The sequence below is a fragment of the Cydia strobilella genome, chromosome 7, assembly GCF_947568885.1.
Source record: "Cydia strobilella chromosome 7, ilCydStro3.1, whole genome shotgun sequence".
In the NCBI taxonomy this organism is placed as follows: domain Eukaryota; kingdom Metazoa; phylum Arthropoda; class Insecta; order Lepidoptera; family Tortricidae; genus Cydia; species Cydia strobilella.
The window spans coordinates 18820078-18951862 of NC_086047.1; the positions used below are offsets into that span (position 1 = coordinate 18820078).

Here is a 131785-nt window from a genome sequence, read left to right on the forward strand (position 1 = left end):
TGCTTAAGTGGCTCCTGTGATGTTGCTTACGTCCATGGGCGACGATGACTGCTTCCCATTAGGCGGCTCGTCTGCTCGTTTGCTGAATATCACATAAAAAAAAATAAAAAAAAAAACAGCACTAATCATGAAACATTTTGAAGTAATTTTGATATAATATTGTCTTCGGTTACCGCGATAGTTACTCATGAAATAAAACTATGAAAACGGATTATAGGATTACCGGCAAGTTTGTTGTTGCCGGTCCCATATTGGGATACCCTCCTACAATTTAGGAGGGAATTAAATCTTCTCGGGTCCGTGGTGTAGGGTTGGAGCCGGCATAGTTTTTTATCGCGTATATATATATATCTTTACTTGAAAAATAATTATAGTGTATAACTAGCCTTATGAACCGATTTTGCATGTACAACCAGCCTTAAAGTTTGTAGTCTATGATTGTTCATTATTTTAGTATGTGGGTATTTTTGCATTTTGTAATTTTTCCTCAGTCACCCGTTGACCACGAACGCTGTAAAGAGTTCGAAACGTCGGGATGTATTATAAATTCAATATACGCGATATAATCCGTTTTCATAGTTTTATTTCATAATTTTGATATTTCAGTAATTTTGATATAGTTCGTCAAGTGAATCTTGTCAGTAGAAAAAGCGGCAAATTTAAAAAAAAACCGGCCAAGGGCGAGTCGGACTCGCGTACTAAGGGTTCCGTACCATTACGTACAAACGGCAAAAAATCACGTTTGTTGTATGGGAGCCCCACTTAAATATTTATTTTATTCTGGTTTTAGTATTTGTTGTTATAAGTCAACAGAAATACATCATCTGTCAAAATTTCAACTGTCTAGCTATCACGGTTCATGAGATACAGCCTGGTGGCAGACGGACGGACGGACAGCGAAGTCTTAGTAATAGGGTTTTTACCCTTTGGGTACGGAACCCTAAAAATATAGGCAAATTGTCACCTCTATAAGGGCCCTTAGGTAAGCTGATATTCAAACCGCTAGAAACCTGAACCACCCCTGAACTACTCCCAAAAATGAGGGGAATAAAAGTGGGAATAAATGTAAAACTTACCACAAAGTTAGCTTGCACTTAAGTTACAAAAAAGTTTCCAATCATTATTTTTTATACACAACGCAAGTAAGTCCGGCCACTTTTAATTTTTAATCCACACAAATATGAATTCGCAATGCAGAAACTAAACATTTCTGGCAACTGACACTAGTGACAGTAGTGACAGTGACATTGACACATTGACATTGACATTATAACTATTACGTTTCTAAACAATTTAACCAATCACAGCACTAAAAAAGAGAAATGATGTCTTAAATATTCTTCTGATTGGTTAATAAAATGAAATGACAGACAATGACAACGTAACGTAAACAAAACATACTTGAGTATAACAGAAACCGCGAAGAAAACATTGTTAAAAAAATCTATATAAATTACGTATTTTCGTAGGTTTTAGTGAGTGTATTGTTCAAAAGGTGCAGGTTATTATGTTACGACGCCAAAATTATGACTATGAATATACACCACTGCATACTGGAATCGGGTAAGTCTAATTCGTATTGGTACTATTGGTAGCAAAGTGTTTTAAAACTTGACATTGCACTGGTTTTAATGTGCGGAAATAAATATCAACAGTTAATTTAATGTGCGAAATTATTGTTGGCATCTAACGCTTTTCTATGTTACTTTGATGACCACATAATATTAATTCTGGCATCTTGAATATGGATTTGTCTTAAATATGAGTATATGAGCTGGTCTGATAATGTACAGTCGCCATTAGATATATCGGAGCGGCCGAGGCGCTAACAATATCAGAACACGCCTCTATTGTCAGGGCGTTAGAGTGAGTGTTCAGATATTGTGAACACCTCGGCCGCTCCTATATATCTGATGGGGACTGTACACAGAAGCTGGCTAAAGGAATTCTTTACAGTATAGAACAATACCACCTCATTCATCCTTACACCCTAAATCCTAAATGGTCACGTACTGTGCGGTTTAAGAGGAATTTCCTCCCGCTGACGGTTCTTCAAAAAAGGAGTGTACAGGTTTTTAAAAGGTCGGCAACGCAAATGTAACACCTCTGGAGTTGCAGGCGTCCATAGGCACGGTGACTGCTTACCACCAGGCTGGCCGTATGCTTGTTTGCCAATAATTAGTAACAGGGCAAATCAACTTTTTGACCAACAGTGTTGGGTGTCTCTTGCTAAGAGGATTAACAGTTGGCGCCTTAAATGTTTTAACATAGGTACACAAAGCTAAAACATAGTAATTTTTTTAAGTGAAATTTTCTGATATTTAAGTTGTAATTGGTTCCCTGCGATACAGGCACTGCCTAGTGCGGAGACCCCTGGAATGTCTGTAACCTTTAGCTGAAAATTAAATGATCTTTATTCTTTATTCTAGTTAATAGTAAAACTAATTAAAAACTAATTTAATCACTAAACCTATAAATATAATATAAATTAAATGTGTATAAAACTACCTACTAAAACCCATCCCGGGCTGTCCCCGACGCAAAGGTGCCTATCACGCCAGCCGCGTGGCCGCGTTGGATTGCAATGGGCAGCCTTTGCATCAGGAGAAACCCGGAGCGGGGGTCAAGACCTCTTACCCTTGGCACACCAGCAATAAACAACTAAATGTGACGTTTTCAACCAAAAGGTACCACATTGTCGCTTGTCGATAAGGTTGATTTCTAATTAAAGCTATATGGAAATAGCGCCTTACGGACAAGCGACAATAAGTACCCTTTTGGTTGAAAATAGCACAAATAAAGATAGACAGGCTTCAAGCGTTCTTACGGCCCGGCCACGACATCGCGCGGCGGCGGCAGCGGCGAGCGGCGGCCATAGGTGGGAACGAAAGGTCCGATCGCTGTGTCTCGCTCCAACCTATGGCCGCCGCTCGCCGCTGCCGCGCACGCCCGGGCACGATGTGCAGTCCCCATACAAGTTGCAGTCGGGTTGCAGTCCGTCTGTACCGGCCCTTATCTCTAAAGACATTGGGTAGCGGAAAGAAATAAATTATTGTTTAACCACACATTACTAATGTATATTTGTTAAATTTTACTTTGGGTTTTTTTTTTTTTTCAAAATTACAAAAACAAAATACTTATGAACAAAGTAACTTAACACAACATAATAAAACTAAAGAAAAACTGTTTGTTAAATTAGTCACACCTACTTCCACAGTTGAATGTTAACATCATAATCAACATGTAAATGTTGTGTTTCTGATAATGTGGAGATTTACTCAGAAAAATGTTATACTGAAAATTGAGAAACTAATGGATGTTTCATGATTTTTACAAGGCTGTAGATGTGCTCGCTCGTATCTGCTTGTTAAAAAATTGGTTTATAAACTCAATATTCCATACTTCAAGACGGCTTTTCAGCAATAGTGAAGTGACGTCATGGCGACGTGACGTTACGAATTACGATTGCTTGTCGTTTTGTTTAGCGTTAGCGTTTCGTGAGTAGATTTCGTGATTTCTGACTGACTTTTGTATTGCTTTAATGCAATCCTCAAAACAAACCTGATCAACTGATACTACGTAGGTATTCATAATAACTTGTCATCTAGCCTTTTAGCACATTTAAATGTGGAATAAATTGTTAAAATTTTACTTTGAACTTGACCTTGAAAGTGTTAATTGACTTTCAGAAAATGTTATTTAGGTAATTATAATCAACATGTCATTAATATGTTTTGGTGCGGTAATGGGTCCCTAAAGAACATACCTATATCATTTGTTCTTAATTACACACGTTAATGACAGTTTTATGCCCATGTCCATTAGTTTTTGTAAAATTTTACCCATGAGGATTTTGCTCATCAAATAAATATTATGGAATAATCTTACACAAATCGGCCTAGGGGGTCATCCATTAATTACGTCACACAAATTTCTAGGTTTTTTTCACCCCTCCCCCCTCCTGCTCACACTTGGTCACATTTGGCAAACCCCTTCCCCCTGGTGTGTCGTCACATTTTTTCAATGAAATCGAAAATATTTTTGACAAAAGAAATAAGTATTGGTAATTTTATAACCCAAATCTGACTAGGTAAGAAAATTAAACAAATAAAACCATTGTCGTTCCAAAAACTTGTTTATTAACTGTACAGCGAATAAAATACTTTAAATAAGTTAGTGACGTCACAAAGTTTGTGACTCCCCCCTCCCCCTTGTCACAACATGTCACATTTTCTTGACCCCCTCCCTCCCGCTAAGCGTGTGATGTAATTAATGGATGACCCCTAGACCCACGCCCACGACCACGACCAGTGAAACCTGTGTCGAAACGTCGGTAAATAAAGGTAACAAAATAAATTCGCGATAGACCCGTTTCTAAATGTGATTTAAATTCTATTCTATTCTATTCTAAAAACTAAAAAGTACTGAAGCCTCGGTAGGCGAGTCCGACTCGCACTTGTTCGGTTTTTTAAAATCTCTAGTCACTAGTCAGCCTTTTGTTGTTATTATAGTTTTTTGATACGTGTCACTGTGTAATAAGGGTACCTACATAAACCTAACTCGGCAATTCGTTTAATACCATAACAGCTAATGCGTTCAACACATGCATTCAACAATGCGAGACCACAACAATGGTAAACAGAATGTCATTCGTTGTAAATTCGCAACTATTATCCTCGGCTGCGGTATTCTGCCCATTATAAAACGATCAATAATACCGTTTTTAACGCAGGTTTACTTAGCTTCACTATACCTACATATTATATTTGTTTATACGAGTATGTAATAATACTGGCTTCTATCCGAAACTCGTCGGCGTGGAATGGTGGTGAACTGATGATGATTGATAAATAGAATCACTACACGCTGAGCGAGGAAGACAAAATCAATGAGGTGATTTTATTGCTTCATAACAACCATCTTTCGCTACGCATCCTCGCACAGCTTTTGTGGAAACGCAGCCTTAAGAACGTAGATAGCTTATGTAAAGAGTGGTACTAAAAGTAAGTGGACCCTCCCTGCTAACAAATTTCTATGCAGGGGGTTCAATTATCTATGCAGGCTGCTGCGGACTGTACATAAACTTATGGCTAAAGAGCTCTTGCCCACTGACGTCCAGTTTTTTGCGGGATAGGGAGCGTGCATAAACTGTAGGGGGCAGCACAGGAGACGTCCGATTTTTGGCGCGAGGCGTAAATGTGTACTTTATGCTTCCGAAGTAGCCCACAAGATGGCAGCACTTGCTTTGGCGTGAAGTGTCAATATACATGTGATGTACATGTTTATGGTTCCGATTCAGGCCACAAGATGGCAGACCCTATACGGTTTTCTGCAGGATTCCGTTTTAGTAGTATATGTGCTAATATAGTAACGTTCACAATTCTGTTTGCGGGATACTGCACGCACAGAAAACAGGATCCTGCAGAAAACCGTACCCGCAAAAAAACTGGACGTCAGTGGAAAATCAGCCTAAGCCGTAATGGGCTAAACAATACAGCAAAGGGCTCAAGATATACTAGCACCAAGCCCTCACCTACAGTGCCGGTTCATGAATAAAGCCGTATCATTGACTGCATACGAGTGGGGGCGAAAGAGAGCGCGCGTAACCTAGGTCCTCAGTGCGAAGTGAGAGGCGCGCGCGTCGAACGTACGACCGACTGGCCTCCTCACATACAAACTCGCGAAAATCAACTCTAATAGTCACGCATAAAGTGCATATTCCTGTGTAGTGTGCTGTGAATTTCTAGTGTGAAATGAGTGAAGAAAACGCAATAGGAGACGATTTGAAAAGACAAGCGGCAATGTTCTATAATACTACGGAAAGGTTTGTGCAAATTTAAGTTATGCTAATGATTGAATCAAATTGTCGTGGAATTCTGTTGAAAACAGGTTTTAGTCGAGTGCAAGTGATAAAGTTGCTTAATAACAGCAAGTCTAAGTGACCTTTAATTAACTTTATGCGTTTTGCAATAGGGTTTAGATTAGGTTAGCATTTGGATTTGCGATTGCCGATTTTTAATTTCTACTTAATTGGCATTGTGAAAATGTGGATGTCAATTTTTTTGTCGAAATGCCAAAATGCTGCAGTTTAGCTGCAAATATGTACTTGTAAAGTAAATCGTGAAAGAGTTTTTTTAATTAAGATTTAATTGTTTTAAGACCGGTTTGCTAGAATTCGTTACAATCTAACAAAATACTAACAATGCAACTATGTAGGTTAAAAAATGCCATTCATGTATGTCGTTGTGCACAGAAATAATTAATTTACATGGAAATATAAATGTAGAGCGTGAATTTATGTAAACATGCACATCCATATATTATTTATTTATTTTAACTTTATTGCACGATATAAAATTGTACAAAAGGCGGACTTAATGGCTTAAGGCATTCTCTACCAGTCAACCATTGGGTCAAACAGAAACGTGTAGTTAGTGCAGGATTGTAGAAAGCGAGAGGAAATATGAAACACAAATCAAATTATTCTAAACAATATATATTTTGTTTATACACTTACGCATATAAGAATAATAACAATATATACCTATATATATATACAAACATGCATACATACATACATATATAAATAAATATTGTATTATGTACCCAAGTATACAAGTAACATGCAGATCATTTATTTTTAAGCGAGTGCCAAGGAGTGGAACGCCCTGCCCGAGTCTGTGTTTCCGCATGAGTACAATTTGGAGCTCTTCAAGGCAAGAGTTAATAGGTATCTCATAGGTAAGCGTGCTCCACCGTAGACCACATCATCACTTACCATCAGGTGGAATCGTGGTCAAACGCCTGCCTATTCATCATAAAAAAAAAAAAAAAAACAAAAAAAAAAAAAACAAAAAAAAAAGTTAGGTGCTTACGTAATTTTCTTTTAAAAGAAAATTTGCTCTGTGCTTGCCTTAAAGGAAGAGGGAGATCGTTCCAAAGACGAATTGCCTGAAGGGCGAAAGAGTTGGAAACAAAGCCAGTGCGGTGATGGGGAATGGTCAGTTTCAGACTTCGAGATGTACGCAACTCGCAACCGGGACGTGGTGCTACAAAATTGAATTTAGATTTAAGGTAATCAGGAGCGGCAGGATCAAATAATATAGAGTAAAGGGTGCAGAGAATTTTTAGTGACCTGCGTTCACGGATGGGAAGCCAGTTCAGTTTGCGGCGGAAGGCCGATACGTGATCGTATTTACGAAGTCCATATATGAACCTAATGCAACTATTCAGTAGTCTGTCTAGTTTGTTGAGTAACTCCTGGCTTATATTAGAGTAACACACATCTGCATAATCAATCACGGGCAACACCAATGCCTGAATAATAAGAGTTTTTGTGCTAACTGGGAGAGAGTTCTTGAACCTATAGAGAGATCTCAGCATGTTGGTTACTTTATTGACACCTGGGAGGTCCAAGTCAAACCAATGTCAACGATTAGACCGAGGTTTTTCACGGTAGACTGAAACGGAACCACATTATTTTCGAATTTAATCGGATCTAAGAATGTGATGTCAAGTAAGGACAGCTGACGAGGGCTACCCAGTATAATGGCCTGACACTTGTTGGGGTTGACAGAGATCCCAAAAATTGCGAGACCACGCAGATATGCTTTCCAGGTCATCATTTATTTTCAGGATCGCGTTATCTAAGGTACTTGGGCTTGCTTGGGCATAAAGTTGCAGATCGTCAGCGTATAAGTGGTGTGGGCATTTAATTCGATCAGTGATTAAGTTTATAAATACAGAGAACAAAAGAGAGAGAACATATAGAGAGTGTCACCTAGTGTGTACCACTTATGGTGGCTTAAAAGATTTTTTCTGTAATTTTTCTACTTCTAGTACCTAACTACCTATACAAATCTTTTGACGCCTTCGTTTAGAAACTTGTTTTCTTCACCATAGATTTTTTTAACTAATGCTCTAAAAATAACCTTATGAACTTACTAGCTTTCGTCTGCGTAGAGATAGTAATTTGGGTAGCTTATTTTTTATCCAATCTGCTTTTTATCGATTTCCCATAAAAACTTCCACCCCCCTTTTCACCCCCAGGTGATTTCTGGGATAAAAACTACCCTATGTCCTTCCCCGGGACTCAAACTATCTGTATACCATATTTCAACTAATTCGTTTCAGCGGTAACAGACAGACATCAGACACACTTTCGCATTTATAATATTAGTATGGATGATTCACTAAAGTAAACGGTTGCAAAAAAATGTGTCGTTTCCGAGCAAAAAGTCCCACTTTGTCGCTTGCCATAAGGACGCTTTGACAGGTTATTAGTATAACAATACAAGCAAATCTCGTCCTTATGGTAAGCGGCAGTGGGACTTTTGACTAGACTTTGAAACAAATGTTTAATATTAGTCACTTGTTATTACAAACTGCAGTGTTGACTTTCCTACAAAAAGATGTGATCCAATTATAGGTACTGTATTTTACAGTACAGTGGTGGTGAGGAAAGAGAAAATAGTGCCATCATAGGTAGGAGGCGATGGCGAAATACCGAAATTTATAAGAGTGAAAGAGCAAAAATCCTATGCTGCCCAAATTTTATATGAATATTGACCCCCGGTCGCTCGGTGGCGCGTCTATAACTACTTGTTTATACTATGTAGGTATATGGCTGCCGCGCACACGTCGCCAAAATATATGGGAATGGGACCAATACATTCTGCGACTTCTGTTTCTGCACATACCTATGTTATAAAGTAAAGGTCAATGAAACCGGTACGACATGAAATCTTAATCCTTTTAACGTTGCTGTGACTGGTTCTTACATATATATGTCGGCGGCAGATCGTAAAATCGGGCATATCGAGATATTCCTAGGCATATCATGAAACGCCGCCATTTCATGTTCTGACTAAGATTAACCAAGGCATATCACGATCTGCCTAATAAAACAGGCGGCAAATCGATCAGTCTGATCTGGTCTGATCATCAGACCAATGCGTTCGTTGATATTCCTAGCTTCATACCGGGCGCATCGTAGAATAATTTGATCGAGATATTCCTAGGCATATCATGAAACGCCGCCATTTCATGATCTGACTAAGATTAACCCAGGCATATCACGATATTCCTTATAAAAGAGGCGGCAGATCGATAAAGAACGTTTCGAGGAGGCCTCACACTGTTCATTACTAAATGTGCAGTCAGAAAGTTTCCACAATTACAAAATTTCCACATTGAAAAATTTCGGAAGCACTTTAAGGTGACAATTCACTGTCGTGAAACGGGGGCCGGCCTAATTTAGAATGGAATAGAATAGAGAGCGTTTATTCGTGGCAAAATAAAAGAAGAAAACAACACGTAACACAACTTAACAACACAACATATAAGCCATGAAATGGTCCCCGACTCAGTGCTGATCTTCCAGCGGGGCCATGATCTTGTGCAGCACAATATATAATTTAATTTTGTTAGAAGTTTTAACTCACCAAAGGGCTTAACTTATACCATTAGGGATTTTAATATTTCGGAAATACGTATGAAAAATACCATATGCTATAAGCGTTAGCTTCCCAAGTGCCGAGTCCCTTTTAAAAGGCCTACTTAAATCAGATGTAATTTTGAACTACAATGGAATAAAAGAAGGTTACAAATTCAAAACTTTCTACGGTTTCTTACACTTTCATCGACTATTTTCATTTGCAAAAATATTGAAAGAGGCAAACGAATATTTTAGCGAATACGTATATGTAATACTTAACAATAACTAACATTAAAACTGACCTTGGCCGAAGTTTCCTGTATGATTAAATTTCAATCACGGATGTAATCATTACATTCACGTTATCTTAAAGGTGGTAGTTTCATCAATAGTTTTACGGTTTTTAGGTGCGAGTTAGGCCCAAATTAGACTATCAATACTATCATAGAATATGATCAAAGATATAATTTAAGTAGGAGTCATTTAATGAAGAACCTATGACGGTGTAAATGGTGTAATAAGTACATATGATTAATCCCCGTCCTCCCGGTCCCCTTCCGTCTCCCGTTGACACAAACACTGAAGGGTTCGAAACGTTGGGATGTATTTTTAATTCATTATACGCTATATAATCAGTTTACGTTGTTTTGTTTCATGATTAACTATCGCGGTAACCGAAGACAATATTATGCAAGTAATTTTTCTTATTTTATTAAATCTCTTTAAATAATACACTCAGAAAATCAATAATCTATCTAGAGAGTGTCGATCACGAATGGCCCCTTTTGATTTCTGCAAGATTGCAAAAGGCCGAGTTTTTGTTTGAAACACCAACACCACAAACTTCTTACCTTGCACTTTCAGAAGTATTAAAAAAGGCTGCTATTTTATAGTAACAAAATCTAAGGCTATATTGAATTTAGGCTACATGTACATTCTGACGAATCTAAAAACACCTTAGTACTTATACACGAAATTGTTTACCGTTGTCCTGTCCCGTACGAATACGAATTTTCTCAGGATTTGCAGGTATAAGAGTTTCCTTTTCTGTGACAAATGTTCAAAAATATGCACAGAAAAATAATCATCTACTTTAAACGCCGAAAAAAAAGTCGCAACACAGGAAATAAAATGCGTCTGTACGGGACAACCCGTGGAATGCTCCAAAAGATTGGGGATATTCCGTTTGAACTACAAAATTGCAAAGTCGTCACGAGTTTTTTTTGTTCATGAATGTTGTTTAAAGTGTAATATTTATGCAGTGAACTAACGTGGAAGTGCAGCTAATGAAGAATTAATCGTGAAACGCGTTTGGCCATTCTTTAGTCAACACCCGGCAATCTATCTTGGCTATTTGTAAAGAACGCTAGCCACTATGCGATCACACATTTGACATTGACTCTAACTCTAACCGTGTCTGGCTGGCTGGGGTCCTAGAGGCCGTTATTTATAGTTTTATATGTTAATGTTAATATATTATTCTTCAGTCTTTTTAATTCAATCTTTGGGTGATATGGCTCGATCGATATTTTCGACGGACGATATTCGTGTACACTGGCTGAAATTTATGTATAATTTAAAACATTTTCAAACAAACACACACACATACACAAAAAAATTCTAGAATCACATATCTGAGCCAAGTAAAAGAGAATGCATCGTACGAGCAAATCAAAAGACTGGCTCAGGAAAGAAAGGATTGGCAATTACTCCACCGACAAGAGCAAAGCTCTTAAGTTATGATGATGAAAACATTTTCAATCTTACGTGGCCCACTCTGACGTTGGCTAAATCATCGAAAATATATAACCCAAAGATTGAATTGAAAAGACTGAAGAATAAATGATATCAGTTAGACATAAGAAACGAGTCAAAAACACTGCGCGGAAACGGGTAAAAAGCCTAACAATGTTACAGGTTCTTATCTATGCATATAATTAAGGCAAAGAACGTGTTGATGCGAGGAAATTCCTAGTTTTAAAACATTAAGATAGTAATAAACTAGTCAAATAGGTATTTAGTATGCAAATATTTTGTTTTATGTCCGCCGGACGTTTTCATATGACTACGTTACGACTTGACTGCTCAATAACCTTGTCGAGGAATTTGATTCTTATACCACTTTGTACCATCGCCCACACTGTTAACTGTCCAGGACCTTACTACAAAGGGCTTAAGGTTCACCATTGGACAGTTAAGAGTGTTGCTGCTTTTACTTTATCACTTATCACAGTAACAGTGAATGTGAAACCCGCTAGGGGTCTCATGATAATGTACGAAATGTCACAGTCACAGAATGACAGAAATCAATTTCCTTTCTATGGAAACTTTCTATCACCAATTCCTAAGTTATTCATTGTTTTTTCTGTAATTTTGACTTATGTATCGTAAACAAAAACCGGCCAAGTGCGAGTCGGACTCGCGCACGAAGGGTTCCGTACCATTACGGATAAAAATAGCAAAAAAATCACGTTAGTTGTATGGGAGCCCCATTTAAATATTTATATTATTCTGTTTTTAGTATTTCTTGTTATAGCGGCAACAGAAATACATCATCTGTGAAAATTTCAACTGTCTAGCTATCACGGTTCATGAGATACAGCCTGGTGACAGACAGATAGACAGACGGACAGCGAAGTCCTAGTAATAGGGTCCCGTTTTTACCCTTTGGGTACGGAACCCTAAAAAGGTAAAAAAGATGATAATTATAGGTACTTGGGTAAAACATAAATTAACTAAAAACTGTAATAGATGTCATATATTAAAGAAAAAGTGACGAAGCCCTCCAGTGGTGAAGGCCGGATACGAACCGGCGTCTTTAGCTGTCGCGGCTAACGCCATGAACCCCTAGGCCACCTCGCCACGGCGGTACCCGGCGTCCCAATTTCTCGACTATATGCCATTTTAATAAGACTTTGACCAGCTCTAAGGCACTGCCCTTAGAGCTGGTTAAAGACGCCTAGTCTTTGCCTAATGTGCTTGGCAGCAGTCTCCGCCGCCGAACCAGCACAACACATGATCTGCCCCAAATAGGATGATGCGAACGTGCTCAAGCAAGTCACCTTACATCAAAACCAACATAATACCCAAGATTACAGCACACAAACACCCTTGTTTGCATGGGTCAGGTTCGAGCTGCGACTGTGAGCCCCTGGACTTAGTAGAACAGCATAAATACCTTGGACTTATAATAGATAATAAATTTAATTGGAGTCCGCACATTGACCATGTATGTAAGAGACTAAGAGCTGTACTCAGTAACCTGACAATACTTAAAAACAAAATGCCATATAATACACTCCGTCTAATATACATGGCCATGGCTGACTCGGTGATAAACTATGGAATATCTAGCTATGGCAGAACCCACAAAAGTCACCTACAGCGAATATATAGTTTACAGTTAAGAATCTTAAAATCCATTGTACCACTAAAAATCAAATATAAACATAAACATAATTATGATAACTTATTCCAACATTGTAGAATAATGAATGTGTATGATAAAGTGAAACTAGCGATAGTATTAGAATATAGACATAAATTGGAAAGTCTGAATAGGTATGACAGGCCAACTAACCTTAGAGTACTGTTAAATAAAAAATATTTCAATATACCAAGTAGCAACAACTATTATGGGCAAAGAGTCTGGTCGAGTTATTTGCCACACATCTTAAATAGTCTTCCTAGAGATATAATAGATAATTTAGAAGAGGGTAAGCCCCATAAAATTAAAACCATGATAAAAAAGCACTGCCTGAATATTTAAGTTAACCTCATAATTGTTATATATAGCATATTATACCATAGACCATACTTAGCATACAATCTATTAGAATGTAGATTAGGCTAAGTCTGTAAATAGTCTTTGTAATCTTTCTTGAAATAAACAGTTTAAATTTTAATTTTTTTTTTTTTATCCAACAAGAGGCAGCACCCTCTCAGCCATCGAACCAACGTAAGGCCGTCCGGCCTCTTCCCATCCACGCCACTGAGACCGGCGGCTCCCAAACACAAGGAAAGTTTGCCGAAACCATGGCCCTCCGCACAGTCTCATTTATCACAGTGGTTGTCTCGGAAAACGGCCAGCGCATCGTCGGCCACTCAGGCCGTGATGCCCATTCTCCGCCACCCATGCTCCGCAGCCACAGGTGAGGCACACACTTTTGCCTCCAATCTGAGTGCCACAGCTATTCTCAGCGAGTCATTGTCTAGCATGGATTTAGATTAATAGATTAATTATTGAACAGTCAAATTAACTCGAACCTTAAGGTAGCTAAACAATACATATGTACATTACAAAAATATTTCGATTTGTAATATACCTACTTGTATTAAAGAAGACACTTCAAAATATGTATTTTTGTTCCTTTCAAGGTCTTTGTGTCAAAGGTAATCCATTGTTATTTTTCCACTGTATAATAATTATTAAATTATTAAAAGTTCTTTATTTAGATAACCAGGATCCACATATTGTTAGTTACATATTTTGTTTTACTTATAACTAAGGTTAGTAGGTTTATAATACAATAAAATAACAATTAAAATTAAATTGAAAATTAAATTACATTACATTATATTATTATTGTCGTAATAATACACTCGTCATTAAATGTTTGAAAGTATCCTTTTAAGTAAATATTATTTATAAAAAAAAATATATTGGCGTCACATACCATATTTCTGCGATAGATGCAAATGTTTGATATTGGCGTCACATACCATATTACTGCGATGATAGATGCAAATGTTTGATATTAGCGTCACATATCATATTACTGCGATGGATGCAAATGTTTGATATTGGCGTCACATACCATATTACTGCGATAGATGCAAATGTTTGATATTGGCGTCACATACCATATTACTGCGATAGATGCAAATGTTTGATATTGGCGTCACATACCATATTACTGCGATAGATGCAAATGTTGATATTGGCGTCACAAGCCATACTAGAGAACAGAACAGAACAAGACAGAACAAGACACGAGAACACAAGAACACAAGAGACAAGACAATACAAATACATGACCATGAGCATGAGCATGAACATTAACACATTGCCAGCCTTTCGTTCCAACGCGATTGTTCCACGACACTCCCCATTTTGTTGCATGTCTAAAGTGCGTGTTGTGGAATCAAAATCCGAATACGCTCGATGTGGCAGAAATATGATATTTCGTGGACTCAAATCTGTTAATTTTCAAGTAACTAATGTGTCCTATAGCCGCCGGGCCCCTGTTTCATCACGCTGACAATTGTCGCCTGCGCCTGACATTGACAAAATTCGCCGTACGTTGCTGGACTTGCTGGTCCAACTAGTGATGTATTGGCGCTACTTACTGACCTTACTTACTTACTTAGCGACCCGGAAATCAAGGGTGGATGGTCAAATTCTAGTTATAAAACATTGAAACTTATTTATTGTAGACCCCCATGTCCCCCATGTCCCAGCCCTGGATCCGCATATGCCGGAAATTTACAAAAAAATATGATGTTAATTGTCAGAGTGGTGAACCTGTTCCACCGCTGTGACAATTGTCACTGAAGGTGAAAATTCGCGGTACATTGCTGGTCCAACATGTATTATTGACGATACCTAAACTATACTGTTCCAACTTATTGACACTGAAATGCACAGAAAATTGTCAGTATCAGGTGTCAATTGTCAAGTTGGTGAATTAGGCGCCAAGCTGTATCCGCCTTTCGGTAACCAAAAAATCATACAAGTATACATAATGCAAACGGAATGGATGAAGAATTTAGACATTATTTTTAAATCGATTATTCAGCGATTGTAAAAATGCCAAGTATAATGTAATAGTGAAATTGTAATAGTAACAAATGGAAAATCGATTCGCCAGGATTAAGATAATTGGAGATTGGCTCCAATTATTTTTCGATTCATTCCCTATTGTCACAATACTCATAATAGCGGCTGCCCCTAAGGAAATTGAAGCTACTAATAGGCCTCGGCCGTGGGCGTTTGAACTACGGTACGGAGCATGGCATACTGCGTCCGATTTGGTCGCTCCGAAGTTTGAGCGAGACAACGCTATGCGCGTATTATATCGTCGTCCCGCTCGCACGTCGGAGGCAAATCGGACGCAGTGTGCCATGCCACGGTCGGCCATTAAAAGACGGAAAGGCTAATACACGAAAAGGAAGGGTTTTGATTTTAGCAGTCTTTTGTAGTAAGTATAAAGATGATGATTGTTTTGCGTTTTCGGGGTTAGCCCATAGTAAAAGTTGTTTAATGAAATGAAAATCATAATTTTAAGGCAACTATTCGCCCATAGATAGACCATAAAACTATAGACAGATGGACCTAGCCCCAATGTACGTAAAGCTTGTACCTACTATGGCCACAGAATATATAATATACTAGTACAGAAGATTCACTCCCTAGCAAAACGCGTCTACTACGCGCAAGGCGGCGCAAGCGCGTGCAGGCGTCCGTTCCATGTGCGGCAATTACTATGGCAAAACCTCAAAATTGAGGCGGCCGCAGGTTAGGGTTGCCACACATACTATAATATACAGTATCGTACTATATTTTAGTCACTTGTACTATATATTATACAAAAACAATATAGTACGAAAAATACTATATTTTCATCACTCAAGAATTGGGTATACAAATGTCACCGATATCGCATCGTATGCGACTTGGATTTTAAATTCGCCTCAAATCGGCGTCCTATTTTTTTTTACAAATTTCCCAGTAAATACTATATTTTTTCAATATTTTGACAAATATACTATATGTGTATAGAAAAAAGGTGGCAACCCTACCGCAGGTACTTGTAGCGACGCGACGAAATCGTGGAGTGAGACACGCCTGATCTATGTGGGTACCTAATAGGCGACGATATAGGGACATAAGTATCTAAGATAAATACATACATTTTAAACACCCATGAATCAGGAACAAATATCTGTGTTCATCACACAAATAAATGCCCTTACCGGGATTCTAACCCGGGACCATCGGCTTCACAGGCAGGGTCACTAGGCCAGACCAGTCGTCATGTATAGTCAGATATAACAAAATCATATATATACGGATACCTACAATTAGGGTTGCCATATGGAAGATTTAAATGTCCTGATGTCCTGACATCACCCTAAAAATCCTGACATTTCTTGTAATAGAGATTTGGCGCTCTCCGGTGGGTCATTCCTAAAAATCCTGACATTTCTTGTAATAGAGATTTGGCGCTCTCCGGTGGGTCATTCCTAAAAATCCTGACATTTCTTGTAATAGAGATTTGGCGCTCTCCGGTGGGTCATTCCTAAAAATCCTGACATTTCTTGTAATAGAGATTTGGCGCTCTCCGGTGGGTCATTCCTAAAAATCCTGACATTTCTTGTAATAGAGATTTGGCGCTCTCCGGTGGGTCATTCCTAAAAATCCTAACATTTCTTGTAATAGAGATTTGGCGCTCTCCGGTGGGTCATTCCTAAAAATCCTGACATTTCTAGTAATAGAGATTTGGCGCTCTCCGGTGGGTCATTCCTAAAAATCCTGACACTACACATGCCAAGTCCGGCCGCAATCCGGACAAAGGGTTAAAAATCCTGACATGTCCGGACAAATCCTGACGTATGGCAACCCTACCTACAATGGACACATTTAATGGATCGTTATCAGGTTATCACTATCACTTAATACATATATTTTGTGTGGGTTGTATGACGCAAATAGAAAACTGCTATTAAACGTCAGATCAATAACTCATAGCTCGTGGGCTGTGGAGGAGGTAGGTGAAGGAGGTGGAGTCGGCAATAACACAGAATAAGTAATAGTATTATCAATATTATCATACAGAACGGATTACTTAACACTGCAATAAGGTTAGGTTTTACGAAAAAAACCGGCCAAGTGCGAGTCGGACTCGCGCACCGAGGGTTCCGTACTTTTTAGTATTTGTTGTTATAGCGGCAACAGAAATACATCATCAGTGAAAATTTCAACTGTCTAGCTATCACGGTTCATGAGATACAGCCTGGTGACAGACAGACGGACAGCGGAGTCTTAGTAATAGGGTCCCGTTTTTACCCTTTGGGTACGGAACTCTAAAAAAAAGTTTAAATTCTTTTTGAGTGACCATGTTAAAAATAGCATTTACTTTTATGTATGAACCGAAACAAATTTTTTTTTTCGAAATGACATAAACTTATGTAACATTTTTTCCTTCTTTTGGTCTCAGAAATGCGTGGTTAAAATCTCTCGGGTTCCTCGTAGACACATAGTATAGAGACATAATAATATGTGCCATTTTCAACCAAAAGGGTACTTATTGTCGCTTGTCAGTAAGGCGCTATTTCCATATAGCTTCAATTAGAAATCAACCTTATCGACAAGCGACAATGTGGTACCTTTTGGCTGAATTTTAGCAAAGATAGATATAACTCCGTAATAGATGGATACAGTCTAAGGAAAAAACGTGCCTCGAAAATCAAGAAAAATTGATTCTCGTTCAGAGGGCGCTACTAGTTTTGGCCTACAGTCGTATAGATGGCGTTGACGGTTTCGTTTGTTATTTAACAATTTTAACGCATATCAGTGAAAGAACATGGGTCAAAATCATAAAAATAATTAATGCAAATAAAAAAAATCATTTATCTATATTTAAATACATTCTATCGTATTTTTATAAATCTTCATTTTTAGTTTTAAAGTGTGTCGACAGATGGCAGTGAATTTACTGTGGTTACAAAATTTACTATGACAGTACCTCTCTAGTATAAGTTACTCTATGATTTTAGTTAATGATCAACAAACTAACAGCTGTAAACCCTATTTTAAAGAACTTAATATACTCACCCTTCCATGTATATATATCCTGGAAACTTGAAAATTTATTAGAAACTGCCTTGAATTATATACAAAAAGATGTAATAGGAACCCGTGAATTGCGCTATAAAAACAAGCTCTTGCTACCAGCCTCACAACTTAAGATGCTCTCAACCGGGCCTTTTGTAATGTCGATAAAAATATACAATAAATTGCCGGAAGAATTAAAAGAAGAACCAAGTGAAACAGCATTTTACCGCAAGCTAAAACAATTTATATTGTCCAAATGTTATTATTCTCTAAATGAATACTTAGGAGAAATTATAAGTAATACCTAGAATTAAGTGAAAACCTAGATTTATTTTATTATTATGAAAGTGCTTTTCTCCTTATTTGCTGCGCCCAACAGGGTACATAATGTGATCAATAATTAGCCTCATGCATGAAGTTTATATTTGAACGAAATATGTTTTATTCGGATGTTTGTTACCGTTATATCATGTTACAAATGCATTTCCGTTTTTAAATTACCATTTAATCACTTAAAATTATAAATAAAAAGTACAAAAATTTGCCCGCGAAAAGCTAGTGAGCGAAACGCGTGACGTCACGCGTTCGACAGATTAGTGTCATTAGTAGCTAACGTCAGTTGGGCCGCCCAACGTGTGACGTCATCACGCTCTGTCGAATTCGCGCCAAAAATTATGAGCGTTTCAACCGCTCAAAAATTTTCAACATTTTAAATATTTTTTAATAAAATAATGTTAAGGTTTACAAAAGTATTTTTATCATTTCCGGTGTTCCAACGATATAAATTATGAATCCAAAAATAAAAATAAATTCACGCATGGAGCTAATTATATTTATATTCCATCTGTGTAACCATTATGTGCAATAAATGATTGAGTATTGAAAACGTCACATATTATTATCTGATTTTGTTAATCTATCAGAGAATGTAGATACTTTTGACTCATAGTCGGATACGCTATTTTTGATGCTGACCGTACGTGATGTATCTGTATTCCTACTTCCCTAGTGTAAATTTCATTCATTAGCGTGACGTGGCGTGACGTGACGTGACGTTATGTTTGCGTTAACTGTCATTTTGTACGGGATTTTGAGTTTCCAAAACGTCCCGCTTGGCGCGCTGTTCAAAATCCCATACAAAATGAGACAAAGCAAACGCGTCGAAACAGCGTCATTACTAATTTAGTGAGTCTGTTTTCAAAAAAATGATCTGTAAAACGGCAAGATGAGAAGACTTGCTAATAGAAACCAGTACTTGTTATTTCTACGTATCAAAAGGTGTACAATTTCTGCGACTAAATGTATCAATTTTACATTTTTGCGACTAAAATCGTTACCGCCTCTTAAACCTTTAAAGTACAATGATGGATGTAGGTAGCTACAGTCATTGGCCCCTAATTTCGTTTGAAAGGTCACTATTGCTGCCTCAAAAGTTTGAAGGGGCCAATTATAGGGGAACAAACATACCTAAGTATTTATGTTTGAAGTCGGTTGATATTTCCGCATAACTGTTGGGCGAGGTTCACGCCTCTTACTCAGTTAGGAAATTGTCTTTAGCATTCCATTTTCAAGTTTACAATCACTTTATAGTGCTCTGAACTCTACTGTTAATATTTATATTAAGACTAGCGGCCTCGGCTTCGCATGGGTAGGGAACCTTAATAAATTATACACGTAAACCTTCCTCAAAGAATCACTCTATTGATAGGCGAAAAGTTGAAAACCGCATGAATATCCGTTCAGTACTTTTTGAGTTTATTGCGAACATACATACAGACAGACGCGTCGGGGGACAGTGGTAGTAATTAATTATCTTAAATGTATGTATGTAGTATATCACTTTATAGCACATAAAGAAGTTTGTACTCTCTCTAAATACATTTATATCAAGGATCACTCTATGAATACTTCGTCAGCGAGTTCTCTTAGGAAAGTTTCCTCAAGCCACTCAATCACTCAACTCACAATCACCACTCAACTCACTCACCCCACCCACTCCCACCCCTCCACCCACTCTCGTAATTTGTTCAACCTCTTGTCTACAGATCGCAATACATGGCTAGTTTCTAGCCTTTTAAACTTTTGACATTTCACCTAACTTCTATGTCGTACAATTAGTTATTCTGTGCTTCTATCAAGTTAAACACCTAAGACCTACGAGTAGTACAATTATAAATGGGTAAAGCTTTAAACGAAATAAATATCATATACAAAGGAAAAAATGACCTTTATTTTTCCTTTATTTCGTTTATAGTTTAAATAGTAGTGTGACTACTTGTAAAAACACAAATTAAAATATTTTCATAAGAAAGTGATTTATTTTGTTCTTAGGGTAAAGCTTTGCCTCGTTATTAATAAACAGTATAAAAACACTAAATAGTATTTTATACAATCGTGATATAATAGAGAGCTATTCAGTCGAGTACCGTGTGGTGAGTTGCCTAAGTCAGTTACGAAATTGAAAAGCTTGATTATATCACTATTTTATCTTGTATACAATATTTTTTCTACCAGTCAACAAAATAATACTTTAAACTAGTAGAATGATGAGTGAGTGCTGTGTGCAACCCATCATTTGACAATAATGCCGTAAACGAAGGTAGTTTCTCAGTCATCGGGCGCGGAGGGCTGCGGCCCGCAGTCTGCGTTGCGTCAGTCTCTTTAGTTTTTGCAATGCGTGGATCGATGTTTCCATCATGTATCAAATTTTATATTGCTGAGACAATTTCTCTTTAAGTAAAGATATGATTTAACATTCATAAACTGAAAACTAATAAAGAATAATATTCTCGTGAAGTTCACGTGAACTTATCTGGCATTGTAACTCAAATTTAAATTTTCGAGAACCGATCTTACTAGCTGACAGTTAGTGCATAACTTACAAAGGCAAACTAAAATTCTTACCCACGCTTGAGAATCAATGTCTTCAAACTTCTTTATCTCAATAACGAGTTTGACTGTTATTGAGATAAAGTTGTTTTTACTGTTTTACTCCTCGGTACGGAGTGAAACATGTCGAGCGTTTTTCGACTTAAAATACGTGAGTGACCCGTTATATATTTAATAGTAGAATCATATAGTATTTAGCTAAGATACGCGAGCAACCGCGATGTTCTCATACTCGTACGCGTCCGGCCGCCGGTGCCCGGCTGGTCAACGACACCTTCTCGTAACTCATGAGGCCCTGGTACTTGCTCTGCGCTAAATTTAATTTTTCTCGATATTGGCGAGCTTGATTGGTCAATTTCATTTCGATGTATGGAAAACAAGGAAATGGCGATTTTGTCGGTGAAATATTGCGTTTATGTATACCGTTTGCTGTAAGTACAATATTTTTTTAATAAAATGTAAGGAATCGAATGGTACCATTATTGTTTTTCCTTTTTGTATATTTAAAATAAAATCTTACATTTTGAAACTTTGAGTTCCTGTATTTTTTATTATTTTTCCAATATATTTATTAAGGCCGTTCCATCGGTTTGCCGCTGTCTGTCACATTTCGCAAGAAAGAACGGGAAAGATCATGCGCGCCAAGTGTCAATTTTGATCGAATTTTGTCGATTTTTATTTATTTTAAAAACGTTACCCTACAATATCGAAATTTGAAAGCTATGAATTTATTATTTAAGTTAAGATTGTTTTTTCTTCTTTTTTTATTTATAGTACCACATAATAAATAACCGAGTAAAGTTGGATTAAAAGTCCGAGTTAGAGGTTACTTTGGGAATTAATTGTATCGAGCGAAGTGTCATTGTCATTTATTGTGATAAATTGTTTGTTTTCTGTCTATTTAACTACATTCAGTTATAAAATTCGACATGTGTCAACTACCCTATTATCGAGTTTGTTTCAAATGACCCACGCTTCAATTGACCCCAGTATCCCCTAGTACTAGTAGAGATGGGAAAAGCCTGAGATTGAACTTCCCATTAGCCTCAAAAAGCTACACTATAGTTCACGCAATAGTTCATTTTATTAATATTTATAATGTGTTAAATCTTTATCAAGGAACCTAATTACTGATATTATAACACACTTAAAGCGGAAACTCATTCGCTTAACAAGCAAAACTAACCTTGTAATAGTTGTAATAGTATGTATATAATTATAATTCTGATAGCTGTTACATTTGAAGGTTTTCGCCTTTTACCGACATATAATAGGGTTATTAAATATATTAATAACGGGTCACTCACGTATTTTAAGTCGAAAAACACTCGACATGTTTCACTCCGTACCGAGAAGTTTCATCAGGAGCTTGCTTGCTTGAATAGAATAGAATAGAAAACGTTTATTGTATAAATCTACATACAGCACCATACAAGTTTAAAAAGAAGAAGATCTTATACACTAACACGTAAAATTACAAGTAGCTTATACTAACATGCAATAATTACAATATTGATGCTGCTATAGAGGCTACAAATGGACACCACTCAGCATATGCTCTAACATATAGGTATTGCTTGTTTGGGTCTGCGCCGGTCCGTCACCGTCAACGCAAGAGGCAGTTTGCAACCTGAAAACATTGCTAGGCCTTACGGAGGACCTATAGGCCGAACACATGATTGACGCGACAGTATCTCGCCGCGACCCGTCTTTTACTAACTGTATGAATTAAAGGGGGACGTGTAGTCTATGTCGCGGCGAGATACTCTCGCGCCAATCATGTGCTAGCCCAGCTGGGGTGGTTAGAGTAGAGCTACCTCGTTTCACGCAAAAATTCAGGGACCGGCCCGCTATCCCTTATCGGGGTTTTATAAGGGTATTGCATAAGGCTTAACTCACCATACCCTTTGCCAGACGAAACCCTTTGTTTTGCTTTTAAAAACCCTTATATAAAGCTACCACATTTGAGTAATCGGTAGCCCAAATACCCTTACAAAACCCTTATCATCCGCTCACCAACACCTTGCATATTGCTTATAAGGGTTAGCCTTATAAAGGGATTCCCTTTTAGCATATAAGCGTGCTAATTTAAGTCGTCTACCTTGTTCATAAAGCACACATTACTTCGAATCCGAGCGATCATCGGCGGCGACGGCGGCGTTCTTTGACTAGGCACGTATTTTCTTTCCTTTTCATTCACTACCGTAGATATATACTAATCCTGTCTCTTTCACGCTAAGGGAAACCTTTATAAAAAGCGCTTAAAGATAAGGGTAACCCTTATTAAGGGCTAGCCTTATTTTTGGTTAGCTTTTCGGTAAGGGTTAGTCAAAGGTAGGGGTATGAATGGGCTTGCAGTTCAAAAGGGAAAGTCTTTCAATGTGTTAGCCGTGTTTAAGTGTCGCCCATTGAAAGGGTTTTATCGCGGAATGGGTTGTCCGGTCCCTGCGCAAAATAGGCACGATAGTTGTCGAGTTGCGGAAAATGCCCAGAAGCTATATATAGCCGAAAGGGATAGTGCCATATATTAGAAAGGGACTTAAGGGACCCTCTAGGGAATTCGTCCCAGAACCGCTGTCAAACTTCGGTTGTGTAGGAAGTTTCCTTTCTGTACGGTAGTACTATTATTTATGTCGTTTTCAAGCAAAAGGTACCACATTGTCGCTTGCCACAAGGACGCTCCGAAAGGTTTTTCGTATAAAGATACAAGCAATTTTCGTCCATATGGTACGCGACAATGTGGTACTTTTTGATTGAAAGCGTCACATTTATTCGGTGGTATTAGTAGTTATTTATAACGAAACAATACTTGATCACCCACCATGCCACAAAAAGTGTTGTTAGTTGGACCGTGCGCATTGTTTTGTTGCTAACAAGGCGACCACTGGTGCAGAACCTAAGTGTTTGTACAGGATGGCCCAAAAATAAAAAATAAACATATTTTATAAACTGAAATAGATATCATACACTAAAGAAAAAGTGACCAAGTCCGACGGTGGCCGAGGCGGGAATCGAACCCGCGTCTTCAGCTTATGCGGCTAACGTCCTACACACCAAACATTGCATTGGCATGACATCCAAATTGTATAACAAGCTACCCAATTTAATAAAAGATTCCGATATGAGTCTATTTAGGAAATATTTGTTGGACTTTTTGGTACAAAATGCTTTTTACTCTTTAAAAGAATTTTTAAACTATATTCCGCATATTTATTAAATAAATAAATAGGACATTCTTACGCAGATTGACTAAGTCCCACGGTAAGCCCAAGGAGGCTTGTATTATAGATACTCAGAGAACGATATACATAGAAAACACCCAAGACTCGGGAACAAATATCTGTGCTCATCACACAAATAAATGCCCTTACCGGGATTCGAACCCAGCACCATCGGCTTCACAGGCAGGGTCACTACACCCACTAGGCCAGACCGGTCGTCTAAATCGTCGTCGTAGTAATGTATTATAAGGCTGTAACATTATTATTTTTGCATTAGACATGACGAAACCACCAAATGTGACGTTTTCAACTAAAAGGTCAATTTATCAATTATATATATAGATGTCAATCACAATGAAAAAATCAACGATGATCAACTCTGGTCAACGTGGGACTCGAACCCACATCCTTGGATTGCCGGTCCAATGCGTTACCAATTGCGCCAACTGACCATCCGTCAATCAACGCGAATTTAATCATTGCAACTGTGACGATGTCACTAGCGACATCTGCATATTAAGGTTCACAACCTTGACCACCTCTGAGGACATGTGTTAGCGCATGACTTACCTCCAGACCACACAAACCGTTTTAATGTGGTACGTCCCACAATAAAAAAGGAAAAATATATTAACATTTAAAAGGTCAATTGTCGGTTTTCGATAAGGTTGATTTCAAATTGAAGCTTAATTGAAATAACGCCTTATTGACAACCAACAATACCATTTTAGTTGAAAACGGTACAAATTATTTTATACCCGAGCTCACAAAACTTCTACTTGCTGTAACATCTTTGTTTTTATTACATTTCAACAAGTAATTTCAAAAAGGTTCGTGTGACTTCGGTTTCGTGTAGGAAAGAACGAATAACTTACAATACCAGCTCCTTAACCTTGACTCCATCCAACGGCGGGCAGTTCGTATTGTGGGCAATCCCGAACTTACTGACGGCTTAGAACCTCTTAGTCTTCGGAGAGACGTTGGCTCTCTTTGCATGTTCTACCGTCTGTACAATGGGGAATGTTCCGAAGAACTTTTTGATCTGGTGCCATCGTCTCGTTTCTATCACCGCACCTCCCGCCAAAGGAGCAAAGCTCATCCTGACTTCTTAGACACATGGCACACCATGAATAAGCGGGCATCTCGCTCGTTTCTTCCCAGAACGTGCAGAATGTGGAATGAGTTGCCTCCTGAGGTATTTCCTTTGTGCTACGACATGGGATTCTTCAAGAAGCGGGTATTTAGGGTTCTCAAGGGTCGGCAATGCTTAAGTGGCTCCTGTGATGTTGCTTACGTCCATGGGCGACGATGACTGCTTCCCATCAGGCGGCTCGTCTCGTTTGCTGACTATCACATAAATAAAAATTAAACTTTATTTGCAAAGAATAAGTGCAGTCTTTACCTCGACACTGACGTTGACAACCATGTCACGTTTCAGGGTTTTTCGTTCCGTGTCATCTTAGCGTTTCACACGATTATTGTTGTTTGTACTGACGCGACGTCACAATTACAAGTCACAGACGTCACAAAATCCTATTGTTACATGCAACGGCAAAGTTACAGAAGAAAGAAGTATATGTGTCGTTTTCAAGCAAAAGGTACCACTTTGTCGTTTACTCTGACAGGTTATTCGTATAAAGATACTAGCAAATTTCGTCCTTATGGTAAGCGACAATGTGGTACCTTTTACTTGAAAACGTCACATATGCAGCTGGATTTATAAACATCTCGATCAAGATTGCAAAAACCGGGATTTCCTGCCGGCGAGATTAAATTTCCTCCCGCGGACGCTTCGGCTGTGGAATGAGCTCCCTGCCGAGGTTTTCCTGAGGGGCTACAGTATGGAGTTCTTCAAAAAAACCGGCCAAGTGCGAGTCGGACTCGCGCACGAAGGGTTCCGTACCATTACGGAAAAAAAACAGCAAAAAAAATACCTTTGTTGTATGGGAGCCCCATTTAAATATTTATATTATTCTGTTTTTAGTATTTGTTGTTATAGCGGCAACAGATATACATCATCTGTGAAAATTTCAACTGTCTATCTATCACGGTTCATGAGATACAGCCTGGTGACAGACGGATAGCGGAGTCTTAGTAATAGGGTCCCGTTTTTACCCTTTGGGTACGGAACCCTAAAAAGGAAGGTTTTTAAAGGGTCGGCAACGCGCATGTAATATCTCTGTTGTTGTAGGCGTCCATAGGCTACGGTAACTGCTTACCATCCGGCCGTATGCTTGTTTGCCACCGAAGTGGTATAAAAAAAATCTCGGTAAATTACACGAAATTTTGCGAGAACGAGATGATTGCATTCTCTAGTAATAAATAGACATTATATATTGTTTTATACTATTTAATATTTGATTATTTAGTTACATAATATAAGGTAATGGAGTGTGACATTCATTTTGAAGAAGTCACAAATGGTTTTTTATTTTATTTCTGTGTCTGCTTCGCCATGTGTGTAAAGTCGATATGCAGATCCGCACCACCGTCGACTTTAACTATAGTACCCGTGACTAGTTCACTATCCTCGCTTGCTAAGAATGCCACCATCTTGGCTATGTGCTCAGGCTGGCATACGCGACCCATAGGAATTCCTGCGGCCATGTTGGTTAGGAACTCGGAGTATGCCTCGTCGCTGATGCCGGTTATACGTTGGACGAAGTCACTAACCTGTAAGAATAGATGAAGACTTTTTTAACTGGAAGATTAAAAGAACACGCATAACTAAAAGCAGTGCTGTGTTAATTTCCAGATCTCTTCTTCTTCAGTCGGTCCCTCAATACTGAGGATCGTGACATCATGTCCTTCTGCTGAAGACCAGGTTCCTCCATAGGGTTCTGTTCCTCGCCAAGCGCATGGCCTCGTGCAGTTTTAGTTGCATAGGTGCCGTAATTTGAGCACTCCATCTAGTGGGAGGAGGGCCCTGAGGTCTCGTGCCTTCAACTTTGCCCAGCAATTTCCAGATAGCATGACAGTATTTCAACAGTTGTATTCTAACTTCTATTCCCCTCATTTAATAAGGCAAGCGAAAGTTACAGCCACACAACGCTATAACAATCCACATTGAAGTTATAGGTTTTGTTCATCAAAACCGAAATCTTATCTTGTTGGTTAAATAAAACAATGTACCTTGTACCATCGTTGTTTATAAACCCACTAATTATCAGTCCACCGGACGATATCAGCCTGTCAGTTAGAACAAAAATTTGACAGTTCCGAACAACTGACAGGCCGATATCGTCCGGCGGACTGGTAATCAGTTGGCCCCTTAAGAGCTTAACTGACAGGCTGATATCGTCCGACGGACTAGTAAGTAATCAGTGGGCCCTTTCTAGCTTAATTATTTAAACTTACTGTGACTCCAGGGCTCACGGTGTTGACTCTAACGCCTTTAGGAGCTAACTCGAGGGCGATCAGTTTTGTGAAATGGTCCAGCGCAGCCTGAAAAACATTATTAAATTTTAGTTTTAAACATTGGCTGACGTTTTGTTTACCTACGGCTAAGACTAACAAGTCAGGGCGTAGAGGTAAAAGTGCCTCCAAGAGACAATTTCGTCTGCTTTAGAATACAATATGTAAGTTAGAGGCGCTTCCACCCTGGCCGCACTTTTCCCTTTTCTTACAGCGCACTACTCTTGGTTTCAATAAGACCTGATGTCAGAAGCCATATCAGGCTGTAAAACACCTCTTAAGTCTTGAACAAATGGTGATATCCTTATTCCTTACCTTCGACATGTTATAAGGCAGGCTCCCCGCCGCCACCGCAGTACCCCGCTGTACCGGATATGCTGGAAATATTGACGATGTTCCCCTTGGTTTTGATAAGCTCTGGTGCCAATAGCCGCGTGAGGTTGTAAACGCCCCTTAAGCTATGAACTGAAGGTAACCTTACCTTCGACATGCTATAATGCAACACTTAATTAAAAATACGTTGTCATTAGTGAGGTACGAATACTAACATAGTTTTTAGGTTTAGTTTGTAGATTACTAACAAAAATGGATCTTGTTATCTAAATAAATAAACGTTTTATATTTATTTTATAAGGCAGACTCCCCACCGCCACCGCCGTACTGAATAGGCTGGAAATGTTGACGATGTTCACCCTGGTTTTGATTTTGATAAGCTCTGGTGCCAATAGCCGCGTGAGGTTGTAAACGCCCCTTAAGTTATGAACTGAGGGTAACCTTACCTTCGACATGCTATAAGGCAGACTCCCCACCGCCACCGCCGTACCGGATATGCTGGAAATGTTGACCCTGGTTTTGATTTTGATAAGCTCTGGTGCCAATAGCCGCGTGAGGTTGTAAACGCCCCTTAAGTTATGAACTGAGGGTAACCTTACCTTCGACATGCTGTAAGGCAGACTCCCCACCGCCACCGCCGTACCGGATATGCTGGAAATGTTGACGATGTTCCCCTTGGTTTTGATAAGCTCTGGTGCCAATAGCCGCGTGAGGTTATAAACGCCCCTTAAGTTATGAACTGAGGGTAACCTTACCTTCGACATGCTGTAAGGCAGACTCCCCACCGCCACCGCCGTACCGGATATGCTGGAAATGTTGACGATGTTCCCCTTGGTTTTGATAAGCTCTGGTGCCAATAGCCGCGTGAGATTGTAAACGCCTCTTACATTTATGTTAAACACCTGTAAATATTATTTTATTGAGTAGATATTTTAATACTAAGGTAACACTGCTATACTAATAAATCAAATTAGCTCCAATATATATCCCTTTTGATACATCGCCACTGATGAGCATTATTCAATAGGGGATATTACTGCAATGTTCTGCCACCAGAGTGCAGGACTAGCCTCTATGGTTTAGAGCAACTTATATCTACTGTACTTTTAACAGGTTTTTGACATGTTTTCAGAGAGAATAAAATATGGCATTGATGCATCAAGACGGTTTGCTTACAGAGGACCTACCGGGAAACGCAAATCCGAAAATTCGCTATCTGCCCCTTTATCGCTCGAATATACAAGAGTGACAGAGATGTTAGATAAAGAAATTTTCTTGTTTCACGATAAACCCTCAGATTGTGGTAGTGGCGCCCTGGCGCCCCCTACGCAGAGTTTCGCGTAATATTCCCTACTAACTGCATTATTTTTATAATAATTTATTTCAATCTTTTTTTGGCAAGGAGGCTCAACAGTGAGAACGTGAATGAATGTTTACAGAAGCAGCTTGACAGTTTGCTGACAGTTCGTCAACCTTATTGCCATGAGTTGGGTCACCTCTGGTCAGTTACGAGTGTTTTTAGTACATATTCATAAGTAATCTAATTCGGATTACTCCCTCCGATCGCACGTAGATTAATGCATGTCCAATGAATTTATGCAGAGAAACCATGTCAATTTCAATCGTAGGTATAGATTGCCGAGAATGTCATCATCTCAGAACCGTTTTCGGCCATACTGCGTTCTACCGCTGGATATGAAATATTTAAAACAAATATTAAGGCGGTTCCCTGAGCCAGAAGGCGAAAAATCTCCTTATATGATCATGTTTTTCTAAGAGGCGTTGATATTCGTAGACGTGGAAAAACTATATGTAGTTCTTGACTATATTATCTTTAATAACATAGCTTCCGATACACGAATTATGACACTTCGCTCGATACAATTAATTCCCAAAGTAACCTCTAACTCGGACTTTTAATCCAACTTTACTCGGTTATTTATTATGTGATACTATAAACAAAAAAATAAGAAGAAACAATCTTAACTTAAATAGTAATTTCATAGCTTTCGAATTTCGATATTGTAAGGTAACGTTTTTAAAATAAATAAAAATCGACAAAATTCAATGAAAATTGACACTTTGCGCGCATGATCTTTCCCGTTCTTTCTTGCGAAATGTGACAGTGACAGCGGCAAACCGATGGAACGTTAAAGAAATGTATTGATTTTTTTGCAATTTGCACTCAGAATACCGTGAGAAATTTATTAGCAAAATAAAAGCCGGGCGAAACTGTTTTTTTAGCGGCCAGTGCACACGGTGGCTACACCATGCAGGATGATGCAGGTTTGCCATGTAGTTGTGCCAATTTCGAGAACGTTCCCATGGAAAATTTTCTCGAGCGAGAATTTTCCATAGGTAGAAAACGAGGAACATTCTTGAGAACGGCATAACTCGCTGGTATGCTCTCAAGTTAACTGACAAATGCAATTTCTACAAGTCACAGTGACACAATTGTAATTTGTAAATGATAGCCACAGAGGTGCGGTCTGACCATTAGACTCTGGCCACGCTAAAGGAGCCCACTGACTATCAGTCCGCCGGACGATATCGGCCTGTCAGTTGTTCGGAACTGTCAAATTTTTGTTCTAACTGACAGGCCAATATCGTCCGGCGGACTGATAGTCAGTGGGCCCCTTTACGCTACGCTACGCCACGCTTTTCACAAACTTGGCAAAAAAATGCAACGAATCATCACCTACCTATAGGCTATAGCCTTATCGTCGGTATTTGTTCTAGTATTGATTTAGATAGTATAGTGTCATCGGTGCTCATGTGGTCAGAGTATCTATACTATCTATCAGATAAGATTAGAATAAAAGCGCAAATAATAATATTTAGGTATCCTTGCCTCCCGCTTGAACCACATATGAGATAACACCCTTGTAAGTTGTAACTCAGCCCTAATTAAGGGAATTTATCAACTTGCAGCGCCATCTATCGCGTCACTCAAGTACTAATGTCGCCCGGTTGCTAGCGCTCGGCTGCTTTCTCGTCATCGTCAGTACGCCTTTGTAACTCAGCCGAGCAACGTTTACAAAGCAACTTTAAAAAAGATCGAGAAATTTCAAATCGTGAAAATGTTTTGAATACTTTCGACTTCGTGACATTCCGCTCGGTGCCAATACGTAAACTATTAGAAAAAAAAACCGGCCATGTGCGAGTCGGACTCGCGCACGAAGGGTTCCGTACCATTACCGAAAAAAACAGCAAAAAATCATGTTTGTTGTATGGGAGCCCCATTTAAATACTTATATTATTCTGTTTTTAGTATTTGTTCTTATAGCGGCAACAGAAATACATCATCTGTGAAAATTTCAACTGTCTAGCTATCACGGTTCATGAGATACAGCCTGGTGACAGTGGTGACAGACAGACGGACAGCGGAGTCTTAGTAATAGGGTCCCGTTTTTACCCTTTGGGTACGGAACCCTGAAAACTAGGTAAAGGTTATGAAATAAAACTATGAAAACGGATTATATCGCGTATATTGAATTTATACTACATCCCGACGTTTACGTTTTATTTCATGAGTAACTATCGCGGTAACCGAAGACAATATTAGGTAAAGGTTTTTATTTTTTCTGTTTTAGAGGGGGCGTCAAGACAGCTAATTATATGGATGGAAACATCAGATATGACGCAGCGCGCAAAGTTTGCGACGGAACATTAGGCCGGGTTTTAATTTTATCTTTTATCTCAATTACTCTCAAAATATACTTCTGCTGAAAATTTGTTGCTCGTCCGATCGTTTCCTTTTTTCCTGGCTTTGCTATTGGGTTTCATTTCATTTCATTTATTCATAAACAATACAATTGTGTCTGAATGTTACCTTATTACCTAAATAAATCATGCCTATTTACAACTAATTTACAATTTAAAGATGAATATTTACGATTTTACAATAATACCTATAGTCATAATACAAAATTGAGCCTATTATTAATACCGAACCCAGGTAAACCCAGCTTAGGTAAACCCAGAACCCATAATTAGGTTCTGGGTTTACCTAATTTCACTTTGGAAGTTGTCCTCACCTTATCAAATATCGCCATGTCGGTCCCCGCGAGGTCCGTCCGTGCGCCCACTCCTGCATTGTTTATCAGAACGTCTAATCTGAAAAGTTTTGAGGAAGTCATTATAGTAGTTTATGTGTCTGTTACATAATGAAAGGCATTAAAATACGAGTGCGGGTTTATGAAACGAGCTGAAAGCGAATTTTGTAAAATCACACGAGTGTTTTATTCCCTAGTACAGTTTGATACACTGTTTTATCTACACACATATTATAAGTTCCATATGAACCGCATATAACGACCGTCATTGCGGCATTTGATCACACACCCAATAAAACGTCATCTCGACTGATACTAAGTACAACTAAGCATAATGACACGGCAAGTCGTGGCATTGGCTTCCAGCATTAACCAAGTCAGCATCCATAGGCATAGGTTTAATTTGCAAAGGCACTAATGATTCGACAGAGAAGATATTTATGAGGAATTTTTTACGGTTAAAATTCCGTGAAAGGTAATTGAAGGTACCTTCCGTAATGATCCAACGTCTCCTTCGCCGTCCTCTCGCACCCCTCGTCCGTCGACAGATCAGCTACGATCTCCAGCGGCCGCCCTGCGCTTGCGACTGCGACTGCGCACGCGTCTGCGACTGCGCGCAGCTTCCCCGCGTTGTTGCGACCGACGATCGCAAGTCGCGCGCCGCGCTCGGCGAATAGTAACGCTATGGCTTTGCCGATACCGGCGCTTGCACCGGTCACTAGTACCACTTTGTTTTCGAAACTCATTTTAAAAGGAAAACTAAATTCAAACCTTCTGCTAATAATCTGTTTTTATATTCCAGATACTAAAATGACAATTCAATTGGCCAATTTACCCAATCATCCTGTTTTTGTACCAATTTTGTACAAAAATTATAAATCGGACGGGCAAATTGGGGCAATCGAACTGAGATCGTGACCTCAAAATGATAATCGTTTATCGCCAAACGTAAATAGAAAATAAATTTGGATCGGGATAACAGGGGCCCATTTCTCGACCGGTATTAGTCTAATATTATTAGTTTGTTGCCATGGTAACCCATACGATTTGGCAGTTCGTGGACTTACGTATTAGTCTAATACCATTCGAGAAATGGGCCCCGGATGCGACGAAGTCATCATTTCAAAAAAACAATTGTCACTTGGCTAGGCTTGCTATTTTAGTATCTAGAATACGAAAACAGTTCTTACGTATGCGACGTTTGTCTTAAGACTAAAGATAAAAATTATAAAACTGTTTATTATAACTGTTATCGGTATAGTTATCGCACAGACAATGACTTGGATGTCTTATATAAACGAAACACTGAATGAATACCTTATCTTAATTAGAGTTACTTTGTTCATAAGTTTTTTGTTTTTGTAATTTTGGAGACTCATTTGCTGAATAAATGTACAAATACATTTACAACAATTAGAATTGCGTCAGTGTCACTAGCTCGGAAAGCCGACTTTTATCCTTTAAAACAAGCTGGTAAAAACGCATTTTATCCACTAGTAGCTAAAGTAATTTGACCTTGGATTGAGCGTATTTAAGCCGCTAATCGCTATTTTTGGCCGTAAACTCTTACTTTCTAGAGTATATATCTTCTTAACGGTTCGACAAAACATTATGAAAAAAATATATATGAATCTACATTTCATGTACAACATTCCTAACGTTTGACTTTTTCCCTGTGACTTATAGATTCTCCATAAAAGGAACATTACGACAGGCCGTTTTGCGACTAACTTTGCTTATATCTCCTAAACGGTTTATTCGATTAAAGTTATTTTTAAACTAAAATAAACGTTTTAACAGGCACTACAAATGCAACGTTTCATAATGATAAAAAATCATTTTTTTTTAAAGGAATCGAATATTATTCAACATTTCGTGCGTATGTAGCTCGAAAACGGCGTGGCCGGCAGTCGTGTGCTAGCTTTGGGAAGAGGAGGCTGTGTCTCTCGTCGCTCCGTGCCTTCCTTGTAATCTGTATGCTTGTGATGAGCCCAAGTGTAATGAAATTGGAGTTATTGTGGCCAAAGACTAAATAACTGCAGAAAGTTGATTTGGTTCTGACGAGCTTAACACGGTGTTTCGCAGCCTATTATTACGAAAATAATGACAATATTTCAACTTATGCTTGAGAAAGCTTCATTTGAAATATAAAAATTAAAGTTTTCTAACATGCGCGTACATATTGCCATTTTTACGTTTTTAATAAAGTTCGATTCCTAACAAAATAATAATTAATTGATTAATATAGGCTATCAATTTACGTTGTGTGTAGATATTTATTTATAAGTTTAAATTTTTTTAATTGTGTTGGGTGATTGGGTAATCTCCCATTGATTGGTGGTGCTTGATGATAAAAACAAACAGTGACAAGTAAGAGTCAATATTCTTGTATAAGCTAATCATAAATGAATGTAGGCATAATCCAAATAAAAACTATTTATAAATAATGACCCTTACAATTGATTAAGCCGTTTAGTAAAAAGACCAAAACGGCCGGTCGTATTTTTTTGGCGAAACTATAAATTAAGGCGAAAGGAAAAAATCAAACGTACTACTTACTACCGCAACGATAATACGAATATCTATGCTATAATGCAATAGTTAGTTCGTATTCTACAAATGTTTTCTTGTTCAGATACGAATACACCTTGCATTTCGTGGAGGTGGTAAATTATTATAACGGTAAATAATAGGTCTTTAATTCAGAAATTATATACTTACTTACTGTTACTGTCTAGAGCGTATTTCTTCTAAATGGGTAAACAAAAAAATAATGAAAAAATATATATGAATCTTCATTTATTGTTCAACAAATATAACATTTCTACTTAACTGCTAAATCAATTAAAATTACTTTTAAACTAACAATAATGTTTTAACAGCTGACGGTCTTTCCACCGCGATACAACCGGCCGACGAATTGTTTTATTAACAATATCATCTTAATTCTAAACTATATCTGACAAAGTATATGAAATAGGATGCGATAACTGAAAAGATTTTTTTTTACATGTTCATGTCACCAGCTGACGGTCCACCGAGATACAACCGGCTGACAATTTTTTTATTCACATAAGCATCTAAACTATCATCTGACAAAGTATCAAGCGGGAGGCGATGATATTTTTTTTTGCGTGTTTCGCTGGCTGCCATTCCTCAACCATACATAGCCGTTAACCACTATATCGGAGTTATTGTGGCCAAAAAATAAAGAACGGCAGAGCGCTGATTTGGTTGTGGCGCGCTTGTAATATATAGTAGTAGTAGTAGTAGTAGTAGTAGTAAACTCTTTATTGTACAAATATACACATTAAAAATTACATGGTACAAATAATAAGATGTACAAAGGATATAATGATGATATTTGAGAAAACTTCGAACTTCGAAAAATAATACTAGTTTAACACTAATAGGTAGGTAACAATTCCCAAAATTTTATATGTAGGTAAATAGACTAGGTAGTAGGTACTTAATTTTATAAGTTAACTATTAATGGCATTATATACTCATACTCATACTCATTTATTAATAATATTGTTACATATTACACGTCAAAAATTTAATTTAATTACATGAGATAGATTACATTATTTTAATTACATATTTAATTATATATTTATTTATTACGGAATAAAAATACTATAATAAAATAAACTCAATGTACGCCTCAATTTAGTACAGTCGCCATCAGATATATCGGAGCGGCCGAGGCTCTCACAAATATCTGAACACGCCTCTATTGTCAAGGCGTTAGAGTGCGTGTTCAGATATTTTTGAGCACCTTGGCCGCTCCGATATATCTGATGGCGACTGTACATACCAAGCTCTAGCTATAAATCTTAATCTGTCGAATTGACTTAGGTACTTATTTGTAAGAAACCAGATAAAACACAAATTAACTAATTGAGGCTTGTAAAGTATAATGCATAAGGGAATATATTTTTATTATAATTTACGACCTCCACTAAACGCATTATCAACTCATACTCAAACGACAAAATATCTACAAAAGATACACAAATACGAGTATAGCTCCAACCGCGCGCCTCTGGGCTGTAAGCTTATTCTTTGAACCTCATTGTGGTGCAGCGGACGAAATTCACGTACGATCGCAGTGAGCGGGGTGCGGGTACAGAGACGCTGAGACGCTCAAGGACACATCAGCGACTATCGTCTTAAGTAGCTTTTGAGAGATAACAAAACGTAAAACGTTCGTTCGATATTAATTAATAATTATCATAAATAAATGGTTTGAGAATTTAATAAAATATACCAAATTTAGCTTTACATTTCAAGTCACAAACCTTAAAATACCATAAGAAACATTTGTTTTTTTTTTTATAATGATGTTGAATATAGTTCTGAACGCGAAAGTTGAGTCGATGCAATTTCGAAACGCATCGTCAGAACTGTCAACAAACATTTTACTTAAAAAAAAATCTCACCGACTCCGATTCACGTAAAAATACACAACTTCCAGAGTTTTCTGTTTTAATATCGTAAAAAAATTAGTGATTCACTGTATGAAGATGATCTAATGCCTGTGGATGTTGCACTTTCCTCGCTATAGTCAGGTGAAAAGTTTTGTGTTGCACACGGGTGCAAATTGAGCATTACTTAAATTGAGCATGTTATGAACTTTCCTATGTTGTTGTTATATTTTATTATTGTATTAAATCTACTGCGGATGGGGTACCGAGACAAACCTTACTGGTTTAACGGTACTTTTGTAATTAAGTTGCATATTATGTGTATTTACCTGATTAAATATAAAAAAAAAATGTATTTTACTTCTCGTGTGTTGAAACACTCGCGGGTAAAATACAACTTTCCACCCTTGTATAACAAATAACTATTTTGACAGTAAATTATAAGTGATAAGACCATCCGTTTTATAATCAATTATTTTAATATCCTGTTTTTCTTGTCAGCTTTTACTTTTCTGATTTATAAGTGGTTATTTTAAAAGTAGTTACAATTGACAGCGGTTTACTAGTTTTATACAAAGTACATTAATCCATACTTCCATACTATATATATATATACTATATACTATCCATATATCCATATATTCCATATATAATATTATAAATGCGAAAGTCTGTCTGTCTGTCTCTTCACGCTTAAACCGCTGAATCGATTTAGATGAAATTTGGCATAGAGATAGTTTGAGTCCCTGAGAAGGACATAGGATAGTTTTTATCCCGAAAATCATCCCTTAAGAAAGTAAAAAGCGGGGTGGAATTGAGATAATTAATGAAGTGTCTGCTAATTAGTGTGCAAAATATGCTCAAATTGAATAATTGCTATGAAAATTGTTCCAGGCGCTATGCTTGCTTTAGCTGCTCTTAGTAAGTCCGCGCAGACGAAGTCGCGGGCAAAAGCTAGTTTATTATAATTAAAACAATGACATTCACTTACAACATACATACCTAAATAACCAAAAATTAAATAGAACATAAAAAATAGGTATTATTTTAAGAAAGCTTAAAGCTAGTCTTCTATAACCTTTAGTACTTCGTTTTCTTACTTTTATAGTACAAAATGACAAGTACGTATAAGAAGGTACAAGTAAGTTCAGTGCTTATTAATGTCTACCGTCTCCAAGTAAATGTCAATTGTCTATGAAATTATGACGTTTAAAATAACACTGTGGTATATGCAGTTAGGATCAAACTATCGGATAAGATTAGAAACTCAGAAATAAGAAAGAAAACAAAGATTACTGACATACTTGCTCGCATTGCTCACCTAAAGTGGGGATGGACAGGCCACATGCTACGCTGCCCAATAGAAAAATGGAGCAAACAGATTACTCTATGGTACCCTAGAGGCTGTACTAGAAAGCAAGCACATCCAATTACAAGATGGAAAGATGACATTCGTCTGACTCTGGGGCCATACTGGATGAGGGTCGCTGCAGACAGAGCCCAATGGAGACAGTTGGAGGAGGCCTATGCCTTACGGCACACTGAACTGAGAGATATATTATAATATTTTTAATTATAAAACAATCATCTGTAATTTATATTGTTCGGAATAAATGGCTTTATTATTATATGCAGAGTTAGCTTGGTCTTTAATATCCTAAAACCGATTAACTATTCTGTAACAGGTATAACAAAATATTTAGTTTGCAAGTCCGTTTTTTTTGTGTTCCACATTTCTTTCACAGTTTCCCATTTTTCAGCTCAATCCAGTTGTGGAATAAGCGGAAGCGCGCTAGAATAAAGATAAAAAGAAAAGGTACCCCGAGGTGAGACGTCCCCGATTAATTCCCTAAAGGGACCTTTTCTTGTCACGCGTGGAAAAATCTCTGATACATTGGCTTTAGGGTTGTCACTTACTGATTCAGAAATAACGGATACTAACACGTTAAGTTCATTTTATGCACCAGTGATATTTGGAACGAAGTTCCTTATCGGACGGTCGGCGGAGGGGGGGCTAGACGAAAAAATGTGTAACATTTTGCCGTCACAAGCCATACTGTTGCGATATGTGTCTGATTTTGCGATCACGGACCATATTATTGCGATAGTAATGGGACTAATGAGAATGAAAACGAGGATAAGGATGACGGACACGAAGAACAACATAACGTAACACAACGTAACATTTTTTTTTATACTACGTCGGTGGCAAACAAGCATACGGCCCGCCTGATGTTAAGCAGTCTCCGTAGCCAATGTACGCCTGCAGCTCCAAAGGAGTTACATGCGCGTTGCCGACCCTAACACTCCTCTCCCTTGTTGAGCTCTGGCAGGCCTCCTTCACTCGCTTGAAACCACGCGCTATATGCCTACCGCTTGGCGTATCGTCGACGATAGAACCGACAGAGGGCCGCCGAACGCCCGCCTGAGCGCTCGCACCGCACGTTTCCCGCGCCTACGCTTCGAAATGCCGAAACCACGTAATTATTGTGCAGTAGATGGGTGTAAAAGTCAAAAAACAAAGAAAAAATTGTCGTATTTACCGAGTAGTATTTTAAATCTATCTTTATGAATTTTGTCACCATTTATTTCTTTGAACATAAGTAGGTAAATCGTAAATGAAGGAGTTTTTTGAGTCAGGTAATATAATTGTTGTTTTTAAATATTTGATTGACTAATAAAAAATATGGTTGATTCGCAACATTTACAATAATAACATAAGTAACAGTACAACCCTAGCGCATTCTTACGATGACGCGTTGGCACGTGGCTCGCACGGCGAGCAAGGCAGTCTCGACTCTTTGTGCGCGTACTTATGGTACATTTCTTCTCGTCCTGAGCAGCAGGTATTATTATTAAGATTCTGTAGGCTATTATAGCGTAGGTATTTTCGCTTTTGTATGGGAATGATGTATCTGTTACGTAGTAACTATTTATTAATCTGTGGCTCTGGCAACCTCACTCACCGGCAGGAACACAACACTATGAGTAGGGTCTAGTGTTATTTGGCTGCGGTTTTCTGTAAGGTGGAGGTACTTCCCCAGTTGGGCTCTGCTCTAGATCTGAAATGACATCCGCTGTCCTGTGCCCTACCACACAAAGCGAAAGGTCATTCACAGTGCCCATACCTCTCTTTTGGACGTAGTTTAAGGACATACCCCCGGGTCCGGACGTAGTTAAAGGACATACCCGGGTCCAAAAACATAACATAGCATGAGCTAAGCATGAACATGTAATTTAAGGAAACTATAGGTATATTTACTGCTGCTTAATTTACTGATTAATGTTAAAGAATTACTGTTTGTTTCTTAATAAATAAATAAAAAACATGAACACGTCACCAAGCTCACCAGCCTTTCTTAACTTTTTAACCGACTTCGTTAGTTTTATTTCGCTTAATTATATGTTATATGTCGTGGACGTGGATTATTGTGCCGCACGCATAGCGAAGCGGCACACACGAAGCGGACCTAAAATACTATTATAGTATCGGAGACAGAAATATTTAGACTTGTCTCCGATCCGACGTCATTCTGATTTATATGAAGGCTACACGGAAAGAACATGTCTAGTCACTTTTTTCGGAAAATTAGATTTTCTTCTCAAAATGTAGAGCTCTTAATGAACTATTAGTTATATCTTTTGCTACCACTGTATAATATATGTAACAACTTTTTTTAAGTTAAAAATGACCTGGTCACGGAATTACCATATATTTTGACATGGTTCCAAATTTTAAAACCGCGATTACTCAAAATGTGACTAAAGTGACTAGACATGTTCTTTCCGTGTACCCTTCATATGCACTCAACCAGACCAAATACAGCTGACAACCCTATTCTCACCAGACCAATGACAACACAGACAGCCCACCGCAATCAAACAAATCCCAGTGGCTCCATTATTCGGCAAGTAATCATGGTCGCCATAAGATGTCGACCTAATTAGGTGACCCAGTTGCTCGTTTTTAACTCTAACGGTTAACGACACTCCACCTTTACTGTCGTTTGGGTGACGAGTTTTAAGGTTGATTTGGCTTTTTATTGTCTTTCGATTGTACTCATTTGCTACAATGGCCTCTCAGTAAAAAGTTATAAGCGGAGGCTTGTAAATGAAATAAAATATGTAGTAGCGGAATATAATCTATCATATTTTTTTCAGGTAGGTACATTTGCATATTTATTTTGGTACAATCTTTGATATCATGATACAATCATTGTTTATATGAGATAAAGTCAATTTCACGGATTTTCGAAGGAATATACGCGCACGCAAGAAAATAGGAATATGATAGATTTTGCCCCTACTGTTTATTTATTTATTTAAAATTTAAATCATATAAATTTATTTGTATAGTATGGGGTTCTTCAAAAGCGAATGTACAGGTTTATAAAGGGTCGGCAACGCGCATGTATCACCCCTAGGCTTGCAAACGCTCAAAAACTACGGCGTCCACTTACCAAGCGGGCCGTATGCTTGTTTGCCACTGACGTGGTATTAAAAAAATACTTAAGTATAATAAAATATATAGGTACACAAAAAACTTATCGGTATTTTTGTCCACAGAGACCGATCACAAGAGCACCAAGCGACATGGTGCTTCTGGCGACGGCGGAGGCTCATCGTGGCTCTCCTAGCGTTCTTCGGGTTCTTCAATGTCTACGCGTTACGCGTCAACTTATCCGTCGCCGTGGTCGCCATGACGGAACCCGTAGAGACGAAGCTAGAAAACGGAACTGTTGTGTTTGTAAGTATTACAAATTAAATCATCCATCCAGTCCACAATCATCCATCAGTTACTGGATTTCAATGAATTAGCCTGAAAATAGATCGGTGTGCTTAACAGATCGAGACAGTATTTCACGCCGGCCCACCGCCTACAGCTTTATAAGGCGCAGGTTCGCCCACACATGGAATACTGTTCTCATCTATGGGCAGGGGCACCCCAATACCACCTTCTCCAACGAAGAGCGACTCGAATTGTCGACTGCCAGCGTATTTCGGAACGGCTTGACTCCTTAGCGCTGCGCACAGATGTGGCCTCGCTCTGCATTTTCTATCGCATGTATAACAGGGAGTGCTCCAAGGAATTGTTCGGATTAATCCCTGCCGCGTCTTTTCGCCATCGTCCTACGCGACAACATTACCATCCTCACCACTTAGATGGCAGTCCTGAACTGTGTGTTTCTCTAGAAACTTCCTGCCTCGCACAGCTAAACTGTGGAATGAACTTCAAACCTTCAAGAAAAGAGCGTACTCCCTTAAAGGCCGGCAACGCACTTACAACCCCCTCTGGTGTTGCGGGTGTCCATGGGCGCCGGTAATCGCTTACCATCAGGTGATCCGTCTGCTCGTTTGCCTCCTATATCTTAAAAAAACCGGTACCGTTATCATATTTATGATCTAATATTTGTGTGGTACATTTATTTGCCTTACGTTTGGTTACATACTGATTAATAAGCCGAGTACATTACTTCCGCCTTTATATTTATCTGTGTACAAACCCCATCACATTACTTACCATTTGCAAGAGTCCCAAATATATCTAACCTTTTAACGGGATGATTACTGCAACATGTTTCGCACATGTCATTACGAAACATAAAATATTTCAAGGGCCTATTCGAGTAAAGTCGTAAACTTATATTAATACCACCCTTATCTAACTTCAGCGAAAATAGAACCTTATGTACCGTAAGCGTCACCCAATTTTATATTACCCTTACTGACCTGACTGTAATTTGTCTGATCTTTAACACAAGTTAATAAGATTCAATTTGGCTAGTTGTTTTCGGAAAATTAATAAAAGCTGTGCAAAATGTTCGATTTTAGCGATCGTAAAAATCAATCCATAATCTCAGATAGGTATTTTGTCTGCTTATAATAAAATATTGTTTGCAATAAGCGAAGATGATATGTCACGTTGTTCGTACGTATTTTATGTTCCAGATACCAGAATTTGACTGGAGCTCCCAAACCAAGGGTTTAGTCCTGTCATCGTTCTTCTACGGGTACCTGGTGACGCAGCTGCCCGGCGGCTGGCTCGCAGCTAAAATAGGAGGTAACAGGTCCGTTCCGTCTAGCACATTATTAACTTACTAAGCTTCTGCTGACTTCGTCTGCTGATGATGATGATTGATGTATGTTCTTCGGGTACCTGGTGACGCTGCCCGGCGGCTGGCTCGCGGCTAAAATAGGAGGTAACAGGTCCGTTCCGTCTAGCACATTATTAACTTACTAAGCTTCTGCTGACTTCGTCTGCTGATGATGATGATTGATGTATGTTCTTCGGGTACCTGGTGACGCTGCCCGGCGGCTGGCTCGCAGCTAAAATAGGAGGTAACAGGTCCGTTCCGTCTAGCACATTATTAACTTACTAAGCTTCTGCTGACTTCGTCTGCTGATGATGATGATTGATGTATGTTCTTCGGGTACCTGGTGACGCTGCCAGGCGGCTGGCTCGCGGCTAAAATAGGAGGTTACAGATCCATTCCGTCTAGCACATTATTAACTTACTAAGCTTCTGTTGACTTCGTCTGCTGATGATGATGATTGATGTAAATATGTTCTTCGGGTGCCTGGTGACGCTGCCCGGCGGCTGGCTTGCGGCTAAAATAGGAGGTAACAGGTCCGTTCCTTCTAGCACATTATTAACTTACTAAGCTTCTGCTGACTTCGTCTGCTGATGATGATGGTGATTGATGTATGTTCTTCGGGTACCTGGTGACGCTGCCCTGCGGCTGGCTCGCGGCTAAAATAGGAGGTAACAGATCCGTTCCGTCTAGCACATTATTAATACCCCACATAATTTTACTATCCATAGCAATAGCCTTATAGTTTCGCCTTGTCCGTCCGTCTGTCTGTCTGTCCATCCGTGATCGTTAGTGGTCAGTAGAAAGCTGCAATTTGTCATGAATATATAAATCAAACATGCCGACAAAGCGGAGTCGGATTCGCGCACGAAGGGTTCCGTACCATTGCGCAAAAAACGGCAAAAAAACACGTTTGTTGTATGGGAGCCCCACTTAAGTATTTATTTTATTCTGCTTTTAGTATTTGTTGTTAAAGCGGCAACAGAAATACATCATCTGTGAAAATTTCAAGCGTCTAGCTATCACGGTTCATGAGATACAGCCTGGTGACAGATAGACAGACAGAGTCTTAGTAATAGGGTCCCGTTTTTACCCTTTGGGTACGGAACCCTAAAAAAGTGTATGACATACATGTTTTACGTCATCAAGAGACTGTTAACAATCTTAAAACTAGTTCTAACTAGTACAGTCGCCACCAGATATATCGGAACGGCCGAGGTGCTCAAAAATATCTGAACACGCACTCTGACACCTTGACAATAGAATAGAGGCATGTTCAGATAATTGTGAGTGCTTTGGCCGCTCCGATATATCTGATGGCGAGTGAACTTACTTTTACACGGTCGTATCCTTTAAAACAGCCATTCTCAAATTGTGCTCCGCGGACCCCTAGGGCTCCGCAAAACCCCTGTTGGGGCTCCGTGATAATACTTGTAATAATAAGAAAAATATAGGTATATCTGGTTCACAGTGACGAACGAAATTTTTTATTTGGCGCTCCGTCACATATTTCGCTTTCCAAAAGGGTTCCGTCACCAAAAAAGATTGCAAACAGCCGCTTTAAAGGTTCGTTTCTGATATGAACCGTTTAAAACAGTAACGGAACTGTGCAATCAGACCGTATTTAGTCCAATCAATTAGAATGTTAGCTCGAAACTATGCCGCTCCGAATAGTCTTAGTTCAGTGAACCGTGCGGCATTTGAGGCATTTCTAAGGTGTAGTGACCTTTCGTGAATCGAAACAAAGGTGTCAGCGTCAATGGTAATGGATAATGGCGTTATATAAGGTAGCTAAAAAAATAAGTGCATTCCCGTTGCCAGGCAGGTTTTGGGATTATACTGAGCAACTTTTACTATGGTATACCAAGCCCGAAATCGCGTAAAAAATTTGGCTGTTTCATAAATTTTGGCTGGTCCATTTTCTATGGGAGGGTAATTTTTTTTCGCGATTTCGTTGTTGGTTCTCGCGACCTCATTATTAAAAGTCAAGATGAGAGAACGTGCTAATAGAAACCAATACTTGTTATTTAGATATAACGTAACAAAACGTGTATAGTTTCAAAGACTAAATCTATCATATTTGCTTAATAGAGTTAATAGTTTGCCCGAAGCCATAAGATATGAAAATAAGAAGTCTAAATTTAAATCTATGTTAAAAATACACTACCTCAATATTTAGTAGTAATTGCACTACTATAAAATTAAGTTAAGTACATATGTAACTAGAGACTGATGACCCCACAGTCAAACTCTTTATTGAGATTTGCGGGGCTATGATTATTGTAAGAATACTCTGTATTTTATTAAATAAATAAAATAAATAAATAAATTTCAATTTTACATTTTTGCTCCAAAATCGTTTGGTTTTGGTTCTCTTAATTTATTTTCTGTATTTTCAGAATGTTCGCCATCGGGATAGGGGCGACATCTCTACTTACGTTGTTTACGCCGCCGCTGGCACACACCAGTACTTCACTCCTCATCGCTGTAAGAGTAGTAGAGGGACTGTTTGAGGTAACTCAGTTAAAATTATTATTAGTAAGTCTGCTAACTCTCGCTTATGATAGTCACCAACGAGAGCAATTAGGACAAAGAACAACCGCTCTGACAACCAAGGCTCGGAACCGGTTTAAAAATACCGGTAAATACCGGTTTATTTCGGTTTTCCTTCGAATGTGGAATGAGCTCCCTGCCGAGGTTTTCCCGAGGGGCTACAGTATGGGGTTCTTCAAAAAAGGAGTGTACAGGTTTTTAAAGAGTTGGCAACGCGCGTGTAATATCTCCGGTGTTGCAGGCGTCCATAGGCTACGGTAACTGGTTACCATCAGGCGGGCCGTATGCTTGATTGCCACCGACGTGGTATAAAAAAAAAGATTTTTTATAAGAACGCGAACGTTTTAAGAACTTATTGTAACCTTAACAAACCGGTTTATTCGACGAGCGACTTAACGCTCGGACGGCCTGGTGGTGTGCCACATAAATACAGACACCGACATAGGAAGAAACCGGTTTTTATTGTTCATAACCGGTTAATCTGACAAGAACTTTATGGAAATGTTCTCCTATAAAGTGCGAGTCGAACTCTAATAGGTTTACCTGTCATCTATAGGTATGGTATAGAACTATTTTGTGTATTCATGAAATAAAACTATGAAAACGGATTATATCGCGTATATTGGATTTATAATACATCCCGACGTTTCGAACTCTTTACAGCGTTCGTGGTCAACGGGTGACTGAGGAAAAATTACAAAGTGCAAAAATACCCACATACTAAAATAATGAACAATCATAGACTACAAACTTTAAGGCTGGTTGTACATGCAAAATCGGTTCATAAGGCTAGTTATACACTATAATTATTTTTCAAGTAAAGATATATATATATACGCGATAAAAACTATGCCGGCTCCAACCCTACACCACGGACCCGAGAAGATTTAATTCCCTCCTAAATTGTAGGAGGGTATCCCAATATGGGACCGGCAACAAACTCGGCGGGACACATCTTTTCAAAACATCAGAATGTCCAGCATCATCCAACACTAAGGTCTCACAGTCTATGTCTCGCTTGCTCCTTTATCAGATGGACTACAGGATCCCAAGCTGGTAATTAGCTTAAATCTTCTCGGGTCCGTGGTGTAGGGTTGGAGCCGGCATAGTTTTTATCGCGTATATATATATATCTTTACTTGAAAAATAATTATAGTGTATAACTAGCCTTATGAACCGATTTTGCATGTACAACCAGCCTTAAAGTTTGTAGTCTATGATTGTTCATTATTTTAGTATGTGGGTATTTTTGCACTTTGTAATTTTTCCTCAGTCACCCGTTGACCACGAACGCTGTAAAGAGTTCGAAACGTCGGGATGTATTATAAATTCAATATACGCGATATAATCCGTTTTCATAGTTTTATTTCATGAGTAACTATCGCGGTAACCGAAGACAATATTATTTTGTGTATTTTTTTCAAAATTTTTGACACAGTAGTTTCGGAGATAAAGGTGGAGGAGGATGGTCATTTTATTTGTTATTTTCTTAAATTACTGTTAAATGTAAAATTAAAAAAATATATATAATCCTGAGATATACCTATATACTTAGATTTTTTAATCTGCCATTATTTCCAGGGTGTGACATACCCCTGCATCCACGCAGTATGGTCCCGCTGGGCGCCAAGCGAGGAGCGAGCACGACTAGCAACGTTCGCCTTCAGCGGGAGCTACGCGGGCACCGTGGTGTCCATGCCGCTATGTTCCTTGCTGGCACACTATACGGGCTGGCCAGGCATATTCTATGTGTTCGGTAACTATTGTCACATTATATATGATCAGCTACGCGGGCACCGTGATGTCCATGCCGCTATGTTCCTTGCTGGCACACTATACGGGCTGGCCAGGCATATTCTATGTGTTCGGTAACTATTGTCACATTATATATGATCAGCTACGCGGGCACCGTGATGTCCATGCCGCTATGTTCCTTGCTGGCACACTATACAGGCTGGCCAGGCATATTCTATGTGTTCGGTAACTATTGTCACATTATATATGATCAGCTACGCGGACACCGTGGTGTCCATGCCGCTATGTTCCTTGCTGGCACACTATACGGGCTGGCGAGGCATATTCTATGTGTTCGGTAACTATTGTCACATTATATATGATCAGCTACGCGGGCACCGTGATGTCCATGCCGCTATGTTCGCTGCTGGCACACTATACGGGCTGGCCTGGCATATTCTATGTGTTCGGTAACTATTGTCACATTATATATGATCAGCTACACGGACACCGTGGTGTCCATGCCGCTATGTTCGCTGCTGGCACACTATACGGGCTGGCCAGGCATATTCTATGTGTTCGGTAACTATTGTCACATTATATATGATCAGCTACGCGGGCACCGTGATGTCCATGCCGCTATGTTCCTTGCTGGCACACTATACGGGCTGGCCTGGCATATTCTATGTGTTTGGTAACTATTGCCATGCTCTACTAAATATTCGCTTTATAGGCCACAAAAGTTACAGACGGAAATGCTTGGAACACAATTTTTGACTTCGTAGCTTTGTTTGGACTAGTTAGGAGGTGAACATATCGAAAGTTTCAACGAAATCGGTTTAGCGGTTTAAGAGTAAAGAGGAGTTAAAAAAATCTTTTTTTTTTTAATTTTTTTTTTCTTAGGAATGGTATCAATGTGGATACCATAAATGAATTCAGCATTCCGCGATTTATACGAAAACGTTACCAAACCCGGCCTAGCAGCTTCACTGATGTAGATAATCAAGATAGAAATGAGAGCCCTAAATTAAATTAAATTAAATAATCATTTATTGCAGATCATAACAATCCATAGATTTTGTTAGTTTTTAAATAAACCTTCAAGAGCGGATATCTCAAAAACTATACAAGATACCAAAAAAAAAACCTAATAAAACTTGTAACAAATTAACTCACTTTTAATTTTGTATTTAAATGGCCATGTCGCTCAGACGCATAGTTTCCGACATATAATCGAAAACCGAAAAAATTAACCTTAAAAACCCCCCTCTCTCCTCCGGCACCAGGGTTACGGTCGGGAACTTTTGATATGTTCATCTCCTAACTAGTCTAAACAAAGTTACGAAGTCCAAAATTGTGTTCCCAGCATGTCCCTGTATACCTTATTATTGCTTGGCCTAATAGCAGCAGCTATGGCTTGTAAAGTTTTATGAATACCCCTTAAAGTCTAAACTTTACATGTCTATGCTATACCTAGTACCGTTAGTTCAACATTTGTGACGTTTTCAAGCAAAAGGTACCACATTATCGCTTGCCATAAGGACGAAAATTGCTTGTATCTTTATACGAAAAACCTGTCAGAGCGACCTTATGGCAAGCGACAATGTGGTACCTTTTTCTTGACTAGGCACATTTAACGTTGCAGGTATAATGGGACTAGTGTGGACAACAGTCTGGTGGCTGGTGGTAAAAGAGTCACCAGAAAAGGACCCCCGGATATCTCCAGCGGAGTTAAAATACATACAGGTATTCTCAAAGCTAGTTTGTGGAAAGTTTGTGTAAAGTAAGGACACCGAGCGCGAATAATGTCGTAGGTACATTGACCCGCCATTTCCTGTCTCTATCGCACGCGCATGATACTATTGCTGTCTCGCTCGCACAGTCGCATTGGCCGCCGGCATCATGGGCGGTTCATGCAATTAGCTCCATGCATGAATTTATTTTTATTTTTGGATTCATAATTTATATCGTTGGAACACCGGAAATGATAAAAATACTTTTGTAAACCTTAACATTATTTTATTAAAAAATATTTAAAATGTTGAAAATTTTTGAGCGGTTGAAACGCTCATAATTTTTGGCGCGAATTCGACAGAGCGTGATGACGTCACGTTGGGCGGCCCAACTGACGTTTGCTACTAATGACACTAATCTGTCGAACGCGTGACGTCACGTGGCGTTTCGAGCGTTTCGCTCACTAGCTTTTCGCGGGCAAATTTTTGTACTTTTTATTTATAAATTTAAGTAATTAAATGGTTATTTAAAAACGGAAATGCATTTGTAACATGATATAACGGTAACAAACATCCGAATAAAACATATTTCGTTCAAATATAAACTTCATGCATGAGGCTAATTGTTTTGTCTCGTTAGATTTTAAAACAAAACAAAATCAGTTATATTTTCTAATACCATTGATTCAATTTTGGTTGTCAATTTTTTTGTAGGGTACCGTGGCCAAAGGGTAAAAACGGGACCCTATTACTAAGACTCCACTGTCCATCTGTCTGTCCGTCTGTCTGTCACCAGGCTGTATCTCATGAACCGTGAACAGTCTCATGAACAGTTGAAATTTTCACAGATGATGTATTTCTGTTGCCGCTATAACAACAAATACTAAAAACAGAATAAAATAAATATTTAAGTGGGGCTCCCGTACAACAAACGTGATTTTTTTTGCAGTTTTGCGTAATGGTACGGAACCCTTTGTGCGCGAGTTCGACTCGCAGTTGGCCGGTTTTTTTTGTAAAGTTTGTAGCGTTAAGTTTTTGAAGATGAGAAACTCTATCAAGAGAAATATATATAATTTTTTTCAGGACTCACGGGGTACTCAAGCTATCGAAGGGTCCAAAATTAGGCACCCGTGGCGGGCCATGTTGACCTCAGGGCCCGTGTGGGCCATAGTCATGGCCCATTTTAGTGAAAACTGGGGGTTCTACACACTGCTCACATTCCTGCCTACATTTATGCAAGGTAACAATAAGTTATTATCATATTTAATTCATAATAGGGAATATTACGCGAAACTCTGCGTAGGGGGCGCCAGGGCGCCACTACAACAATCTGAGGGTCTATCGTGAAACAAGAAAATTTATTTTTCTAACATCTCTGTCACTCATGCATCATGCATATTCGAGCGATAAAGAGGCAGATAGTGAAATTTCGGATTCGCGTTTCCCGGTAGGTCCTCTGTAAACAAACCGCCTTGATGCATCAATGTCATATTGTGTTATCTCTGAAAACTTGTCAAAAACCTGTTAAAGGTACAGTATGTATAAGTTACTCTATGGTTTACTAAAAAGGCTAGTGCTGCACTCTGGTGGCAGAACATTGCAGTAATATCCCCTATTGGCAGAGCAATTGCGTGAACTAATAATCATACATCGGTCTGTTTTAAAGTCGGCTAAAAACAGACAGGTCAATGACCTTTTCGTGCTGTTGCAGTTAATTATCACGCAACGAAGCATTTTTTAAGTTTTCACGGACGTCCGGCTGCAACAACTGACGCGCGTGGACTGTAAAGAGCGACGGTCAACCTCGACGCTTGGTCGGGGTTCGGACACGCGAAGTAGATGCATTTGCGTCATCTATAGTTGAATAGTTTGTGCAACAAGAGAGGAAAGTTGGTTTTTCTTGCGAGTGTTGATTTTGAGTCCCGAGAAAGCGAAAGATTCTAAGTTAGAATCTTGAGCGTAGCGAGACGACACGAGATGTAAAATAATTTTGCTCTCGTGTGACACATATAACTTTTCACCTCAGTAATAAGAACATATTAAAGGTTAAAATGTATTTCGGATTACACAGAATAATACAGAAAAAAAATATACGAATTTGTAATACCTATAGAAATATGAAGTGGCAGTTCATGGCCTTCACTAAATTAAAAAGCTACTTTGTTTCACTCCCTGGAGTGACGAAAGTAGGTTTGTTCGAGCTGCTAAGGTGAAAACGTTTTATTTGTTGTCCTCAGACGTGTTCAAGTTCGAGACATCGGCGACTGGCTGGCTGTCTGCGGTGCCGTATCTCGCCATGGCTATAATTCTACAGGTCAGTTTCTTTCCGTACGCCATTCGACGTGTTGCCTCCCTGTCACACTTACTGTACGAATTTACAAGTGCGACAGAGAGGGAACACGTCGAACGTGATTCCCGGTAGGCCCTCAGGTTAGCCAAGATCACAGTCGTTGATAGAGAACTCCAATCAAATCTTAAATAATTTGTCTCTGTCGGGATATATTTTTTTAATTACGTTTTGCGTTTAACGATGTAAGTACAGTCGCCATCAGATATATCAGAGCGGCCGAGGTGATCAAAAATATCTGAACACGACCCTAACGCCTTGACAATAGAGGCGTGTTCAGATATTTGTGAGCGCCTTGGCCGCTCCGATATATCTGATGGCGAATGTACTATAGGAATGATGACGCATTTTGAATTTAAGAAACAAAATCTAGTTAAATAGAGGAAATGCCGCCAGCATCCTTGGTACAATGCCTCAAGGGCCTATTTCAGATTTAAGCTAGTTATTAATTTCGTTTACGTAGTACCACTGTATATATCTTGTATGCAAATAAAGAGTTTTGATGTTAAGTAGATAGAAAATTAGAAATTTATCGCAATAAATAATAATAATAAAAACGTTTATTCACAGATCTTGCTTACAACTAAATAATATATTCTTCTGCCAAACCACAGTGTGGTTTGTTGGCAGACGAGGCTCCTATACGTTTGTGTAAGCTAGGTAGGTAGTTGATATGTAACTTAAACTTATTTACTCAAGCGCCGCATGCGTAGCCGTATATGGCAGCATTGGCAGCAATACTTATAATTTACAACTCTATTGATAGCTAGAGTTTTGAATGATTCACGGTTAGTTTCACTAGACTTATATTGACCGGGATATAGACCGTGATTACCTTTTGTATTATTTGTGAGCTCCCGATATTCACTGGATCACTGGATCGAGTTGCATAGTCCCAAGGTCATTTCGACAGAACGCCACTATATACCAAGATTGGTAAGAGAAGCCGTTGAAATTCACAAATACAAAAATTTCAATCGTGAATATGGGTTTAAACTGTCAAATGTGTAGAATCCTGTGATTTGTTTGTGTAAAAAACCAGTGATACCCGAATCAAACACGCGTAGTGACACCGTGAGTGTAGTGTGTTTGGACAGACCAACGAGTGTGAACGCGACCGGACCAACAAGTGTGAATGCGACCGTTGGTAACGTTGAAAGTGAACGCAGCCGACGCGCAAGAATGAGGGTAGACAGAGCGCTGTCTACACAACTTTGACACCCACCCGCTATCTTCAGTCACCCGTGAACATGATGCATGTAACTGCGTCGAAATATCGGGAGCTCACAAATAATACAAAAGGTAATCACGGTCTATATCCCGGTCAATATAAGTCTATTGATAGCTATTAAAGTTCATTTTTAAACAGATACTTTTTATTTATGACATGAAGTAAGGGGTTAAGTCTATAATCTGAGCGTACAGTATAACAATGTAATGTATGTACATGTATAGTTTATAAAGGTTGTATTTGACCTTTTATTTTATTCAATATAAAATTATTTAATATTTTTAAATGTTTGTTTTATCATCCTTGTGGTCTTTAAATACGACGGTAACTCGTTATAGACCAAAGGGACAATATTTTGTACATCTCTGGCCAGAATAAATTGGACACTTAAAAAAATATATGAAAATGATAAAAAATACAAGACATCAAAATTTCAAAAGTTAAATAAAAAAAAGATTGTATAGCATTTCTTATCCGTTTTTAAAGAATAAAGATAGCCTTTACGAGCTGGTATGTTGAAAAATATGTGCCATTCTCAACCAAAAGGGTACTTATTGTCGGTTGTCAATAAGGCGATATTTCCATATAGCTTCAATTTGAAATCAACCTTATAGACTAGCGACAATGTGGTACCTTTTGGTTGAAAACGTCACATATGATGATTGTTTGTTTGATTGCAGGTGGCGGGTCACCTCGCGGACTGGGTGTTGAGAAAAGGGTACATGTCGCGCACTAATGTCAGAAAACTGTTCAACTGCGGCGCTTTTCTTGCACAGGTAATGTTGGACCCAAACAAAACCCAAATATTTAGGGACCTATAGCACAGGGCGGACACGCTATACATTAAAAATAAAAACCGGCCAAGTGCGAGTCGGGCTCGCGCACGAAGGGTTCCGTACCATTACGGAAAAAAAAAACAGCAATAAAATCACGTTTGTTGTATGGGAGCTCCGTTTAAATATTTATATTATTCTGTTTTTAGTATTTGTTGTTATAGCGGCAACAGAAATACATCATCTGTGAAAATTTCAATTGTCTAGCTATCACGGTTCATGAGATACAGCCTGGTGACAGACGGACAGACGGACAGCGGAGTCTTAGTAATAGGGTCCCGTTTTTACCCTTTGGGTACGGAACTCTAAAAATCACTTGCGTTTCTATGTGTGAATGGCACGTCTGTACACGCGTCATGCGTCAATGTGTGAGTAAGTTGCTTAAGGCCGTTCCATCGGTTTGCCGCTGTCACTGTCACATTTCGCAAGAAAGAACGGGAAAGACAATGCACGCCATTTTGATCGAATTTTGTCGATTTCTATTTATTTTAAAAACGTTATCTTACAATATCGAAATTCGAAAGCTATGGAATTACTATTTAAGTTAAGATTGTTTTTTCTTCTTTTTTTGTTTATAGTATCACATAATAAATAACCGAGTAAAGTTGGATTAAAAGTCTGAGTTAGAGGTTACTTTGGGAATTAATTGTATCGAGCGAAGTGTCATAATTCGTGTATCGGAAGCTATGCTATTAAAGATAATATAGTCAAGAACTACATATATTTTTTCCTCGTTTACTAATATCAACGCCTCTTAGAAAAACATGATCATGTAAGGAGATTTTTCGCCTTCTGGCTCAGGGAACCGCCTTAAAAACAGTACTGAGTGGCCGGCAAACGGCCGTCAATCTGCTGTCGCGGGGCGAGGTAATTCGAATCGGGGCGGGGCGGTGCGTGACCGTTCTGTATGATGATACTATTACTTATTCTGTGGCTATAGGGAGCGGCCATGAACTGTAGGGGGCACATGAGCCCCCTATTTATTAGCTGGAAATGTAAATGTGACGTTTTCAACCTAAAGGTACCTAAGATAAGGTTAAACAATTCCTTTTGCAATTTTCAGACGATTTTCATGGTGGCGGCCTCATACGCGTCGACGGTGACAGGCTGCTTAGTGAACCTCACCATCGCCGTCGGTCTGGGAGGATTCGCTTGGTCCGGATTCAGGTAATAGTCATCATCATATCAGACAATATTCATGGTAGCTTCATACGCGTCTACGGTGACAGGCTGCTTAGTGAACCTCACCATCGCCGTCGGTCTGGGAGGATTCGCTTGGTCCGGATTCAGGTAATAGTCATCATCATATCAGACAATATTCATGGTAGCTTCATACGCGTCGACGGTGACAGGCTGCTTAGTGAACCTCACCATCGCCGTCGGTCTGGGAGGATTCGCTTGGTCCGGATTCAGGTAATAATCATCATCATATCAGACAATATTCATGGTAGCTTCATACGCGTCTACGGTGACAGGCTGCTTAGTGAACCTCACCATCGCCGTCGGTCTGGGAGGATTCGCTTGGTCCGGATTCAGGTAATAGTCATCATCATATCAGACAATATTCATGGTAGCTTCATACGCGTCTACGGTGACAGGCTGCTTAGTGAACCTCACCATCGCCGTCGGTCTGGGAGGATTCGCTTGGTCCGGATTCAGGTAATAATCATCATCATATCAGACAATATTCATGGTAGCTTCATACGCGTCTACGGTGACAGGCTGCTTAGTGAACCTCACCATCGCCGTCGGTCTGGGAGGATTCGCTTGGTCCGGATTCAGGTAATAGTCATCATCATATCAGACAATATTCATGGTAGCTTCATACGCGTCTACGGTGACAGGCTGCTTAGTGAACCTCACCATCGCCGTCGGTCTGGGAGGATTCGCTTGGTCCGGATTCAGGTAATAGTCATCATCATATCAGACAATATTCATGGTAGCTTCATACGCGTCGACGGTGACAGGCTGCTTAGTGAACCTCACCATCGCCGTCGGTCTGGGAGGATTCGCTTGGTCCGGATTCAGGTAATAATCATCATCATATCAGACAATATTCATGGTAGCTTCATACGCGTCTACGGTGACAGGCTGCTTAGTGAACCTCACCATCGCCGTCGGTCTGGGAGGATTCGCTTGGTCCGGATTCAGGTAATAGTCATCATCATATCAGACAATATTCATGGTAGCTTCATACGCGTCTACGGTGACAGGCTGCTTAGTGAACCTCACCATCGCCGTCGGTCTGGGAGGATTCGCTTGGTCCGGATTCAGGTAATAATCATCATCATATCAGACAATATTCATGGTAGCTTCATACGCGTCTACGGTGACAGGCTGCTTAGTGAACCTCACCATCGCCGTCGGTCTGGGAGGATTCGCTTGGTCCGGATTCAGGTAATAATCATCATCATATCAGACAATATTCATGGTAGCTTCATACGCGTCTACGGTGACAGGCTGCTTAGTGAACCTCACCATCGCCGTCGGTCTGGGAGGATTCGCTTGGTCCGGATTCAGGTAATAATCATCATCATATCAGACAATATTCATGGTAGCTTCATACGCGTCTACGGTGACAGGCTGCTTAGTGAACCTCACCATCGCCGTCGGTCTGGGAGGATTCGCTTGGTCCGGATTCAGGTAATAGTCATCATCATATCAGACAATATTCATGGTAGCTTCATACGCGTCTACGGTGACAGGCTGCTTAGTGAACCTCACCATCGCCGTCGGTCTGGGAGGATTCGCTTGGTCCGGATTCAGGTAATAATCATCATCATATCAGACAATATTCATGGTAGCTTCATACGCGTCTACGGTGACAGGCTGCTTAGTGAACCTCACCATCGCCGTCGGTCTGGGAGGATTCGCTTGGTCCGGATTCAGGTAATAGTCATCATCATATCAGACAATATTCATGGTAGCTTCATACGCGTCTACGGTGACAGGCTGCTTAGTGAACCTCACCATCGCCGTCGGTCTGGGAGGATTCGCTTGGTCCGGATTCAGGTAACAATCATCATCATATCAGACAATATTCATGGTAGCTTCATACGTGATAGCCGCCCTGTGGTTGTGTGACGTGACGACCCCATAATGTAAACAAACAGGTACACTCTACTTACAGCTCGATGAATAAACCAGTTCATATTTGACCGCCCAAAAGCTCTGACGTTTTATTTATAAATACCTAAGTGCCTATATAGTTAAATATATACCTAAATCATATAAATTATCTCACTCCTTCTATCATACGCATCGACGGTGACAGGCTGCTTACGTAGCGTCTTACGTAGGCGATCGACGTGCGAACGCTAAGCGACGCGGCTAAATAAATCCTTTGATACCCATACAAGTGTCCTACGTGAGCGATCGCGTTGCGAACGCGACGCGGGGCGAAGCGGCGCGGAAGAAACAAACCGTTCTTTACCTTCCTTAAGTCACAGAATAACTAATAGTACTACCGTACAGAAAATTCACTCCTTCACAAAAGTCAGATTTAGTTATAAAATTATACCTACACTCGCCGCCTGCAAGCAAAATTGAAACTTATAACCGCGCACGAACCGTGAATCTTCTTTGCGCGCCGCAGTTTTATGACCGAGCTGCGAGTGTCGGCACGGGGTTGTCAGTTTTTGTACCTATACCTACTGATTTATTATTTTTAAGATAAATATGTGGGAATTACAAACGTTGATTCTGTAAACATATTTTTTTTATCCCGAGATAATATGTCTGATTCTCATGGAAGTATAGGTATGCCACAGAAGTACTTATTCCTTTGAAAACATTTCGGTCAATATAGTCCGGAATTAAAAAAAAAATATTTCTGCTTCCTTGTTCTTCCGTTTATTTAGACATCCGTAAACAGATCAATATCTATAGATTTCGATTTTGAAGGCATTATGTATTTTCAATTTTGCGCGAGTCGAGCGGCAGCCCATTGCCATACGTCTGCCCGGGAGTGCGAAGTGACACCCCCCTGCTTAAGTGTCCTAGAGGTGAGGGATCTTCGCGCGAACGGTAAAGGTACCTTCGTCGTTAATAATAGCCCCAACCGCCATAAGGTACTTAACAGTTGTCAACAAGATATATCGGAGCGGCCGAGGTGCTCAAAAATATCTGAACACGAACTCTATCGCCTCGTGCCTTGACAATACAAGCGTGTTCACATATTTGTGAGCGCTTAGGCCGCTCCGATATATCTGACGGCGGTTGGCGAGGAAAGTACCTTATTACCTTTACCAGTGGAGCGTCACAAATTATTATTGGTATTTTCAGACAAAAACGAATGAGCATAGTTGTGGTTAACATTCATGCGTAAAAATATTTTTTGACGAAAATGGGGACAATGTTTGTATGCAAAACTGTCACGTGACTTCGTCCCCTTTCCTCTTATAAAATTAATTATAAGAAAGAAATAAGATTATTTTAAATAGAAGATATAACAGAATATGTCAGGGGTCTTCGCACTAGGCTTCGTCTGTATCGCGGTTCCCCGCGATAGTTAAAATTATAGAACTAATGTTACGCAATGAAGACCAATATATTATTAATAATTATTATATTAGCGACCCGCCCCGGCTTCGCACGGGTAGTTTTAACTAGTTTACACAAAAACCTTTACAAATTATACATATAAACCTTCCTCTTGAATCACTCTATTTAAAAAAACGCATCAAAATCCGTTGCATAGTTTTAAGGGGCCCACTGACTATCAGTCCGCCGGACGATATCGGCCTATCAGTTGTTCGGAACTGTTAAATTTTTGTTCTTACTGACAGGCCGATATCGTCCGGCGGACTGAAGATAGTCAGAGGGCCCCTTTAAAGATCTAAGAATACATTCAGACGACCGGTCTGGCCTAGTGGGTAGTGACCCTGCCTGTGAAGCCGATGGTCCTGGGTTCGAATCCCGGTAAGGGCATTTATTTGTGTGATGAGCACAGATATTTGTTCCTGAGTCATGGATGTTTTCTTTATATTTATATATTTGTATAAGTATTATATATATCGTTATCTGAGTACCCACAACACAAGCCTTCTTGAGCTTACCGTGGGACTTAGTCAATTTGTGTAAAAAATGTTCCCTATAATATTTATTTATTATTTATTTATTATACCATAGAGTAACTTATACTAGAGCGGTACTGTCATAGTAAATTTTGTAACCCCAGTAAATTCACTGCCATCTGTCGCCACACTTTAAAACTAAAAATAAATATTTATAAAAATACGATAAAATGTATTTAAATATGGATAAATGATTTTTTTATTTGCATTCATTATTTTTATATGATTTTGACCCATGTGTTTTCACTGGTATGCGTTAAAATTATAAATAACAAACGAAACAGTCAACGCCCTCTATACGAGTGTAGGCCAAAACTAGTGGCGCCATCTGATCGAGAATCAAATTTTCGTGATTTTCGAGGCACGTTTTTTCCTTAGACTGTATCCATCTATTACGGAGTTATATCTATCTTTACTAGTAGTGATTTTCTCTAACAATATAAACTTTTTTTTCAGCGTAAACCATTTGGACATAGCTCCGCCGCACGCCAGCGTGCTGATGGGTCTCTCCAACACCGTGGCGACATTGCCCGGGATCATAAGTCCGCCCCTCGCCGGCTCCATTGTCACTGACAAGGTAAAACAAATATTGTCTTCGGTTACCGCGATAGTTACTCATGAAATAAAACTATGAAAACGGATTATATCGCGTATATTGAATTTATAATACATCCCGACGTTTCGAACTCTTTACAGCGTTCGTGGTCAACGGGTGACCCGACAAGACAAAAAGCGGCCAAGTGCGAGTTGGCCGTAATAGTTTTTATATAGTTTCATGCCCTCGCCAAAACAAGCTCATTTCAAACTTAAAACAAACGTTCTCGACATTTTCCTCTCTGGATTTTGGCCCTAGATGAGTAGATGAGTAATTTATAGGGTTCTCCGCTGTCCGTCTGTCTGTCACCAGGCTGTATCTCATGAACCGTGATAGCTAGACAGTTGAAATTTTGACAGATGATGTATTTCTGTTGCCGCTATAACAACAAATACTAAAAACAGAATAAAATATATAGGGCTCCCATACCTACAACAAACGTGATTTTTTTTGCCGTTTTTTGCGTAATGGTACGGAACCCTTCGTGCGCAAGTCCGACTCGCACTTGGCCGGTTTTTTAATTATTATATGAGTTAGGAACGTAAAACAGGTTTCATATACATTTTTAAAAATAATACTATAAATTAAAGAGTGGGATCATAGCTAGGCCCGGGCCTAGCTATGATTAAAATACATCAAATTGTATAAAAATTATTAACCGACAGCGGAGTCTTAATAATAGGGTCCTGTTTTTACCCTTTGCGTACGGTACGGAACCCTAAAAATCGAAAAATTCAAACGATCATGCATCAAGTATGGAAAACAGGTTTCGAGGCGGTCGTCCCCTTTCGTCTTAACATTTTTTTTTTAAATTTCAGACAGCGGAGCAATGGCGCGTCGTGTTCTTCATATCCAGCGCCATCTATCTGCTCGGCGCGATAGTGTATGGCTTCCTGTGCTCCGCCGAGCGGCAGCCGTGGGTACTAGAATGTGAAGACCCTAGCTTCGACACAGATGGCGCCTCCGTCACCACTGCGAAAGGCTACGATAATAAGGCCATGGACCACAGCGAAATGTAAAACTGCTCACAAAATAGAAAAATGATAAACCTAAAATCTATAGACGTAGGTGTTTTATCCTAAATATATTAAAACGTCACTCACGTAGGGGAGACCGAGGTGAGTAATAGCAATAGCGCGCGTTTGTTAGTTCAAGCAAAGATAGATATAGAGTTTTGAATGATTCACGGTTAGTTTCACTAGACTTATATTGACCGGGATATAGACCGTGATTACCTTTTGTATTATTTGTGAGCTCCCGATATTTCGACGCAGTTACATGCATCATGTTCACGGGTGACTGAAGATAGCGGGTGGGTGTCAAAGTTGTGTAGACAGCGCTCTGTCTACCCTCATTCTTGCGCGTCGGCTGCGTTCACTTTCAACGTTACCAACGGTCGCATTCACACTTGTTGGTCCGGTCGCGTTCACACTCGTTGGTCTGTCCAAACACACTACACTCACGGTGTCACTACGCGTGTTTGATTCGGATATCACTGGTTTTTTACACAAACAAATCACAGGATTCCACACATTTGACAGTTTAAACCCATCTTCACGATTAAAATTTTTGTATTTGTGAATTTCAACGGCTTCTCTTACCAATCTTGGTATATAGTGGCGTTCTGTCGAAATGACCTTGGGACTATGCAACTCGATCCAGTGATTTGTACCCGACTCAAGGAGATGCTGAGCAATAGCTGACTTGCGAACGTCATTGTTCTTGACCGCAGCAATGTGTTCTTTAATTCTGCAGGCAATAGTGCGTTTGGTCTGCCCAATGTACGAACTACCGCAGCTGCACTCAACTTTGTATACACCAGGTTTTTCCAGGGGAAAATTGTCTTTGGGCGACCGCAGAAATTGTGCAATTTTCCTGTGCGGGGTGAAGATAGTTTTTACAGAGTAGTTATTTAGTATTTTTGATATCTTGTCTGTCACACCCTTGACGTACGGCATAAACGCTGGCTGTCTCTCAACGCGATGAGTAAGGCGCTTGGTTTTTGTGTCCCGCTTGTCCATGTTAACTCTGTAGCCATTCATCCTCAGGACACTCTGAACATGGTTCAGCTCCTGGTTTAGATGTAGCGAGTCACACAGAGCGTGTGCTCGATTAGTCAGTGATGCCACAACCGAGTTTAACTGTCTGGGATGATGGTGCGAGCTCGCGTGTAAATAGCGGTCCGTGTGAGTCGGTTTCCTATAGACTGAGTGTCCCAGCATGCCACAACCTGTAACATTCAGTCTCACATCCAGAAACGCAATACTCCTTTCTTGTTCCATTTCCAATGTAAACGACATAGATCGGTGCATGCTATTAAGGTGTCCTAGCATCAGTTCAGCTTCCTGTTTACCACCCTTAATTATGCAGAACACATCATCCACGTACCTCTTCCAAATTTTAACGGGAACTGGGGGCGCAGAAAGGGCTAGGTGCTCAAAGTGTTCCATCCAAATGTTAGCCACCACTGGAGCCACCGGACTGCCCATCGCTACTCCCTCTGCCTGTATATAATATTGCCCGCGAAACAGAAAGTAATTTGTAGTGAGGCAGTGTTCAAGGAGCCTTACGTATTCTATTGGCATGCCGTTCTCCTGGATCTTGTTTCTTACTACCTCAATGCTATCAATTACAGGTACGTTAGTGAACAATGACTCTACGTCAAAACTGACCATCACTTCATCAGGTTCAATCCTAACGTCCTGTACGATCTCAATAAAATGGCGAGAGTCCTTCAAGAATGAGGGTAGACAGAGCGCTGTCTACACAACTTTGACACCCACCCGCTATCTTCAGTCACCCGTGAACATGATGCATGTAACTGCGTCGAAATATCGGGAGCTCACAAATAATACAAAAGGTAATCACGGTCTATATCCCGGTCAATATAAGTCTAAGATAGATATAACTCCGTAATAGATGGATACAGTCTAAGGAAAGAACATGCCTCAAAATCACGAAAATTTGATTCTCGATCAGATGGCGCCACTAGCTTTGGCCTACTCTCGTATAGAGGGCGTTGACCGTTTCGCTTGTTATTTATAATTTTAACGCATATCAGTGAAAGAACACGGGTCAAAATCATATAAAAATAATTAATGCAAAAAAAAAAATCATTTATCTATATTTAAATACATTTTAACGTATTTTTATAAATCTTCATTTTTAGTTTTAAAGTGTGTCGATAGATGGCAGTGATTTTACAGCGGTTACAAAATTTACTATGACAGTACCGCTCTATCTTATTATATCCTCTTTGCTAGATAACAAACGCGCGTGACGTGATAAACCCTCAGATTATGGTAGTGGCGCCACCTACGCAGAGTTTTGCGTAATATTCCCTATTTACAACTAATATTATAAGCAAAAGGAGTTGAAAATAGAGTTCCGGTTAATAGCTGAAAATCGTTGAGCATTATCGTTCGTCGCGACATCTATTGTCGAGTAGCAGTGCTGATAATTCCGCTACTTGACGCTAGATGTCGGCTACGAAAATAATAGTCGTTTTGGTAACAAAACTGATATATGTGTCGTTTTCAATCAAAAGGTACCACATTGTCGCTTGCCATAAGGACGCTCTGACAGGTTATTCATATAAAGATACAATCCAATTTCCTCCTTATGGTAAGCGGCAATGTACCTTTTGATTGAAAACGTCACACTGGACTATGGAGTGAACACTCTATGTCTAATTAATTATCTTTGATTGGACTACTCTTTAACAATTTTTCTACTCTCTAATTTTTGTATGCCTTTTATTTTAAATAAGTTTAATATTAAGTTAAAATACGTCTTAATCTGGTTCCTATTTGACTAAACTGACTCTTTTCCGTCACATCAAAATGTGTCATTGTGACGCAAAAGGTGTCACTGCAATACCAATCCGTCCTTTTTGAAAAACAAGGGGGTGAATTTTGCCTGTAGACAATTAAAATACCTATATTTTCAGTTTAGCAAGAAAAATTGCATTTTTAATTTTTCACTGACGCCTTGAAAGTTTTAATGTGGCGCCATCTATGTGCAGAAATAAGAAACGCAACTTTGTACGGTAGTTGACAGTTTTGTTTGCTTTATCTCTGATTTCGCTATATGTTATTGACTTATTTTTAAAGAAAGTATTTTTAATGGAATTATGTATGGAAACCAGGGACCGGCCCGCTATCCCTTATCGGGGTTTTATAAGGGTATTGCATAAGGCTTAACTCACCATACCCTTTGCCAGACAAAACCCTTTGTTTTGGTTTTAAAAACCCTTATATAAAGCTACCACATTTGAGTAATCGGTAGCCCAAATACCCTTACAAAACCCTTATCATCCGCTCACCAACACCTTGCATATTGCTTATAAGGGTTAGCCTTATAAAGGGCTTCCCTTTTAGCATATAAGCGTGCTAATTTAAGTCGTCTACCTTGTTCATAAAGCACACATTACTTCGAATCCGAGCGATCGTCGGCGGCGACGGCGGCGTTCTTTGACTAGGCAAGTATTTTCTTTCCTTTTCATACACTACCGTAGATATATACTAATCCTGTCTCTTTCACGCAAAGGGAAACCTTTATAAAAAGCGCTTAAAGATAAGGGTAACCCTTATTAAGAGCTAGCCTTATTTTTGGTTAGCTTTTCGGTAAGGGTTAGTCAAAGGTAAGGGTATGAATGGGCTTGCAGCTCAAAAGGGAAAGTCTTTCAATGTGTTAGCCGTATTTAAGTGTCGCCCATTGAAAGGGTTTTATCGCGGAAAGGGTTGTCCGGTCCCTGATGGAAACAATCACACAGCTGGTTTCTTGAAAGCTTGTAACTTATACGTAATAACAAGCGGAAATCTCTTTCTAATAAAAGGTGTTGAAAAGAGACGTCCGCTTGTATTCAAGAAACGGGCTCAGCTTTAGTTCTGATATAAAGTAAAAATTTTCATACATTGACCCGCCTGGGTATATATTTCTGTCACACGCACATAATTATATTTGCTGTACTTCTCGCACAGTGATATTGACAGCCGGCATCATGCGCGAGAAAGCAATAAAGGTAACTAAGCGCGTGCGATAGAGATAGGAACAGGCGGGTCGATATATGGAATTTTTGGATGGATGGAAACTCCAATGATCTGTATATAAATTAAATGTGATAATTTGTAAGAATATAATTATGTCAAGTGTAATGGAAATACATGCATATTATTAATGTAAATGATATTCTGTGCTGTGCGTTGAGAAATTAAAGAATTTTATGGAAATTTATCTTATTTCACTTATTCAGAAAACCTAATAAATATCTACCTAAGCATAATGGGGTTGGCCGGTCGAAGTGTGTAGCAGATGGCGCCAGCATAGCTTGTCCTGTCAATCCCTAGAATTGTGTCAGATTCTTGTTTTTTTTTATTTTATGGCCCGGATGCCAGACCTTTAAGCTAAATCTCATAGAACAAAACTAGAGAACGGGGAAAGCTATGATGACGCCATCTATGCAAACCTCTCACAGTTGCCAACCCCATTATAAACCTTTCATATGTGGAGTTTCATACGTGCAATCGTAGGTTCAAACCATAGACGCGGTAGCCCTCATTGATTGCGATATATAATCATTATAGCGGGTGTAGGTATAATAATAACCGGCACTGAAGTTAAACAGTTTATTATACTTAAAGAACACGGTTTATGATACAATACAGTCCACTATACGTTAAAATTACTAAAACTATTACAATTCAATGCTATGATACTCGTGATCGGTCGTAGGGTCGGATACGCGCACACGTCTATACACAAAGGTACCGGCTACCAAAACTAAACTCGCGCGCAGCGCTGTTGCCTTCCGCGCGATGCTCAAACATGGCCGCGCACGCGACTACTATAAATTGACCCGCGGCTTAGTCTGTTAATACGCGAGCCGGGGTCTACTTAGATTAGCTCTATTGGGAAGATGCCCACTAGGCGTGCTATCTCGTACTAACGCACGCTTAGGCATCCCGTCTCTGTCACACGCTATAGACTCCCCCTCGAGTTCATGAAGACGCCCACGTCCATGGACTCGCACAACACCCTGGTCTTGGCTACGTGGACGACCTCTATTTCGTTTAGGCACTGTGGGAGAAGGAAGCACATCAACTCTACCATTAAAACGAACGAGCTGAGAGGAGTGATACTTGCCCAGAACCTCACCGGCTGAGTTAGGATCAGCGACCAGGTAAGTTGTCGGACTAACCTTCTTAACAACCTGGTAAGGACCACCTCTTTTCGGCACAAACTTGGCCGAGGCGTTCTTTGCTGCATTGCTAAGAACAAGTGACTTAATGAGAACACTGTCCCCGAAGTCAAATACGTCACCTGGCTGACGAGACTCGTCAGCATGTTCCTTACGCCTGTTCTGCTGAGCTTCTACCCGATCTCGTACCGCTGACAGGGAACTAATAAGCGAGCGAAGATATGGCGTAACCTGAGGAACAATGCTTTCCTTGTCGAGGACGGCTCTTAAATCATAACTAACCTTTATAACATCCGCCAGCATCTTCTCTATTTCCGCTTGCATCACCTCCTTCGCAGGCGTGACACGGTAAGGCGGCGCCGCGATAGGCGCATGGTCGCCCGTGTCGATCCTGTGCTTAGCAAAAGGAGTTGGCCCTCCCCCTGGCTCAAACAGGTCCTTGTTTCCAGGGAGCAACTGGGCAAGCAACTCGTGTTGTTGCGCGTTGAGCAAAGTGGCTTCATTCTCCCGAAGCACCTCTAAAGCAGCAACACACAGAGCTGGAGGTGACACGTTTTCAAACTGTAACCCATACTTTTGTTTACTATTCTCAGCGAAATACCAGAGATCGTCGCGAAAATCAATGATTAAACCGAAATCCTTAAGGAAATCTATTCCTAGGAGAGACTCGTTACTAACGGCATCAGGAAAAATCACAAAACTAGTTTTTCTTGTCTTGTGTTCCAGTGTCACCTCCACCTCCGCGGTGAGTACAGTCATATTCCTACTAACACCGTCTGCCAACCTAACACTCATTGTTGACGACACTAACGGGTGTCCTTTACTTCGCAGGAAAGCGTATAACGTGTGACCGGCAACACTAGCCTTAGCCGCAGGATCAACAAGCGCAGAGCCGCGCGCCCCAAGAATATTTAAAATCATAATAGGGCGGGGAGAAGCCTTGACATTGACCTGACAAACATCAATTTTATCACCACAAACTTGATTTTTATTACAAAATAAAGTTTGACTAACATTATTACAAGACAGACTTTGACTATCGTCATTACAAAACAAACTTTGATTTTCATCATTACAAAATAAAGCCTGTACGTAACTAAAATCACCCACGGCATGCGTAGGGTTACCTCCTCCACAGTGCGCAGGCGAAGGGTTAGCGGGCGGCGCGGCGGCAGTTGTCCCTGGCACGGTCGCATCGCCCGCTCCGCGCGCCGCTATACCGTCGCCGGCGGCGTAAGTATCGCTCTCTCGCGAACACTCGTGAGCGCGCGCAGGACCTTCGCTGAGCCGTATGGCGGGAGTTTCGCCGTGCCGTACACGCACCTTCGTGGCGTCGGGCGGCGTAGGTGATGCATGTTGCGACGAGTCGTGTCCGCTCGACCCGCCCTGGCGCGGGTTAGCGGCGTCGTCGACGTGACAGGATACTACGTCGAGCGAATAAAACGACAGCCCCGATTTAGAGTTACAATTAGGACACTTAGACCGAATAACATTAGGGGCACCGCAACCGTAACACTTAACTTGATTAACTTCCTCAACGACTTTATTTTCTACGCACTTATCACTTTTCTCTAACCTTTCACAATTGTCTTTACTGTGCCCGCCGCGACGACAGTAAACGCAATATAAACGACGAGGTTTGACGTCAGCTTGATCGGAAGAACGCGGCGACGACGCACGCGACGTTGAAGCGTTGACTTCATCGGCGGCGCGTTGCGTAGCAACGCCGCTCGCATCGCTGGCGCGCGACCTTGCGCGATTCGGCGAAACGCTCGCTGCCGTAGTACTTTGACGATCGCTCGACTTCTTTGCCGCAACGGGTACATGATTCTCTTTGCGTGAATCTTCAATACTTTGACAATGTTTCAATAATGTATCAAACGTATCTATGTTTTCTCTTTTTAACCTTTTACGTATGCGGCGGTCTAAGAGCCCGAATACCATATCTATTTGGACTCGCTCGCTTAAGTCTTCTGGTGGCAACTTAGCTAACAATGCTCTGGCTTTTGAAACAAATATCTCCGTATTTTGTTCACCTTGAACCAAAGAGAAAAGCTCTGTGTATATTACAAAAGGAGGGCGGCGCTCGCCGAAAGCACTTCGCAGCTTGTCGAGCGCATCTTCCCACGTCCTTACTTGTGATTTTACACCTTGCCACCAAACTCCTGCATCCTTAGTGAGTAGCAGCGACAGACCGCGTACAGCATTTTCGTCCGTAATATGCATGCATGACTTGTAACTTTCCATGTTATCAATGAAACTTTCTAGATGCTCTTCTTTGCTGCCGCTGTAACGAGCCGTACATTGAGCAAAGTTACCATTAACTGAAGCGAACGTAGCAGCCGCAGCGATGGCAGCAGCCGTGGCGTCGGCCTGTGACGGAGTTGAAGACCTCACCTCGCGAAGCAGTTGCTGACAAAACTCGTTCTGAGATTGTTGCAAGGTGATCAACATCGTCGTAAGGGCTTCCTGGTTCATTGTGATGTTCTCGTTGACTGACTCGGTGCTCCCGTGTGAACCCAACGAGAGTCTACCACCACGACGCCGACTTTTTGGAGGCATTTTCTAGACAAGTCACGGCCGGTAGGTACTCTTGGTGAACGCGCGATCGAACGTTCCAGACCCAAAAACGTTGGGCGGCCAGAATATAGCGGGTGTAGGTATAATAATAACCGGCACTGAAGTTAAACAGTTTATTATACTTAAAGAACACGGTTTATGATACAATACAGTCCACTATACGTTAAAATTACTAAAACTATTACAATTCAATGCTATGATACTCGTGATCGGTCGTAGGGTCGGATACGCGCACACGTCTATACACAAAGGTACCGGCTACCAAAACTAAACTCGCGCGCAGCGCTGTTGCCTTCCGCGCGATGCTCAAACATGGCCGCGCACGCGACTACTATAAATTGACCCGCGGCTTAGTCTGTTAATACGCGAGCCGGGGTCTACTTAGATTAGCTCTATTGGGAAGATGCCCACTAGGCGTGCTATCTCGTACTAACGCACGCTTAGGCATCCCGTCTCTGTCACACGCTATATCATTGTTTTATTACAGCGCCATCTAGTGAACGCTGGTGTCACCAAATCATGCAACCATGTCGCATCAACTCTCCATATAAACGTAATGAAATAAAACAAGCTCTTATTGAATTTTTTTAATAACAAGCATTTGAAAATTATAATGTAAAAACGTAATAAAAACCCATTTTCGTCACATAGTTAACATATGTGATGTTTTAAGACAAAGGAAATGAAATGAAATTAGATATCGCTCTTTTGACACCAACTTTTTTTTTTCACCTGCGGTAAAAATCGCAGAAAACAACTTAGAAATGTTAATATAATATTAAATTTATTAAAAATATAGAACACATTATTTATTCCTACGTTCTCGCAAAACTTTTGTTTTTATTCAATTTAAATTAGAGTTTCGTATTTTTGGCGGTACAAAGTTATCAAACACTGAAATTAGTAATTTAATTACAAAATCTATCAGAAATTCATATACTAAAACGTCGAATTCAAATTTAAAAGTAATTCAAGTTATGACGATAATTAACGTTGCATTTTGTTTCAAAATCTTACTTTATTTACACGTTTACTTCAAGATACTTAAGAAATGTAGTTTTAAAATCATATATTCTTATTATAAACGATTTATTATAATTTATCTTTTGTTTATACAGCCAAATATTAAAGAATAATATTAAAGAATACTTTAAATGTTCCATTTAACCGCCAAACCGCCTGTGACGTCACACCCGGGCGGCCTGTTTTTGGCAAACTATAAAGGGAGCCGACACTTTGTCGCGCCGCCTTTTCTCCGCGCGCCGCGCAGTCGATTACAACGCGCACGACTTTTCAAAAAATATTAACTATGGACCAGGACAAACTAATTACGTATAAACTATTGGAATTGCGTGAGAAGACGGGTTATGATATAGTACAGGAAAATGGGCAGAGGAAATTCGGTCCACCGCCGGGCTGGAGGGGCCCGCCGCCGCCGAAGGGCTGCGAAGTTTTCGTCGGTAAACTACCACGCCAGATCTTCGAAGATGAGCTGGTTCCGATCTTCTCGAGGCTTGGGAAGATCTACGAAATGAGGCTCATGATGGATTTCAGCGGCTCCAATCGAGGGTATGCCTTCGTGACGTACACGAGGCGAGAAGATGCCGCAGCCGCCATCAGAGAGCTTAACGGATATGAGATCAGACCAAGCCGGTATATCGGTGTCGTCAAATCCGTGGACAACTGCAGATTATTCTTGGGTGGTATCCCTCAAACGAAAACTAAGGAAGAAGTTAACGAGGAACTCTCTAAAAAAGTCACCGGGATTGTAGACGTAATTTTATACAAGAATTGCTTCGACAGAAAGAAGAACAGAGGGTTCGCGTTCGTGGAATTCTCTTCCCATCGCGCGGCAGCCATGGCTCGACGGGCCCTCGTGCCGGGCTGCGTCAAACTGTGGGACCAAGACGTGATGCTCGACTGGGCCGAGCCTGAACCTGACATTGATGACGAGCTGATGAAGAAGGTAATTTTTTTTCTTGCGTTTGCGGTTTTTTCTAGGCTATGCAATCGTTACATTTTGAAATTTGCTGACGTAATTACTTGTACAGTCGCCATTAGTCGGAGCGGCCGAGGTGCTCAAAAATATCTGAACGAGCAGTCTTAAGCTTAACGCCTTGTTAATAGAGGCGTGTTCAGATATTTTAGCACCTTTAGCGCTACGATGAATATATCTGACCGCGACAGTAGCTTAGATGTTTCGTGAGTTGGTTTGCGCGGTAGTTTTCTAAATAAAGTAACTTTGTCTTTAAAAGTTCTTGTGATAGACCTATAGTTAAGAAACTTTAATTAACAATTGCATAGTCAATGCTATGCTGCTCTGCCATTTCTTACATGCCGCTTTGCGTTCCAGGTGAAAGTACTATATGTACGTAACTTTCTAATCAGTACAACTCCTGATACAATACAAAATCTGTTTGAAACCACCATCAATGCTAAGGTTGAGCGCGTTAAGAAAATGTATGATTACGCTTTCATACATTTCTTTGAAAGGGAACAAGCCGAACTTGCGATGGCGAAGTTACAAAGGGCCGAGGTTGAAGGCAGTACGATTGAAATTAAATGGGCTAAGCCCGTAGACAGAGAGTTGTATAGAATTCAGAAATCCAATAAAGGCAATGCGAAGTTTAATCATAATATGGACTTGACACAGACTTTGTTGCTTTATAAACAGCACTTTGACAAGAGGGAATATGAGAACGGAAAGGAAGACGAAGGCATCAGCTCCGGATGCGCTGCGGACTCTGTTTGTGGGTCTCCGGAAGACGGGGCTTCGAGCTACAGGAGCGTGGCGTTGAAGGATAACTACATGTTGGCTCCAGCTAAGCTTGACGCTATGTGTAAAAGGTAAGTACAACTTTTGGACATTGGATCGTATACCTATACAATTAGATTCCAGATTGCTTTAATATTGTTTTAGAAAAATACTTTCCCTGTATTGATTAGTATTTTCTTAGTTTCTTTATGTAAGCCCAGAGGTTAGTGGTTGTAACTTTTTATGTGATAACAATTTTCCTGTCTTTCCTACTGTGCCAAAAAAAACTTCATCCAAATCTGTTCAGCTATCCTTGAGTGATTGAGCAACAAACTAATACTTATTTCACACCTGCAGATATTCCTGGGCCACACCAAACTACACATATCAGCAGTTCCTAGACCCGACCGGAACAGTGATGTGGGTATGCCATATCGATCTCCCACAAGTGGGCCTGCCGCTGCTGTCTATGCCTACTCCTGTGGGACCATTCGTGACAAGAGCTTGCTTCACCGCAGTACAGGCTAGGGTGGAGGCTGCAGAAATTGCGCTACAATGTATTAAGGTAATTTTTTTATTTTATTTTGTTTTTTAGGGTTCCGTACCCAAAGGGTGAAAACTGGACCCTATTACTAAAACTGCTGTCTGTCTGTCTGTCACCAGGCTGTATCTCATGAACCGTGTTAGCTAGACAGTTGAAATTTTCACAGATGATGTATTTCTGTTGCCGCTATAACAACAAATAATAAAAAGTACGGAACCCTCGGTGCGCGAGTCTGACTCGCACTTTGTATTACTTATTTTTATTGCTTATCCTTTCTATTACTTATTTTTATTGCTTATCCTTTCTATTACCTTACAGTACATATGGTGCTACTTTCTCGCACTAGTGCGTAAAAGAGAACTTTTCGTGCATATGTCGAAAGTTTAAAGGGCCATATGTACTGTAAAACGTTGTACGATACACGTGCGAATAGGTAATTCGCAACTCGTGTCGATTTAAAACACTCCCTGCGGTCGTGTTTTAATTTATCGCCACTCGTTTCGAATTTCCTCTTTTCCGCACTTGTATCGTAAAAAACTATTTGTATTACTTACGCCAGTTTTTTTTTATTACTTGTCTTTTCTAGCAAAATATTCAATCCACTGTATCGTCCTGACAAACAAATAGCCACATATAAAAAATTGAAAATTTGCTACTGAAATTTATTGCTATAGTGTATGAAATAGAGTTGATTTTTGTCTCAAAATCAAATGGAGCAAAACTATTGAAACTCTATTCCAATTGAATGGTTTAAGTTTCATCACAAACTGAATGAGTACTCTAAAGTCTGAAACGATTTTGATAACACACGCAGTGAAAGTGTTATTTTAAACGTCAAACTTCTATAAAATTATGACTTGTAAATAACACTTGCACTGCGTATGCTATCAAAATCGTTGCAGACTTATCTTGGTTTAACTCTAGCTAGGACTATTAGCTTAGATGAAATCAAAAAATTGTGCTTCATATTTGACAGCTAACGTAGATGGCGCTGTACGGCTCCATACATTATGGGGTACCTCTGTTATGGTTAGATTTTCTTTTCATTTTGAAAATGTATATTATGTTATTCGTTTTTCATACATCATGGTTTGCAATAAGTTTCTATTCATTTAAATTACTTACCCTTAAGGGTCCCCGGACAGCTCTGTTCTCCATACAAACTTAGTTCTGCTCTCATTTTAAAACGACTAGCTAGATTGCTCTGAAACTCGGATACCAGTTAAAAAAATACAGCAAATTTAAGTTTTTCATACAAAACTTGTTTTTGTTCTATTTCGTTTGTTTTATAAACTAGAGCTATATAAAATAAACTAATTAGACCGTGGAAAGTTTCATTACAATCCAACACGTAGTTTTAAAATGAGAGCGGGAACTATGTTTGTATGAAAAGGTGCAATTCGGCCGAGCTTGCCGGGGACTCTGAAATTTAACCTCGTAAGGCCCAATGTGCATTACAATGTACACTGTTGCAATCTAATTTGAACCTTACACTTACTGAATTAAGTAGCATTTCTTTTGTTTCATTGTTTTCTAAAACAAACGAAAGTCTCCCTAATCTTCTATACAACAAGGTTCAAATTAAAAATAGGGAAACTTTGTATGGTGGGCCTTACAAGGCTAAATAAACAAGTGCCCTTCTACATTTATATTAGAATCTCTGCTAATTGAAGGTTCTCCTAAACATCCACTCCTGATTTATCGCAATTCAGATGCATAATATTAACCTTTTTTTCAGGCTTTGCGCGCAAACGTAGACCGGTCCACTGCTACCCCCGTACCAGTGTACCCACCACTAGTACAGCATGTACCAACGTACAATATGCCTTATGAATACCCACTCTACGCTCGACCACCACCCATGACCGCTGCCGTCCCTAGTTTATGCCACGTGTTTGATAACATGAGGCTGTAGCTGTTTCTTGTACCTTAATGTATTCTTGTTAAGGTTTAGTTTTGTTTAAAGTTAAATTTTCAATGTGTATGAAGAAATTGCGATCTTATTCTGAGCTAATAAGATTTAATTTTACTTAATACACGTATGAAATATGAACGCGTTGTTGAATGTTTGACTTAGTTTATTTTAGTTAGTAAGACGAGATAATTGTTTTGACTTGACAGTTGATTACTTTTTGAGAGATCTCAATTGTTTTTTTTTTTCTGACTGTTTAGACGCATAATTGCAGCTTTTCGATTGTTTTTTTTTTATAAATGGATGAAGTAGAAACAAAATGTGGCTATTTTGTATTTTGCTTTAAACATTCAACTATTTAAAATGGTTGTTTTGATAACTTTCCTAAGTTTTCTAACCATGGTGCTTTTCGATTGTATTTTTTTTAACAGCATTTTAAATGTTAAAGTAGAAACAAAATGTGGCTATTTTGTATTCTGCTTTTTCAACTATTTAAAATGGCTGCTTTGGATGATAACTCCTAAGTTTTCTAGTTAGCCTGCAACCATTGTGATAGCACACGCAGTGCAAGTGTTATTTTAAACGTCAAATTTCTATGAAATTATGACGTATAAATAACACTTGCACTGCTTGTGCTATCAAAACCGTTGTTACTTGACCATAGCATTTCTCACCTTAGATTTAAGACTGTTGATTCATTGTTTTCATTAATGAAGATATTTATAGGCATTATTTACGTAATGTAAAATCGCCTGCTACTACTTACTTGTGCTTATACCGAAGTATATTCAGAGAAAAGTAGTAATATATTTAATATTAAGTTTAAAGGACTAGTTACTTAAATAAACATATTTGGAACTCTTGCAATGTTTTTTTTTTCTTTTGTTTTTTAAATCCCAGAAAGTCCAGGGAAATTTAACTGTTATAAAGCAGACATACATTTTTTCTTTGGACTAAGAATTCCGTGGGCCTACCGCGAACAATGCGGACATTTCTGTCACTCTAATTACGCCTTAATTTGAGTTAGAGATGCCTGTTTGCGAGCTTCGGCGTTCGGTAGTAGTAATAGTAATTTATTTGCTTTAAATGTAGTACAATTGTGGTGTTACAATGGTTAAATGAGCGTACATTCAGACTTTGCAAATTATGTCCTTAATAGCTAAATCTGAACTTTGATTAAATTATTAACGGTAATTACATGTAAACAAATAAGAATAAAATAGAAACAAAGCAACACAATCGAATTACAATTTAAAATAATATAATCAGTATAGTCAGTTATGTATATTTGAAAAATTAAAAAGATTTCAATCCAAAAGGAGAATATAACATTAAAATAAAAACTGTTATAGGTCACAAAGAATAAACGGGTCAGACCCAGGTAGGCCCACGGATGCCTGCCTGGGTGGTATTCAATTTGTCCAAGATCTTTGTCCAATGTGCATTGAGTCTCACTCTCCCATTAAGCAAAATGTGAGACCCAAATACACATTGGACAGATGGAATACCATCCTAATAGCGTAACACATCATCGCACCGCACCAAGGTCATTGTGCGACGCACCCATAAGTAAGATCGCTTTTTCGCGCTTACTTATGGATGCGTCGCACAATGACCTTGGTGCGGTGCGACGGTGTGTTACGACCTTTAGCTATACTTCTTGCGTGCTTCTTGCTTACTCACTAGTCAGTAGAACAAGGCTCGAAATGAGGGCTACCGTGTTTAATTTCGCCGCTAGGGGCGCTTTATATGGTGGAGGTCTTTCATGTCAAATGCACAGAAGTTTTGGGGGTTTCAAGCTTTTTTATCGGCTGTGTATAGTATGTACCTAATGATTTTATTAAAATAAGCATATAAGAATTTTGAGATCGGTTTTTCTGGACCTACTGAGACAGTCCTTTGACAAACTATATTATATAATATTATTTGGTATCTTTCTTCTAAGCCCTCACCACACTCTTGCGCGAAGCCGCGAACGCGAGTGTGGAGTCCAGTTCGCTAATCAGCGAAATCGACTCCACACTCTCGTTTTCGGCTTCGCGCCGCGTAGTCTAGAGCGGCTCTAGGCTTGCTTAAATCAAATCAAAGATAGATATAACTCCGTAATCGGTGGATATGCGATGGATACAGTCTATACACTATCCTAATAAGAGGGACGACGCTATACGTAAGAAACTATAGGATGTATCTCTTATCGCGTCTCACTTATAGCGGCGTCCCTCTTGTTAGTCACTAAATTTAGCAAAGTGTAATAGCCCTTCACTCTGTAATAGATGGATACAGTCTAAGGAAAAAACGTGCCTCGAAAATCAAGAAAATTTGATTCTCGATCAGGTGGCGCCACTACCTACTAGGCGCCTACTTTCGGATTCTCGGATAGATGGCGTTGACGGTTTCGTTTGTTGTTTAATTTAACAATTTTAACGCATGTCAAAATCGCAACAGCAAATTAAATCTTTTTAATTTTGCAGCTAAATTAAAAAGAAGTTTAAAAATGGCTGACCTCAGACTCCTACCTACCTACGTAATTTTGGCGGATAATTTTACAAATAATGTTTTGTTAATTTGCGTAAATAATTGTGATATTTTTATTGAAATCGTTTAATTCTACATTGCTTTGAGTGTAACGTAATTTTACGATGTTATTCTCACATATTGCGTTAAGAGGAAGGTGTAAAATACCGTACTTACGTGTAAAAGGTTATGATCTAATATTTTTGCTCAGAGCGGCTATTACAGCCGATTACAGAACAATTCACCAGTATTTTATCAAAGTTCAAGCATTCAAAACGCTAACCATCACTATATTTCATAAGAGAAAGCACAATTTCATACAAAACAACGATAATTAAACAAGCAACGAACAAACATGACATATCACGTACTTATTTGTTTGCCACAACCTCGGTTGTGGCAGCGGTGGAAAAGTGAAACTATGACAAGGACAAACAATAACAGCGCTTTCTCTGCTACTCCTACTGAAAGGTACATAAGACTATCCCGTTCGGTCATTTTCCCCCACCCCTCATGACCGATCCAGTTATACTAGATTCATGATTTAGCTGCATAACAATCATGTTAGGGATACCAGATGAAAATATCATAATTTTATGGGTAATTTTGACCTCGAAGTTTTTTCGTACTTCTAATTCCAAAAAATAAATAAACAAATGTTGTGAAGATTAAATGTGGTGTACATTAATTGGTGTGATTGCGATTTGTGATTTCTTTAAATTAAAACCCATAATACATTTTATTTTACGTTTTATTTACTAAACATGTTTAGTTTTGTACCACCTGCGCGAATTATAGGAGGTATTTCATTGTTTATACGCCTAAAAAGAACGGCCCATTGACATTATATTTAACAATTTTTTAATACCGTCAAACAAGCTAACTTTGCCTCCAGGGTAATCGCCCCAACGTGATGTCAAATATTGGGGTAATTTTTACCAATATGGTATCCCCACGTTTATGACGTCATCTATGTCTATCCCTTACGGGCGCACGCGTATAGCTGGTCTATGTAATGCTAGGTCTATGAGTGACATTGACAGTTGTTGCGTATCTACTTAGTAATCTGTGATTGTTGCCTTACTTGCCTGACTTGCCTCTTGCCGTTGCCGCACTTTGCCGTTGTTGTTTGTTAATTTTGTTTCCCTCTGTTGTTATTTGTTTAAAGTAGTCCGGTATTTATCATTTATAATATATAGGAATTGTTCTCTTTTCCCATACACTTCGTATGTACATTTTGAACAGCCTATCCCGGTAAACAATGGACACAAATCTCGCGGAACTCCGTAAACAATGCATGACGAGTCTCTATCTCTGCTCTGACAACATCACTAAATATTTAGACGAGGAGAAAGAAGAGGAATTCGCGAAGCTAACGTCTTATGTGGAGGACTATTGCATGCTGGAAGCTCAGGAAGATGTAGCTAAACAGGCGTTGGCTAAGGCAGAAGTATGTACCGTTTTTACTGTTTTTGTTTTTGAAACCTCTATGGTAGCTTGATATAGATAGATAGATAGATTTTCAATCGGTATAAATTAATTTGTTGGTAACTGTACAAGCTTATGTATGTTATAGCAGCTCTTTCCAAAACATGTGATCTTTTATAGACTACATAATAAGTTTCAGAGCGAATTTTTTTTAAACATTAAGCGAAGCAAAAATATAATCACATAATACAATAATCCAGAGTAAGCATAGCTTAGCTGGGACAGATCCTAAATATGACACCTTTCAGCCAGAAGTTGTTATATCAGCCACGGCTCGACCCAAATTCTCTGGTATGTGCAATCTTTTAAAAGCTCAATTCCGGCCTCGGCCCCCAAATTGCTTTATTACTTTTTCTTTTGTACATGACATCTATCTCCGATTATAATTCATATATTTTATTTTGAATTATTTTTATTCGTAAGCACAAACAAGACAATTTACATAATATAAAAAAACATAGAAACTACTTAAAAACATAAAAAGATGTTAAAATATTTTGATTCATTCTCTAGTTACAGGCCATATAAGTATAACCTTTGCGTCATGTCCGCAGGAAGAAACGGATGCATCAAATGTGGACTCCCTCCAAGACAAGTTTGGCCAGTACCTCATAAGTTTGGCGAACAAGAGACTCCACGTATCCAAGCACCTGTATATGGTGGAAATGAACAAGAGGATGCAGCGGGGCATGAAAGATACCAGGAGTAAGTTGATGTTTACAAAAGGGGTTACTATCTATCTAGCCCCTTTATTCTGAGTTAGAGCCTCGTCGCTCAGTGCGCCGCTTGGCAAAGGCCTCCTTTAGCTTTTCTCCAGTTCGGGCCCGCTGTGAGTTTGAGTTCATCCTCCCGTCTTGTTCGAGGTCTCCTCTGGGCTTACTAGTCACTGTTTTGTTTCATTAATTTTTAATTTTGATTCAGGGCCTGAATCTAAGGCCCATATTACAAATGCCTTATAGACTAACAAACAAAAATTTCGTAAAATAGAAACTAAACACTATTTACATTACGTGGTTCCGTTGAATCGTCTGCTCTCGTATCGGATTTAGCAGTTTGCTTCCACACATCCCAAACACGACACCCTTCAGCGAAATGACAGTTGCATTGCTCCAAATTGTCTGATAAATCCGTCAGTTTAGTAAAAAAACCGGCCAAGTGCGAGTCGGACTCGCGCACCGAGGGTTCCGTACTTTTTAGTATTTGTTGTTATTGCGGCAACAGAAATACATCATCTGAGAAAATTTTAACTGTCTAGCTATCACGGTTCATGAAATACAGCCTGGTGACAAACAGACGGACAGCGGAGTCTTAGTAATAGGGTCCCGTTTTTACCCTTTGTGTATAGAACCCTAAAAAGCTGGACAATTGGGTAATTTGCCTGAAATAAAGAAACGGAGCTTACTACTATAGGACTATAGTTCTAAGCCATCTGCATTTTAACCAACAAATAAATAAATAAATATTATAGGTACATTCTTACACAAATTGACGAAGTCCCACGGTAAGCTCAATAAAGCTAATATACAAACACTTTTTTTTCCCTTTTCTGGCTTTACTCCTCGCTAAGAAAACATCCATGACTCGGGAACATATATCTGTCCCTGTAACTCACTCAACTCTGTAACTTATTCAATACCTTTAACTTTTTCAGATAACTTAGAGGAATCTGACTTAGCTATTACTGAATCTGACAATAGAATGGTAAGTACTTTATTCAACTATACATCATTCTGCATGCATCCGGTTTTTCGTATATCTGTGGGCTTAACAAGGGAACCACAGTATCTCGCGCGAGATATCCACCCGTCTTTCTCTAACGGTATTAATAAGAGTGCGACACATAGTCTATTTTTGGGGGCGGATACTGTCGCCGGGCTCTTGTGCTAAGCCTACTGGGGCAAGGATCTAGACCTATCCCATATGTATAAATAAATAAATATTTAAGAGTCCCCGGCAAGCTCCATATACAATCGTAGTTACGCTCTCATTTTAAAACGACTAGCTAGATTGCCCTGAAACTTTGTACTTACAACAGGATAAGGTATATCTAGGTCTGTAATTAGTTTATGTAGCTTCAGATACCATAGTTAAAAAAAATACAGCGAATTTAAGTTTTTCATACAAAACTTGTTTTGGTCTATTTCCTTTGTTTTATAAACTGGAGCTATATAAACTAATTACATAATCGGATATACCTCATGTCATTGTATGTGCAAAGTTTCATTACAATCCAACACGTAGTTTTAAAAGGAGAACGAAACTCCGTTTGTATGGGAAGGTGAAATTCGGCTGAGCCCACCGGGGACTCTTAAGGAAAAATACACAAATTGATCCAGTAAGCTAAAAATATACATAATATAATAAATAGTATCACATAGGAAATATCTATGGTCATTCATTACACGAATATTTTGGAGGATAGCTAGCGCTCCCTTTCCGCTATTGAATCTGAAAGTTGCGGGTTCAAACCCCGGCTTGTAACAATAAGTTTTTCGGAACTTTTGTATGATATATCATTTGATTATTACTAATTGCTTTTTAATTAAAAACATCGCGAGGAAACCGGACTAAACTCAATAACGCCTAGTTTCCCTTCTGGGTTAAAGGTCAGATGGCAGTCGCTTTCGTAAAAACTAGTACTTTCGCTAATGCTTTGGATTAGTTGTCAAGCGGATCCCAGGCTCTCATGAGCCGCGCCGTGGCAAAAAGCTGGGACAACGCAAGAAAGATGATGATGATTTTAAATTGTGTCATTTTCAATATAAAGGTCGCATTGTTGGTCAGTTGCGTCTATGTGAGGCAACTAAAATAAATGGTCGCGCTCCCATACTGTATAGAAGCGCCTACGAGTGTGACCGCGAATTGTTTTATACAGTCCCTCTAATTAGTTAAGAATGTTATGATAAAATAAAACTATGAAAACGGATTATATCGCGTATATTGAATTTATAATACATCCCGACGTTTCGAACCCTTTACAGCGTTCGTGGTCAACGATTGACTGATGATGTGGGTATTTTTGCACCTTGTAATTTTTCCTCAGTCACCCGTTGACCACGAACGCTGTAAAGGGTTCGAAACGTCGGGATGTATTATAAATTCAATATACGCGATATAATCCGTTTTCATAGTTTTATTTCATGAGTAACTATCGCGGTAACCGAAGACAATATAATGTTATGATAGTCTGTGGGAAACTGTATACAGGGTGGCTAAAAAATAAGTGCATTCCCGTTGCCAGGGAGGTTTTGGGATTATACTGAGCAACTTTTACTAAGAGACCCACCACGAAATCCCGAAAATTTACCCTCACAGAAAATGGACCAGCCAAAATGTATGTCAGAAAAAAATTTTTTCGCGATTTCGTGGTGGGTCTCTTAGTAAAAGTTGCTCAGTATAATCCCAAAACCTCCCTGGCAACGAGAATGCACTTATTTTTTAGTCACCCTGTATACGTCTAACCAACTTCTCGGCCCACTATACAAGGAAAATTGGCAATCGAATTTGAATCAACGGTTTTAGAAGATAGAGTTTGAATTTGCTTTGTTTTAAAATCGAACGAAACAAAACAAAAGCATGTTCCATTTCATTAAGAGCCCATCAACGTGCTCACTAGCACCACTGCTAATTTTTTTTATACCACGTCGGTGGCAAACAAGCATACGGCCCGCCTGATGATAAGCTGTCACCGTAGCAATTTTTTACGATGCTGGATTTGTCGATCTATGAACTCAAAACAAAAACGGCCGTTTTAACTTTGGACGCATAGATTGACGAATCCAGCAACGTAATTTTCTTTATATTGTATTCAAAAGGTACCTAAATACAAAATACAGTAGGTACGTAGCACGTAGTACGTTTTTGAATATCTATCGCTAATTTTAAATAATAACAAATATGAAATAAAACTATGAAAACGGATTATATCGCGTTTCGCGTATATTGAATTTATAATAATCGTATTTAAACTGTTGTGAGACATACTAACATTAAATCATTTTACGGTTTAGATTCACTTGTCCGAAACATGTCGCGCGAGTGACTAAAACAAGTGAGTCTAAACCGTAAAATGATTTAATGAATTTATAATACATCCTGGATGTATTATTTAATTTTAAACAATCACAAATATTTAGCATTAGCGCTAGTAGCAAGTTGATGGGCTCTTAAAATTAAAATTTCATTGCAGGTAATTTGTACTAGTATCAGGATATTGAACCCAAGAGGATAATAAGCATTTTTGAATTTTCAGATTGATCCAATAACCAAAAAGCCGATAGAGGATCCAGTTAGGAACAGTATGTGCAACCACGTGTATGAACGGGCCTCGATCATGCAGCTGCTAAGTGTGAATAGAAGAACCAAGTGCCCAGGTAATGTTTCTTAAAATATGGGGCATTTTCTGCGAAAAGGGACCTTATTGTCGATGGCGCTTACGCCGCACAGCGTCGCGCGGCATTGTATTTATATCGGAGCATCGTTTATAAATAATGGCGTTAGCGCCATCGACAATAAGGTCCCATTTTATAGAAAATACCACATATATACACACATACACATCAAACTATTAAAAACCGGCCAAGAGCGAGTCGGACTCGCGCACGAAGGGTTCCGTACCATTACGCTCAAAATACGGCAAAAAAATCACGTTTGTTGTATGTGAGCCCCACTTAAATATTTATTTTATTCTGTTTTTAGTATTTGTTGTTTGATAATTTCAGCTGTCTAGCTTTCACGGTTCATGAGATACAGCCTGGTGACAGACAGACAGACAGCGGAGTCTTAATAATAGGGTCCCGTTTTTACCCTTAGGGTACGGAACCCCAAAAAGTAATCCAACGCCATTTTGTTTCCAGTGGTTGGGTGCGGCAACAAGCAGCCCGTGGAGCCGCACCACCTGGTCTCCGACGAGGAACTGAAGTTCCGCCTCACCTTGAACGCTCACTCCACCATGATACAGGGCGGTGACCCTCTCGCCTTAGACGACACCTTGTAGAACATACCATAGACCATAGACCGCGAGCCAGGCGCAAATTTCGTCAATCATCGCCTCCCGGGCGAAAACTCGTATAGCGGTTAACGGCTATGTATGATGAACCCTCGTAAACGTCAGCTGCAGCTCCGTTGGTGGGTTGAGGAATGGCAGCCGCCGAAACGCGTAACACGGTCTTTCCACCGCGATACAACCGGCTGACGATTTGTTTTATTACTAATAGCATCTAAACTATCATCTGACAAAGTATAAAACAGGAGGCGATGACGCTGATGACTAATTTTCTTTTTTACATGTTCATGTGACCAGCTGACGGTCTTTCCACAGCGATACAATCGGCTGACGATTTTGTTTATTCACAATAGACATCATCAACTATCATCTGACAAAGTATCAAGCGGGAGGCGATAACAAAAAAAATATATAGACTATTTGCTGCAAATCCTCAACCCACCAACGGAGCGGCAGCTGACGTTCACGAGGGTTCATCATACATAGCCGTTAACCACTATACGAGTTTCCGCCCGGGAGGCGATTGGTCATGGAAATCTGTTCCTGGCCCGCGGTCTATTAGGTATACGGTACCAATACCAAGTAGTAACACCATCGCCAAGGGCCTGACACTCTTTCATAGAGAAAGATAGTCTTATTGCGATTCCTATAAGAGGAAAGAGAAAATAGTGCCATGCTTTGTCTTTATCACCGACGGGGCATTTTTTCATGGTCGTAGTAATAGCAAGGAGGCGATGGCGAAATACCGAAATTTATAAGTGAAAGAGAAAAAGGATTATGCTGCCATACATGAAACTGTCAATACATGAATATGTCTTTCTCTTACACCTGGTCGCTCGGTTTCATGTCTATAACTACTTGTATATACTATGTCTATGATATGGAGTGACTGGAGTGAGCTCTCTATGCTTACTTATTTCACTATGGCGAGAGGAACATGGAGAAATTGGAGAATACGTTTGTATGGCAAGGCGGTAGTCCACTTTCGAATAGTATTTTTCAAATTCGATGGGTAGGATAGGATGACAGGTGTCATTTCAATACAATTTTGCGGGATTTGACGTTTTTAGGTTATATATTATATGGAGATGGCACCTGCCATCCTACCCATCGAGTGAATAATTGATATTTTTAGCTATAATTAGTATAACTTTTATAAGATAATCGTTGTTAATTTGGAAATAAGAAACAACACAATTTAAAATAAAAATAGTTTTATTTAAACATTGAAACCAGATCTAAATAATACTAAAGGGGCCCACTGACTATCAGTCCGCCGGACGATATCGGCCTGTCAGTTGTTCGGAACTGTCAAATTTTTGTTCTCTTTTGGCCGGCGGATTGATAGTCAGTGGGCCCCTTAATGCGTAAATCTGGCCTGGATTCAAACCCAGAAATACATAATTATGCATTTAATAATTCGGTCAATTAAGGTATCAGGATTAAATATGGCAACATTTAGTACAGAACACCACGGACTACAGACTTTTTGGGTTCCTGACAATTAGGCCTACCGCGTATGAAATCGTCGCTAGTGGCGCTAGTGTAGCGTGAGGTCTCCGAAATGTCAATGTCCATTGTTAAATACTGTTTTTTATTCTGGGAGGATTACCCGGTGTATCCGATATGTTCCTTGCTTAGAGCATTTCATAACCGGAGTCGTCTTTAAAGCTTACTCTGCCGAAAACCTTGCACAATAGGGTATTTGACTGTATTTTAAAATAAATTATTTTTCACCGTGCATGAAATAAAGCACCAAAAGATTAATAGAGAAACGTAGACAGCAGTTATTTTTAGACACAATTTCTATTTTAAAACCAGTGTGTAACTATAAAGAGTAGGTAATTTGATTGTGACGTCACATGCTAGTGTTTCATATAAATTCCATAGTAGCAAAATGGTTTTGACAGTTCGAAAAAAGAATTTGATTTGACTAATAGTCAAATACCCATTTGCATACTTGTGTATGGACTGACGTTTATACTTTTGACGTGCCCCTCCCCCGCAAAAATCGACAGACTGTTTTGTACAGAAAATGACAGACAAGGCGCCTCCAGTTTCTAATTTAATGCTCTAAGCTTCCTTGTGTCTATGCTCAATCCTGAGCTCAAACTTGTCACAATGTTTCATCATGATGTCAAACTTGATTCGCAACGGGCATGCGAGTTTCTCTGGCGGCACGCTAGATGGCGGTAGTAGTATGTAGCGGCGGAGCAGGTTGGATAAGTTCGTCTTTGCTGACATTATGGCGTAGTTTGCACCTGTAACGGTAGAAATAAGAAAAGTTTATCGTTAGACATTTAGATGTCGGGGCAGAGATAGACCAAGAAGGATATTGTGGAACGACGTTAAGCCCCATACGCACGAGAGCTTAAAAAGCGTTGCGTGTGTGACGCACCCATAAGTAAGAGCGAGAAAGAGATATCGCTTTATCGCTCTTACTAATGGGTGCGTCGCACACGCAACGCTTTTTAAGCTCTCGTGCGAATGGGGCCTAAGACCTACTGCGAACTAGGAGGATATAACCAAACGGAGTAGCCATTAACAGGCGTTCCCCTCTGTTGAAAATAGTCGGCCAATGGTCATACACAATGTATGGACTGACGTTTATCTGACATGGCTATTTTGACGTTACGTATACATTTGACGTTCCCCGTCCCCCGCAAAAATTGGCAGACATTTTTATACAGCAAACTACAGACATGGCGTCTCCGTTGGTTATATCCTCCTAGACTGCGAACCTCTTCGTTCGAATACTTCTTTCTATCTGTTGAATACAGGTAAGAGTGAATAATAGAGAGGCAGATAACGAATTTCCGATTTTTGCTCAGGATGCATTTTATGGCAACTGACGGAAACATCATGCACTAAGCCGTAACGATTGATGGAAAAGAGGGAAAGTCCCTGGCCTAATAGCGCTCAGGACACAATATAGACTACGAAAAAATATCTTTAATCTATAGCACAAAAGCCGCACGATAATTTTATCTTATTTTTGTAATTTATTTATCATAGCTGCAGCAGCTATTGATTTATTTAGAATGAAGTACAAAATGATTAAAGTAAAAAACCGGCTAAGTGCGAGTCGGACTCGCTCACGAAGGGTTTCGTACCATTACGCAAAAAACGGCAAACGTAAGGCAACTTTATTTTATTCTGTTTTTAGTATTTGTTGTTATAGCGGCAACAGAAATACATCATCTGTGAAAATTTCAACTGTCTAGCTATCACGGTTCATGAGATACAGCCTGGTGACAGACGGACGGACAGACAGACAGCGGAGTCTTAGTAATAGGGTCCCGTTTTTACTCTTGGGTACGGAACCCTAAAAAAAGGTTCGTTAGTCAGCTGACAGATGCGACGAAAAGTCATCATTGCGGTGCGTCCCCCAGAAGTGGAGCATGAGCGCTGTGCCCGGCACCAATGTCCCGGTTGGACACAATACGAAGATATACATAGTAAAGTGAAGAGATAGCACTATTGTTTGCAATACGAACCTATGCAGTTCCTTACAGAGTAGCTGAACGGCGCAGGGTGCCTCAAGGGCTGCAGGAAACGCTCGGGCCGAAACTCTTCCACGTCAGAGCCCCAGTTGCGGTGCGTGCCCCAAAAGTGCAGCATGAGCGCTGTGCCCGGCACCAATGTCCCGGTTGGACACAATACGAACATACATAGTAAAGAGTGACAGAAAGCACTATTGTTTGCAATACGAACCTATGCAGTTCCTTACAGAGTAGCTGAACGGCGCGTACTGCGCGGGGTGCCTCAAGGGCTGCAGGAAGCGCTCGGGCCGAAACTCTTCCACGTCAGCGCCCCAGTACTTCACGTTACGGTGCGTGCCCCAGAAGTGCAGCATGAGCGCTGTGCCCGGAACCAATGTTGTCCCGTTTGCTGCATTTGAGGACACACATTTGAGGGTCTAATCTTAATAGTTCTACAGATATTCGGGTGACTGAGTGACCCGTTGACCACGAACGCTGTAATAGGTTCGAAACGTCAGGATGTATTATAATTTAAATATACACGATATAATCCGTTTTCATCGCGGTAACCGAAGACAATATTATCTACATATATTATTAAGTATACAATTTTAAAATATGAATATTTTTATGTTATTTGTATAGTTTTTATTAGTTTTTTTTTCTTGTGTAATTTAACATTTATATTTATGTAATTGTTTTTTGTAATTTTGGGTTAATTTTATTGTTTGTAAAAATTTACATGTAAAAGTGCCCCTGTGGCCTATTTGCTGAATAAATGTTTGATGTATGTTACTTTCAATGTTTCTGAGACCATGCATGCTTTAAATAGTTTAAATTATAAATTGGTCATAAACGTTTTGTATGATTTAGCGATTTTGAGTCTTGCTTGTAGACATTATACAATAAATTGTAGCCTAATAATCATGCTGGCAACTTTTAAACGTGTCAAATCTTCTAATTAAACTGTATGATGAAAGCCACAGGAAAGTCCACAGGAAAGACGCTCGTTTTCCAGTTTGAATCAAATGCTACAATACTTTAAAGAAGTGGCTAATAGGAGGTTTCATAATTTTGTCTAGTAACTACCTTGTTTATGCCATTATTTAAATAATGTCCAATTTAAAACCAAAACCGCCCCTTTTTGAATTCCCCTCGCAAGTAATTATTAACCTATACGGCACCTTAAAAAAAATAAAGCAACCGCAAAACACCGTACCTAGTAAAAAGTCGTTAGAACAATGTTTAAAGGTCCAACTGATTATATGTGCCAATTTCAACCAAACGGGTACTTATTGTCGGTTGTCAATAAGGCGCTATTTCCATAAAGCTTCAATTTGAAATCAATCTTATTTAAGTTGAAAAACGTCACATATATCGAATCTATCTCGAATCTAATGAATCTATTTGTTTTAATCGCAACTAGTTGAATTGAATGTAGTTGTAATCGCAATCTATGATTGAGATTACAATAGTTATTTGTGCAACAAGAGAGGAAAGTTGGTTTTTCTTGCGTTTTTTTTTGAGGCCCGAGAAACCGAAAGATTCCATAATTGAATCACGAGCGAAGCGAGTGATTCTAAGTTAGAATCTTGAGCGTAGCGAGGGACTCAAAAACACGAGATGTAAAATAACTTTGCTCTCGTGTTGCACACATAATTTTTCACCTCAGTAGTGAGAACACATTAAAGGTTAAAATGTATTTCGAATTACACAGAATAAACAGAAAAAAAAGTATTATAATATGTACCATACCATACGATACGATACGAGCTGATACGATACGACACGATATGACACGACACGACACGACACGACACGACACGATACGATACCATACCATACCAAACCATACCATACCATACCATACCATACCATACCATACCATACCATACCATACCAAACCATACCATATCATACCATAAAAAAAATGTAATAAAAGTATGAAGTTCATGGCCTTCACTAAATTAAAAAGCTACATTGTTTCACTCCCTGGAGTGAGGAAAGTGCGACTTTCCTCACTCCAGGGAGTGACGAAAGTAGGCTTGTTCGAGCTGCTGAGGTGAAAATTCAATATTATACATACGTAATACGACGGTCTCGTTAACATCTCTAACGACGGCCGGCGCTGGTGGGTACAGGCGCAGAGTTTCCTTAATCACGGCTTCGAGGTACTTCAGCTTTGGTAGATCTTGCCATGTCACTGGCCTGTCGGAGTCGCCGAAAACTTCCTTCAGTCTAGTGAAGAAAAAAAAACTAAGTGCGCACTCTTTTTTTTTTGTTTTTTTTTTAATCTTTATATTATGTTATGTAGTTTAGATTTATTGGAACCGTAAATTACAGTTTACACCAATGCGTTACATAGATTCAACACTTAACTAAACTACTAATTAAAACTAGCCTAAATCTACGATGGCTAAATGGGGCCTTTCCTGTAATCAGCGCAACTCATGTAAGCGGGCCAACCATACTTAAAGTGTTGCTCCCACCTCCCACGCCCAATACAAAGTTATCCCACCGGCGATGCTCACAGCATCGGACTATTACTGAGGTTAATAAAGAGGTAATGAGCTCATTGAATTTGAATTTCAAATTCAAAATCAATGAGCTTTTGATCCCACCAGTGATGCTCATGGCCACACAGAGAAGATTACGTGATCCCACTGGTGATGCTCATGGCCACACAGAGAAAATTACGTGATCCCACTGGTGATGCTCATGGCCACACAGAAAAGATTATGTGATCCCACCGGTGATGCTCGTGGCCACACAGAGAAGATTACGTGATTCCACTGGTGATGCTCATGGCCACACAGAGAAGATTACGTGATTCCACTGGTGATGCTCATGGCCACACAGAGAAAATTACGTGATCCCACTGGTGAAGCTCATGGCCACACAGAGAAGATTACGTGATTCCACTGGTGATGTTCATGGCCACACAGAGAAAATTACATGATCCCACCGGTGATGCTCATGGCCACACAAAGAAGATTACGTGATTCCACTGGTGATGCTCATGGCCACACAGAGAAGACTACATGATCCCACCGGTGATGCTCATGGCCACACAGAGAAGATTACGTGATCCCACCGGTGATGCTCATGGCAGCCAACGTGTTAAACTGGCAATGGACGGCTTACAATAACCAGCGTGTAAAATTAGATTATGCTAACTCTACTTAGATTTTGCGGACACGGAAAGTCGAAACATGAAAATATACCTACTGTTTTAGTGGCACCTCGAAGTCGCTGCAGACGTGTCTTTGCTAAACTTATAGGTAGGTTACCTACTCCCTATATTTGAGTACTTATATGAAACGTACTCATCATACACTTTCTCGTATATCCTGGGATATCTGGACAGCATGAGAGCACTAAACGCAGCAGTATCATACCAACAGCTGACGTGCGGACACTACAGACAGTATCTCGGATCCTCGCGAAGCACGAAATCTCGATACAAACAGTTGCGTCTCTAGTGTTGTGTTGATAAATTGTCACACACGCTTACTCATTATAAACCTTCTCTTGGATCCTGGGATATCTGGACAGCAGAAGTGCAGTATACGCAGTACCAATGCCGACATGTCAGTAATTGACAGTATCTCCTCGCGAAGTTCGGTGTTCGAATAACTTTGTAAGTGGTTTCTATTGTTGTTTTATTCAATCTATAGTTGCCTTTCTGTCAAGGAAAAGCGAGAAAAAGATGGATGCATTGTACGAGATGACATGAAATGAACGCAAGTGAATGATGAGATGACGGGCGATAGAGAGGTTATAGAAGAAGACGTGTTGCGCCGACTTCAAGTGAATGGGATAAGGGCAAGCGAATGATGATTTGCGTCTCAGTTGTAGGTATTTAGGAAAGTTTGTAGATAGTCACACTTACTCATCGTACACCTTCTCCTGCACCCTGGGATGTCTGGACAGCATGAGAGCAGTAAACGCAGTACCAACAGCCGAAGTGTCTGTGCCAGCGGACACTATTGATAGTACCTCTTCGCGAAGCTCGACGTCCGAATATCGGGCTTGTCCGGAGGGTTCGATCATCATGTCAAGGAAGGTTTTACGTTCTGTTAAACATGTACTTATTTGATATCGGTTTTGATCCAGATAAAATGAGTTCTAAATTCAAATTTACATCCCAATCGTACCCTCTAGCTTCCCAGACATCAAAAATTTAAATTAGAATGGAATGGGATCTATTTTTATAGGTTATAGGCCTCTAGGCGGGTAGAGGAATCTAGAGGATACGACTTTTGTACTAATATAGTTGTATTGGGACAACATATATCGAACTGTCTTTTAATATCTGGGACATAAAAACCAGAGGCGTATTTAAAAATTTGGCGCCCCGGGCCATTGGGTCCCTGCCGCCCCCCATGACCCATGAAGCACCCATGAAGTAAACACAAAACATAATTTTTTCTTAGTGCCTTTCTGCAGAGCTTGGAATCGAACCTATAGCCAATTGTGAGCGAGGCCGACAGCCGAGCTCTGCATAAGGGTGCCGGCCTGGAGCGTCCGATTGCGGTGTGCTGCCCTTTGAGGCTGAAGGCCGAACTGCAGAAGAAAGCGCTTAAAGCACTGGTCATGTCTAAGGGAGGCTGAAGGCTACGAATATGATTAAAGTTTTCTGCGGGCCCAAGAGACTTAAAGGGCGAGCTTCAGTGGAGCTGAGCTGGGACAAAAACCTATGTCCAAGTAGACGAGCTCTGCATAGTGCTAAAGTCCCGCCCCGATCGTCCAATTGCGGCGCTCTTCCGTGCAAAACCAAAGGTCGATGTGGGAAAATATCAATGTTGGGATTGGAACAATGACCAAGTGACACGTGACACCAAAGGCCGAGCTATGCAAGGCCGAAAACCGAGCTGGAGGAGGGGAGAGTTTGGAATTGGCTTGGAGCTTGGAACTAATGTGATCTCGGCTCTCCTGCTACTCGACCTTTGGCGTTCGCTCAAATAAAAGCGAAGGCGCGACTTGCTGGAAATGCTGGAATGCTTCGGGTCTTCTGGAAGGCGCGACTTTTAAGCTTTTCAGGGCTCGCAACCTGACCTTTTAGTCCGCCATTCTTATTATGACCGAAACGTCAGCGAAGGTCTCCATTTTAACTCGGGCATTTTGTTTTTGTATGTCCATGTGTTTTCCTCTACAGGTCGCAAATCTTAACCGATTCTCGTGAAATTTTGTGACCAGATTCTATGATTAAATAGATTTTTTTGTCGATCCAGTTTTAGGAAATTTTTCAAAATGCGTAAATTGGCATAAAGGACTTAGGGTCTCCCCAGATATATCGACGCGAATTGAGCAAAAGCCGATAGGAAAAAGCTTTATGTCCGCGCAATAGGAGCGAAAAAGCAGGCGCCGGCCGATGCGAACCGAGCCGAATGACGACTTTTTCGCTGTTATTGCGCAGACATAAAGCTTTTTGCTATCGGATTTTGGCGATTCCGCGTCGACATACGTGGGGAACCCTTAATCGCCAAAAGCTTCTATATGGCGCTTAAGACCATTGTGAGTTTACTGTGATAACGACTCAACGAACTAAGTATTTTTCTATTTTACATTTTCTAAGCTTATTAATATATATAGTGTACGGTTTCCGGTTGACGTCGGCAACAGCGTCTGGACGCTGTGCGCCACAGAGGTACGGACGTCGTACACGATATAGCGGCTGCTGACGTAATGCCCGACACCTAGACGTCGCTCACGGCGTTTATGCCGTCAAGCATGCAGCGCTAAAAAGCATTAAATGGAGCCTAGTAAAGCGACGTCACAGGGCGACATCATGAGAATTCGACGACAATCCGACGTGGGTAAAGAAGGTAGAAGGCAAAGGGGTGCAAACGCACTGTAAAAATTGTAATGTCTACTGGAAGTAGACAACGAATAAGACAAGTAGTTAGTTACTTAGTTTAAATTAAATTATGTCTAGTACCACTATAGTACCAGTAACACCACAAAAAAAAAATTCGGGCGCCACACTGAGGCACCCAAAACTGAAAGCAACTGAAAGGCAGCGGTGGCCTGCGCCGCCCCCCCGCAGCCTGCCGCCCCGGGCCATGGCCCCCTTGGCCCTAGGGTAAATACGCCCATGATAAAAACAAGCAATACTAAGTCGTGTATTTATTTACGAACATTATCACACACGTTTCTGTCTTTACGTTTGGATGATAAATCTAAAATATCTGGTTGTTTATTAGTATTCACCACGAATTAATAAACTAGTGGATGTGAAATGACTCCTATTTAGTATGAAAACCAGTGTCGCTAAACTCACACATTCATAGCCACGTTAAAATACGTCACACACTTACAAAATTGCTCTGATTCGTAGCAACTTTCCATACCAAAAAGTTATTACCGGTGGACATTTCTCGAACGAATATCAACTGTAGGCTACATGAGTGACGGTTTAAAATATAATGTCAAAGCTATATGACATACGACTCTTTTATTATCTCATTCATCTCACAAAAGCTCGCTCAACGTTCACCTAATACAACTACTCAACACCAGATGGCGTTATTTTATATAATTTTAAAATCACTACTTATTACAGGCGAGAAAAGGGCTAAAAAACCAGTATAAGTAAGGTCTAATTACGCATGGTTTGTTACGGATCTCACGGTCACGTTACACTGGTGTTTTCGAGACCTCTACACGCCTGCGAGTAGCTAACCGTTGGAACTTCTTTCCATTCGACGATATAGGGAGGGGACAGTGTAATCGGAGTGTTTTATCGATATTTGTGTGTTCAGTTAGGTATTGATATTTCATTACCGTATGTTTTAACACATTTAGATGATACTTTATTTATGATTATAATATAGGTAGTGATAATCGTGATTGTATGAAAAATAATATGTAGTACAGTACAACAAATATCTAACTAGAAATTTGTTTCTTATTAATTGACCAACTAGGTTGTTAATGTGAACATTAAATATATCTTAAAGTCAAACAGATAAAATCATAGTTCTTTAAAGGTCTATTAACTCGATATTGCTGTTATTTTGTGATCACAAATCTGCAATTACTTACATAGGTAAGTATTCGTCTTTAACAATATATTTACTTGTAGCAGCATTTAAGGCCAATCTAGACGGGACAACCTGATTAAATTGTCAAATTAATTGTATGGTGTGAAAGCATACATGAAACTGGCTCATCGATCCCACTTGATTTGATTGTAAGATTGTGACCTATCAAATCAGGAAGGGGAGCGGCAAAATTCCAATATTTGACGCTAGTTTGCGTGGTACGGAACACTTTTTATTAATTAAGTGAGCCCGAATGTCACTAATAATTACTAAATTAGTAACTAAGTTTTAGGCGTGTGGACGCTAGATGAGATGTATGGCAATTTTATCCCCAGAAATCTTTCTCTAAGAAATGCTCCTAGCAAATGGTGCTATATTTTTGCGGAAACTAATTTTCTTGCCCAGTAGCATTGATCCATTTATTTTTAATATCGGCATCTTGTGGTAACCTACAATAATTAATAATAAAGAAATAGAAAATATAAAACGTTTATTCATGGCACATTGCATGCATTGTACGCATAAGTGCATTAAGTACCTAGTCTAATTATATTAACGATGAAAATATGATGGGTGTAAAAAACAAAAACGTATGTAAAGGATGAAATGACCCCGACTTAACTTAGTGCTTGATGACCAGTGCTGCCATATTTACTAAGACATTGATTATCCCAAATAATAATTAGAAACGTGTCTAAAATAATAATTTATTACCGAACTACCAAACATCAAACTTGAAATATCGTAACTTTAACTTTATCGATATAAATATCGACATTGCGCAGCATCTGAGTAGCGAAGTTATTTGACATTTAGGATAGCGAATATTCCAGATAAACGTAAAGAATAGTGACAAAGGATTGTGAACTCTAAGTTCTAACTGATAAAATATAGATTTACTTAACGAACATTCGTAAATAATGCAAAAGAAACAGATTTTTCGTATTTATCGGATTATATTTAAATAAATAACCACCGGTGATAGGAAATACCTCCACGTGAAAGATTTTTTAAACCGCTGTGATTTCTGCAGCTTAATACTGCACAATACGGCTTTTTAAATTTAATTATCAATTTTTGTTAGACGAGCGTACGTACGACGTGAATGTCATTCGAGCATGAAGTTTACACAACAACTGAGCATAGTCTGTGCATAAAGTGAGTCGGTCGCTACTAACTGTCGGATAGACGGGAACGCCTACTTGCCATCTCCATCCTACTCCGTGGTATTCACAGACCTCAACTAGTTGAAACACTTCGTTAAAACTATGTCTAAAGTAAAGCCTGACCAGAAATATATGATCATTGTCAAGAGGGCGCTGTTATTCTCATGTATAGGGTGAAAAAAATAGTTCCAGTGAAATTCCGCAACATGGCGCGTGATCATATATTCCTGGTCAGGCTTTAATTTGGGAGGCAAAAACGTTCTGATATTGACCCAAACACGAAACTAATAGCGCCATTTTAAATTTACTACTCGCGCCAATCTTTCCTTTTTACACGAATTGCGAAAATTGTTAGCCAGGCTGCTAGTTATGTTTAGGTATGTTTATTTATTATTTCATCAATTGCCTTTCCTCTAAATTTCAAGACAGTAGTGAACATATAGTCAATTGATCATTTATTTTACTGAATGGAATAATCAATTAACTAAATCTTACCATCACTCACCATCAGGTGGGATCGTGGTCAAACGCCTGCCTATTCATCATAAAAAAAAACTATTTTTAATTTACTTACCATTCTCAACCAACCCGCTTGCTAGTTGTTTTCTTTTAGCACGTAATGTCTGAAACACCAATATTACAATTACAAAATACAAAAATACAAAATATCTTTATTCAGTATTATAAAAGACATATATATGCTTACATTTTTATACAACTACATAGTTTAGTGACCAGGTCACTAGGCGCAGTACAGTTAAGTGACCAACCGACGTCCCTAAGTCTTAGAATAAGGTCTACAATTGGTCAGTCAACTGCACTGTCCAGTAAAGATAACAACAAAATAATATAGGTACTTAACCATTCTATGAATAAAGTAAGCTACATCAACAGATGTACACCCCGGAACACCCCGTACTAGTATTATACGTATAGATTGTAGCAGTACCAGTGTTGGACACTTAATTTACGCTGACATGCTTTAGTAATGGACACTTCGGTCCATTACTGGTGTATATAATTGTATGTTAATTCAAAGACCATACGGTTATAGATTCATTTTTGCAATAGAAATGCATTCCATTTAGTAGTAAATATGTAATTTGTACTAGTATTAGCAGCCGGGCTAGCACATGATTGGCGCGAGAGTATCTCGCCGCGACATAGACTACCCGTCCCTCTTTAATTCATACAGCTAGCAAAAGACGGGTAGTCTATCTCGCGGCGAGATACTGTCGCGCCAATCATGTGCTCGGCCTACTGGGGTGCGAAACTCCAAACTCAGCTCCGTTCGGCTCAGCATTGATCCGAGCAATTATTAGGGTTGACACAGCTTGACGTCCCTTTGCGTGCACGACCACAGATAAGATAATGACTTGAATTTTGACAACCCTAAATAGCCGAAAGGGATAGTGCCATATATTAGAAAGGAACAATTACAGACAAGACAACAGAAATTCGACCCTGAACCGCTGTCAGATCGGTTTTGTAGGAAGTTTACTTTTTGTACGGCAGTACTATTATTTATTCTGTGGTATTAGGACAGTGGGACGCTAGAGGTTAAAATATGAATTATAACAACTTGGAAATGGAATGTGTGGCTTATTCTTAAATTAAATTACATCAGAGGCCAGTAAATATTATTTTGTAGCGTTTAAAACGCTCGTTGAATCCCTAAAACCCACAAAAAGTGACCAACCTCATCAAAAAAGCCATGAATTGTTTTTTTTGTATCTTCAAAAAGCTTATAGAGTGACGTTAGTCTGAAGACCCAATCCCAGTACAACCAGGGTGACAGCATCCGCTGGGCAATGACCTGAGCGCAGGCATCGAAGGCGGTGATAAAATCGTGATGTAGGTGCTTCTGAGCATTTAATTCAATGCCGAGAACTGTCTCTGAAATTATACAAATAAAAAAATATAGGGACCTAAAACCAAAGCGTTAACCTTTTGGACACTAATGACGGATATATCGGCACCGCAGGTCCGACGCCAAAGACCGATTAATCCGTCAAATACCACAGAGCAACATAGACCTACGTGCATGTGCATAAAGTTGAATTTCAGTTTTGACACTTCATTCATTCATTATTCTGAAACCTTTGCAGAATCTCGAAGTTGTCACTGGCCGTTCCCCAGAGTTCAATCCCGTATGTCCATATGGGTTTTATAATGCATTATACACTTGTATTTTATTAGTTAGAGTAAAGGTGATTAAAAAAAGGGATGAGTAGGTATAGTTTTTTCTGCTTATTTACTGACAAATTGGGTTTGCCGAACTTACCGCAAATAGAGTCAAAAGTGTAAGTTGTGACATAGTCCCAAAAGGAAAAGTCGCCACGGCCCGCTCTCTCGCGCAGCTTCTCAGTCATAATAACGCTCTGCTTGTCGAATATCGGCACGAAATTCTGCAGATTCTTCATGTTGAATGTTGGAGCCATGACTTTGCGACGAGGACGCCAAATTTTAACTGTAAGTAAATTTAGTCAGGGGTAAGAGAAACGTAGTTTATTTTGCTCGGAGCAAGAGAAACGTAGAGTATAGTCCTTCTACGTAAATAATTTAAGTTAATTTTATTTAAGCATTACTTTTATTTTTAGTATTATCATTTAATTTTGTTTTTAATATTATCTTTAAGTATTTCTAACTGCACACATCTTTGGACACAAATCTAATTATTAATTTAAAAAAAATGGATGTGTTTTTTTTTAAGTAGTCACACTACTATATATAAATTATAAACCAAGAATTTATAAACTGAAATAGATGTCATGTATTAAAGAAAAAGTGACAAAGCCCTCCAGTGGTGAAGGCCGGATTCGAACCGGCGTCTTTAGCAATCCGGGCTAACGCCTTGAACCCCTAGGCCACCCCGCCACAAATGGGGGACATCTATTTCATGCAGTTTATTATTTCTGTTTATTTTCCCTACAAGTGTTTCTCTAGCCACATAGTTAATCTTATCCCACCTAACATTATATGCATTTTAAAGTGAGATCCAATCAAAGGATGAACTTTAAAGTGTAACTTATTTGTATCCTTTCGCCTGACACTTTTAGCTATCTTACTGCTAAGAGGGACAGAGAAACTGTAATGTACTGTATTTACCTCAGTAAATCATACGACATAATAGTACATTTCGATGCTAGTGCGGAAAGTATAGGAAACGTAAACATGTACATTGACACTTCACACCAAAGCAAATGCAATCTATCGTTCTCGTACGTTTTCTTGTGCATAGTAGGTTCTGCCATCTAGTGGGCTACATCGGAAGCATAAACTTCACATTTACGCCTCGCGCCAAAAATCTGACGGCTCTTGTGCTGCCCTCTACAGTTTATGCACGCTCCCTATCCCTCTTAGCAGTGTCCTGAAAAAGGATGGATGTATGGATGGATGGAACGCCAAGAAACTTGTAGGAATTAGTAGGAAAATAAAAAAATCTAATAAATTAACTCACGTAATGGGACCTACTGTCTATAATAATCTGCCACAAAACATTATTGACGCGCCAAGTTTGTGCAGTTTTAAGCATCGCTTAAAAAAGTGGCTCGTCGAACGCTCGTTCTACACCTATGGGGAATTCGTTGCACACAAGGTCAGTGCCTAGCATTGTAGTCAAGAAAAAAAAAAACCTCTATAATTATAATAAATTTAATATAATTTTTGTGACATGTGAATTGACTTTTGTTTTCTTTTTTTGTTTTTTGATATTTATTTCTAATTTCGACCATGATTTACTTTATTTAATTTTTTGTTTTTGTTACACCTAATTGTATATTTATTGTTTAGACATTAATTTTAAGTTTTATCTCGATTTATATTTTAACTGTATTGTAATTATAAGTTTTTGACATGTAAATTGGTTTTATGAATAAAATGATTATGATTATGATTATGATTATGGAATTAGGCTGTGCCGAAAATATAGTGTCTCAAAAAGGACGCATGATTTGAATTGACACTTTTTTTTTCGTTACAATACATTTGTATATAAAATCTTGAAATACATAAAATAGGGTTATTTGTGGAATAATACGTCAGGCAAATGTCCTCCTAGGCTTTGCTGGCACATACGCACTCTTTTGTCAAAATTTTCTATGACCATTTTGCATAGCTGCGGCTGAATTTCTCCGATGCAGCGTCGAATTTCCTCTTTTAAAGCATGAGTGGTTGTGGGCTCATTGGCATAGACTTTAGACTTTAAATAACCCTAAAAAGAAGTCTAAAGGCGTTAAATCGCAACATCTAGGGGGCCAATTCTGATCACCGAATCGAGAGATCACACGACTAGGAATTTTCGAACCGTACCCGCCAAACTTTTATTATTATAAAATATTGTTCAATAATAAAAACGCGTTGATCTTTCGTATAACCCGCCATTTTTACAAACCCTAAACATTCAGCTGTCAAATAGTTTTTTTTTAGGGTTGCCAGCACTAAAATACAAAAATGGCGGCAAATTGAAATCTTGCGTCCTTTTTGGGACTTCCTTTATTTACCTGGAGCGAATATGAGGCCGTCTCCAAGCACGAGCCGAACGAACTTCATCATGTCGTCATCCTTCTCAAGGCACGTCTTCGCCACCACCTCCAACACCTCGGGATCTGTGATTACTGACAACAAATGCATTGCATGTGAAAATATTAGATAATATAGTAAAATTAATAATACTAGTGGCTCTGTGAGCTGTGTAGCTGTTAGTTGTCAAGCCGATCCCAGACTACAGGGCGGACACACTATACATCAAAAATCACTTGCGTTTCTATGTGTGAACGGCACGTCTGTACACGCGGCATGCGTTATTGTGTGATGTGTGAGTAATTTGCTTAAAAACAGTACTGAGTGGTCGGCAAAAGGTCGTCAATCTGGTGTCGCGGGGCGAGGTAATTCGAATCGGGGCGGGGCGGTGCGTGGCCGTTCTGTATGATGATACTATTTACTTATTCTGTGCCCACGCTCTCATGAGCTGTGGCAAAAAATGCCGGGATAACGCGAGGAAGGAGGCTCTGTGAGCTGTAGGCCTCGCGATAAGCTTAGAAAATGTAAATTGTAAAATACTTAGTTCATTGAGTCATTACAGTAATTAGTCATTATCACAGTGAACTCACAATATTATTAGTCTTAAGCGCCATAGGTCCTAATGGTCAAACATCAAACATTTATTCAGCAAATAGGCCACAGGGGCACAATTTTTACAAGCAATAAAATTAACCAAAAATTTAAAAAAACAATTACAAATATTGAATCAATGAAATATTAGATACTTTGTTCCAGTATCCAGTCTCTATGTGTCGAATTACACAAAAATCCTGGCAGCGACAACGATTTTGACATTAACAACAGCGAGGCAGTAATGTCGTGCTGCAACACTGCTGCCGACTGCATTACTTCCGCAAATGGCAAAAACCTGGGCAGCAACGTCGATATAGATTTTGTGGCAGTAATGCACTCTGCAGTATTGTCAACATTGTACTGCTGCAGTCGAATGCATTATTACTGCAGGACATTTCAAAATGTGTTAAACTAGTACGTTAAACATAAAATAATAATAAGTGACGGTACTCGCTTCGGACGGTGCCAACCCTAGCGGTAGCCACGCCCATTCGAAAGAGCTCGATCCAATCGGCAACGTTTAGGCACGTTCGGTATTGAGACATATTTCAAAATATTTAGATGAGTAAGTACGGTTTTTACTCACTATTATTTTTAGTCGCTTTTGGCGACATGTTTCGGATTCTTTGGGAATCCTTCCTCATGCACGAGTGTCCGCGGCGGTTGTACGTCGTGCGTCGTGCACTGCCCGCGCCGCCCGCCTCCGCCGGCAGTGCACGACGTACAACCGCCGCGGACACTCGTGCCTGAGGAAGGATTCCCAAAGAATCCGAAACATGTCGCCAAAAGCGACTAAAAATAATAGTGAGTAAAAACCGTACTGATCTAAATACGTTCGGTATACCTAAACAGGGGTTTTGTTATACAGTGAACCTTATGTACGTAGTACTATTATCTATTCTGTGGCGAAAGTACATAGATGTATTCTTACCGGAGTACAATTTTGGTCCCAGCCAAAAACAACCGATACCACCATGTTGTAGTGATGCTTTTCCTAGGTTATTTAAGGAGTTCATTCGATCTGTAACGGTAAAAATTAAATTATTCAAAATATATGAACGAAACTTAAGACCCTAAGCATTTAATAGAAAAAGTTTGTACACTGTTAAAGCCTCATTTTTTTATAACTTCCACTACTGCGCAAGACTGGTGTCTACGTTAAATTGTTTATAAATAAAATATACTTATTACAAAGTTTTGATACTATTTCCCATTATTGGTTCATCGTCCATTATGGGGGTTTATAATTATAACCTTAAAGGCCCTCCACACTCATGCGTGAATCACGGCGCGAAGCCGCGAACGCGAGTGTGGAGTCTAGTTCGCTAATCAGCGAAATCGACTCCACACTCGCGTTCGCGGCTTCGCGTCGCGTAGTCTGGAGCGCGCTTTAGGTACAAACACTTTCAGGAATCTTTAGGCAAATGCAGTTGTAGATTAGAGGTTTAAGACCAAGATAAGTCTGCGACGATTTAGACGCACATTTAGACACACGCAGTGCAAGTGTTATTTTAAACGTTAAACTTCTACGAAATAATGACGTATAAATAATAACACTTGCATTGCGTACCTATGCTGTCAAAATCGTTGCAGACTTATCTTGGTCTAACTCTACTAGCTATAGGCACGGCATTATGAAGTGTATAGACGCAATCATAATGCCAGGATTACACATGTAAGTTTTACTTACACCGTAAGTAGGGACAAAGCTATTTGCTAGAATGAGATAACGATATTCATATCTCATTCTGTAGTATAGCTGTGTCCCTACTTAAGTAAGTAAAACTTACAAGTGTGATCCTGGCCTTATGTAAGCAATTACTTTCATATGCATGTTGTGTTTGCCAGTTATTGGGTGAATACTGGAACAATCTGTTTTTATTGTCACGTTTTCAATAAGTTTAAATATGATTTACACCTGTTGGCAAACCTTAATAAAATAAAATAAAAATTAAATAAAATCAACAAGTTTTCGATTATAGGGATGGATGGCAAATGGGGTTGGCCGGTCGAAATAATTAGCAGATGGCGCCTGCATAGCTTGCCCTGTCAATCCCTAGAATTGTGTCAAATTTTTGTTTTTTTAATGCCCTAGATGCAAGCCCTTTAAGCCAAATCTCATAGAAAAAGGGGCAAGGTATGATGGCGCATCTCTGCAAACCTTTGACAGTTGCCAACCCCATTTTAGACACATTTCATTAACTAACCAAGACTTAATATTTTAATTTATGAACGTTAAATTTAAGTTCCAAATAAATTAAATTCACATACTTAAACAGTTTTTTTTACTACCTACTTCTACAATAAAATAAGAGTAAGGGGTCATCCATTAATGAGGGCTAACGTGGCTAACGCGTATGAATTCGCCGCTAGGGGCGCTAGTGTAGATGGTGGTCTTTTCCATAGTTCGAAATGTCAAATGTCACTTGTCACTTCAATGACTGACAGCTGTTCTTTAGTCTTTTGGACCACCATCAACAGAGGCGCCAACTGGTGAGCAAAAAAACTGAAAAAAACGATAGCCCTCATTACATCACACGTTTAGGGGGGGGAGGGGGTCAAGAAAATGTGACATGTTGTGACAAGGGGGAGGGGGGAGTCACAAACTTTGTGACGTCACTTTAACTCATTTAAATTATTATATTCGTTGTACAGTTAAATAACAAAGTTTTTGGATGGATAATCGTTTTTAATCGTTTAAGTTTCTTTCCTAATCTGTTTTGGGTTATAAAATAACTAATATATATTTCTTTTTTTGTCAGAAATATTTTAATAAAATGTTAATAATACCAAAGATAGATATAACTCCGTAATAGATGGATACAGTCTAAGGAAAAAACGTGCCTCGAAAATCAAGAAAATTTGATTCTCGTTCAGAGGGCGCTACTAGTTTTGGCCTACAGTCGTACAGATGGCGTTGACGGTTTCGTTTGTTATTTAACAATTTTAACGCATATCAGTGAAAGAACATGGGTCAAAATCATAAAAATTATTAATGCAAATAAAAAAAATAATTTATCTATATTTAAATACATTCTATCGTATTTTTATAAATCTTCATTTTTAGTTTTAAAGTGTGTCGACAGATGGCAGTGAATTTACTGGGGTTACAAAATTTACTTACTCTATGATAATACTTAAATCGATTTGCCGATGTCATAAAAAAAGTATGACGCCACACCAGGGGGGAGGGGTTTGTGACAAGGAGGGGGGAGGGGTAAAAAAAACCTCGAAATTGTGACGTGTGACGTAATTAATGAAATTGGATTGGATTCATGGATGAACACTAAGTAAGAGATGTTATTACCTTCATCTGTACCCTTAAATATGTACCCATGGCCGATGAGAGGATAGCTGGGTAGTCCTAAGGGATAAGCATCGTAGAGTTTGTAGAATCCTCTCCTCTGCCGTCGGTACAGCACTACGGCGAAAGCGGCGCTCGCGAACAGTAACCACCAAAACATGGCGGGCAGGAATCTGAGCTAAAGTAGAGGCAAAAATCTATCATATTGCTATTTTTTTGCAGGCATGTGAAATGAGACTCATATAAACAATGATTGTATCATCATCACGACCATACGAATGTATCCTTACCTAAAAGCCTACTATGGCTATTTTCACTCTTCACTCCATACTAATACCTAAAAGGTGTCGATCTCTGGGCGGCGTCAGCCGGTTTTTTAACTATTGTATCTGAACCTACATTAAACTAATTACAGACCTAGATATACCTTATCCTATTGTAAGTGCAAAGTTTCAGAGCAATAATACAGATGAATATACTATAGTTGATAATGTCATATTTCTATCATCCTTGCTAAACTTTAAAATTGTATAAGTAACAGCGATCTGACCATCTGTATCTGTTTTTAACTTGTGTTCACAACCAACCTTTGCTGCATTGCTAGAACTGGCGGTGGTTTATTCCCTGATCCCTATAAGACAGGTTTACCTAGTTTAGGGCTCAGGACACTATTCCTAGGCTGTCTAACAATAGAATAGAATACTCCTAAAAATGTAATTCAAAAGGTAATCACGGTCTATATCCCGGTCAATATAAGTCTAGTGAAACTAACCGTGAATCATTCAAAACTCACAAATAAATCATTTTTCATTTTCATTTTTTCATTTTCAATGTAGCTAGTCGTTTTAAAATGAGCGCGTATAACTACGTTTGTATGGAGAACCGAGCTTGCCGAGGACTCTTAAATATTTAACCAATCATAATTGTAATTAAAAAAAAAAATCAAAAAAAAAAAACAAAAATGTTTAATTTCTTTAACAATATCTCATCATCTTAAAAATTAGTGGTTGGAACCTCCTTTTAAGCTTTAAAAGCCTGTGCCAGGAGGTACCGCCCTTCCTTATCTGGAGAATATAGTGCGTGCTACATTTATGAGTAGGTATTTATGGTAGGTAAATATTACATTAAGATTTACTTACAGTTACAAATGTTACAATAAAAATGCTGAGAAGCTTTATACAAGACATGCAAAAGGTATGTACATATAATTAGAAAAATAAACAGATGTAAAATCCCTCGTGTGTGTGTGTGTGTAATTATTTATACTACCAGGCTAGGCAGGTAGTAGTAGGTAGGATACAATTGAAAATTTACAACAAATTACTTACCTTGCCCTCTTGTGGATAAAATTCGTGTGGTGAAAACTATTGTTTTACAAGGGGACAAAGTGTTTAACTCCTCGTGCTAACGCTAATATTGATACCCGAATAAGTGAAAGAAGCCAAAATTGAGCCACAAGCGTAGCGAGTGATTCGAAATGTGGAATCTTGAGCGTTGCGGGGGTTTCAAGGCACGAGGGTTAAACAAACTTTGCCACAACAAAATTTCACAACACAAACGCAAGGAAAATACTAAGTATGAAACATTTAGTATTACAAATCAAATGCAAATGAACACTATAAACTTTGTATCATTCAAAATCACAAGTCAATTCCACCAGCCATGATTAAGCAACTCGAAATTCGCATCTAATTACTTTTTTAACTAGTTTTTAAAGTATAAAGAGAGCTTTTACGAGCTCGTGTGGTGAAAATATAGTTTTAATGTCGCTACGTACGTGTAAGAATAAAAGATACTGCCAATAGTGAGATGCAACGTTAACTAATCGAACAGACATGAGTGTTTCTTATATTTACTGGGAGTAAATTAGTAATGTTTACATTGTAACATAATCACGTGCATTGTAAACATTAAGGGTCGATTTATACAATATATTAATCTACCTTCACCTACACATCTGACGAATGAAACTTATATTTTATGAAAGAAAATATGTTCCTGAACAAATAGGGATAAATAGGGGGGGGGGGGGGGGTGATAAATAGGGTTGCCTAAATAAATATGGTCAAGGCCGCCATAAAATTAAAGATGGCCGACGGAGGAGTTTATTCCTATCAAAAACTTAAAGCTATGGACCTAACAAGTACCTGAAAAAAATTTGGTGTTTTTGTCCAGCGTGTCCACATTATCAACTGAAACTGTCCTACTATTAATGACCTCATCCGTAGGGGCTCTCGGCACGGCTTCCATACCGGAAACCCTAGAACCAGTTCGTCGAAAATTTATTAAGTACCTATGTAAATATTGTAAATATATATTGTGCCTGACATTAAAACAAAGTAACACTAATGTTAGTACATACATAAAATATAACTTGTTAAACAGTTGCTAATACAATGTAAATAATTTGTTCTCGTGTTTCTCAGCTTGTTAAACAATGTGAAAAGTTTTGTTGCTCTTAATTGCATATATTTTATGGCGGTAGTCACAGATATAAATATACCATAAATGACGCAAATGCATCTACTTCGCGTGTCCGAACACCGACCAAGCGTCGAGGTTGACCGTCGCTCTTGACAGTTCACGCGCGTCAGTTGTTGCAGCCGGACGTCCGTGGAAACTTAAAAAATGCTTCGTTGCGTGATAATTAACTGGAAAAGGAAAAAAAAATGCGAGCACCCAGGCAACGACATATTTTCTGCCACAGGTAAGTAATTTTAAAATTATCTTATGCGTAAATTTTGTATGAAAAAGTCGACACGCTTGGTTTCGATACAAATCGCGATATTTGCGTCATCTAGCGTATATATTAAATCTGTGTCGGTAGTTAACATAACTATGTGAAACTATAATGGCGTTATTCATACAAATCTGTCAAAATTAACAAATAGTTGATAATCGTTTATTCTTATCCGTCATTACAATTAAATAGGGAATATTACGCGAAACTCTGCGCAGGGGGCGCCACTGCCACAATGAGGGCTAACGCGTATGAATTCGCCGCTAGGGGCGCTAGTGTAGATGGTGGTATTTTCCATAGTTCGAAATGTTAAATGTCACTTCAATGACTGACAGCTGTTCTTTAGTCTTTTGGACCACCATCAACAGAGGCGCCAACTGGTGAGCAAAAAAACGATAGCCCTCATTTGAGGGTCTATCGCCAAACAAGAAACTCGAATTTTCGTTATCTAACATCTCTGTCACTTAGATCACTCTTGCATATTCGAGCGATAAAGAGGCAGATAGCGAAATTTCGGATTCGCGTTTCCCGGTAGGTTCTCTGTAAACAAACCGCCTTGGTGCATCAATATGTCATATTTTATTATCTCTGAAGAGTTGTCCAAAAACTGTTAAAGGCTCAGAACAAGGACTAAAGGGGCCCACTGACTATCAGTCCGCCGGACGATATCGGCCTGTCAGTTAGAACAAAAATTTGACGGTTCCGAACAACGGACAGGCCGATATCGTCCGGCGGACTGATAGTCAGTGGGCCCCTTAAAGCAAGCCGGGCAAAAATACTTCGCAAACATGTATACAGTGTCCTTAGCCATTGGACAAAGCCGAAATGTACATATACATTAGGGTATTTTACTAAATACCCTAATGCATATGATTCTAAATACTATTTAGAATCATATGCATTTGGGGGCACCAAGTATCATAACAACCGGTGTAGCGGTTACGAAGAAATTAACAAATTACGATTTTTTACTTTGGAGCAGCCTGTATGTGTTAATAGCTCCTGAGGTAATAAACAGTATGAAACCTTCGACCTTATTGATTATCTTTTTTAATGACATTAATAAGATTCTGACTTTTGACAAATGTCATCATTGCCGCACATTTTCGAACAAGTTGTCAAAAACACTGCCAATGATTAATTAATACAGTATGTTTCTTTTTGTTGTCGATTATTGGAATTAATTTTTGTATGAATAATTTTTTTTTCTTTTGTTCTAATTAAAAAAATATTAACGTTAGAGCATTCCTGAGAAGCAACCCTACGTGGGATTTCAGGGTTTGTCCAATGGCTAAGGTCATCTATATATACCCGTGGAAACTTCCTTACGAATTAGATAATGAGTCAAAAAGAGATGTAAGTATATATTTGTTATTCCTCATTTGTGTAGTGTGTCACAAGTTTGATAATTTGCTAGGGATGTATCTGTGTCGACTTTTTATATCGATAAATTATGTATAAGTTTATGTGCCGTGAAAATAATCACGAAATTGGCAAATTGATAATAGTCTGGCTAATTTTAGCAGTTTTAGTTTTAGTATGACGATCATTACGAGATACCTTTTTTGTTTGACATGTATTCCATTATTTATTTAGTTTTAATTTGACGGTAATTTTCCAATACCTTTTTAACTTATAAATTTGTTAGATTGACGATCATAATATGGGGCATTTTCTATGAAAAGGGACCTTATTGTCGATGCCGTCGATGGCGCTCGCCGCACAGCGTCGCGCGGCATTGTATTTATATCGGAGCATCGTTAATAATGGCGTAAGCGCCATCGACAATAAGGTCCCTTTTTATAGAAATTACCACATATAAATTCACGTCGGAAACAGATGCCTCAACCTCACTGTCCAAGGCTCCAGATCACGCGGCCGCGGTGGGCCGTAAGAAGCGCTGGCTGGACGTCGTGATAGCGGACATACAAGAGAACAATCTCACTCCTGAGGATGCCGAAGACCGGGCAAAGTGGAGAAGATTTAGTAGGAAAGCGGACCCAGGCCGGGAGAACGCTAGGTCGAAGAAGAAGATAATATAAATTATATAGTTTATATATATATATATATATATATATATATATATATATATATATATATATATATAGATTAGTGATAAGAATAATTTATATTGTAATTTATCATTGTGAAATAAATTGGGGTTGGCAACTGTCAAATGTTTGCATAGACGGCACGTGCTCCTTTTTCTATGAGATTTGGCTTAAAGGGCAACCAGGGCATAAAAAAACAAAAAAATTACAAAATTCTAGGGAAGAAGATAATATAAATTCATATAGGTTTTTTAAATAGTTTTTTATATAAGTACATTAGTGTAAGAATAATGTATATTGTATTGTATTGTATTTATATTGTAATTTATCATTCTCTGGATCACAGACGACCGACAGACGTTTCTGCTTGTTAAAAATTAATTTATAAATTGGGGTTGGCAACTGTCAAATGTTTGCATAGACGGCACGTGCCCCTTTTCCTATGAGATTTGGCTTAAAAGGCATCCAGGGCATTAAAAAAACATTTTTTTTTACAAAATTATGCATGTACCTAATAAAGCTTTTATCTCATTTACAGTCTACCACTCAGACAGACTTTCGCATTTATAATATTAGTATGGACTTTCCATTTCCAAATTGAAAGATTCCTTTGTTTCGCTCCCCTCCCCTTGGCCAACTCAAATTACATATAGGGACCGTGCGCGTTGGAGGGTCTGCCATCTTGTGGCCTGAATCGGAACCATAAACATGTACATCACATGTACATTGACACTTCACGCCAAAGCAAGTGCTGCCATCTTGTGGGCTACTTTGGAAGCATAAACTACACATTTACGCCTCGCGCCAAAAATCTGACTTCTCTTGTGCTGCCCCCTACAGTTTATGCACGTCCCTATCAGCTGGCGACGCCCATGCACATAAGTAGTTGGGTTCCGATTTCACTTCTGCCTCTGTTTTAAAATAAAGAATGAACGCTTATACTAGATAAACAATTAAAATCAAAATAACTACAATTACGTAAGAAATGAACTGGTGACATTTGACATCTATTACAACAGATGTCAAATGTCACCGGTTCATAATTGTTACTATACTAACAAAGTAACAACACAAGCCGTTATTAGGTATATACACAGTAACTAAAAAATAAGTGCATTCCCGTTGCCAGGGAGGTTCTGGGGTTTTGTTTATATCAGGCGGGCCGTATGCTTGTTTGCCACCGACGTGGTATAAAAAAAATTCAAACCTTATAGTCATCAATCACAACATTTTTTAGGGTTCCGTACCTCAAAAGGAAAAAACGGAACCCTTATAGGATCACTCGTACGTCGATCTGTCTGTCACAGCCTTTTTCTCCGAAACTACTGGACCAATTAAGTTGAAATTATAATTATATAGGTATACATATGTCAATTTGTGACCGATCGGGTTTTGTTAAAAGACATTTCACTCACGTTTCACATAAAAAATACATTGTTTAAATTGTGTAATGTACGGAACCCTTGGAACGCGAGTCCGACTCGCACTTGGCCGGTTTTTTTAACAGCAGGAACTTGTGTATTAGGTAATATTCAATGCTGTGGGGCTGTGAAGGGGGGGGGGGTTGTTATTTTATGGAGAAGGGACCACTTGAAAGTTTTAAATCAATGAAATATAATAATACGAAAGAGTAATTTCAGAATAGTTTTTATTTCAGCAGGATTTCTAGATCTAGGTATAACAATGCATGAGTTTGCACTTAAGTTACATTTAGTGTGGGTAAAAAAACTTAACTCCAAGTTCACCAATTAGATGTCGCCATATGGGGCATTTTCTATGAAAAGGGACCTTATTGTCGATGGCGCTTACGCCGCACAGCGTCGCGCCGCATTGTATTTATATCGGTTAATAATGGCGTAAGCGCCATCGACAATAAGAATAAGAAAATACCACATATGTTGTATTGTTACAGATGCAGTGTAAGTTGCCAAAATTTCGAAAATTTTATACGGTTTTTTTTTTTGGATTTTCTCATAGTTAGATGGAAATTTTCTATTTCCTAAATGAAAATCCTTTAGTTCCTGTGAAATTTTCCTGAATTTTCCGAGACTTTTTCCAACTTTTTGGAAACTTTCCGACGGCACATCAGTATTTTGTGATAACTGAAATGTTAATCAACTTTTGACAGTCAAGAGTTACGGAGCATTACAGCGCCATCTATATTAGCCGTTAAACTTGAAGCACGAAATAGTCTTACTTTAAACATCTTCCACAATCGCTAATACTATAGATGTTGGTCCATATACATTAAAAAGTGATTTAACACGAAAAAACCTGACTTGGTTTAAAAGATAATTAAATAGACATATGGGGCATTTTCTATGAAAAGGGACCTTATTGTCGATGGCGCTTACGCCGCACAGCGTCGCGCGGCATTGTATCTATAGCGGAGCATCGTTAATAATGGCATAAGTGCCATCTACAATAAGGTTCCTTTTTATAGAAAATACCATATATAGTGCTCACTCCATTCATCAGTTTTGTTACCAAAAACACTATTGTTTTCGTAGTCGACATCTAGGGTCTAGTAGCGGAATTATCAGTACTGCTACTCGACACTAGATGTCACTTGTGTCGCGACTAACGAAAAGTGCTCGACAATTTACAACTAATAATTGCCTAGAACTTTACATATCATCACAAGCATCATCAACCAATCCATCTGCACTGGTGTTTTCCCAGATGACTGGAAATCGGCGATAGTCAGGCCTATACCCAAAACTCCTGAACCTACTGACCTAAAGGACCTCAGGCCTATTAGCATCCTGTGTTTCGTGTCGAAAATTCTGGAGAAAGTGGTATGTCGGCAATTAACAGATTTCTTAGAAGCAAATAACATATTACCAAATAAGCAGTCTGGGTTTCGGAAAGCGCGCAGCACAGCCACGGCACTCCTGGACGTAATCGATGACATACTAACAGCGCAGGATAAAGGAGAGGCATCAATCCTTGTCCTCCTGGACTTTTCCAGAGCCTTCGACACTATAAATATTTCGCTATTGTTGTCTAAACTTGCTTACTATGGTTTCGACGTCGGAACCATAAAATGGTTTGATAGCTATCTCTCTGGTCGTTCCCAGAAAGTTGGGCTTCGTAATTATTCTGGACTAACAGATTACTCTTTAAATACATCTATAAATTGCGGAGTCCCTCAGGGATCGATTCTGGGTCCCGTTTTGTTTATTTTGTACGTGGCAGACATTACGAGTTGTATAAAGAACTGTCACTATCACATGTATGCAGATGATCTGCAAATTTATAAAACGTTCCATCCACGGGAGACACAAACTGCTTTGGAGCTGTTGAATCAGGATCTTGATCGTATCGACGTATGGTCTGGACAGTGTGACTTAGTCCTTAACCCCGACAAGTCAAAGTTTCTAGTGCTTGGCACTAAAGGCCAAGTTGACAAAGTAACCAGCTTTGATATTAATGTTATGCTCGGAAGTGATCGCCTCGAGCGAGTCTCTGCAGCCCGGAACCTTGGCCTACACATAGACGAGCGCTTGCGTTTTGAACAACATGTGATCGATGTCGCTAAAAATTGCTACTATAGATTGAAAGTACTATACCAGGTTCGTCAATATCTCAGTGTCGACCTTAGAATAAAATTATGCGACACCTTAATATTATCTAAACTCAACTATGTCGATACTGTGATCAACGGTTGCTTACTGGCTCGTTCAAAGGCACTCCTTCAACGCATCCAGAATGCCTGTGCCCGTTTCTGTTTCCCCATACCTCCACGTACTCATGTCACCCCTTATCTTAACACTGGTAAGATGTTGAAAATGGAAGCACGTCGATCGTTGCATTTTGCGACCTTACTTTTCGGTGTAGTAAATTTTCAACAGCCCCAATACCTTTTTAACAAGTTATCGTACTCCACCCGCCCTATGAGAGATGCTATTCGACTAATCTGTCCGAGACACGGCAGTTCAGCAGCGTTTCGTGGCAGTTTTCGCTACTCTGCTACGAAATGCTGGAACAACATACCCCCTCCAATACGTAACTCTAAAACTTTATTCACTTTTAAACTTAAATTTAAACGATATCTTTTCAGCTTGCAACTGCCGTGTTCCTCGCGTTCCATGCATCTTAGCTAGATTATTCCATAGGTGTCTTACTTATTTGCGTGAGTGATATTGAATATAACGGATATTTTTCTGTTAGTTTAAATCGTCGATCGATGCCTTCTCTAAAAACCTATTTACAACTAACTACCAAGTACTAACTCACAAATATTTATTAGTTATTGTATTTTATAAATTTAATCATTATTTATTTATTCGATTATATATATATGTTTATTTAATATTTTTTGCTCAATACATGATGGTACAATGGCAGATCTAATGCCTTAAGGCATATATGCTCCACTATATATTAAACTAAATACATGCTTGACTTACACCTCTTTATATATATTTTTACATCTTCCCAAACCACTCACTTCCACATCCACTTTCAATTTTTTCCTTGTATATTGTTTCTAATTTGTCCTTATTATTAGTTACTGCCTTTACTGTTCTGAGCTATCTTCTTGCCCTGGGCTCCACGGAAGACCAGCGCTGTAGCATATACCTATATGTTAGAGCATATGCTGAGTGGTGTCCATTTGTAGCCTCTATAGCAGCATCAATATTGTAATTATTGCATGTTAGTATAAGCTACTTGTAATTTTACGTGTTAGTGTATAAGATCTTCTTCTTTTTAAATTTGTATGGTGCTGTATGTAGATTTTTACAATAAACGTTTTCTATTCTATTCTATTCTATTCTATTCTTAATATTATAAGCGAAGGAGTTGAAAATAGAGTTCCGGTTAATCCGGTTATAATATTAGCTGAAAATAGTTGAGCATTAAACTCCGTTCGTCGCGACATCTATTGTAGCAGTACTGATAATTGCGATACATGACGCTAGATGTCGACTACGAAAATAATAGTCTTTTGGTAATAAAACTGATGTATGGAGTAAGCACTCTATGTCTATGTCTACTTAATTCTCTTTGGTTTAATTAGACAATTGTATTCATGCGAATCGGTTGTAGAATTATCATTACAATGCGGTTCAGACACTATTAGTAAGTTACGTGAATAATATTGTTATTCCTTCCTATCATTTCAATTTTCTTGCTTAAGCGAACAACTAGCGAACGCGAAGCGAAGCGGCGCGGCGCGGCGGGCTCACGGCGTTCGCAACAAGATCGCCCACGTAGGACACTTCTATAGGTATCAAAGGACTGATTCACCCCGCGCCGCATCGCTTCGCTTCGCATTCGCGTGTTGTTCGCCTACGTAGTACGCTGCGTAACGCCTGACAAGATTCTATTTGGCCCTGTCGCTACAAGCAGCTTACATATGGCAATGATAGATATAACTCCGTAATAGATGGATACAGTCTAAGTAAAAAACGTGCCTCGAAAATCAAGAAAATTTGATTCTCGTTCAGAGGGCGCTACTAGCTTTGGCCTACTGTCGTATAGATGGCGTTGACCGTTTCGTTTGTTATTTAACAATTTTAACGCATATCAGTGAAAGAACATGTGTCAAAATCATAAAAATAATTAATGCAAATAAAAAAAATCATTTATCCATATTTAAATACATTTTATCATATTTTTACAAATCTTCATTTTTAGTTTTAAAGTGTGTCGACAGATGGCAGTGAATTTACTGGGGTTACAAAATTTACTATGTCAGTACCGCTCTAGTATAAGTTACTCTATGCATATGGCAATGTGCGGACGTCATGTATAGCCTGACCAGTAATATATGATCATTGTCAAGAGGGCGCTGTTATTCTCATGTATTGTATCTATAGGAGGACAGTTCAGTATAGTATGAAAAAATTAGTTCCAGGCAAAGAGGATATAATATTATAGAGCGATACTGTCATAGTAAATTTTGTAACCACAGTAAATTCACTGCCATCTATCGACACACTTTAAAATTAAAAATGAATATTTATAAAATACGATAAAATGTATTTAAATATGGATAAGTGAATTTTTTTATTCGCATTAATTATTTTTATTATTTTGACCCATGTTCTTTCACTGATATGCGTTAAAATTGTTTAATAAAAAACGAAACCGTCAACGCCATTTATACGACAGTAGGCCAAAGCTAGTAGCGCCCTCTGATCGAGAATCAAATTTTTTTGATTTTCGAGGCACGTTTTTTCCTTAGACTGTATCCATCTATTACGGAGTTATATCTATTATTGGTACTTACCACTGAAAATCCGCAACATGGCGGAGGCCAAATAAAATCTTGACAAGGTATATTATATCAATATAACGTCATAATTATTATGTCAATAGTAATGTCATTATTACTGATTGTGTCAGGATTTGGCCCAACATAACTTTTTACCAAATTCCTTATTTTACAATATCACTGTATTGAACCATGTACCTTTGAACTTATTGGTGCACAAAACCATTCAAACATTACAATTAATAAATAGTTAAATACTGTCTAAGTTATTAAATAACTAGTGTATATCAAAGCTTCGTTTCAACCTATAAGTGCACTATTTGGATTTCTAAATCTTAACACTAATGCATAAGTTTTAATTAAGTCTTAAGGGTGAACATCCACCAACACTGAGCGAGGTAGTGTAGCGGTGCGTAAGAAAAATCTATCGAATCGTGATACTTAGTGGCATATCGTCGCTATACTTACTCAACCTCATATCTGCAACAATCATTTGATGGAAATGTCGCTTTTCTTTCATTCGGAATACGGGTGTTTTTGTCATCAAACGAGTGTTCCAGATACCAAATCCATTTATTGCAGGCAGATTAACTCAATACACGCCGAGTTAGTTTTTTTAGTTGAATAACGATTTGCACTCGCTCGGTCAAAATTGTCAGTTTATTAAAAATAAAAACTACGAATTACATGAAACTAAAAAAAACTTAAATTTGACTTTTAATTAATTAAAGATATTTAAAAATAAAACTATGAAAACGGATTATATCGCGTATATTGAATTTATAATACATCCCGACGTTTCGAACCCTTTACAGCGTTCGTGGTCAACGGGTGACTGAGGAAAAATTACAAAGTGCAAAAATACCCACATACCAAAAATAATGAACAATCATAGACTATATAAACTTTAAGGCTGGTTGTAGTTTTATTTCATGAGTAACTATCGCGGTAATAGACATGGTTCATACAAATACCGCTAAGCTACCTCTTTTCTCTGGTGGATGCTCACCCTTAGCCGATGTTTTAATACAATATTTTAGCTTTAAAGAGCTATTCTTAAAACTAATCAATAATAAGTGTATCACTAAACTATGATGCAATATTAATTGAAAAAGTGCCATATCAAGCCGACTTACCTATACCAAAGATATATTTATTGTAGTAGAGGTGTAGTCTCAGAAAAAGTGCTCCTCGAGTTTGGCAGCTGAAGAAAATGGCTATGTACCTATACATACACCCCAGGCCAAAAGAATGGAACCAGAAAAAAAAGACAAGTGCGAGTCGGCCTCGCCCACCGAGGGTTCCGTACTTTTAAGTATTTTTTGCTACAGCGGCAACAGAAATATCACGGTTCATGAGATACGGAGTGGTGACAGACAGACGGATAGAGGGACAGAGGAGTCTCAGTAATAGGGTCCCATTTTTACCCTTTGGGTTAAAAAAATCATTGATAAACTGTAATAGATATCATATATTAAAGAAAAAGTGACGAAGCCCTCCAGTGGTGAAGATGTAAGCCGTACAGCGCCATCTATAGCTAACATTCAAAGCACACATTTATCTTAGACTTTACACATCTCATACAATATGAATATTTGCCTATACCAAAAAGAATTGATTGTAATAGAGAGGTAAAGCGTAAGAAAAAAACGTGCCTATTAGTTTGACATCCAAAACATATGGCACCATATGTTTTGTGGTCACTGAATTGTTAAACGTCAACTTTTGACAGTTACCGCAAAATGTATGGAACCGAACAGCGCCATCTCGTAAACGATGTCGACATCTCTAAAGCTGTCAAATTCGAAGCACGAATTTGTCTTAGATTTTACACGTCTTACTCAATGAATGTATCTTTGCCTATAAAAATACAATGCATTATTTAATAATATTGTACTTTTTGAGTATTTTATGTGTATTGCTGTCGTTTTGTATGGTTTGCTTCGTAGTACGTTTATTTTGGTGTATTCCTATTTGTCCCCGCCGGGTACAGATGGGAATGTGTTTGCACATAAATCATTCCTATTTGTCCTCGCCTCACGTCCCGCCGCCCGACATACACACGCATTTTCTTATGTGTAAAAAAAAATTAAGCACATATTTCCTAATCAAAATATGATAATCATCTAGGTCACTAGATAAGTTTTGCAATAGACAAATATAAAACACAGAGGCCTATCACATATACTTTTTAAAACTATATTTCCATAGACAATGGATGGTGAGAACACATTTAATTTCCTTTTAATATTAAATCTAGACTTATATTGACCGGGATATAGACCGTGATTACCTTTTGTATTATTTGTGAGCTCCCGGTCAATATAAGTCTAGTGAAACTAACCGTGAATCATTCAAAACTCTAATATTAAATCTACTTATTAAAAAATAAATTAAAACTTTGTATGACATGAAAATATTGTATAGAATATTCGTAAGTTGTCTCTATCCCACGCCAACATTTTCAGTTTAAATAAATTTTTCACTTCTCATGCTCGTAAAGTTCGACTTTAAGTCGTGCGTAGACGACATAAAGTTGCTTATTATGTTCTAGAGCATAAAGTAAAATCATCTATTACGACCCTTATTAACTTAGCAATAAAGTTCAAATTCTGCCATACAAACTGCCAGCCCTGCTGCGCCCTCGACACAACCGAGTACTATTTACTTTAGTCTTGAATAAATACGGTAAAATAACCTAAAATATTAGATATTTTTGTCTATTTTACTCACACTCGAAGTGAAAAGCAGTGTATAATTCAGGCATAAATGTCCATTTTTATCCTCGACTATATTGGTCCTCGCTGCGCTCGAACTAATAAATTGCCTCGGATGAAAATGGATCGCTTTATGCCCGTATTTGTGATAGGCCTTCTCTTTGTTTCATATTTGTCTATTGCAAAACTTTTCTAGTGACTTGTATGATACTAATTATGCACTTAAGGGATGATCAGTATATTTTTTAGAACATTAAACTTCTGATTTACCACACTTGATCTTGCTTATATAATATTCGGATGTAAGCTCAATATTTGTACTTTTTTATAAATAATCATATTTACCATTGAACTATTATTACCGTATAGAACCGGTACAGAGAACCAGTATTTTGCACCATGAGTTGCTGCCGTTTTGGCATCAAACCATAGAAGCGGAGCGTGAATCTCGCGATCTAAACGCGTAAGCGCCATGAATTTTACGACGCTTACGACGTTTTGGTCGCGTGGTACAGTCGCCATCAGATATATCGGAGCGCCCGAGGTGCTCAAAAATATCCCAACACGCACCCTGGCACCTTGAAAATAGAGGCGTGTTCAGATATTTGTGAGCACCTCGGCCGCTCCGATATATCTGATGGTGACTGTACAGGCAGGGGTGCGAACTGCGAAACTCCTAGCTTCTGGCAAACTCGGCTCCGTTCGGTTCAGCATTGCTTGAAATTATTAGGGTTGGCACAACTTGACGTCCCTTTGCGTGCACGACCACAGATAAGATAATGACCTGAAGTTTGACAACCCTAAATAGCTAAGGGACATCATAATTCGACCCTGAACCGCTGTCAAACTTCGGTTTTGTAGGAAGTTTCCTTTCTGTACGGTAGTACTATTATTTATTCTGTGGTAGGTCGTGATTGCGACAATTTCATTGTTCGGTATGTCGTCTCTATAGTAATAATACCTCAGTGTATTTTAGAGTTGTTGCTATTTAAATCCTCATAGATTAAGACGTGTTATGCTTCGCCCATTTGTGTCTTTTTTAGGGTTCCGTACCCAAAGGGTAAAAACGGGACCCTATTACTAAGACTCCGCTGTCCGTCTGTCTGTCTGTCACCAGGCTGTATATCGTGATCTGTGATAGCTAGACAGCTGAAATTTTCACAGATGATGTATTTCGCTTGCCGCTATAACAACAAATACTAAAAACAGAATAAAATAGAGATTTAAGTGGGGCTCCCATACAACAAACGTGATTTTCGACCGAAGTTAAGCAACGTCGGGCGGGGTCAGTACTTGGATGGGTGACCGTTTTTATAGTTAATGGTACGGAACCCTTCGTGTGTGAGTCCGACTCGCACTTGGCCGGTTTTTTTTTCATTACATTTTCTATAATCATCAAACTTTGACCAATCAACTGCCGCGCGCGGCTACAGCCTAATATCATCCTTCTTGTATTACGATAAGGTTCACGATCACGCGCCGCGCATGATAGGCGTTCAGGGTTATTTTTTTTTCGCAAAAAGCAAACTAAAAGAAAAATATACAAAACTTTTAAGTTACATCATGTAATAAAACTATGAAATCGGATTATATCGCGTATATTGAATTTATAACATCCTGACGTTTCGAACCCTTTACAACGTAAATAGTTGTAATGTATAACCAGCCTTATGAACCGATGTTGCATGTAGAATCAGCCTTAAAGTTTATAGTTTGTTGTTCATTATTTTTGTATGTGGGTTTTGTACATTGTAGTGTTTCCTCAGTCACCCGTTGACCACGAACGCTGTAAAGGGTTCGAAACGTCGGGTTTGTATTATAAATTCAATATACGCGATATAATCAGATTTCATAGTTTTCATGAGTAACGATCGCAGTAACCGAAGACTAATACATCAACTCGTAAATCAAAATATAATATACTAGCTTTTGCCCGCGACTTCGTCTGTGTGGACTTAGTAACCCCAGCTAGAGTAAGAATAGCGCCTGGAGAAAATCTTATAGCAATTATTCAATTTGAGCATATTATGCACACAAATTAGCAGACACTTCATTAATTATCTCAATTCCACCCCGCTTTTTACTTTCTTAATGGATGATTCTCGGGATAAAAACTATCCTATGTCCTTCTTAGGGACTCAACCTATCTCTATGCCAAATTTCATCTAAATCGATTCAGCGGTTTAAGCGTGAAGAGGGAACACAGACAGACAGACAGACTTTCGCATTTATAATATTAGTATGGATTTATTATAACTACACTACGAAGCAGAATTATTATAATTACGAAAATTGGGTTCTAAGTTAAAATACAATAATATATTATGTAAATAGTAAAGTGGAATGGTGAACTATTCTTATACGTAAATTGTTCTTTATCTTATAAATTACTTTTTTATATATTTAAAGGTTTCCTAATTAAGGTTTAGTTTAGAATATGCTCTAAAATAACATTAATGTGTAATAAAAGCGAATATACTACAGATTCTAGGTCTAAGTATTGTAAATTCAAATTTCTGTAGTCACAATCAAATATATATGATCGACAAAGGTGGTCAAAAATATCGGACCATATCTACAGATGTGAATGTTGCGGTAAGTTTCCAAAAACTTGAAAAAGTTTTGGGAAATTTCCAACTTTACAAGAAATAGAAGACATGAAATTTCAAACAATGTGAGTTTCAGAATATTTTCCATGTGGAAAAATTCGCAATTTTGGAAACATTACAAGCTTAATTACCTTAGTTTGGTAGTATGCATGCATATCACATTAGCTTCAGTGTAAAAACATATGTGGCACTACACTACTTACATATACAAAGTGTTCCTTGGATTGGATAAGATGGCAAATGAATAAACATTTGCCATCTTATCCGTGATTTTAAACGATTTGAGAGATTTTTCACTTAAAAAGTTACATCAAGTGCCTTCCAATAAAATTCATATAATCAATATCAAGATAAAACAATTCATAATTATGACTAGATTTTTTGCTAAGTGTATTTAACAACAATAACTAATTATCAAGAATAATAGTAACAAAATAAACATAAGTTTGAAATGGTAACTTATTTGATACTTTCGCACAAAACTTTAAAAAACTTGCATAATAACTGTGCAGTTTTGAACGAGCGCTACCCCAAAATATGTTTCCATAGTAAGTCGCGACCTAAACAGGAGCATGGTAAATTATTTTCCATATCAAGTTGTTACATAATAAATGCTCATATGTGCCATTTTCAACCAAAAGGGTACTAATTGTCGCTTGTCAGTAAGGCGCTGTTTCTATATAGCTTCAATTAGAAATCAACCTTATCAAAAACGACAATGTGGTACCTTTTAGTTGAAAAGGTCAAATATTAGTGTTACAAATGCATGTTTTTAAAGGCGGTGGTCGTTTATGATCTAATATTTAAAATCTTCCTTTCCAAACCCATACAATATTTGCAATATTGATAACGGGGCAAACCCCGTTACCAATGTTTGTTGTCAGAACCAAAGTTCTGACAACAGACATCGGTAGACACTATCTTTTGCCTAAGATAATATTTGACGAGTTTTTGTCAACAAAAGACTAACTAATCTCATGGGGTCTTTTGTCACAGGTATTTTATACTTACTAGAAGACTCCAACCTTTACAACTGTACCCCGTATTGTTAACAAATAAACATTTTGTTTCATTTTCAATCTACTTATCCGCCATAGCCGCAACAACATTCAACACGCAACTCTTCAAATCATCGCTCAAATCCGTCCGCGCATCCATCAGCTTCTGCAGCGCCTCACCAACTTTAGCGTCTTTAAAATCCAGCGCTAACTGATTAACTTTACTAGTAACATCTAAAAACGCTAGCAAATTCTCTACGACCTGAATGGGCATTTTTGCGCAATTGGTCTCAAGTAGTACGGAAACGTGCTTACCGATTTCGGACTTTAAGAGGTGGGCAATAAGTGTATTTTCGATTTCGATGTCCGGTTTGTCCTTGAGGCAGTGGATCGAGAGGAGAGTGAGAGCGAGGATGGCTTCGTTCTGCATGATAGAGTGAGATGCGATTAGCATGTTTACTAGGCAGGATATGCAGCCGTCGACCTGAAATAAAATAAATATTATTAGTCAAACGGGACAAAGCGAGTGTCATTTCGTTATACTATTAAAAAACGGGACAAGGGCGAGTCGGACTCGCCCACCGAGAGTTCCTTACAAATTAAACTTCTTTTTGTTTTACAAATTTATAGTTTTGAGATTTTTCCCTGAACTTGTAACGTAAGACGATATTACTCTTTGAGGTTTTCTTATGATCAAAGATAGATATAACTCCGTAATAGATGGATACAGTCTAAGGAAAAATCGTGCCTCGAAAATCAAGAAAATTTGATTCTCGTTCAGAGGGCGCTACTAGCTTTGGCCAACTGTCGTATAGATGGCGTTGACGGTTTCATTTGTTATTTAACAATTTTAACGCATATCAGTGAAAGAACATGGGTCAAAATCATAAAAATAATTAATGCAAATAAAAAAAATCATTTATCCATATCTAAATACATTTTATCGTATTTTTAAAAATATTTATTTTTAGTTTTAAAGTGTGTCGACAGATGGCAGTGAATTTACTGGGGTTACAAAATTTACTATGACAGTACCGCTCTAGTATAAGTTACTCTATGTTATGATTAATGAATTCTCTCTAAATTGAGTGATATTATATAGCGGGAGTGTGTGGCAGCCCTAGCTATTTGTCCCGCCGGCGGTACGCGCCGCGTAGGTATCGTCGGTCCTCACCTCGACATAGTTCCTCCAGTGCCTCTTGTCGGGCAGCAGCTTGCAGCTCCAGGCGAGCAGACGCGGCGCCTCCCCGGCCGCCCCGGCGTGCTCGGCGGCGCCCCAGCGCGCCACGCCCGCCAGCGCGGCTCTGTCCACAGCCAGCTGTCGGGCTACGCCGTCTGCGGAAACACAAGCTTGGTTACACTTTTACGCATTAAACATATTAGTAACGGGTCACTCACGTATTTTAAGTCAAAAACGCTCGACATGTATCACTCCGTACCGAGGAGCGTCCTCGGGAGCTTGCGACTTCTGGAGGAGTTTTCGACTTAAAATACGCGAGTGACCCGTTATTAATATGTTTAATACGTCTGTGTCTCACGGAAGTTTTGTTAGACTTTTACACGTTCAATTTCAGATTCGGTTTCAAATTATTTAATGTCAACACGACAGAAACGACAGAAAAATACAAAAATTAATCATAAAGAATAAATCTCACTAAAAACATTTTCATGCAAAATGTTGCCAAGACGAAACCGTAAGGCTCGCCCTGTCAAAAAGTTATCAGATCGCTTGTAGAGCCGAGCTTCTAATTCTAAAAGTCCCAACTTCACAAACTACACCTTAGTCAAATATGTTGGCTTGGCCGTTTCGTTACTACAAGAACTATTGTATAATAAAAAAATGTGAATACATTCTTCACCTTACGCCCATATGTGGCGAAACGGCCAAGCCTCATTGAATTGAAGTTAATTTATTTATAATTTTAATTTTATTTATTTATTTTACAATATACGTATTCAATAGGGGATATTACTGCAATATTCTGCCACCAGAGTGCAGGACTAGCCTTTTTAGTAAACCATAGAGTAACAGGTTTTTGACAAGTTTTCAGAGATAATAAAATATGACATTGATGCATCAAGGCGGTTTGCTTACAGAGGACCTACCGGGAAACGCGAATCCGAAATTTCGCTATCTGCCTCTTTATCGCTCGAATATGCAAGTGTGACAGAGATAACGAAATTTCCATTTTTTTGTTTCGCGATAAACCCTCAGCTTGTGGTAGTGGCGCCCTGGCAGAGTTTCGCGTAATATTCCCTATTTTCAACAAATATATTTTTAAGCACTGTAAACTAACAGAATATGGGCCGACATAAAGATTTTCAATTTCAATTTGACTAAGGTGTAGAGTTTGTGAAGTTGGGGCTTGTAGAGTTAGAAGCTTGGCTCTACAAGAGATCTGATAACTTTTTGACAGTGCAAGCCTTATGGTTTCGTCTTGGCAACATTTTACATGAAAATGTTTTTGATGGAATTATTTGTACTCAAAATCTCGAGCTCTTTCGACTCTATTTCGTTCCCGTCATACAAAATCTATGATAAATGGTAACCAGATGGAAAAAAAATCGGACACTTTTTTCTCAAGAGTTCATTAATTCCAAGTAATTACAAAAAAAACTATAAAAAAAAGTAATATTGTCTTCGGTTACCGCGATAGTTACTCATGAAATAAAACTATGAAAACGGATTATATCGCGTATATTGAATTTATAATACATCCCGACGTTTCGAACTCTTTACAGCGTTCGTGGTCAACGGGTGACTGAGGAAAAATTACAAAATGCAAAAATACCCACATACTAAAATAATGAACAATCATAGACTACAAACTTTAAGGCTGGTTGTACATGCAAAATCGGTTCATAAGGCTAGTTATACACTATAATTATTTTTCAAGTAAAGATATATATATATATACGCGATAAAAATAAACTATGCCGGCTCCAACCCTACACCACGGACCCGAGAAGATTTAATTCCCTCCTAAATTGTAGGAGGGTATCCCAATATGGGACCGGCAACAAACTCGGCGGGACACATCTTTTCAAAACATCAGAATGTCCAGCATCATCCAACACTACGGTCTCACAGTCTATGTCTCGCTTGCTCCTTTATCAGGTGGACTACAGGATCCCAAGCTGGTGGTAGAGAAAAGCCATCTTCCCTATTAAAGTTTGGATATTTCTTAATCTCAATGGCCTCGCGCAGCATTCTGGGTATGTAACGCTTCTCCTTGGCAAGAACCTTCTTCAATATACGCGATATAATCCGTTTTCATAGTTTTATTTTATAAAAAAAAGTGTTTAACTTGAAATAAAACGGCCCAAACATAGGTACGAAAAGATTTTTGTTCAAGCCGAAACAGAGACGCTTCGCTTCGCTCGGTCAAATATGAATAAATATATGGTTATTAAAATAAAAATGGCTTATATAAACTACACTTGCTATAAATAGTATATAAATGACAAAGATGAGACATACCCTGTCCGTCGACCAGCATCCTGAGCGCAGCGAGTAGCTTGTAGGCTACGTGGTGGTCGTCCACGGTGGGGAGGGCGCCGAGGAGCACCGGTGCCGCTCTGGAAAAAAAAAAACTAGCTGAAATATGATATTTATGAAAACTTTTGACACAAAAACCATTTGAGTTAGTATGTAGACGCCGAATTATTAATAGTTTTTAAGGCAAAGTTGGACATTTTCACAATTATTATATCCATTAAGTCTGCATTAAGAGAGGGTGTAAAGCAAGGAAAAAACCGTAGTTAGAAAGGAACAAAATATACGGCGCCCGAAACTTGCGACAGGAGATAGCGATATCAGGTGGAATAAAAAAAAAATATATAAATATAAATGTGAAATATTTATTTAAAATATACCTACTTAAAACAGTTGTATAGATACCAAAGAGCATATAATAAGATAGAGCGGTACTGTCATAGTAAATTTTGTAACCGCTGTAAATTCACTGCCATCTATCGACATACTTTAAAACTAAAAATGAAGATTTATAAAAATACGTTCAAATGTATTTAAATATGGATAAATGATTTTTTTATTTGCATTAATTATTTTTATATGATTTTGACCCGTATTCTTCAACGGATATGCGTTAAAATTATAAATAACAAACGAAACCGTCAACGCCCTCTATACGAGAGTAGGCCAAAACTAGTGGCGCCATCTGATCGAGAATCAAATTTTTGTGATTTTCGAGGCACGTTTTTTCCCTAGACTGTATCCATCTATTACGGAGTTATATCTATCTTTGATAGATATAGTACCCACATTAAATACTTAGTTTAACCGGCCAAAACAATGGTTTTTGAGGTAGTACGCAAAAACCGGCAAAAAAACACGTTTGTTGTATGGGAGCCCCACTTAAATATTTATTTTATTCTGTGTCTAGTATTTCTTGTTATAGCCGCATGCTGCACTGCTCGCTGTGGTCAAGTCGACATTGTGTGACGCCTTACTCACATTCAACACACAAGGGGCGCGATGACGTCTTTTCGGACGGAGTTCAACTTTATGTACAGAATACAAACCCTGGGCCACGAAGGTATACAGTCTCTGAGCTTTGAAGGTTTGTATTCTGTACATAATGGAGTGCCTAATGTTCGTTAAAAAATATGACAGTCGCTTTTCAAAAAAACAGCCTAACCCGGCACTGACCTTCCGGCAAAGAGATACACTTTTAATTCCACGCACTTTTTAGGAAAAGCGTTTTTAGCATGGCTGTAAAAAAAATAACAAACTACCAGAATCGATACAAACTTTACCGATAAACAGATTCCGCAATGTGATAAAAACTTTATTGAAAACCAAGTGCTACTATGACATAAACGAGTATTTAAATGACAGAGAACTTTTTTGATGCATGGATATGTAACTAATGTAATCCAAATTATATAATTTAAATAATTAATTAATTTGACATTTAACAATTAGAATTTTGACATTAGTTGATAAGAATGTCAATAGTTGACATTTATTATTGTATTATTATTATGATGATAATTAAATTGAATCTCATGAGGTACACCGCCACTCACGTTAAATATTTGTATGCCTCATATGGCCAGAATTGGAGCACTTAATTATATGTATGTAACACCTGTTTGTGACACTACCTGCTTTTCGACAAATAAACGTATTGTATTGTATAAAGTGCTGCCATACCTGCCCTTGCTGGCCGCGACTTTCTTATTAGCCGCCGACACGGTTAAGTTCCTGAGGGCGGACAAAGCCGCGTGCTGCACTTTGCTCGCTGTGGCCAAGTCGATAGAGTGCGTGACGCCTTGTTTCAGCTCTAGGCCCAGTTTGTGGTGAATCTCGAATATGTCTGCAACGAATAAAACGAGTTTTAGCCGCCTTAAACCCAGCCAAATATAAAATGCCAGTAAAATTTTACCGTACAGTGTAGGTCCAGTGGAAAAGACACCAACGCGCGACTATTTCATGAGTAATACCTATTCATATATCATGCACGCGTTGATGTCTTTTGTACTACTGAGATACTTACCTAATTTTCTTTAATTAATTAGGTTTTATAGTAGAAAAAGTATTGTATACAAAAGTGATATAATCAAGGTTTTCACTCTCGTACCTTCATTATACTTACCTAATTTTCTTTAATTAATTAGGTTTTATAGTAGAAAAAGTATTGTATACAAAAGTGATATAATCAAGGTTTTCACTCTCGTACCTTCATTAGGCCACTCAGCAAGCTTCGTGACCTAAACACGGTACTCGACTGAAAAGCTCTCTATTATATCACGATTGTATAAAATACTATATTCTATGTTTAATTTTCTTTGTTGTTTCATACTTGTGTATGATATAGTTTATCACGAATAAATGCGATGATTTCTGATTCCTGAATTAATGTAATATAACTCTGAAACTCACCAAGTAACTTATCAAATATATGAGTTTTCATGATCGCGGCGCAGTAGTCGTCCTGACGAGCAAAGTTACCTATGGCCAGCACGGCCGCGCTCAACAAATGCGGGTTGGAGGCTTCCAGCCACCGTACCGTCGTTTCGTACACGGCCCCGTGACCGTTCTCGTAGAGGAGGTGCATAGCTTCGTCTGTAAAAACAAGTTTTCTGTTAAAAATGACATTTTTCATACAAGCTTTTATCGCTGACCGTACTTTGGTAACAGGCAACTAGTACTCATAGAGACAATTCTAAAAACCTCAAAGTCTTATACACTAACCTCCAGTAAGAACCAGCACAAGTAGATCACAGGCCTGTTTGACCAACGCCTCAACCTCGGAGTCCGAAGCCCGGAGTTCTCTGGAGGCCTGACGCCGAAGCAAGGCCTCTAGACGAGAGCAGACATGTTGTATGCATTCTTGACGGGCTAGGAGTGCCTTTACTGACTCTGTAAAAGTAAAATATTGTATTTATTTTATTTCATTGTTATCTATCGAATCCTACACCAGAACAGGTTTTTTTTTTAAAGATGTGGTTTCGTCACTCAGTGACGAGGTCACCCCCGTACCACAGATTATATAATAGCCCGTACTGAGATCTATAGTAATAATGTAGTACTGCAATATTACTACACCACGACATTCCAGAACAGTTGACAGCAAAAACTGGTCGCAAAAAAGATTTTTTGTTTTTATGTTTATAATTAATTCTATGCATGTTAGTCTGTAAGGTTTTTAATATCAATTTGATTATTCTCCTTGTAGTATATTTTACATGTAATAGTAATAGTAGTAGTAGTAATAGTAATATTTTATAATTTTACATGTAACTCGCTCAAAACTCGAGTTTCATTAGGCTGGATGTGAATAAACTTTCCGGAGAGAAAAAATTACAATTTTCTTCCTTTCTTTTTAGGGTTCCGTAGCCAAATGGCAAAAAACGGAACCCTTATGGATTCGTCATGTCTGTCTGTCTGTCTGTCCGTTCATCCGCATGTCACAGCCACTTTTTTCCGAAACTATAAGAACTATACTGTTGAAACTTGGTAAGTAGATGTATTCTGTGAACCGCATTAAAATTTTCACTCAAAAATAGAAAAAAAAACAATAAATTTTGGGGGTTCCCCATACTTCTGAACTGAACATCAAAAAATATTTTTTCATCAAACACATACTTGTGGGGTATCTATAGATAGGTCTTCAAAAATGATATTTAGGTTTTTAATATAATTTTTTTCTAAACTGAATAGTTTGCGCGAGAGACACTTCAAAAGTGGTAAAATGTGTAACTTCTAAAATAAGAAAATGATAAAACTAAAAAAAATATATGCGAATGCCCATGCAAACTTCCACCAAAAATTGGTTTGAACCTGATCTAGTAAGTAGTTTTTTTTAAATATGTCATAAATCGTAAACCGCAATTTACCTTTCACTCACATTTCACATTAAAATACATTGTTTAAATTGTGTAATGTACGGAACCCTCAGTGCGCGAGTCCGACTCGCACTTGGCCGGTTTCTAGGGGCATTCCACAAAAAGTTTTTAATACTTATGATAAAGCTAAGAAGCCATATTAGGAACAATAACATTTAAATTATTATTATTATTTTCTCTAAGATTTCTCTTTCTCAGCCTTAGCTGGTAATTAATATTATCTACGGGCCGGAGCCAAGTAGATGATATGTGACACTTAAGTTAAATTAGTTTTTTCATCTTCTTGCAGGAACTTCCGTACGATTCTGCAAGTATTAAGTATAGCTGCCTTCTGTAACTGTATATTATTATTATTATTATTATTATAGCCTCTTTGTTTCCATACTCTTTTCCGTTATTTAGTTTTTTTTTTTTTTTTTTTTTTTTTTTTTTTTTTTTTTTTTTTTTTTTTTTTTTCACAGCATATTCTGATATATGCAGTCACAACAAAAGTGGCAGAATACCTCTGTACCTTTAATTCTGGATATGAAAATGCTTTAGTATTTCATATACTAAAATACTCTTGAAATAATTATTGTATCCCATTTTAACAATCTTCACCAATATCAGGCGTGACGGCGGTTGGACTAAAGCAAAGGGGGTGCCGACACAGAAAATTTTTCATCTGAGTGATGTTATTATGACACCTATTTTTTATTGTGTTATCATAGAGAATACGCTAAAATAAGTATGTTTTGTAGGAAAAACTTTTCTCTAAAATAAAAAATGGCCGAGATATTTGACCCGCAAGTTGAAACCACTATACTTGACAAATTAGAATCAATCATTTGGAACAGTAAATTTAAGTAACAGAGACAAGATAGGTGCGACGACGAGCGAAGCTAGGAGGAGTGTGTTAGGTTGACCGCGATGATCGCGATCAAACAGAGCGCCAGAACAGACATGTTATTATACCTACAAAAAAAAATCTAAGTCTTTTTTTTGCACCCCCTTTGCTTTAGGCCAACCTTAAACTCTAAAACAGAAAGAGAAAGAAATCATCAAATCATTAAACATACCATGCTCAGCCTGCAAAAGCAAGTGGTCCAGGCACAGTTCCGAAATCTCCATATTAACAGTCACCCGCAGCACTCTTAGCACCAACAAGTTCACATCCTCACTAAACAGAAACTCCGGAGTATTATCATTCACCACACTGAGAATAAGCAGCACTGTTGACACCAGGTCGTCATCCATATCTTCACTCTCCAGCTCTGCAGCCAAGATCTGTTGCATCAGCTCTATCAGACCACTCTCCACTATAGACTCAGTAAACTGTTGCCCACCAATGGCATAGTTTAATAATGTTTTGCATGTAAAGATTTTTACTTCGCTCAAATTTGAGTTGTCCAAAGTTGTTTTAAGTAGTTTTGTTAATACATTGACACCATGGTCTAGGACTATCTTTCGTGATGTGTCGCAGTCGCAGCATAAGTTGCCAAGGGCCCTGCAACACTGTTTAACAAGTTCCAATCGGTCTGAGGTTACATCTTTACCAATCATGTCCGTTATAGGTTCTATCACATCTTTTTTAGCAAATGTTTCCCTCTTATCCTCACATTTCGCTAGCTCGGAGACCGCTTGTACAGCCAGTGTCACGATTTCTTGATCGTTGTTCTTTAATAATGCCGTAAGGCAATTCGAAACATCGTATTCGTAGTTTTTTCCTATCTTGATTATATCGTTCAATTTTGCCTTCAAATCGTTAACATTTGTTATATTTTGAATAACCAGCGTTTCAAGTGAGTTAGATTTCTTAGCAGAAGGACCTGTAATTAAAATATAATGATATTTAATAAAGGTTTTGACCGCAAACACGAAAATTGGAAACTGGTGGAAGTAACATACCGTCCATGGTGATAAATGAATGAAAAAGAGAATTCTGGTATGGAGAAAGCTACAGGAGACGCAGAGCTATCATATCCGTAGTTTTAGAAATAAAGCGATATTGAAAATTGCGAAGAAAACCTAAAAGTGTAAAAATTAACTCCCACCGCAAAGCGATTAGCGTTTTGACAGCTTTGAAGAGTATTTTATTTTTTGGTTAACTACATAACTACAGTATTACTATTATAAAATTTAAAAAAAAAACAACAATCCATAGATTTTGTTATTATATGATGTGCTATACGCGTGCGCCCCTAAGGGACAGAACATTACGCAATGCGACCAAAATTAAAATCACGTTTTAACATTCCTGACAACATACCAAAAACGACCTATGTAATTTGGTCGGGTTCATTGTAACCCACCATAAAAACGGTGGGCAACAAAATACGTCACTTAGGAGTTAGGACTTTTTAGAATTAGGCAGAAAGGAAAAGTGAGACTATGACAAGGACAAACATTAATTGCGCTTTCCTTGCTACTCCTACTGAAAGTTCCATAAGAGCATCTCGTTCGGTCAATCGGGGAGGGGCCATTTCCTTTCTATATTATTGTACCTCTATCTATGCTGTCATCAAACTTCTGTTCCCGCCTAGGAGGATATAACCAAGCGCAGCCGCCACGTCTGTAATTTGCAGTACAAAAAAGTCTGCTAATTTTTGCGGGGGAGGGGAACGTCAAATGTATACGTAACGTCAAAATAGCCATGTCAGATAAACGTCAGCCCATACATTGTGTATGACCAATGGCCGACTATTTTCGACAGAGGGGAAAGCTCCTAGTGAGTATTATATTCTTTGGGGGAAAGCCTGTAATTGGCTACTCCGTTTGGTTATATCCTCCTAGGTTTCCGCATACTACTTGTTTTTTTTTTAAATATTAATATCAGATCTATTTTATGTTCCTTCTTTAAAACTCGATAGAACAAAGGTCTAAAGATCCATATCAGCATATTTTATTTGATTCTTCCATTTTTTGTATTATATAAATTTTTAGCGACGCAATAAACTACAATTTTTAAACCCGCTAAAAACGTCTCTGCATCTTAGCGATGGGACGAGTCCACTTTTTTCCAATTCGAATGATTCGAATTGATTCGTCTGCTGATTCGAATTGAAACTCGAGTTGATTCGACTCGACGAAAATGTTTGGTTGGCGGCCGTAGGATCGAAGGATCGTGATTCGCGTCTTTAGACTCTTTAGCGACACGGCAACCGGGTCCAACGTGCACGGATAAGGCCCGCAAACTCGAGTTGTAACGGCGAGTCAAGTGGTACACAGAGATATCAGATTAAGTAAAAGGGACATCGCCAGACCTAACAAGGTCAAGGACATAGTCTAAGAAACGATAACTAATTTTTACGTACCTTCACCTCTTAATTGATTCAATCTAAGACGTATGTTATGTGTAGTAAGTATGTTAGATAATGTGTGGACTGAGAAATTGTAGCTCCATGTGGTTAATATATAGATAAAGATCCTTATATGTGTCTCAAAAAGTATACATATATAATATGTGTGCAATTGTGATCCGCAGAGAAAAGTTTACAGGTCATTTTTGTTCATTTTTCATTATTTTTCTCCGTAATAAGAAACTAATCAAAATAGAAACGATAAAAAGGAAATTCCCCATTTTGGGCCGTATTTTATTTCGTTTTTAAAATGTTTCTTGTTATTGATGCATTTCTTATTACTAGAAAATATTTTTTTGTTTATGCCATAGTAAAGAAAGTGTCCAAACAAACAAAATCTTTTCACCAATGTAAACCATTGCAGTGATATTTAAATGTTTTTTTTCGATGTAATCATTTATTTGCTTAAAAACGTATAATAATGCATAACGGATGAGATGAGACTGATGAGAGAATCGCCTTACTCGGACTCTCCGACTATAGTCAAGTATTTTCAAAATTCGTGTACCTATCCTATCGCCATCACTATCACTCCCATTAGTAGGAGCGAGAGCGACGGGGCGACGGCGACAGATAGTACGCTACTAATTCACTAAAAATTTCTCTCGTCTGTGAGCATAGCCAGTGTTGTTTGACACCTCTTTTCATAATATGTATATGATCAGAGGAGTCACTTAACGCTGGCCAGTTGTAAGTGTAAGGCAAGTAGGTAAGTTTTCATTTGTGAATTGGTTCGATCCGATTCGCATCTAGCCCGGCTCGGCGAGTTGGCGTTGGCGATTCGAACGGCATCGCCGACTCACCGGATCGGTTAACAAATGTTCGTTGTTCGCGCGTGGAAATCGCTACGTCGAGTTGATTCGAATTGCACGGAGACTTGATTCGAGTTGACTCGCCTGTAATGTGATTCGAATCATTCGAATCAGACAACTCGACTCGCCCATCGCTACAGTGCATCTACGGCACCAGCAAATTACTTGTCGTACGAGGAGGAGGAGCTACGAGGCAATACAAAATATTAAAAATATTCGCGGAATGAAGTATTATAGAAGTATTTTTATTTTTCAATATATTTACCCATTTCATTTCATTTATTTATTGCAACCATATGCTGTTTACAGGATGTTCGTTTAATTATAATTTAACAGTACACACCGCACTATATAGGGTGTAGCACTAGGGTTGTACCCTCGAGTTTAATGCATTTTTCAGATCGACTAATTAATTTTGTAGACCATCAAAAAAATATTTTTTATCTTTGCCCTTAAAATGAGCCGAAATAGCCACCTTCACTTCTTCATCGTCACGATTTTTTTTGTAGGGTAGGTTAACCAGCGATTGTGAACCAGTGCATTGTCATGCAACAGCAACACACCCTTTGACAGTTTTCCACGCCTTTTTTAGGGTTCCGTACCTCAAAAGGAAAAAAACGGAACCCTTATAGGATCACTTGTGCGTCTGTCTGTCTGTCTGTATACCTACATATGTAAGCTTGTGACCCAAAGACGGACATGTAACGTAAACAAATTTTGGGGGGGTAAATGAGAAAATTAGAAAATAAAGTTTTTCAAACTATATCATGTTACATATCAAATGAAAGAGTTCATTGTGAGAATCACAGATACATAATACATTTTTTTTAAATTTTATATAGGATAAACAATTTAGAAGTTATTCAAAAAAATAGGCAAAAAATTACCATTCCCCCCCCCCTTATCTCCGAAACCACTGGGTCTTAAATTTTGAAAAAATATACAAAATAGATCTTTACCTATAGATTACAGGAAAACCTATAAGAAATGTGCAGTCAAGCGTGAG

At 38.8% G+C, this 131785-nt stretch overlaps 6 protein-coding genes and 1 non-coding gene across 9 annotated transcripts; 3 read left to right on the forward strand and 4 right to left on the reverse strand.

Annotated features, from left to right (window-relative positions):
- The first annotated feature begins 1444 nt into the window (after positions 1-1444).
- LOC134742656 (vesicular glutamate transporter 1) lies at positions 1445-64038 on the forward strand. Of its 2 annotated transcripts, none has more exons than XM_063675841.1 (12): positions 1445-1563; positions 41181-41361; positions 42564-42682; positions 45106-45220; positions 46841-47015; positions 48639-48739; positions 49810-49966; positions 50964-51040; positions 52985-53080; positions 54201-54304; positions 58669-58789; positions 59626-64038. In XM_063675841.1, exons 1-12 carry the CDS (start codon positions 1508-1510, stop codon positions 59824-59826), a joined length of 1503 nt encoding a protein of 500 aa, XP_063531911.1. In that variant the 5' UTR covers positions 1445-1507; the 3' UTR covers positions 59827-64038. The 2 variants fall into 2 exon arrangements, with proteins under 2 accessions (XP_063531911.1, XP_063531910.1); XM_063675840.1 differs by lacking the exon at positions 1445-1563 and adding an exon at positions 5513-5824.
- LOC134742845 (3-oxoacyl-[acyl-carrier-protein] reductase FabG-like) lies at positions 26743-32998 on the reverse strand. The gene is made up of 5 exons (XM_063676028.1): positions 32674-32998; positions 32167-32245; positions 28885-29031; positions 27740-27826; positions 26743-27055 (listed from the first exon to the last, which is right to left on the reverse strand). Exons 1-5 carry the CDS (start codon positions 32928-32930, stop codon positions 26816-26818), a joined length of 810 nt encoding a protein of 269 aa, XP_063532098.1. The 5' UTR covers positions 32931-32998; the 3' UTR covers positions 26743-26815.
- A 4642-nt stretch (positions 64039-68680) lies between the features above and the next one.
- Positions 68681-73361, forward strand: LOC134742626 (probable RNA-binding protein 46). Of its 2 annotated transcripts, none has more exons than XM_063675801.1 (4): positions 68681-69552; positions 69940-70433; positions 70699-70906; positions 72624-73361. In XM_063675801.1, the coding sequence occupies exons 1-4, from the start codon at positions 68896-68898 to the stop codon at positions 72798-72800; spliced, it is 1536 nt and encodes a 511-aa protein (XP_063531871.1). In that variant the 5' UTR covers positions 68681-68895; the 3' UTR covers positions 72801-73361. The 2 variants fall into 2 exon arrangements, with proteins under 2 accessions (XP_063531871.1, XP_063531872.1); XM_063675802.1 differs by having other exon boundaries at positions 70261-70433.
- Positions 73362-76454: 3093 nt separating this feature from the next.
- LOC134742846 (E3 SUMO-protein ligase NSE2-like) lies at positions 76455-82957 on the forward strand. The gene is made up of 5 exons (XM_063676029.1): positions 76455-76761; positions 77354-77504; positions 78451-78500; positions 81052-81172; positions 81656-82957. Exons 1-5 carry the CDS (start codon positions 76573-76575, stop codon positions 81793-81795), a joined length of 651 nt encoding a protein of 216 aa, XP_063532099.1. The 5' UTR covers positions 76455-76572; the 3' UTR covers positions 81796-82957.
- Positions 82958-83141: 184 nt separating this feature from the next.
- On the reverse strand, positions 83142-102100 carry LOC134742659 (cytochrome P450 4C1-like). The gene is made up of 10 exons (XM_063675845.1): positions 101921-102100; positions 99545-99634; positions 98001-98114; positions 95783-95968; positions 95198-95394; positions 94073-94121; positions 89179-89362; positions 87373-87524; positions 85519-85695; positions 83142-84065 (listed from the first exon to the last, which is right to left on the reverse strand). Exons 1-10 carry the CDS (start codon positions 102075-102077, stop codon positions 83878-83880), a joined length of 1494 nt encoding a protein of 497 aa, XP_063531915.1. The 5' UTR covers positions 102078-102100; the 3' UTR covers positions 83142-83877.
- Trnas-gga (transfer RNA serine (anticodon GGA)) lies at positions 96303-96375 on the reverse strand. The gene has a single exon. It is a non-coding gene; the product is annotated as a tRNA-Ser (tRNA).
- Positions 102101-118581: 16481 nt separating the features above from the next.
- LOC134742627 (GTPase-GDP dissociation stimulator vimar) lies at positions 118582-128702 on the reverse strand. The gene is made up of 8 exons (XM_063675803.1): positions 128517-128702; positions 127688-128437; positions 125476-125643; positions 125164-125346; positions 124435-124597; positions 122737-122834; positions 120430-120590; positions 118582-119739 (listed from the first exon to the last, which is right to left on the reverse strand). The coding sequence occupies exons 1-8, from the start codon at positions 128521-128523 to the stop codon at positions 119338-119340; spliced, it is 1932 nt and encodes a 643-aa protein (XP_063531873.1). The 5' UTR covers positions 128524-128702; the 3' UTR covers positions 118582-119337.
- Between the last annotated feature and the right edge of the window lie 3083 nt (positions 128703-131785).

Excerpts from the sequence above, each read along its gene's own strand:
- LOC134742656 (XM_063675840.1), top strand. The coding sequence starts at position 5,754 with ATGAGTGAAGAAAACGCAATAGGAGACGATTTGAAAAGACAAGCGGCA. Across the intron at positions 47,016-48,638 it reads AGGCATATTCTATGTGTTCG|GTATAATGGGACTAGTGTGG; the intron begins GTAACTATTGTC and ends TTAACGTTGCAG. Across the intron at positions 58,790-59,625 it reads GCTCCATTGTCACTGACAAG|ACAGCGGAGCAATGGCGCGT; the intron begins GTAAAACAAATA and ends TTTAAATTTCAG.
- LOC134742845 (XM_063676028.1), bottom strand. The coding sequence starts at position 32,930 with ATGAGTTTCGAAAACAAAGTGGTACTAGTGACCGGTGCAAGCGCCGGT. Across the intron at positions 32,246-32,673 it reads ACGTTGGATCATTACGGAAG|ATTAGACGTTCTGATAAACA; the intron begins GTACCTTCAATT and ends AAAACTTTTCAG. Across the intron at positions 27,056-27,739 it reads CCGTGAGCCCTGGAGTCACA|GTTAGTGACTTCGTCCAACG; the intron begins GTAAGTTTAAAT and ends CTATTCTTACAG.
- LOC134742626 (XM_063675801.1), top strand. The coding sequence starts at position 68,896 with ATGGACCAGGACAAACTAATTACGTATAAACTATTGGAATTGCGTGAG. Across the intron at positions 69,553-69,939 it reads ATGACGAGCTGATGAAGAAG|GTGAAAGTACTATATGTACG; the intron begins GTAATTTTTTTT and ends TTTGCGTTCCAG. Across the intron at positions 70,434-70,698 it reads CTTGACGCTATGTGTAAAAG|ATATTCCTGGGCCACACCAA; the intron begins GTAAGTACAACT and ends TCACACCTGCAG.
- LOC134742846 (XM_063676029.1), top strand. The coding sequence starts at position 76,573 with ATGGACACAAATCTCGCGGAACTCCGTAAACAATGCATGACGAGTCTC. Across the intron at positions 77,505-78,450 it reads GGGCATGAAAGATACCAGGA|ATAACTTAGAGGAATCTGAC; the intron begins GTAAGTTGATGT and ends TAACTTTTTCAG. Across the intron at positions 78,501-81,051 it reads CTGAATCTGACAATAGAATG|ATTGATCCAATAACCAAAAA; the intron begins GTAAGTACTTTA and ends TTGAATTTTCAG.
- LOC134742659 (XM_063675845.1), bottom strand. The coding sequence starts at position 102,077 with ATGTTTTGGTGGTTACTGTTCGCGAGCGCCGCTTTCGCCGTAGTGCTG. Across the intron at positions 99,635-101,920 it reads ATTTAAGGGTACAGATGAAG|ATCGAATGAACTCCTTAAAT; the intron begins GTAATAACATCT and ends TTACCGTTACAG. Across the intron at positions 89,363-94,072 it reads AAGCGGGTTGGTTGAGAATG|AACGTAAAACCTTCCTTGAC; the intron begins GTAAGTAAATTA and ends CATGTTTAACAG.
- LOC134742627 (XM_063675803.1), bottom strand. Across the intron at positions 125,347-125,475 it reads TGTGCTGGTTCTTACTGGAG|ACGAAGCTATGCACCTCCTC; the intron begins GTTAGTGTATAA and ends TTGTTTTTACAG. Across the intron at positions 119,740-120,429 it reads ACTGGAGGAACTATGTCGAG|GTCGACGGCTGCATATCCTG; the intron begins GTGAGGACCGAC and ends ATTTTATTTCAG.